At 32.0% G+C, this 144179-nt stretch overlaps 2 protein-coding genes and 1 long non-coding RNA gene across 3 annotated transcripts; 1 reads left to right on the top strand and 2 right to left on the bottom strand.

Moving 5' to 3' along the window:
- The first annotated feature begins 39801 nt into the window (after nt 1–39801).
- On the top strand, nt 39802–126445 carry LOC123657753. The gene is made up of 9 exons (XM_045593267.1): nt 39802–39930; nt 68508–68665; nt 93394–93466; nt 107730–107897; nt 111402–111600; nt 118095–118390; nt 122725–122818; nt 124618–124851; nt 126333–126445. Exons 1-9 carry the CDS (start codon nt 39817–39819, stop codon nt 126443–126445), a joined length of 1449 nt encoding a protein of 482 aa, XP_045449223.1. The 5' UTR covers nt 39802–39816.
- On the bottom strand, nt 95404–96561 carry LOC123657762. Its single transcript, XR_006743761.1, has 2 exons — nt 96322–96561; nt 95404–95990 (listed from the first exon to the last, which is right to left on the bottom strand). It is a non-coding gene; the product is annotated as an uncharacterized LOC123657762 (long non-coding RNA).
- A 1472-nt stretch (nt 126446–127917) lies between the features above and the next one.
- On the bottom strand, nt 127918–129448 carry LOC123654326 (putative serine protease K12H4.7). The gene has a single exon (XM_045590241.1). The coding sequence runs from the start codon at nt 129446–129448 to the stop codon at nt 127997–127999; it is 1452 nt and encodes a 483-aa protein (XP_045446197.1). The 3' UTR covers nt 127918–127996.
- Nucleotides 129449–144179: the final 14731 nt, after the last annotated feature.

Below are 144179 nucleotides of genomic sequence, written 5' to 3'. Positions count from 1 at the left end.
TTAGAATATCAATTCTCGTGTCGCGGTGTTTGTAGTTAAACTCCTCCGAAACGGCTTGACCGATTCTCATGAAATTTTGTGTGCATATTGGGTAGGTCTGAGAATCGAACAAAATCTATTTTTTATCCCCCTAAGTTATAGTTTAGGGGGTTTATAACATGTATGGCAAAACAACGTTTGCGGGGTCAGCTAGTTATTATTATAAAATGATGCAAATCACACCTAACCTTAGTTTATCTTAAAAGTGCGATCATGATATTTAATTGTAAGCGACGTCTTATAAACTGATTCATCATTAAATTTTAAAAGCGCTTCACTAAATATAGGTAATAATAAACTTATCGGATTGATAAAAATAATGGTCAACTAAACGAGGAAGATAAAAGGAAAGTGTCGTAATTCATTTGTTTACTTTTTAAATTAAAAATGCTTCTGTTTTAATTATAAGCTGTGTATTGATTTGAAGTTAATAATAATAAATTTTATAGAGTTGAAATATTCTTTCTTATGATAGGTTGATTCCATTTCTTTCATATTTTTTTTATTGAAAATGGGCAAACAGGAATTGAAAACAATATACATACATATATTTCGTCATAAATAAGTTTGTCCGTTTTATTTAAATATGACATTAAAATTATAATTTTTAATATTTTATTAATTGAAAAAGTAATCAGATGAGAACTCATTTCAAAAGAGACAGCGCTAAATTAAATTTTCGTAACAATTTCAAGATTATATTTATGGTATAAACACACGATGTTTCCAAATTTGTTGTATCGATTTTGTAACACTCGTGTATATTGAACCTTGGACGATACGCAAACTAGTTTTTGTTTAAACTAATTTGTTAACAAATAAAATTTGTCTGGCACGTCTTTTTTACCCGAATAATATTTTTATGATGTCAGATTATTATTTAAAGACAATGCTAATAATTTAATTAAACATTTTTGTTACATAAAGGCTATAACAACTATGTTGACATTGACAGATTTTTCTAGATAGATGTCTCACATATGTCACGTTAAGTCATGTAGGTGGACATAAATTAAAAAAAGTGCAAAAAATTGTTTTATCATCAGCGTTTCGATTGTCATTTGAGGCTCCTTATTTACTATTAGATTTTATTTTTTATTAGACTTTTAAAAAGAAAACGCCTTATTATAATTGCAATAGATAACACTTGTAAAACGTTACAAATTATCAGAATATCGATAGACTGATATATTTTATTATTTTGGTAAAGTGACAACTGAATTTGTAAACACGTAGTTCGTTTGAAACTCCCGTTTATTTGTTCAAAGGTACTAAGCATTCTGTTGGCGATTTCGTCGAAAGTCACACGCTCCACGCCCATCTATAAAATTTCATCACGTCACTGTTGTATTAAAGAATAGAAATTAACATAAAGACCCACCCGCCCAGTAGCTACGGAGTCCTTAATACATAGGCATAAAGTCTAAAACCGCGCATTTCTACAACTCGATACAATTTGATATTTGACAGAGGAAAGCTAATGGCCCGTTTAACTAAATAACGCGAAGCATTGTCATCGGCGACAATAACATGTTAGCAGGAGGTTGGCAGGTGGTTTGGTAATATTTTATGGTTGTGAAAGAGGTGTGTGTATTTGAGTTCCGTATCATCCTTAATGATAAACGAAAGTAAATAAAGAGAAAAGATAAAATTAAACTAAACTACAAAATTATCATATATTTTTTCTACATCAAAATACTAAATAATATATTTTTTAAATTACTAAAGTATGTTTTTGTAGTTTTACTTTTATACATAGGTTAACATCACTCACTAAATATTGTGGGATTTTACGCGCATAAAGTTTTAAGAATATCATACCGCTGTGATATGGCGTAGTCTAACCTTTTAAGGACTATGTTATTTTTTATACATGGCAACTGTCAAACACATTAAAATAACAATGTTTTCGGGTGGGTAACTTTAGTGTTTAATTATTACTTTCATTGAGGTTATTTGATTGGTCTAACAGTCATAAATTGATTCAAAAATATAGTATAGTTTAGTATTTCTGTGATGAGTAACGTAATCTGATTTACAAGAGGGTCGAGAATGGATCCTATTATTGTTAAGTTTATACATATACCTCATAATCGCTCACCATCAGGTGAACTGTGAGTTTGTTTGCCAACGTGGTAGCATAAAAAAGTGTATTTACTTTTAAAACTATTAGCTATAAATACCAGCACGTTTATAGTAGTTAACAGTTTAGATACACATTAAATATAGACACATATCTTGAGCATGTAGAGATGCACGCAGCATTGTTCCACACATTTCCGAGACTTAAGGCCGTCGGAAGAGCATGATTTAATGGGTATATTTTACAACACGCCTATTATCTATTTTCCGATTTGTGAATGATTTTTAACAAACAAAATCAACTCGAAACACTGAACGATAAGATATAAAATCGCATAATATTTTTCAATAGTGTATCCGGTACTTTCAGACGATTTTCCAAATTATCCTAAAATGCAGTTTTTATATTCGTTTACTTAAGCAATTTTCTTTGCACGTCTAATATGCGTGATTTGATTGATGTATAACTTAATTATTAAGCAGTATCTACGGGCGAAGGTATGCTATGTACCTAAGAGCTGTAATTAAAGTGTTTTGTTTATACAAATATTTTAGGTTCTTATGACTTTAGTTTTATTTAATATTTTTATACTTTTTTGGTAACTCGTTAACATATTAAAATCTTATTATAACTTTAAAATACTCTAAAATACCATTAAAATTGGTATGGTATCAAAATATAATTCAACGGAACTGCACGAAATATATAAAACCATCACATAATATTCTGTTACCATACTAAAGTTGAACCAATCTTCAGATGCATATAAAATAACAAGTAACATACAATCATATATGTACCTTCCAACATACATATTATAGTTGTCTACACTCTGTCGCTTGCACGAATATCAGCTATCGATTGTGAAACGCAGGCGTAGCGACAGTGGTACGAAGGATTTATTGAACCACTGCAATGTTGTTGTGATGGTAATAATAATTAATACCGACTTATTTAATTTTGATAACTGTTATAACTGCTCGGGTATTGCAGTGCGAGATGTCATAAAGCCGACGAACAGTTTATTTTTTTTTAAACAAATATTTCTTTATAGTGTAAGTAGATGGTCTGAATAACTCACAGTATCATCGACGAACGTAAAGCCGAACTCGTCTGCCGTAGCCTAAAATAGTATATTATAAAAAAAAACATATAAAATAATGATGCATCTAAGGTTTTAATAATTTTAATAGTTTGTGAAAAATTTAGACAAAGTTCATTCTTCTTTCATGAACGAATATATTAACGGTATTATTTCTTGGTATAATAAGTTTCATTTTTTTTACATTTTAAAATATATTTTTTTAAACTTAAATTGGTCATATACCGCCAACCGTTCTGGTGTAGTAGTGTGGACGGTTTGCGGGTTTGAAATTCCAAACTTGGATTCCAAATCCAATGCTTCTCCTAGAGGCTTATGCACAGCAGTGGGATGTTACAAGCTGAATGCCATGCAGTATAGGTCATGGGTTCTAAAGTATACTTAATTTTAGATTACATACTTCGTAGTCTTAAACCAAATAATTTATTTTTTGGCTTGTCAATATAGCATTATGCATGCGATCTGAAGCAAAACTCTGTAACACAGCAGTAAAAATCTACCAAAATTTGTCAATCAATCTAAGGTATAATTAAAACTATAAGTGGGTGAAATCGCATGTACCAAGAATGCCTTGTACATACAATACTACTAATTATTAAAAATAACGGTAACACATATAATTAAATTTTGAGCTATATGATAGGTACATAAATAAATCTAGACAGTCAATTTTTTTTTATTAGAAAACAATAGTCAATTATTTATAGTCAAAGTATAAAAAAACCCGTTTAGTAAAAAATCACTCAATGTTTTTTTTTTCATTAATTTTTCTCTAAATTTTTTGTCTTTAATAACGTCTTGTATAATGTCGATATGACTTGCTTGATTGGTAATTTAATCGGTACGATAAGGTCAAATCGTCAGCCACTTTTGTTTTGCCACTAAGCATATGATCGACTTATTAAAGAATTATAGCTTCTAATGTCTTGTGTTAAAGTCGTAATTTGATATTATTACTATTTGAAAAGGGACTTTATATTATAAATTCGATTTACAAGGTAATTAAAGTGAGACATTTTCAACATGTACAATTAGAGAATAAACATGTTGTGTTATTATTTTTGAAATACATAATAATAATAATAAATATATAATAATAAAAAGTGATCGCATTTTTATTACTAGCTAAAGAGCTCCTGGGGGGTATTAATGGTAGTGTTGGCAACGCGCTTGCAATGCTTTTGGTGTTGCAGGCGCCTACAGGCTATGAAATCGCTTACCATCAGATGAGTGATGAGATGATACTTGTTGTATAAAAAAAATTTATAAAACGAAAACTTGTGTAGCATATTAGAATAAAAACAGTTTAATAGGTTCTGTGTTCCAAAAAAAATAACCACTCCACATGACGTGCTTGTACGTTTTAATCCTATTGATCGCATTTCCATTAAAACTTACGATAAATGTTGTTTTTATTATATAATAAATTTGCACATTCTCAATCAGTTGTTGATCATCCCTGTAATGTTAAATATATATATATATATATATTGTAGAAGAATCCTATTTAATTTAATCACTGTGTCAGGATATATTACTTTATAAATATAGATAGAAGTTATGCAGAAGCCAAAGTTTTACTTAATGAAGAATTTAGCAATTAAATATTAAATTTTTAGACAAATATATCCATAATTAGATAATATTAAATACGTGAAAATATGACGTAATTTGTATTTGAAATATTTCGGTTGTAGTGAATGTGTGCAATACTTTTATAATACTGTTAAGTTTATGTGCACACATTGAATAACTTGTTCTCTTACAAACGTTTACTTAATAACGGGTCAGCAGAGAAAATTGTCAAGTGTAAAATGTACTGAGATTTCTCTTTTGCTTGACGTTTTGTTTTTAATGTCAAATTATATTAGATCCGCCTATACAAAAATTACACTAATTGTTTCAAGATTGTTTTTTATCAAACAAGTATTCGTTAGTGGGTCGTCTGGAAAAAATTTAAAAAATTACTAAATATCTTTAAGTCTCTGCCCATTGTACCACGCAGTCTTTAAATATTTTAAACTATGTTTATTGTGTATCGTGTAGTTGTAGTGTATAATAAAGCAAATAAATCTTTTCGATTGTTAGGACTATAATACCTTCTATTTCACAAATATTATAGAATTGATTAACATTAATGTCACAATTTTTCTCTTGTGTATATATTTCACATTTTTGTCAGTCGACATTAAATTTACTCGTTCATTTAATTGATAATACTAGGTCGATTATGATTCTACAAAAATTTTACAGCAGAATAAAATATTAGACTGTACATTTCTAAAAAGATTAATAAGTAGCAAAAATAAGGTAGCGGGCGATAAAATTACCTCGTTAACCAGTTATCTTATCCCAACTCAAAAAGGGTATTCGTGTTTCAATCCGAAAAATATTGATAACAATGGTAGTATCTAACCAATGAAAGCAATACTGCCTTTGATCATGATTAGACTCATTAATTATAGCCCTGGTGGAAAAGGTCACGAGTGATATATGCCAATAAATAATTTTGGACATAGAATGATGATTAATAAGAATAAATGATACATGATATATATATTTAAATTATTTTTGACTTCAGATTCCTCAACATCTGCTTAAATGAACCGGATCTCCTGATATAATCTCATTATGAGTGATTATTAGACTATTTAAAATTCATTATAGTACTGATAACGTACGATATCGGTTGACAATTCGTCCATTATAAATAAAAGTAAGTGGTATTAATACAAATAAGTATTTTAATGTGATATTTAAAATGTCACATTAATTTAAATTGTTTTTGTGAAGTTTAATTGTATTAATTTAAAGTAATTATATTCTTAGTAGTTTAAAATGCTACATATCTGTTAAATATCGATATATATTATTTATTAAAACGACGATAGAATCATAATGTTTTAGAAGTTATTTCTAAAGCAAACGACTTGTTCTAGTCAACATAAAAATAATTTGTAAATAATAACTAGGGATGAGGATCAATTTTTTGACGCTTATTTTATTATTTTCTTTATTTTCTTAGACAAGGATTGTGTGATAGAAAATAATATTTCACTAGCGACGTTGAATATATTAATTATTAACTAGCCGAACAGGTGGATTTCGTACCACCCATTATATACATAATCTGTTCGTGTATACATCGTTTTTTACCTTTTTTTTTTTTTAATTTTCCTTTCTGCGAACATCGAAAAACAGAAAAGGGTAACATTATAAAATTGTATTCGTTCGGAAATTATACACGTATATAATTATACATTACAGCACCGTAGACCACATCCATACTGTTCGGTAGATTATTCAAAAGACAGAAGAATATAATCAGCCACTGTGTATGGCATTTGTGGACTATGAGAAAGCCTTTAGCCCTGTCGAGACCTGGGCTGTCCTGGACTCTCTGCAGATATGACATATCGACTGGCGATATATCGAGGTATTGAGATATATGTACGATGCGGCGACGATGACCGTTCAAGTACAGGACCAGAGAACAAGACCCATTTATCTTCAGCGTGGGGTAAGACAGGGAGATGTAATATCACCGAAACTATTTACCAATGCGCTGGAGGATGTCTTTAAGACCTTGGATTGGGGGGAACGAGGTATCAACGTCAATGGCGAATACGTCTCTCACCTTTGTTTCGCTGACGATATCGACAACATCGACGATGTATAGAGACGTTGGATGAGTTAGGCCAAATGCTGGCCGGCCTAAATGAGTCCTCCGGACGGATTTACCTAGGCCCTACTATCCAACTAGGTCGGCGGCCTCTGGCAGGCTTCGCTGAGTCTTCACTTCGAAGATTCCGCAATGCTTTAAGACAAAAGTCTTCGAGCAATGCGTCCTGCTTGTGTTAACGCTCAACATGCAATGGAACGGGCTATGCTTGGGGTTTCTCTTAAAGATATGATTAGAAATGAGACTATCCACGAGAGAACGAAAGTAACCGACATAGCCCACAGAATTAGCAAGTTGAAGTGGCAGTGTGCTGGTCATCTGTGTCGCAGAACCGATGGCCGTTGGAGCCGACGAGTCCTGGAGTGGAGACCGCAACTTGGAAAACGCAATGTGGGACGTCCTCCGGCCCGTTGAACCGACGATCTACGTAAGATTGCTGGTGTAGGCTGGATGAGGATTGAGGAAAACCGGGATGTCTGGCGCGAACTTGGGGAGGCCTATGTCCAACAGTGGACTGTAATAGGCTAAACTGACTGACTGACTGACTGACTGACTGATATAATTATTTCGGCAACTCATTTTCATTTATACAGATATTGTTATATACCCATAAAAACGACAAATTTGGCAACTGACCAGCCATCTTTACTGACTTATAAAACTAACATATCTAAATTAAATCAAGTACAAAGTTACGGAAGTAAAAAACAGCGGCTAATTTAAAAACTATATTAACATGTTTAAAATACGTACAAAATATTTAATTATAGAAGCAATTACTAAGACCAAAATATTCATTTAATTACAACAACATTGTTATTAGTCGTAGTATTCTCAACTTTGATAAACATTCTTGTATTTAGAAAATATTCAAGCTTTAAAGGTGTGTGATGTCATGAAGTCATCATGTGATCTTTAAATGTTTTGAAGTCTATATTTTCAACAACTCAACTCAGTTTAAGACAAGGTTATTGTTTTTTTTTTTTGAGGTATAAAAGAATAGATAAAAGAAATTGAAGTAGCGTGTGCGTTATGAACAACGGCGCTAGTGTATTGTTGCGAGTAGTCGCCTATAATACCGACGGTTTGCGGGTTCGATTTGTATTTGTACTGATATTTCTTTCCGGTTTGGATGTCTGTCCTTGTGGGTCTCCCCACCGTGCCTCGGAGAGCACGTTAAGCCGTCGGTGCCGGTTGATATAATAAATAACTGTTAGGGATCGTTACTCATAGTAGGTACTCGTACTCATTTCCGCCAACCCGCAGTGGAACTCGCAGTGGTGGATTAAGCTCTTATCCTCCTCCTACATGGAGAAAGGAGCCTATGCCCCACTGTGGGATTATAGGCTGAATGAGTGCGTGATGTATAAATATTGGTGATAAATTACTTCGTATAGAAAACAATAAACAGAAAGCTCAATAAAATATTGGGCAATAATTAATATAGCAAGCCAGCAATATTTAGTGTTTCTATTGGAAGTTACTTTGCCTGTCATCTTTTTTGATTAATTACAACTACCATTAAAAAAAGATTGTAATTAGTTGTCAATGAATGTGTTTGTAAGTAGAAATATCATTAAATACGACATAACGAAACTGCTATGTAGTACTCCTAGGATAAATATTATACCTATTAAATCGTTTGTGTTTTTGTAACAATACTTAACGAAGTTTCATCTAGTATTTATGTGAAAACAGTTCTAAATCTAAAGCAGTAAGGTTCAAAACAGTATTTTTATAGTATTCATAAATCTTATTATTTCGAAAGTTATTATAAAGTTTTAAATTGGACACGATTTTCACTTTGCCTGCGGCTCAAGTTGAATTTAAATTAAAAAAAATGTGAACTGTGTATCTTTGTTTCTAAAAAAATCCCTTTACTAACTAATTTTAAAAAGACGGCATTCCAAAGTCAAGTATAAAGTTTAACTTGATCTATGGTATAAAGTTAATTATATGTTAACGATATATAATACTATAAATAGATATCAACTCACTATAAACTGTTTTGCCTAAAAGTAAATAAAATTTTGTAGTACAGAAACCTCATCCAACAGACATAATTTATAGGATTGAATTTTTTTATTATGTAACATTTATTTCTAAACCTGTCTTTACGAAATTTAATATATAAGTTAATATTGACGCATTTTGTATAAAAAGTCGAAACTAAAATTAAAAAAAAAATGTAATAATAAAATAATATATATACCGAAGCTGTGCAACTTCTAAAGAACTATTTTTTACTTTTACGTGTCTGTTACTAGGTGGCACGAATCGACGTTTATCATCGAATACGTAAACGATTGTGTGACATTTTGGTAAACTCGTTATACCTATCGGGTAAAACCGGACGACCTTACTGCCTACAGTCTCCTTCATAAACAACCAGTGATTGGAATATATATAAATTTTTATTTTAACTATTTGTGTTTATAAACAATATTTTATTGTAATCAGGTCCATTATATAATTTAGTGCATTATTAATTTGATTCTATTGAAACGAATTTTATATGTTCTTTAATTTTCATATTTTTTTCTTTTGGAATTTCTTTGGCTTAAATTGATAATAAAATTTTATATTTTAAATAACAATGTAGTTTCCAGTATATATTAAGTTGTTTCTAATTGATGATCTTTTTTATTACATGTTTTTTTTTTATGCGAGTAAATATGGAAGGAAGCATTTGTTGACTTTATTGCGTACTCAATCGAAAATTTCTACGCGTTGAAACCGGTTGGTGAATTTAGGATAAGTGCTAATAAGTTATGCAAAAAATATGAAAAATCCTGATAAATGATAAACAATATAGAAATCAGTTCCACGCTCTGATGTTTTCTTAGTGTTGTAAATGCGAAATTATGCCTCGAACGAGCATATCGCTGAGAGTGTTTGTTCTAACTTTCTAGTAATCTTAGTGTTTATTCTACAGATATCAGTTAGGTATATAGCGCTTTTAAGACCTGTAACTATTAGGTCTAAGTGAATATAGCTGCTTACATAACAACCATAATTGGGGAAAATTCGAAGATAGCTAACTAGCGTATTACGTTCATCAAAACTTATAAATATCAAAAATGCTTGTCAAAATATATAAATAATTATATTATATTAAAGTTAAAAAAAGGAAAAAATATAGCTACCAATTTAAAGTGCTATTTCTGAAAAAGTTTTTTTACCTGCAACCTAATAAGTATTTTTAAACATTATAATGGAACGAAACCTTTTGCGTGGGAGTCATTGCCAATATGGATACCGTTAAATCTATAGCCGCTCGAAGCAGTTGCATCACGGTACTTACGCGCCATTTGCTTTGCCTGCCTTTCCTTCCTGTTCTGCCTTCATGTTTTATTTATAAATAATCACCTCGTTTTAATTATTTTTTATTCATACAGTGTGAAAAATACGAATTAATTTCATCAATTAATTTAAATTCTATCATATTAATAAATTTATGTATGTTCGTAAAATAATCTAGCCAAAATATGTCCGTTGTAAGAAATCCACTAAGATTACTATCTAGAAATAGACAAAACAAGCGTGACAGAAATATTCACTCAAAATGTATGTTTATGTTAAGTGAGGTTACATTGCATGCCTACATGTGCCTGGAAGTTATGTTTCCCCATGTATATGCAAAATAATGTACAATAAGAGTATCAATGTTTTTACGTAAGCCATACTAAGTATGCCACACAATGATAGACGTATGAAAGATTAAGTTAAAATATTTACGACAGATGTAATAATGAATTCTAATGTTATTAGGGATTAAAGCAAATATTTTCTTATTTAATTTGTGTTGGCGTCGTCCCCATAATGACATTATTAACGCTGTCAAAAAAGTTGATTTTAACGTAATTCAATATTTTGGTTGCTTTATTTGATTATACACTTAAATTTACGGTCATTAGTTCGATATCATATTTAATTACAGTGAATGCGGTAAGAGAAATCAATATTTTCCACAAGAAAAGCCATAGAATTATCCGACTTTCTAATGTCTCGCATCTGGGTCACGAGACATTACGACTAATCTTCACTAAAACTATTGCTATAAAACAAACAATATTAAAATAATTATTCGTAGAAATAGCAGATTAGAGGGATAGATAAACAACTACATGTACAAAAGAATTTAAAGTGAACAAACATTTAAAAATGGTACGACGCCGACGGTTTATTTATTGTTATAAGAATAAGCAAGCGAAGTAGATTGTCCAATTAGTTTAGTGCATTTTTATTATTGCTTCAATTAAATGGCGAAACAACGCGTTGGCGCAACGGTCACACAGCACTGGTTTGTGGCTGTTGCGCTGGCGACTGCGGGCTCAATCTCCGCACACGACAAACATTTGAATTGGCTATGCAGATGTTTGGCGTAGTCTGGGTGCTTGTGCAGTTCTTGTGGGACCCCCGTGCCTCGGAGAGCACGTTAAATCGTCAGACCTGGTTGTTATCATGTACATTTGATAGCGATCGTTACTCATAGTAGTGAATATATTTGCCAATTCGCATTGAAGCAGCGTGGTGGATTAAGTTCTCATCCTTCTCTTACATGGGGAAAGAGGCCCATGCCCAGCTGTGGGGTATTACAGGCTGAAGCGCTAATTAAATAGCATATTTATTTTTCTACTACATCCATTTTTGTACAAGTAAAAATTATAATCACGTAATGTCATTCATTCTTATGATGTATAATAAAAATTATTTCGCCTACCATAGCTTTTAACTTTCGCTCGTGTTTAACGATATGGGAAACCTATCAGAGTCATGTGTGTAAAGAATGATGTGTGTGCGTTGAAACCGTAACAATTAACTGTTTTAATCATGTTTATCTAGTATTCTAGTGTGTTCTCGTTTTCACTCTTAGTTTATGTCACTTGTTTTATTCATTTTTCTTGTCTACTACTAACTTTTCTAACTAACGTCTAACTTTTCGTCCCGTATTATAAACCTATTACTATGGTCTGAACTTGTTAAACGTTAGGTGTGATATCTTTAACAGATTACTTATATCAGATATCATATTTTAAAATAAATAATCTATTATTTGACGTATGTACCAACTGGAGTTGAAATTTTTATATAAGAAATATTGAAGAAAAATTATTTCGCTATTAATATCACAGAAGCTAGAATAATGAAAATAGCTATAAAGCCAAGAGTAGTTTATAACCCGTAAAAATATCATATTTTATTACTCAATAATTATTTTCTCAGAGTTAAATAGAAAATTTCTACAGATAAAGTATAGAGTTTAAATTGTCTCTGCTGATTCGAAGCAGTGAGTATGATATTGCTGAGCCCATGACGAATTCCAATTTTCCTACAAACATTTATAAGACTTGTTTACAATAAACTTTCTCCAGCAAATTGCTGCAAGAAAAACAGTGAAAAGTCATCAAGCCAAGGTCATTTTTCTTTGCATTCTTTGTGGTATTTGACGTAATTACTTAATGCGATAATCGGGGTTGTTCAACCGTAGTTGAAAGCAAGAGAAATGCGGAGAGATTCATACTTCTGTCTCAGGCGTGCCTCTTCTAGCCACGCCGCGGAACGGCTTCCTTGTAAAAAAATGTGTGATGTAATCGTTATTATTGATTAACTATTAAGTAGTATACTATGATTAGTGGTTACTTCTATAAAATTCATACGTAGCGAGGTATGTAAAATAGTATTATAGGTTACCTAAAATATAAACATGTTAACTGCCTAAAAAAATTAATAATGATAGATACATTATACACGAGGAATAAACTTGTAAAAAAGGTATAATGATCAACGCAATACGCTAGTACTAAGAAAATGTAGCGGTCAAAATGTTCATTAAAATAATTACAGCCGAACGCTAAACGTAAACTTCTTGAACGAAATATAAAATAAAATCGTAAGACGAGGCATTTCATTATAAACCACACAATCTAAAGTCGCGACCTCATGAACTAATAACCGACAAAATGTTACAAAAGTGTCGCTGGCCGTCACGACATCTGTTCACGGAATGTTCCCACTGTTCGCTTTGTCGCGAATTTTTATTACGAAATTTTTGTCATTCCGTATAAAAAAGTGAAAGATTTGCATCTTCCATGTGTGTTATGTATAATAAATCAAAAGATATTAAATATATTTGAAAAAAAAAACATTATTATTGCACAATTTAAAAAAAAATAAGTAGATTTTATAATTAGGCAAAAAAAATCTTAATAATTATAATGTTATAAACGACGACTTACCTAAAGGATAAAGCTATCCAAAAATACTATAGGAAATCCACGCGACTTGTAGTGTTTTTTCTTTATTAAAGTCTTGATATACCATAGCAAGGTGACAAGACATAGCATGTAACAAATACGGTCAGCGAGTCGACCTTGAGACCAAATATAGTCAAAAATTACATTTAGTAAGGGCATTGAGGCCGTTGTTATAATTATTTTTAACTGACTTACTTTTACTTAAATGACCTTCAGATATCTCAAAAAAATGTTTCCTTTGTATTTAATGTAATCGTTTTCTAACCTAATTTTTAAAAAAATATTTCTTCTATTGAATTTTATTCACGAATAATACAATTTAAAAGTCCGTATTTTCAAGTTGCAGAAAAACGCCTATAGAAATCGTTCAATAAAAACCCCTGAAAGTGACCATTATATTGATTAATGGATTCGAGAGTTTTCGTTTTTAATTATCACATTTTATACGTGCTTCTTATCTCACGACTTCTTTTGCTAAACTAAAAAAAGCAATATGATCACTTGAAAAAGGTTTATTGTTGAAAAAAAGTTCTTGAACTGATGGAAAAATATATTAACCATGGTATTTTGATGCCTATGCGCAAAATGCCAATGTCATCGTAAATAAAGAACGAATATCTAAATGGAACCTAAATTGCTAGGAATCTTACAAAGGTGTTTTAAGATAGCTACTTATTATATCTTACCTTATATAAACAAATTTGAAACGTAAAATTTAATTTATATTTCTACATACGTATAACTAGCTGTGCGACTTCATCCGCGTGGAGTTTAACAAGAACGTTATTGTTCAGTTCGCAGACTTATAAAATAAATAAATTTCGAAAATCAAAGTAGCCTAAGTTACTCCTTACTATATCAGCTATCTGCCAGTGAAAGTCCCGTCAAAATCGGTCCAGCCGTTTCAGAGATTAGCCGGAACAGACAGGCAGACAGAGAGACAGACAAAAATTTTATACATCCATATCCATTTAGTAAAAAGTGGTTAGTCTAATGCTACAAACAGACACTCCAATTTTATTTATTTGTATGTATATAGATTATATTATTAAGAGAACTTTCAGTGTTCGACCTACAAATAGCAACACAACTCTACCGAAATGACATCCTCATGAAATCAAAGAAACAATTCAGGTTTGGATGTAAACAGTTTTGTAACACTCATTTGCATATAAAACAATCTCAAAGAAAACTCATTTATGTATAATCTCTGCCACATCTTAGTGACTCTATCGGAAGAGATATGTCAAGTACTTATGATGTAACTACAAGGAATGCTATAAAACCATTAGTCAAAAGTCAGCTGCCGTCATAATATGACGTAAGAACTAGTGAACAACAATAATCTCGTACCGACAGGCCCTTTGTTAAAACGCAGACTGATACCTATAAATTATAGACAGTTGTTGACAGATCTCAGATGAAAGCATTATTTAGCGTATGTAGACATGTAATAAGATCACCAAACCACAACGACCCGTGAAATTAAATAATTTATTTTAAACAGTTGATCATTTGAATTTTGTTTTAAATATAAACTTAAAAATGTATACAACACAAGAAAATTTACCTAAAAAATTATTAACTTTATATATGTCGTTAATATATACGTTTATTTTTTAGTCGGTAACCGGAAACAAGAACACAGTTACCGGAACTAAAGTCCAGTCCTAGTATATCGTGACTGTATTTCTTTAAGTATCGAATCCATTGTGTCGATTTTACGATTTATTTATTGTTATCACTTTTTAACGCAACAATCTTACGTGACAGTAAAATTTAGATCAAGATGATTGTTTAATCTCTAAATATATTTATAAATAGCAATCATTTGGTAGATATACCTACGTAATTTTACAAGTTAATCAGAATTGAATCGGATTAAACACATAAGTAATATTTTCCCATAGTTCGATCCCAAGATCTACATAACCATACTTAGAGATTTATACGAGAAAAATCACGGAAAAGATCTTGTATAATGATTCAATTCGTCTTTTTTTTATCATCGACAATTATAAACTGTAAACGCTTTATCTTTAAACGTATTACAGTTCGATCGAGTTGTCAATAAATCATCTTTACTAAGGCTTGACGTACGCACGAGACGGGCGTCCATTTAAGTAGATAACAAACGGTATTACCTGCCTAGTTTAGGATGAGCATTTATTAATATTGTTAGATATATCATTAGTCGTGTTCTCAATGGATCTTTTGAATATGTGTTATTTATAATTTGTATTATATGCCGTGAAATCAAGCGTGATGTTACGGTGAAAGTAGTAATCGATTTGTGTGCATACATTTCCTTAGCGGTGCACCGTTGCATAATGATTTATTGATGGTATACTTTTTCAATCTGTTTTGATTAGAAACGCTTATTTTAACATATGCTGCTGAATCCAATTCCACTGACAATCGATGGAGAAATCAAAATATCTCGTTAAGTTGAGGCAACATCTATCGATATATTTAATAAATTGATTTTAATTTCAATAATCATTCGTTAAAAATAGTTCTACAACGAAATAGAGAAAGCTGTGTGTGTGTGTGTGTGTGAGTATCTGTGTGTAGAAATGTAGTATTTGATTAATAGTTTTAATTAATAAGAAACATACTTGGTTCTTTCATTACTTACTAATATTTTCTTTTTTTTTTTGTTACAGGTATGTATTGACTGGATAGAGTAATGGAATTTGGGAATTGGAAACATCATTGTAAGATTAAATACGATTCGCAATCGAAATCACAATATAAATAAAGCCACCAGTTTGAATTTTTACTTTATCAGTGGTCCGGAAATACATATCAACCATAACAAACCCAAATCCCCAAACCACAGCAAAGACTTGTATGACATATACCTATTATTATATATATCCTATTTATTGTATGTATATGTTTGCTATGAACGGGAACGGTAAACCCGCGACCGCCAGCGCAGTAACCAGTGCCGAGACCGTTGTGCCAACGCGTCGTAACTATTAAAATACATTATTTTATCATGGATTCCCCCCTTTTTTGATTACAGTTCCGTTCTAGTGAATTATGACGACGCTTAAAACCTTTATAAAGCAATAGAGTTTTTGACAATTGCGTCATTAGTCGCTGTAAAAACGCATTCAAACATACATTTCTCTATTTTATTATAGTAGATTAGTATGATAAATATAATTTCACTGTATTAAGCGTGCTAAATTAGAAATCAATATATGAATATGTTGAATACTCGTTTTTTCAATAATTTTTATCAAACATTGCGGCGTCTTTATACATTTTGTTATAAGACAGTCTCGAAATGCAATTGGCTTACTTTTATTATCCGCACAAAAAAAATCTGTACGCGTTCAGAATGATTTTGCGAATAAAAAACATTATCGCAACGTCAATAAGCAAATGTCATCGTTTTTATTCATGAAATTTTGTATAGTCAGGCCCTTGAAAGCGCATTCAATGTATGCAACATACAAATCCATCAATCTTTTATGTAAAAGCTTAAATAAAAATGCTTTAGTTACTTTAAAGAAATACACTACTTTAAAGAAATCGTTGAATAATACAATAGATATTGAGGACTATTTATGTTTCATATTTTTATAGGCTAATTTATTTGTGTTTCAATGGAGTAATGCTAAATTTAACTAGTGAAAACGTTAAAGTTTTCATTACGGCAGATTTTTATACGGCATATATATGCACAATATGCCATAATATACACATCGGTCCAAATAAATCTATTTATTTATGTATTAGTTTTGATATCAATGAAATAAATATAAAATCATTTAATAATACGTTCTCAAAGTGCATAACGTTTCGTGTTTTTAGGATGACTCTAAATACATAGGATAGAATGATGTTATCGAAAGTCTTCCCAATACACTTTACCTACAGATATAACCTAAAACGGATGTTTTTTTTAAAAGTAGAAACAGCATGTTTGATTTAAAAAATTCGCTTCGCTTCAGCCTGTAATATACCACTGCAGGGCATAGGCCTCTTTCCCCATGTAGGAGAAGGATCCACACGATGCTTCTATGCGGGCTCAAAGAAAAATTAATATACCATAATTGTTTAGTTATATTTAAGTAATATTATTTTACATCTATTTAGAGTTTAAATTTCTATCATGTTCAAATAATTCATTTTTACTATATAGCTCTAATTTACGGGCCAAGGCTCGATTGATTATTATTTATAGTAATTTATCCGCTTTTCCATGCCCTGTCCTATACCCAAAAGTTGTCTGGAAGACGCTCTTTTAGCGATAAGACCACCTTTGTACATCTTCCTCAAATTATACTATTTTTTTTTTGTTCGTATCTTTTAATAGTGTACAGTAAAGAATATTATTATTATAATATTTTAGTATTAGTATGAACTAAAAGTAATTTATAAGACACTAGCTGGCCCCGCAAACGTTGTTTTGCCATAACACAAAATTTCAAATATTTTTCTCAATTTGATCGCAGCACCAACTGTCGGGGCAAACTGAAATTAAAATAGAATAATATTTAATATTTGATGCTGCGATGGTAGCGCAGTCTACCGGATCCAATGTAAAACATTCCAAAATTAACAACTACTTATAAATGAAAAATTAGTTAAATAAACATTTTCCAGTGAACCAAATTGTGAATCTACACCATCCTCGAATCCCCTTGAACTCACACAAAAAATTTCATCAAAATCCGTCCAGCCGTCTAGGAGGAGTTCAGTGACATACACACGCACACAAGAAATATATATATAAAGATTAAAACGTCAAAGTAATTGGTTACCTAATTCCTCACATACATGCCCAGTGACGTGGCTTCGACGCGTCTCTGACGTGATGCGCATGAAACAGACCGATTGATTGAGTATTCTGCATACTAATCAAGTGAAATTGATGGTCGTTATCTGTTGAAAGACAAGCGGTTACTCTTTCTAGAACAATCTATTAATAATATTATGTAATTGTATCGTAGAGTTAACTTATTTAAGCCAAATAACGAAATGACCGAGATTTTTAATAATATTCGAAGATAAAAAAATATTGCCTTATTGCTCCGAAGAGAAGACGAGCTGCCTCTATAATACCTTGCATTAAATTTGTCTACAGTATTTAGATAAAAAATAAACAATGCTAACAAATAAAAATAAAAACTATAAAAAATCTTGCTAAGTTAGCAACGAAATTATAAATTTATTCTATTTTAATGAAGTAATAAATATGTCATTTCAATAAATAAAAAGTAGCTCGAGAAGATAATAAGGTTAAGATAATAATGAAAAGGACATATAAATTCATTTTAATTATATATCAGAGAACAATATGGTAATATGCTATAGTCATCTTCTTATCATCATTCATGTTTTGGTCGTTTTTAAATCAAAATCTATCACATATTTGAAATATTAGATCGTTTTAAATTACGCAACTAAATGTCAAAACGGTGTGACATATCCGTGTTCTAATTTATGACACAACCTTCTATTACACATATAATTATGATTAGGAATCGGTATTTTCTAATTAATATATAATGTGATTGAATTAGTAATACAATAAAAAATTTAAATTACAATCTATATCAGTCGGATTTTTAATTTGGTGTCGTATGTTAATATCGTTGAAACTTAAATTGGATTAAATATCATTTAAAATAGGAAGTTAAATATATAAAAAATTAAATATAATAGTGTTGTAATAAACATGTTACTATAATTCACATTGTAAACGTTCAGTTCAGATTATTAGTACCTAACGGGCAACTCTTCTGTTCGAAGGCCTCTTCTGCATTCAGGCGAAGGCTTAGAGCGTACTCAAAATTAGAAACAAATTTTTATACAAAAAAAAAATCCATATATCGAAAGGGATTCAAATGTACGACTAGTGACTTAGCATGGGGGCTGACGGGTGGGCCATGGCCCCGGGTGACACACGAAAGGGGGTGACAAAATCACCACGATTTTTTTCAATTGACAAAAAAAAAATAACCCAAATCGCGTCCGTAATGTAACACACAATATGAAAAAACAGTAGGAGTTAAAGTCAGTTAATGAACATAATTTAAATTGTGCTTGTAATGAGTGTGTGAAATAATTAAATGAATTCATAGGGGCGGCAAATTTTCGGTGTGCCGCGGATGGCAAAAAGCCAGGCTACGCCACTACGTTCAACCGCTGGTACTAAGGTAACCAATTGAACCACTATACAGCAGCAGCTATAAATAAGAAACTCAAACCACTTCAATTTTTTTTATTTAAATGATTTTTTTAGAATAATAATCTAGAGAATCGATATCAATCAATCAATATGACGATTATGTTGAAACTTAATGCCGGTGAAATCGCAAGGTCCGATATAAATAAGTTGTGCAGTATCGAATACATTATAGTACTTGCAAAACATCCATCGTATCCATGCACGAATAGACAAATAAAAATATTCATCCGTATCCACATACAGACGTTCCACTGACTTCATTTAATTGTAAGGCTAGATCTACAGATTGTAGGCGCGTGTCCGAGGCACGCGTCAGATTCTAAGTTCCTTTACTTCTTTTATAAACACCGATGTTAGGGCAGCTCTCCATCGTTCTAAATTTAAAATCACTCGCTAGAAATATAAATGTAAATATTTATTTAGTAATAATCAACGGCACTAAAGAATTTAGCCACCCCCTCTCTTCCCGTGGGTGTCGTAAGAGGCGACTAAGGGATAACAAGGTTCCACAACCACCTTGGAACTTAAGATGCCGACCGATGGCGGGATAACCATCCAACTGCTGGCTTTGAAATACACAGGCCGAAGACGGGCAGCAGCGTCTTCGGTGCGACAAAGCCAGTACTGCGGTCACCAACCCGCCTGCCCAGCGTGGTGACTATGGGCAAAACACATGAGTTCACGTTATTTTTGGCGTAATCTTGTGGAGGCCTATGTCCAGCAGTGGACTGTATAGGCTGTAATGATGAATAATCAACTTACGTTCCTTTTTCAAACCGACTGTGTCTCATCCCAAAAAAAAAAATATGTAGATGCTTTTGTTTATCAGTTCGTGCGTTCCTACGTAGCTTCCAAGCGAATAAACCAATTTTGATAATTTGTATGGCATTTGTTTTGGGGCTACAAGTGCCACTACATAATTAAAAACTCAATCAAGTTTCAGTAACTATCGGGGCTTATTATATGAATAAATATTTGATTGAATTAAAGAAAAAGGAATTAAATACGTTATCTATTATTACAAACTATGTTATCGACCAAGCTAAAACATTTCTTATATAATCTTATTAATTTATTTATATATAATAGTTTATAGATCGTTATGGCTATCCGGTATCGTCTACTTTCAAATTTTCTTATCTATATCTTTGTTTTTATTTTTTAGGTGATAAAATAAATAATTTATAACCGCTGTCGGTTTTTTTTAGTCGGCTTATATGTGATATGTTTATGGGCTTACAAATTAGTTTTAAAAAATGAATTTGTTTGAATTTACATTTTTTACAATTTTTCAATAAAGTATTTTTGGAAAAGCTTCTTCTTGTTCACAGGCACGTTTGTTTTATATCTTCTGATTAAATAATAAGCTTCGTATCTTACTAGCAACGCTTTTATCACTGGACAAACAAGCTAATAGATATTTTTATCTCAATACCCACTATCGGAATGGAAGTGAATGTTAAACCCACGGACGTTTAAAAGGTTTCGATTCCAGTTTTGTTTTTTCTTATTGATTTGAATAGGCGACATAATAAAGGACTTCGGTATCAAGGTGCGTGTTAACCATCTACTGACTTGTTTTTGTCTATTTTTCGTGCATACACTTGACTATACAATGGAATTATTTTAATATATTAACAGTTGAATATTTAGCATATATTAAAATCATTTTATATCACATAGATATGTAATCTTAGAGACAGAAACTTTGAAATTATATAAACAATTTTGATGCAGTAAACACTGTGTAATGTAATAATATACAGATCTCATTGTATATATACTCGTATATTCACCAGCATCCATTAATTACAGACTAAGTGGGCTTTAATTCTTAATTTTGAGGGGAATAAAATTTTGTTACTAAATATATATATATATATATATTTTTTAATGTAAAACAACAAATTAAACTAATCGTACTTATAAATACTTATATATACTTATATATATATATAATGAAATATATTAATAATGTTAAAATGTAAACATAAAAATAATATTAAATAATTAGTGTGCTTTAGAGCACAGCTGTGTGGCTACGGCACTAAAGAATTTAGCCACCCCGTCTCTTCCCGTGGGTGTCGTAAGAGGCGACTAAGGGATAACAAGCTTCCACAACCACCTTGGAACTTAAGAAGCCGACCGATGGCGGGATAACCATCCAACTGCTGGCTTTGAAATACACAGGCCGAAGACGGGCAGCAGCGTCTTCGGTGCGACAAAGCTAGTACTGCGGTCACCAACCCGCCTGCCCAGCGTGGTGACTATGGGCAAAACACATGAGTTCACGTTATTTTTGGCGTAAACTTGTTGAGGCCTATGTCCAACAGTGGACTGTATAGGCTGTAATGATGAGAGCACATGACTGTCGTAAAACTCACGAAACGTAACTCGTTCTCTTTCTATCATTATCATTCACTAACTTATATCTCCCTCTCAACTTCCGTTCGCCTCGCCAGATCACACTTTTCGTAACGCTCTCGTCACTCATTCACCAGCTCACTCCCCAAGACAAGCGTGCGTACAAAAGTTTTACTTCAAAAATAAAACATTTAAACATAAATATAACTGGTATTCCTGATCACACCAATTCCATCGATAACAAACGAACGCAACACGTTAACGTTATCAATCTTCGAGAGATTGACAGACCCTTAACAACGTCTTAACATTTTAAGCTCCCATTAATTTGATCAGAACGATCGATTTAGAGTTAATGAGTCTTAATTCAGGGTTAATTGTTGCTATCGGGAAAGTGGGCGGCCGATCGTATCACCGGTCACGCGAACACAATTGTTATTAACGCCTATGCCTTGTTCATTTTTATAGACTATTTACTATTACTGCCTTTTAGTACTTTTGTGTTATGTATTTGACAATATCACTTTCTTACTCTTTTCATTATTGTGCTTTTTAATATTATTTTTGGATTAGTTTATTTTATTGACTTTAATTGTTTTTTTTAATCGGTTGGCGATTCTTCAAAATATATTATGGGTTTATATTTAGTACTGAACTAAGAGGTATTGTATGAAAAAAAAATACTAAGAATTATTTTAATTTTTAAATAGAGCTATATAAATCGCAGCATTTAATAATTATTTCATTACAACCAAAATTAGTATAAAGATACTTCCCAGTTTCGTAAAAAAATATTATGCAAAAAAAATTGGTTACAAAATTCTATACGTCTAGCCTTCGATGGAACTCCCTCGTCTAATTTAGATTATGGCTTAAGGAAAGGTCAGTTAAATAAGATACTAAATATGGTTTGCAAAATAAAACCATACCTATATGCAATGGCTGTTATACCCAATTTTGATATTAAATTATTATTTTTTTTTAGTTTTTTTTTCCCTAGAAGGAAAATATGTGGTATTACGTGTTGAAGTTTAAACATAATTAGGGTACGCCTACAGATAAAAATAAAAGTGATCTTATACCATATAATTTTTAAGGAAGGTCTTATAATTTATGGCATGTGATAAAATTTCGAGGACCTACTAAGTGTATTTGACTCGCATTGATAAAGTTTAAAATTAATTCACCGAGACATGAAGAATTTTAACTAAAGAATTCACGAGTTAATTATTCTAACTTTTTTTTTATTACAATGTATTTTTTTGTAAAGTTGCCTCTTAATACCTAATAGAACACTTGAACCCTATAATTGCACTATTTTCCCAGGCAAGTAATGCAATACTATTGCGGGCTTCGCGTGTGATCAATCTCGTAAAATATACTATTAATTATCTACCTTATTCATAAAGTATTATGAACTATTATTCTGTATCAGAGTATTTCATATCTGAATGTAACGAGTACTCAACTAATACCTAACATACCAAGCTTCTGGTGTAAATAACTGTGCAACCACTCATCTCTATTAGTCAACATTAACTATAAGGTCCTTTAAGACTTGAAAGTTTTTTCCACGTTATTCAAAGACATGTCATATTTAATTGGTATCCATAAGCACCTGATCACAAAAGACAATACGTGTTCTTTTTTTTCCATGGTATTTTTTATTGTGTCTGTCTGATTAACTGATCACTGCTATATTAATAATCACCATCTTCTTGTTATTTTTTTTAGACAAACGATTGTAAATTTTTTCCTCGTTATTGCTTGTTATTATATAATTATGTTCTTTTTTTAATTTTGTCTTTTACGATTTTGATTATCGCTGTATAAAACGCGATGATATTTTTAAATTTTACCTAAGCATACATTAGATGACGTACTTCAATTATTATTTTTCAGAACATGGGCTATTAAGACAGCTTACCAATGAGGTTACTTGTAAACATACTTACCTAAATATATTATAATGAAAATTGATTACCAACGATGCGTTACGTAATTATATAACTCATAGCAAGGCAATAAGAACAGTTAGTTCAGCAACGCAAGTGCGAAATATAGTCTGTCATCCACTTAACATTCGGCAGACGTTCGATAACGGTGTGATACTAAAGTTTAGGTGAGCTGACCGACCATCGTTACTGTGCTTGGTTCTCTTTATACAATTATATTGAAAATATAATTATGTTGAAAGATCTACAAAAAGTTATAGGTAAAGCACTTTCTGTTGTTTTATTTATTGCAGAAAGTATAAAATATATTGAAAAAAAGTTGTTGCATTCAAGACATACTTATATAATAACTAGCTGACCCCGCAAACGTTCTTATGCCATATATTTTATTAACCTTCTCAATCCCCCCCCCCCCCCTTATAACTTAGGGTAATGAAAAATAGATGTTGACCGATTCTCAGACCTACCCGATATGCACAAAAAATTTTATATTTTATTAACCCTCTTAAGGGGGCTAGCTTTATAGCTTAGGGTTATGAAAAATAGATGTTCGATTCTTAGACCTACCCGATATGCACACAAAATTTCATGAGAATCGGTCAAGCCGTTTCGGAGGAGTTTAACTACAAACACCACGACACGAGAATTTTATATATTTGACTGACTTAACTGCAACATGATTCATTAATACTTGTTAGTACATATTTTTTAAAATACAAATTATTAACAATGATATAATTAAATCTAACAAAAAAAAAGTATGTTCTTCAGTTATATAAATCTATTGTTTCTGCTTCACTATTATTATTAATACATGTCTTTAATTAAAGCATGGTTTCTTAAGCAGATTATATCATATTATTTCGCTTTTACTAATACAAACTCGTCTAGCAAAATTACTATGATCATTCAAAATTACAACAGTTTGTTTCAACAATGCAAGCTTAAATTCACCTTTCTCTTTCCCTCGTATCAATTCACTCGTCGACTAGAGTAAGAATTCCCAACACCTAACAATGTACTCGCCGCTAATGACTGGATATAAGGCTATAACTTGAAATTTTTATGTTAATAAGATTGCGATGTGCTATGTTCTAATTATTTCATTAGTAAAGAGTGGTCGCGGATTGTGGGTGGTCGTGTGTGGTGTTTTGTTGTTTTGTTGTAACTGTTGTTGTTGTAAAGATGGATTTACGCAACCACAAGTTGTTCAGGCTGCGAAACAAGACGAACTTGTTGAGGTCTTCGTCGATATCAACGCCGAGGTATGTCAATTCGGAGTGAAAGCTACGTTTTTTGCATTTGCTCGGACCGTGAAATTTCACATACTTTTTATATTAGTATTTTAATGAATTTCTCAATCGATGTATTTGATAAGTATTTCGTTATATGTTTCATTGTTATTTTAAAAGTAGCCTACAAAAGAAGTAAAACCGAAATAGCTTGGCATTGAAATATACCTGTGTTAGTGAATGTATTTATGTACATTGCTTAAGTTTTCATATACAAGTATCGTATAATTATAACAAAGGATTTAATTGTTTGAAATATAAAAAGTACACACAAAAATCATAATATTTTGTCAAGGACTGAATTTAATACTCATTTTTAATATAAAAAGCGAGCACGATTGTCAAAATTTGACATGGTTATCTGCTGAAGCTAAATTTAACGCGGACACCGTACTGTCATAATGATGACGTGTCTTCAATGTCGAGGTTCACGGGGTCGATTCTACTCGAAAACAAATGGCAATTGATTATAAGTTTTTTTAGTACAAAGATGTATCGCGATGAGTCATAAATAACATAGTCATTTTGCGCAACAATTTATTAATTATAAAGTCCACCACACTAAATAATCGAAAAAGAAAAACTGTGAAAACGCTGAAATAAAATGAAGGTTATATCAGGTTTGAACCAAGTTTACTAGAAAGCATTTATTTTTTAAAGAAATAAAACAACTATGACGTCTGCGTTTTTGAAAAAGATACCTATCTTAATATTGAATTTAAATTTGAAGAAATATTCAGTTCGAAACCGTTGATATGCATTACAAAAATATCAAGTATAGTAATGTATTCGTTGTAAAATAAAATAATTCATGTGACTTTGCATTGTACTCGGGAGCTATCTATTCACCAAGTGTCCTGTCTGTCGAGTCTATAAATAAAAACTCAATTTCCCTTAAAGTCATATATATTAAAGTCAATCGATGTCTTTTGAGATTTATTTGTTTCTGTAATGTGTTTAAATATGTATCAGTGAAGGTTGATATTAGAATGTTTTTTAATGACTGTAGAAAGATAGGCAAATGGGACTCTTTATGGTGAATGATTACGTCTACTCAAGGGAAATTGACATTGCAGACATAGTTTCTAATTTATACATCTTTTATTATAAATACTTTGAATCATCCTTATGAGCGTTATTATGGTATACGATATTTACTATTATTGATCACGATAACGTATAATACAAATAAATGTGTTAGTTACATTTGAAAATTAAACAGCAGATTTACCCGAAATCTGCTATCGTACTTGTTTTATTTAACTAGGTCGGCAAACAAGCGTACGGCTCACCTGATGGTAAGCGCATTGCCAACCCTATCCCCATTTCCCCCCAGTAGCTCCCTTACTCACCAGTAGGAACACAACACTGTTTTAGAGTAGTGTTATTTAGCTGTGATCTTTTGTATGGTCGAGGTACTACCTCAGTCGGGCTGCTCCAAAAGCAGGAAATTTCCTGCTGTACCCATGTAGCACGTGTAACCAATTAATACTCATTTAAATACTTTTTACTTTACATATGCATCTCATGTATGAATGTTTACACTTGTGAATGACGTAGCGCGGTAATTGTTTTAATAATTAAAAACACCTACAATAAAGATGACTGTAGCATCCTTGATACACATGCAGCAAAATTACAATATACAAGCCGCATGGCTCACCTCACTCATTCGGCTTTACTTGCACAGATAAGTAATTAAATAATAAATTACTATTTTTGAACAATAACGCACAATACAAAATTCATATTTTTTACTACAAATAGATAAATAGTAGAATTTTCAAAGTGTAATTCAAATAGTATAAATGACTAAGATATTAAAATATCCAAGGTTTACTGTAAAATTTGTTCCCATTTACGATTAATAAAATTTACATCTAAAACAGATTAACCCATTTTTTATATAATGTTAAATCTCAATTAATTTATTTAACTACATTATGACGCATGCTATACGCTATACGTACATAATATACTTTAAGACCGTTATGAGATGCGAAATACAAATAGCGTTAAGGTTAAAACGTAACGAAACTTAGCGTTCATGAAACGGTAAACATGCCACACTTCTCGCATGTGTTAATACCTATATAATAATTACTATCAACTGCCCACTCGTGCCTTTAACAATCACGGTTTTTGCTTCTATTATGCAAGATAAACATTAGCAGAATAAATGGACGAGCGACGCCTCTTAAAAGCGAGTAAACATAGAGAAAGTCAGAAAAGTGACGAGTGACCGATATACTTAGTTAATACGAATTATATTTCCGCGAGTATTACACAACGGTTATTATTTTATTGTTCTTTAATACCTATACAAATAAATAAAATTGGAGTGTCTGTTTGTAATATTAAAATAGCCGGTTTTTACTAAATGCGTATGAATGATAATACAATAAATACACGGTACATATATCAAAATAACATTTTTTACAATTTTCGTCTGTCTGTCTGTTCGTCCGTTTGTTCCGGCTAATCTCCGAAACGGCTGGACCAGTTTTGACGGGATTTCCGCTGGCAGACAGCTGATGTTATAAGGAGTAACTTATGCTACTTTTATTTTTTGAAATTTATTAATCTTATCCTATCTCCTTGTGGGTGTCCCCACCGTGCCTCGGAGAGCACGTTAAACCGTCGGTCCCGGTTGTTATCATGTATATATTCCCTACTATGAGTAGCGATCGCTATCAGGTGGATAGCGATCGCTACTCATAGTAGGGAATATATCCGCCAACCCGCATTAGAGCAGCGTGGTGGATTAAGCTCTGATCCTTCTCCTGCATAGAGAAAGAGGCCTATGCCCAGTAGTGGGATATTACAGGCTGAAGCGTAAATTCATCTTATAACTCTGCGAACTGAATAATAACATTATTGTTAAATTCCACGCGGACGAAGTCGCGGGCACAGCTAGTATAAAATAAATGTTTTATTGAACAAAAGAATAAAATTAGTTCTAATCTTTGTTAACGCTTTTATCTTATACTATTAAACGTGCAATTCTTGTATATATATATATATAATCTGAATCTCGGAAACGGCTCCAACGATTTTCATGAAATTTAGTATACAGGGGATTACGGGGGAGATAAATAAATCTAGCTAGGATTCATTTTTAGAAAATGTCGTTTTATCCCTGTTTTTAGGCAATGAAAAAATGGCTACAATATCGTTAGAATAAGAAGGTAAATTTCGCATCTGTCAATAAAGTTGTAGTAGCTCAGGGGAAAACGGCCGATTGCGCTCGGCCGAAAAGATCATGGTTCGAATCCTCACGTATTCCAGATCGATTATCGTTTTTTTTCTTTTTTTTTCTAAAAAAAATAAAATCGAAAAATATTATTCATATTTTATCAATATGTAATTCGTATTTAAATATGATTTTCAAAAAACACGATTTACTAAGAATACCGAGCTAAGCTCGGTCACCCAGGTCCTAAGTATTATGGATAATGAACAAAGCTTTGAGCTCTTGTTCCAATGCAGAACTGAATACGCTTTTGTAAGTACAACTGTATAGAGTTAAAATTAAAATCTTAATCAAAATGGTACCATGAAATCGTAGATAATATGCAGTCGGAGGCATGAAATTGAAGGATAAGTCAAATCATTCTCTCTTTGTGCATGTCTCCGACTGCATGTTATGTACGACGTTGCATAAAGTTTCGAAGGACTACCGTATTAATATATTTTAAATGTACAGCACAAAATGTTTGATATTGTTTCTATTTATTTCGCTGACTTTGTGTGCATATTGAATTTTTATCTTGTTCCAGCTTTTTCGGTTGATTTTCTATTAGTTGTTCTTCACGCAGGCGGGTTTTTTGTTTTTTTTATTTAAAGCAAAATTTCTTTACGCACGCTTGAATTGGGCAGTAAGCTGGTAAATATAACGAGAGCGTTACAAAAAGTGTGATCGGGCGAGGCGAACGGAAGTTGAGAGGAAGATATAAGTTAGCGAAGATAGAAAGAAAGAGAGTTATGTTTCGTATATTACCGTAGGAGCTAAAGAAGTTTGACTTCAGTCTTGTGTTCTAAAGCACACTCGTTTTTTTTTAATCTGTCCTGGATGACAAGCGTTATTTCAGGTTGTATTTTGACAGCTTTACAGTAGGAGAAGCATTCTCCGGGTTATTACTATCCTGCGTTAAGGCGTAAGTTAACTGAGGTAGGGCACAGCAGGAATTTCCTGCTCAAAATCTGGAGCAGCCCGACTGGGGTAGTTCCTCGACCTTACAGAAGATCACAGCTAAATAATACTGTTTTCAAGCAGCATTGTGTTCCTGTTGGTGAGTAAGGTGACCAGAGCTCCTGGGGGGATTGGGGATTGAGTCGGCAACGCGCTTGCGATGCCTCTGGTGTTGCTGGCGTCTATAGGCTACGGTAATCTCTTACCATCAGGTGAGCCGTACGCTTGTTTGCCGAACTAGTGATATAGAAAAAAAACTCGCCGGATATCACATCGTTACATAGTTGTTCGTCGTTCTGTATCGTGTTAGTAAAAAAATTTGTAGACGTAGGTAATAAAATATTTTAATCTTTTACCAAATTAGTGATAAATCTTATTATTTCATATTTATGTGAGATACAAATAACAATAGACACTAACTTCAGCTAAATCGGACCTAAGTCATCTAACCTTGTGCACAAACTGTATGTTCTCACGTCCATATGTGCTTACAATTTTTATACTAACCACAGTAATAGCCATTTTTGGCAGATGCCACTTAAAAAAAATAGAGCTAAAATTAGTTTAAGTGTTTTGAACCCTATGTCTTAGCTAATAAGGAATATATTTGTAGACATTTAGAAGACTTGTTATCTTTTATTATAAATATTACATTTAGACTCATTGAAAATCTATGCATGTTCGACCCTTTTTTGTTTAAGTGTACGTAGATAGAGGAAAACATTTTACTTCTATACGACTACCAAATAAATTCTCGTGTAATTTATTTTTTCTTGTATTGAAACAAGCGTTAAAATAATTTAATACAGACATGATTTTAATATGAATATCGATCACTATTACTTATAATTCAAATCACGAAACTGCTATCAAATAGCAATAATTGTACAATTTTTGCTATCACTTGGCTATTACGTGCTACTTAATAACCAAATCATTGACCAAGGTAAGTGATAAACAAAACAGTGCGACACGACTTGATGCTGCTTGAAAATATTAATTACTAATTGCATCTACATATGGTCATAACATTGTCGCATTAATAAAGTTTTATCTCTCACGTATCAGAGTATTTTTATGATTGAAAGCACGATTATAATTTTCAATGTATATTCAATACATAATTTAGATGTCATAATATTAGCCATGACTACCCTATCCGAAAGAACCTTATTCCGCTGTTCAAAGTCACAAAAAATATAACTAATTATTACTGTCTTACATTATATATACAGTAAGTACACCGTTTTCGGTGTTAGAGGAAATAAATAGAATTTTTGTGCATGTTTCTGTAACTATTTACAAAACGATTGAGAAAAAAGTTACCTTGACTTACATTCTTATATTTTAATTTGTATATTAAACGTAGTTTTATTTTCCTGAACACGCGCACATAGTATTGCTATGTATATTTTTACTTGGGTAATAATTGTTACACATTATTTTCTTATAAGATAAATAAGCGTACGGCTCACATGATGGTAAGCGGTTACCTTAACATATAGACGCCTGCAACCGATCCTCCAGAAGAGCTCTGGCTACCTTACGCACCACAGAAATACAATGCTACTTGAGAACGGTATTATTTAATTATGACATTATTTAAAGTTGAATTACTTTTCTAAATGGGCTGATCCAATTTTGTGCAGGATATATCCTGATGTCCCATACGTCGATAAATATTATATTGATGATACACTATATACATAATAATAGAATACTCAATATATTTCCTAGAAGGTAAACATTGATTAACATTTTTGTTTCTGACATATATTAATGTGGTCTCTATTCATATTGAAACATACTTTTTGTAAAGACTCATCTTCTAAATGTAACTAAAATTATATTGATATATAATTAACGTGTCTAAGATAATAATAACTTTGTATCATTTGTCATAAAAATGCAATACATATAAATATACAGGAACATTGTATATTATTGTATTATTTAGTATTAAAAAAAAACCTTGTTAGACAAACAACATCCATTTAACCGAGTAAAGGTCATAAATATACAGACGTAACGAGTCCTTATCTGACATTTAATCTATGAACTATCAGTATGGCTTCTCTCGATGTAAATGTGTTAAAATACAAATGCTCAAACTTACTTAAATGTCAATGACGCGAAGATATATAAGCAAAAACAGTTTTTTTAATAGTAATTGCAAATATTTTAAATATACTTGCTTAAATACTAACATACATACTTGTCAGGTGGTATATGTACCCAAAAGTACTTACAGGTTACACTGAATATTAGAGCACGTCTTAATTATTATTATTGATCAAAAATCGTTATTTGAAACGACAAATGTGTGTAAAAAACCTAGTTGTAATTTTGGTCACGTTTTATTCTAAAAGTATTAACTTTTAATATTAATTACTAGTAAATTGTTTGTTTTAGAATTTAAGTACATTTTAAAATCTAGATAAAATGTTCTCTTCAAATATTACTATTAATTTTCAGAGTATAATGTTTTAAAAATCCTCAACAGGATAAATAACAAAAAGAAAAATAATTAAGTTATCTCGTTCATCTATACATAATGGCCTGTTTCCCGGTCACCAGCAAGGTCTTTAACCGGTGCTCTGTGCGAAGAATTTGAAATCAGGAGTGAAATTTGCAAACGAAACGTCACCTGATGATAACGGCAGATAACTGTAGCGGCCCGCACCATCACATTTAACCATTATTCACATATGTCTTAAAAAATCCTGGCAATAAAATATCTTAGCAAATACTAAACATTTTTCCAAAAAAAATATATGTAGGTTATTATGAAATTATATAAAAAATATTAGATACATAAGAGACCGCGTTGGCGCAACGGTCACAGCTATGGATTGTGCCTGTTGCGCTGGCGGTTGCGAGTTCGATTTCGCACATGACAAACATTCGTATTGGCCATACAGGTGTTTGACGTGGTCTGGGTGTTTGTGCAGTCCTTGTGGGTCTCCCCGCCGTGCCTCGGAGAGCACGTTAAGCCGTCGGTCCCGGTTGTTATCACGTAAACCTGATAGCGATCGTTACTCGTAGTAGGTAATATATCCGCCAACCCGCATTGGACTAGCGTGATGGATTAAGCTCTGATCCTTCTCCTACATGGGGAAAGAGGCCTATGCCCAGTAGTATAGTAATAGTATATAACAGGTTGTAGCGTATCTCCGCTATCTATCTTTATTTATATATCTATATAAGAGAATAAAAACCAACTTTTTGTAATATTTTTGATGTATATTTCGTGCTGATCTCCGTACAGACATGTTGTTGTAAATATTTCGATTTGCAGACACTATATATTTTTAATTGTGTATAAATGCGCCTCTTGTTACCAGTGATACAAGTCGAAAATCATCGTTTTTCACGAGAGCTCAAACAAGACTTCTTCTTTTGTGAATTAAAAAAAAATCAATATACATTATTTACAAAAGACTCATAAAAAAACATAAAATATTAAACATATACACTTTATATTTAAATGTTAAGATATTTGCTAGCGGTCAAAATAGTAAACACACAAAATGAATCTTGTAAAACCGGTGTGCGATTAGGTCAACGTGAGCTACGATTAATACCTACGTTACGACAACACATCTGCAATTAACTCTAAAACCGCATGTCCATCTTGAACCGCGGCCAACAGATAACCGCCTAGGTTTCCATGTAGACCTTATCCGTACAAACGTGCTCTTTGAAATGACCTGACCATCTTACGTAATAAAAAACAAATGCAAAAATTCTTTCGTATTTCTCTGCTAAATAAAAAAAAATGTTTTTTTTTTCAACCACAGAGTATTTTTCACATTGAAAAAATGTAACTAATGTCATCAAAGAATAATAAAAAAGGAAGATTTTACAAACAAAAATTAAATTAGTTAAAATATTATCCTACCAATAGTATATTTTTTTCATATTTGTATTATATATATCACCGCACCAATAGTTTCAATTCATTTCCGATGTAAAATTTGTCAAAAAAAAACCTGCCATTGTAACAAAGTTTGTATATAATATAATAATATTATTTATAAAAGTAGCTTATATTATAATGAAACAATTGATTGTTGTATCGATTAAAAATACGTCTTATAATTTTTAATCATAAATCTGATAAAAGATTAAATTAGTTAAATTATAATGTGCACAAGCAAAAAAAATACATTGTACCACCATTTGATGCAGATACAAAACCAGTGTATTATTAGACTTTTCGGCAGACACCTCTGATGCTATCTTAAAGTTTCTCGCAAAGTTTATCGATTTCGACAACAACGGACAACTTTTGTAAATACGCCGACGTCTACACCCACTCATATTTAGAAGCAATTTGAGGCAATTCTCTATATTGCTCTATAAAACTTTTTAACATATAGTTTTGGTACAAAAACTGTTTGTGTAAATTATGTAAATAAAGTATAATTGGGCTTGGTATATATATTTATTTGGAATTCTATGAGATCTTGTCAGATAAACGTGTACTGTAAAATATTGATTATAATTATTCCAATATAAAAATTTAACCTTTTTTAATGAAACACACTGATCTTTATATGTGTATATGTTTTTTTCATATTGATTGCTTATTATAAACATTTTGTAACGAAGTCTGTTTAACTAAGAAAGACTATAAAACACGCTATTATTTAAAAAAAGAACCAATGTCCGTAAATGTTGATTAATGTAACATCCGGATGAAACTTGAGAAATGAATTTCTCTATAAAATGTAAAACAACCTTTATAACATATAGGTTTATAATAATATATCCTTTCTACTCATTTGAATATAAAAACTGTTTGTAAAGTGTTATAATGATCAGGTACGATTCTCTATCGAGGCCCCGACTCCCACATTAGTCGCGACCTTTGTTTTACATAACACTGTGGGTTTTATATCAAGCAAATTGCACGTAGCCGGCTGTATTTTCTGTAGGTATATATATATATATATATATATATATATATATATATATACTAGCTGACCCCGCAAACGTTGTTTTGCCATATATGCTATTAACCCCCTTCACCCCCCACCCCTTGTAACTCAGCGATATGAAAAATAGATGTTGGCCGATTCTCAGATCTACCCGACATGCACACTAAATTTCATACAAATCGGTTCAGTCGCTTCGGAGGAGTATGGTAACTAACATTGTGACACGAGAATTATATATATAAGATATATCCCATACATTGATCATTTATGTGAAGTCCTTATTAATTATGTCTACTAAATCAAAATTTTAAATATTTAAAACTAATTTTGCTCTTTAATACAGTAGCGTTGTATTTAGATTCAGAAAATATAAAAAAAAGTAAATCTTCCATACATTATTCATTAATTATAGATAAAATATTGACGGTAATATGGAATGATAAATACATCCATACATTAGACTATTAATTTTATGCTATTTAGATATAAACAATTATTCAATTTACTTACTGATAAATTCAAGGTCATCTAAAATATGTGAATTTATTAAATCAAGTGATGTTAGACACACTATGTTAATATAATGTCGAAACCTGACCGTGAACCTATTAGTATGACTTCAGCTCGACTATTGTCAACAGTTTTCTCAAACGCTTTGATTGCGAAAAAGAAAAAAAAAACAATTTTTACACACAATAGTTTCATGTATGAAAATAGGCCGCGACAAATCATCGTAGGTAGACATCATCGATACTCTAAAATGTGCACGGTATTTTCGTTCTTATTTAGATGTATTTATGAAAGTGAATTGTTTGTAAAAAATTTCGAATAGTACATAATAGTTGTCTGCAATTAGAATCTCGAGCACGTTGTCATTTGACTTGGAAAGCAGTTGAAAAGAATGTGCTCTGGCTATTTTTACTTAATTTTCAACAGTGTTGCAACATTAAGAACAAGCTTACAAAACATTTGAAAACAGTTCTTAGTCATATAAAAACTAAAAATGCAAAGCTATTTAGAAGTCCACTTAAGTATCATTTTTCATATAGTTTTAACAAAAGTATAAAATACTTACTATAATTAACAACTTTGTTAAATCTAATATATAAAATTTTCGTGTCGCGGTGTGTTTGTAGTTAAACTCCTCCGAAGCGGCTTGACCGATTCTCATGAAATTTTGTGTGCATATTTCGTAGGTCTGAGAATCGAACAACATCTATTTTTCATCCCCCTAAATGTTAAGGGTAGTCCACCACTAATTTTTTTTTTAAATTATTTTTAGATAAGTTATTTATTTTTTATTTTATTATGATTTGGCGTTGAAAAATACATACAACCCTAAATTTTCACCCTTCTACCACCAATGCCTATTTTTTATTTTTAAATAGCGTTTAGCGGCAAGACAGCGTTTGTCGAGTCAGCTAGTATAATATAAAAATAAAATGGTTATTTACGCAATAGTACAAAAATAATTATAATTTTTATAGGTATATAATGTATAAGAGAAGGGCTTTTAGTTTCATCAACAGCGTTAAGTTTTGATACATGTGGTAGATTAGAAAACATATATAAATACTGTCTTAATGCGGTACGATGTCTGATTTCACCATTGTATTGTAGACGTATACGGCATCATATTTTGTAAAAGAAAAAACAAATTATTAACCCTTTAGAATTAAAAAATAATTCTAATTTAACTAAATTATTTAGAAATATTTCCACTAATAAAATAAATAATCTTTCATTCTTACTTAAGGCTTAACTCAAAACGCCTACTTTTTCTATGATCTTCAAATATATTTATTGTACCTATAATCTCCATAGTACAATCTCCTTTGCGTCTTCGTCACTACGTGGCAATGACTAAACCATTCTTGATATTTTGACACTTGAAAAGCATTAAATAATGATAGTAAATAAACTTTCCATCTTCATTATAATAGTACCGAATACAAATCAGACAAAGTCATCTTATAATAGGCATCTAAATTGTCTGTAACATAACAATCTATGTGTAACACGTTCAAACCGCTTCGGTCTTCTCGAGCGGCAATTCCCTCTCGGAAAACGATAAAACGATTACATCACACCACGTGGCATCCTTACCGTAGTAATTGCATGCCTCCACGTTATAAAAATAAACTAAGAATACTCGTTCCGCTAGGTTCCCGTAATGACTGGCCGTCTAGTCTTAACGGGATACCGGCGATGCGCTGATAGCGAAAGCGTCTGTGATACGATTAGTTACGTAAGGATGTTCGCCTCAGGCGAATATCGTTGATATTTTATGACCTGTAAATGTAAATGATTATAGAGATAAATCTTTTATAACTATAATATAATTCTATATGCCTTAAGTAGAGGGGTTTTAGAAACAAAGATTTGTAACAAATTTAATGTTTTGTTTTTTGTACTAAAAATTAAGTTAGAAAAATCTTGGTTTTATATGTAAGAAAAGTAATAAATTCTTGACATATGAAATATAGTAAAAATGAATCCAAATAACATTTTTTTTTTGCTCCTGTGACTAGATATTTATCAAAAGAAAAAATGTTGAATGTATAATTATTTTGTTTCAAATCGCTCTGCTCTTATTGTCGCTATCGTTTGCAGCTACTTAATCGTCTTCTCCTGTCGATATAGGTCTGTTGTGAACAAGTTCGTTGACGTAATTAATATACAACACATTTACATTATTACAACCCCAACATACGATCGTATTAACTTAGCATAGAGCACATTACAGCATATTTAGTATTCCACCAGATAAATCTTTGTTTTTTTCCTTAAACCGATAGGTATATTTTATGCGCCGCAAGAGTTTAGATAAAATTTAAAAATTAATTATCAAACACTAGACGTTTTTCCGCGATTTCACATACGTTAAACTTTAATGCGCTTAAAAAAGAATCTCATACTGATAAGAATATCTTTGTACTATATTATCGTTACTTAATGTTAGTCTATCGTCTTAAAATAATTATACCTATAAAATACACAAAAACAATATCGAGTAATTATAATTTTCGAGCTTAAAATCAGTCAAAACACTTCTTGGTGGACGACAAGAGTGTCAAAGATCTTGTAGTTTACATGAAGCATACGAGTTACTACTACTGGGGTGTATACTATTGATATATAATATAACACATAGTTATTGTGATATCAAATTAGGACTATAAAAATAGAAATTATCAAATTAGGCCTGTTATTTAAGGACAAATATTTGACGTCTATTGTAATATGACGTGAATGTGTATAGCAAAAGACAAAACTTTTTCTAACACAAGTTTAAGTAGAGATAGTTCAAACATGCAAATAAGTAGTATTGTCGCAAAAACCCACGTTTTATTATTTACATGAGAAGAGGTTACTGCTCTACAATAAAATATTTTTATATTGTTACAGTATATTGAATTAAGTTTATTTTATAAAACATCAAGCTAAAGAAATGATTTTTTTTTGTCTGTGTGCCGCATGTGGTGTTATAATTTCCCACCTCACATGTTATTTTTAACAAATTAACATCACTAGTAATTAAAGATGTTCTTGGACGTGAAATAACAAGATAAGTCCGACAGTAAAGCAATTTAGACGAATGAGAAAAACAAAGCTATCTTGATCATTGTATGCGGTAACAGATTGCGAATGATACTCAGTGGAGCACTAAATCAGCTGTGAAAGTAACACTTACTGCGTAACTAATAATAAGGGTGTTTTTCATAAATTGTTTATTTTAGAACATTTAAAAAAAAAAAGAAAGGTAATAAGAAAAAAAATTCACAACAAATTTTAAATAAATTACTTTTTAAGATTATTAATTTAAAAATGGAATGTTATAAATGATAGAATATAATCGCAAGAATCTTATATATCTTTGAATTTAAATATGTGAAAATAGAAAATAGAAACATAACACGCATTATATGCGGTCTATCATTCAGTATCATTAGCACGTATCAAAGTGTTAACAAGACGCGTTGAGCACTAGCTTATCGATACTTTCTCCGACAACACTAGCCATTGTTACATTACCAGCGAAGATATAAACAAAGTACGATGAATGGGAGGAACTGTGCGATCATTAGATAATGCCAATGCCGAATCCAATGCCACATATTGTTCGAGTCGGAAGGAAGCGTGGATAATGTTTTGTTAGCCCTGGTTTGAAGATGCTAGTGATGTGTCTTAACTTGCGTTTTTTTTTTTTGAGGATTTTTACTAAACAAAATTTTGGAATAGTTATTAAAATATTTTTTATTTAAAGGTTAATGTTGCTTTCTGTGACTTTGCTGTTTGTAGTATTTGCTGGGATGGATTTATTTTAATTTTTGATTTCACAAATTTATTTTCACAATCATATATCTTTTATAACACTACTTTTTATTTCTAACGTTTTTATATATTTTTTTGTATAGTACAAGGAAGCCATTGCTATTATTTTATGTAACATTACTATTTTATTGTTTGTTTATAATACTTGTGTAATATAAAGATCCGCCAAGTAACGATCTTATATAATAATTATATATGTATGTAATTATTTTTCAAAAGAAAAAGTAGGTTTATTATTCGTAACAAATAAAATTTAGCACACATTTTAATAATTACTTAAATGTAACATAATTTATAGACTGCAAAATATTTACAACATTAAACGTTTTACTGTAACATCGCACAATATATTTTTTTTTTTTTTTGTAAAAATATGTAAATATATATATATATATATTTTAAGTTACTAATTATAAAAATGTCCATATATATAATATATATATATACCTATTCAGCGTACATCTATTACTACTTAAAGGACCGTAGCGTCCTCTATAGCCAAATATTCTAAACTTTGTAAGATCCATTAAGAAAAGATTAAGATAAATAATACTTGAATTCTAAATTTTTTAATATCAATTAAGAAAAGATTGAGATAAATAAGCCATACATCTAGTTCAAATCTGATCCTTGGTCGTGTTTTCCTTACCCCAATGTAGGCTGTAAAATCACAACCTACGATCCACACGATCGGAAAAACAACAAATATCAAATCTAATCTACTAAAAGTCAAAGCACAGCAGATGAAATTACAAGTGATGACCATACTCATAAACCACGTAGATATTTCTAGTTAAATTTTATCAAAATATTTATATTAGATTATAATAAATAGTTGCTATTAATATCAGCTTTGCCCATGAATAGAGCACTGATGAACAGATCAGAACTATTAACTATACAACAACCATTGCTTTCACAGGCGCATTGTTTCGTTTTATAATGCTATTACGTATGAAGTTAATCTCCTATAGAAAGTTTGACAATTGTATTAGTTTGTTGAGATTGTAATTACGACGTCCGCGCTTAGTTTTTTTTTTTTTTTTAAACTTGTTATTGGGTTTGATAAGTTGTAGGTGAAAAATGAAATCTTTATCAAAATTATATTTCGATTACAGTATGCGCTCTTATTTCCCTTTTTTCAATATTTGAGTGTTCGATTATGTCTTAAATGGCAACGTGGGTTGTGATTTTTAAATACAGTATCGCTGATGATTGCAGAATGATTTATAACGATTGGATTTTAGTATTTATTATATATTATAGCTTATGATATAATATATTTTATATAAATATTTACTTATTCTAATAGAGTGTATTTTTACAGCCTAGGTCCGTTTGAAGCGGCGACGGGGGGAGAGATGGTGTCTCGACGGCGTATTCTGTCGCGATCTCGCGATGATCTCACACAGGCCTTCGCCGCACAGATGGAGGAGGAGGAAGACGTGTGGTACCAGAAAGACAAACTATATAAGGTAACTGATGAATAAATTATCATTGCATATTATGTCAATACAAGTGTATACAACACGAAATCAGAAAAACATTACAATTACGAATTTGAAAGTTTTAATTGTATTGCTCAAAAAATTATGTTAGTCTTTGATTTTCTCTAGCAATATTGTTTTATGTTAATATGGTATAAATAAAAATTATATTCAAGATATTAACGAATGCTCTAATTGTTTATGATACATATAATAGATCAAGAGCCCAAGAGGGCCAGAAATTTGTCATTTCATAGAATTAGGCTTTATGAAATGACGAAAGTTAGTTGGCACTTTGTACGTCTTTGATATCCCCATATCTATCAAAGCCATTATGAATAAAACTTTATATTTGGCAAATGCTGCCATCTGTGTTGGGAACAGGCAGTGACCAATTTTCAGTTTTTATAAAATGACGAAGGAATGTCCCTCGCGGGAATAGTAAGAACATGACAATATGCTTTTGACAGAAAAATATATACTATAATTCAATCAAAATAACACAAATGTACCTTTAATTGCTATTTATAGGTCCAGTAGTCTGATTAACACAACGTATTTGTAAATTAAATTATGTATGTACCTACATGTCAAACTTTAATAATTCAAAAATCGGTTAATATGTTAGGTTAATATTTCAATGTAAACGAAAATTTAATAATCATACTGTTATTATATTAACAATGTTTATAAAAACGAAATCATTTTAAATCGTAAATATACTTTTTTTTATAAATAGTTATTCGGATATAGGTACCTAATCGATTTCTCACTTTCTATGCATCAATCATGAGGCCGATTCAATATAACGTTACAGACGAGTTCACAGCGATATTATAATGATAGTTGGAAGGAACAAATGACAGGCAGTAGAAAAAACTAATGGCCTTTAATAGTAATGTTTGTGAGTGAAAAGCGTAAAGAAAGTCTATTCTGTACAATGTGGTTTTTGATGTAACAATTACGGAATTTTAAAGTTCAAGCTAAACGAACAACAAGATTTGTTTACATTGTGGACACATTCTAAAGTCACTGGCACGGTTTTAATAATTCTTTATAGATAATCTTTCTGGTGTAGTGATGCAATATGTTGCCTTAACGCTCATGAACACTGGTTTGATTTTCTCTCGGACAAATATTTTTGTACACATATACTATGCTTAAAGCCTATGTGTCTTATAGCTCTCGCGAAAATACCCGGAGTGCTTATGAAACCGTCAATCGAAGTTTTCATCGTTGTATCGTGTGTATCTGTACACACTACATAGGATAGATATCCCTACTCATCGTCGGGAAAATATCCATCAAATTGTTTTTTTTTTTTAATTTATAGACTAGCGCTTGACTGCGATCTCACCTGATGGTAAGAGAAGATGCAGCCTAAGATGGTGCGCGATTGCCTAAAATATGAAACTGTAGTGTAAGCAGCTTGGTAGATTAAGCTCTATCTACAGAATTAGCAGGTTTAAGTGGCAAGTTATAGATACTGACGCGTGCGTAATCTCTATTTAGTTTCATATATGAAGGCATAAGAAAACTCTTACTTAAGTTTGAATAAATAAATAATTAAAATGCAAATTAGCCTTTTTTACATATACTTTGTATCGTCGGAATGTGTTAAATTGTTAAACCAAGCAAATTATTACGCTATTGAGAAACAGGCGTTGTGCAACGACAGCTGTAGGTATATCTCGCTTGGTTAATTTAATAAACACTGCCTACTGTCCCATAGTTGTTCCGCGTATGTGTTTCCATTTCCTTTGTCTAAGGCTGTGTTTTTTGTAACAGTTCCGATTATACTATTAAGGACGTGAGAATGTTTCTCGCTTTACAAAGTCATTTCGACGCTAACAATGTTACGTTTAATGTATCTACTAGCAAATATATAATATTGTTGCTTTCAATTTGGACTTCTATTGATATTTCCTTAATATACGTCCAGCAACAGTCTCGTTATATAGCCATGCAAGTATAATGCAAACAAATGGCATACTTGAATTTTTTTTTGTTAAAAAACTGTAAAATGTTTTGCAATTAAAACACTTTTACTTACCCTTTCGACCTCACCTTACTGAACCTTGCTTGTACTTGAAGAAACTTGAAGCTTTGTACTACATCATTGTTGATCTCTTTGATCACTCAAACAGTAAACTTGAGTAACTATTAATATTTATATTTCTATCATAATAAGATCAGTAAATAATTAGACATTAATTAATGCGATTAATAAGATCTTCAGCCGTGTAAGGACAACAATAGTAAAATTTAAGAAAAATTTATCAATGTTGACGTCTCAGATTTAAGTTATGTTTTTCATGAACTCTCAACTGCGTATATAATGTCACACGTTTGATGTCATCGTGACGAGTGTTTTGCTGTAACGAATCTACAATGGCCATCCTCTAAGTACACGATTATAGCATACAGTTCCGTGGAACTTCATTATGAAATCATGATGTTTAATAATATAATTGACGAATTAAATATCTTAATTATTTCTATCCTGAGTGCCACTAAATAATGAACATAAGGGTTTATATAATATTTTGGAAAGACAAGAAATACCTATAAATAATATTTTTTTAAATCTCTATAGGAAGTATCATTTCGATAATGCTGTTTTATTTTGTAAATGAAAGTTCATTGACATAAGATGTATTGTGTATTTATACATAGCACAAAATATGTATCGAATATATGTAACAGTTAAAAATGAACATAATATTGATAAAGTAATTACACTACAAAAAAAGAATTAAAACTTCTATTCATACTAATATACCAAACAAAATATATGTCAAGTTCTAAATGAGTACATTGTTCGAGTTATTGGTCCAAAAAATGAGCGAATAGGAACACTTTAAAGAAGCAACAAAAAATTAGCCCAATATCACAGTTTTTTTAACAAAATAAAAACGTTTAGTGAGAACTTAGTTACAATTTTCGTGAGTGACTGCCAATCTTGGACAAGCGGGTCAACTCGGGACCTATTGATCGAGATCGTGACCAATACAACAATGGCGTTTTACAGCACAGACCCGACGGAAAGCATCAAGCTTCACCGTTTGACCTTACTTACTACACAATGTCAAGACTTAGTAATTCATTTCCTAATGTACAGTTTTTACTCTACAGGACTTACCACGATTACGCTTACGCTTCAGCCTGTAATATCCCACTGCTGGGCATAGGCCTCTTTCTTTCTTTTTTGTACGGAGATCAGCATGAAATATACATCAAAAATATAACAAAAAGTTGGTTTTTATTCTCTTATATAGATATATAAATAAAGATAGATAGCGTAGATACGCTTCAGCCTCTTATATCCCACTACTGGGCATAGGCCTCTTTCGCCATGTAGGACAAGGATCACAGCTTAATCCACCACGCTGCTCCAATACGTGTTGGCGGATATATTCACTACTATGAATAACAATCCCTATCAAGTGTACATGATAGCAACCGGGACTGACGGCTTAACGTGCTCTCCGAGGCACGGTGGGGAGTCCCACAAGGACTGCACAAACACCCAGATCACGACAAACATCTGTATGGCCCATACAAATGTTTGTCATGTGCAGAGATTGAACCCGTAACCGCGAGCGCAACAGCCACAAACCAGTGTTGTGGCGTCTTACTTACTTACCGCGATTGTTATTTTGCATCTACCTATATTTCGGCGACGTTGCAGGCGCTCTGGTTGCGGGCGACTCAATAATCGTGTTTCGATATAACAACCGCGGTAATTCCCCTTGAATCAAAAGTGTTCCTAGGGACCGTGAAAGTTTAAAAACTTATATAATTACCTCTATATATATGTTCCTCTGTATATTACGTGGCATATTAATTAATAAAACTTAGAGATGTGGTGTAAGCTCTGGATTTATATTTGCTGTGTTCATCATCAAATTTTCATCCATTTTTTTAACCTTTCCCTATAATTTGGTGTTAATGTTGTCCATTAATTCTTAGTTTTCTTATTAATAATACCTTTTACTATTTTTGGTAATGAGACTTTTAAGTCGACTGAGAATATTATTAAAAAGAGTATAGCTAAAATTATTATTCTTTAATGCCTTTGATATAATTGTATTTAATGGTGGTTATTTATTTTTTACCGAAATGTTGTAAAGTTTTGAATGAAGCGCTGATGGTTTTCATAGGTTTTCAGAAGGGTACATTGTTTTTTTGTATGCCATTTAATTTAATTTAAAATAAATAAGAGTCGTTGATCTGATTAAATTACAACAAACCTACTTACTTTGATATGAATGACAGGATGACAGTTTTCTAATTAAGTTATGCATTAAAAGTCATTTTTTTTTAAATACCGGTATTACTCTTTTATATATAAATAAAATCAAAATATTGGATTTAAGGAAGTCAAAGAGGACATTTTTGATTATTTAATCTTAAGATATAAAATATTCAATTCTGTTGAGCTCCAAATAAAATAAAATAATTTAATTTTGACATGTTACTGCGTAATACAGTCAATCTTTATTGTTAAGTTCCTTAATCTTTAATTACTTGGAACCTAAAATTGGAAGATTTTTAATCCGATTGATGTTTAAATTGGTTGCATACAATAAATCCCGCGAAAAATACGATTACGACATGCTTTTAATATGACAGTTGATACGGTAATGATTTTAAAAGCGGTGAGCCGACTGCAAAGTAAGCCTTTCAGATTTAGGTAGCCCGAAGATGTTAGAAGTTTTAATTACAAACATCAAGAAATACTTTACAGGACAAACAATAAAATTAGCGCATACAAACAAACTTTTTATTTTTCGATTGTATTTTTTAACCGACTTCGAAAAAAGGAGGAGGTTCTCAATTCGACTGTATTTTTTTTTTTTTTTTTTTTTTTTTTTTTTTTTTTTTTTTTTTTTTTTTTTATGTATGTTACATCAGAACTTTTGACCGGGTAGACCGATTTCGACAAATTTTGTTTTAATCGAAAGGTTTTGTGTGCCAATTGGTCCCATTTAAATTTATTTGAGATCTAACAACTACTTTTCGAGTTATATCTAATAATGCGTTTTTACTTGACGCTTTTTTCGTCGACCTACGTTGTATTATACCACATAACTTTCTACTGGATGTACCGATTTTGATAATTCTTTTTTTTTTGGAAAGGGGATATCCTTAGTTTAGTACCATGATAAGGAAACCAGGATCTGATTATGGGATCCTAGACAAATCGAGGGAAACTCTCGAAAATCCGCAATAACTTTTTACTGGGTGTACCGATTTTGATAATTTTTAATTTAATCGAAAGCTGATGTTTATCATGTGGTCACATATAAATTTTACCGAGATCTGATAACTGCTTTTTGAGTAATCTTTGATAACGCGTTGTTACTTGACTATTTTTTAGTCGATCTACGTTGTATTACTAGTTGATGTAATTGAAGTCGGTTTTTTTTTCGTTTGCGAGCAAACACAATTATTATGTGTGCTACCTCATAATTTCTCACTGAGTAGATTGATTTCGATTATTTTTTCCTATCCGAAGAATAATGCGTATTTTCTTGACTACTTTTTCGGCGAATTACATTGTATTTTATACCTCATAACTTTTTACTGGGTGCAACGATGTTGTTGATTATTTTTTTAAATCGAAAGCTTGTGCTTATCATTTAGTCTTTTTTAAGTTTTAACAAAAACACATTATTGAGTCTTAATAAGAAAACAATATTTGAAGAAAGATCCTTAATTTATCAAATTGGGTCATTTCGAACTTCTCTCTTCGTAAATATAAAACGTCTCTTTATGTATCTCTGTATCAAATGAGTATTTAAATTTTACAAATACCAAAGTATTATTAATTCATATTTAGATAGGGTTCTAAACAACCTCGTTCATTTAAGCGAATGCAAATTATACAACCATGTCCTTATTACACGATTGGCACTAGCCACTGTACTCATGTCGCAAGTCTGTATTGCTCAACACCTGTCTGGTGACTTGTAATGCGACAAAAGTATTAGATTTAAAGCTGTATTTTGTCTAGCGAAGGTTTACGCTCATTTAGGTTCGAGAGGATAATTATCAGAAAATTGTTGGAAAAATTTTGCACGCATGATGTACATTTTGGCTAGATCTGACATTGTTGAAAATTATGTAAATTCTCGTCTGTTGCACATTAAATGAATTTGTTAACAAAGCAATCTGTTATTGTAATTATTTTTAACAAAAATTTTGGACAAAATGCCGGTCTTGTATGGTATCTATTTACTGAATCCTTGCTATACGCGACAGATACGGGAAGAAATAAAATAGTCATAATAATTAAAAACTGTCCGAAGTCGATTATTAAATGCGTGTGAAGTATATGTCGCGATATATCGCATCATGTCGCATCATGTAGGCTGATGTGATGTGATGATACACGTAATGTAAAGATTTATATTCAAGAAAAGACATTGGAATCATTAATTATTTTGTTTTATTTGACTGTGTATCAAGAATTTGCATCAGCTACAGTCAGTTCAATTTTTACATAAGACACATCGAACTGAGCTAACCTTTGATATGCAGAGGTCGCATTTAAAAGTCATTTTAATTATAAATTAATAATTCAACATGTCAGCAATTATATTAATTTGCTTTAAAATAAGCTTAACGAATGATTTGTTGCATCACATAGTGGAAACGCATATGAACGTTATGTTCGACTTTTATTATTTTTATTTATATCAAACAAGTAACTATTTCATATAAAACTAGGTTATCTATCATACTTATCACTCATTCAAAAACGACCAACTAACGCAACGTTTGGGTTTTAACGATGATTAAAACAGTTTAATTTGTATAATTGAGAAATTAAATGAAAGCAAACATGTTTTACAATAATAATAATGTTTATTTTAATATCAGTCGTGTAAAGAGTAAAGTACAAAATATATAAGACCCTAAAAACGCAGCGTCGAATGTTCGTGCATTACAGACTATAGAAACAATTTTTTTAAATAATATTTGGTTTAATTACTAATTTACGATAATTTAAATTGATACTTTATATTTTCAGTTTGAGTAGAGCTAATAAATAAATATATATTTATCTGATTTTATAAAAAAAAATAAGTTTGTTATGCAGTAAAAGACATGTTTACGCGCCGCTTGTGTTTAACTATGACAAATACCTATGCATGTTATTTTTTTTAAAGTAATGTCTAATTCGCGCTTCGTTATGATTAAATCGATCTAGTTTATAAAACAATTAACAAATAACTTTTATTAAATACAAAAATGCGGAAATATTTTATCAGTAGATTTTTGTTACCTGTATTTCGAAAAATATTTTAATTGAGACATTTCATTATGTTTTATATAAAATTTCGTTCTGTCAGTTATTTGTATAATAATAAAGTAGGTTATGAATGGTAATGAACAAAACTCTTTTTCATACTTAAACGTTTAAAATTGACTTGATTAATTAAAATATTGTTTGTATAGTTAGTTACATCTACTGGTCTTCTAATATTTGCAGTATAATAGATTGATTCTGTATATGCTATCATTATCTACGATAGTATAAAAAGTACCGTTAGCCATACAACTGACGGTAGCAAAAATCATAAACTATTAAGTTCAAAATTCGCATTTACGTAATCTAACTGACATTTCTCATCTCCACCAAGGCTTGAATGGTTTAATTGCACAGAAATCACGACTGATAGAAATTTATATGAAAAATAGTAGCTTCTATGACATATATTTATAAGGTTTAAAATTAAATGACAAATATAGTAAGAAGGTACCAACGACCTCACCGCGTGATGCGTGCCGAAAGTGAAACTTAGTTTTACGTACAATCGTTAATTTTTTTTCGCTATGACGTGATACGCCAAAATAAGTGATATAAATATACACGTACATCGTGTGATCAAATATAATTAGCGTAATATTTAAGTATTGTATGAGTGAAAAGATAATTGCTTATAAAACTGTTAAAGTAGGACAAAGTGTCATAGTAGGATCTTTAATTTTAGGATCAGGTTTCAAGGATAAAAGACAGACTGCAGTAGTAGTGCACAAACTTTTATTAAATAATTTTTTGATTTGTGTTACAAGACTTAAACTATTCGTTTAGAGACTGATGTAAAAAAGATTATTATTAAAAAAACATGCTAATAATATTAAATATGTATTTTATTAAATAATCATTCAATTTAAGCTTGCGACGATCTGTGACCTTTGCTCATCTTAGAACCAACTTTCATTTTCTATTTATAGCGGTAAGTAAGAAGCAAATCAAACAACGTCTGGCTGTGCATTGATTTATTATCTACATCGTAACACTTTAGTCTAAATAATAAAACCATCCCATTAACATAAATAATATCTATTAAAACTTATAACTTCTTTAATCAAATTCGCAACTATCTATTTCTATCTAAAATATGTCAGAAAAAAAAACAAACAAAAAATAAAAATAAAAAAAAATAAAAAAATAAGATTGTCATTTACACCACACGACTGAAGTAAAACTTCTTTAGCAATAGGCCTGCACACTGTTTAGATAGGCTATGGGAGAAAGAGACAAAGTAAATGTGTGCTCGAACCTCTATCTCTTGCTCCGTTCGCCTCGCCCGATCACACTTTTCATAACGCTCTCATCACGCATTCACCAGCTTACTCTCTGAGTCACGCGTGCGTCATTACAGCCTATACAGTCCACTGCTGGACATAGGCCTCCACAAGTTCACGCCAAAAACAACGCGAACTCATGTGTCCTGCCCATAGTCACCACGCTGGGCAGGCGGGCTGGTAACAGGGCTGACTTTGTCGCACCGAAGACGCTGCCGCCCGTCTCCGGCTCGCGCATTTCAAAGCCAGCAGTTGGATGGTTATCCCGCCACCGGTCGGCTTTTTAAGTTCCAAGGTGGTAGCGGAACTGTGTTATCTCTTAGTCGCCTCTTATGAGACCCACGGAAGAGAGGGGGTGGCTATATTCTTTAGTACCGTAGCCACACAGTAAGAAGTTTAACTTCAATAAAAGATAAACGAGTGTGTTTTGGACCGCATGACTGAAGTAAAACGTACGAAACATAACTTTCTTTCTATCTTCACAACTTATATCTCCCTTTCAACTTCCGTTCATCTCATCCGATCACACTTTTCGTAACGCATTCGTCACGTATTCACCAGCTTACTCCCCAAGTCAAGCGTGCGTAAAGAAGTTTTACTTCAAAAAGGTATGGACTAAAAAACAATGAAAACTACTTGACATTGTTAGCCATCATTTTAGACATTTAATTTTTAGGTGACATTGTTAATTCTTTTAACGACTAGGATCACTACTTCATAAGCAACATTGTACGTTAATGCACATTTTAAACACATTTTATATGTTCGTTAACGTTACACTATATTGCAAAACAAGTTTACCAACTGGCAAACATCTCGTTACTGTAGGTACTTAAATCACAGCCCAACGACTAAACATTCTAACAGTAACAATACAAGTGGCGAACCGTCATAGGTCAACATCTGACATTATGTTTGAAAGAAAATGCCGTAAGCGACAATTATATTCTTACTTATTTAGGATCACTAGAGTCAAAAACATCATCATTCATTATTAGTACGGATAATTTTGCAATATTTTCTTTGTAAAAATTATATTTGAGTATATTGTTAAGATATTAGAAAAGCTTAGTATTTTTATTGCGAATTTTTATGCTATACAAATACAATAAAAGTGTGTTAAATATTTATTTCCAAAGTACCTAATAGCAGTGAATATATTTAGTTAAAAGAGCAATGCATGTTGGCAGAACGTCGTCTTTCGAAACAAGTGGTAGCTTCAACTCTCTTGGTATTTTACTGTATGAATGTAATCGCTCGAAAAGGTTGTTAATATTGATGATTCAGTATACTTATAATAAAATTGCCAACATCCATAATAATCACCAAACGAACATTTATCAAATGAATTGACACCTAGCACTTCCAGCTATAATTAGTTCTTTTGACCAAAGAAATATCAAAAGTAATTAACTAAAGCTAAGATTACCGGTTTTGTTAAAATTAAACATACGGAATGATTAATAATAGCCTGAAACGTAATATACACTTTTTATCATAGCTTTTAGTATTTCGACGAAATACCCCAAAGCGGATCGTGCAGCCGGTGTTTAAACCCATCTTAATTCTGATGACCTTAATAATGTGGGAACTAGGGGCATTCGCAGTGTCCTTGCACGAACGAACGCGAACCTCCCCACATCCGGCAAAATTCTTGACGGCCCTCGTGTGTCAGAAACAACATTAAGTGTACATCTTGATACTTTTAAGAACACTTAGTATAACAAGTTGAATTATTTTAATATTTTGCATACGTCTTTTGTTTGAAAAGATTTACGCTTTATAAACAATTTTATTTTGGAAGGTTATATATCATGATTAGTTTCGGTTTTAATTAAAATATTGACGTTTAAAGGATTAAAAATTATTATTTAAATATACATGTAAACCATAATACGTATTTTAGTACTTTATATCCACGTATTGTCGACATCCGTTTAATATGCTAAAATGGATTTTTATCGCATTTTTAACGCATTCGGTCAGAATAATTTTGACGTGGGTTATCCGCATACATCAAATGTTCCGAAATATAAGTAATGAAAAAACATCGATTTCTTTCGAAACATAACCGCGTATAACTTTAACCAGTTTATGTGACACTTAGCAAGACAACATGTTTTGCTTTTAGTTTAATAAAAAAAATAGAAACAAATTCGATGATATCCCAATTAATATTCGTATAAAATTGGGTAAAAATAAAAATATAACAATAGTATTAACTACTAAGATTAGAAAAGATGAGATCGATATCTTTTATAATTGTGTTTGCTGACAAACGAAAAAAAAAACCGACTTCAATTACATCGACGAGTAATACAACGTAGACCGACGAAAAAATAGTCAAGTAACTATGCGTTATCAAAGATTACTCGAAAATTAGTTAACAGATCTCGACAAAATTTAAATGTGACCACATGATAAACATCAGCTTTCGATAAAATTAAAAATTATCAAAATCGGTGCACCCAGTAAAAAGTTATTGCGGATTTTCTAGAGTTTCCCTCGATTTCTCTGGGATCCCATCATCAGATCCTAGTTTCCTTATCATGGTACCAAACTAGAGATCAACGTAGGTCGACGAAAAAAGGGTCAAGTAAAAACGCATTATTAGATATAACTCGAAAAATAGTTGTTAGATCTCAAATAAATTTAAATGGGACTGGCGGAATTGTCGGGAATTGTCGAAATCGGTCCACCCGAGTCAAAAGTTCTGAAGTAACATACATTAAAAAAAATACAGTCGAATTGAGAACCTCCTCCTTTTTTGGAAGGCGGTTAAAAAAGATATATTAGCATAGATAAAAAATTAAAGTAATAAAAATATTAAACCTACTTAATGAAACAACTTTTTTCGGATTTTATCGCGGTTTATTATTAACTTTTGATTCCCGACGTTTCGGATACTCTACAGCAACCATGGTCACGGGAGGACTACCCTTCTCGGGAATCGTTGTTTCATTAAATGAGTAAAATTCGCGTAAACATTAGAAAACAATATATTAAACCTACTGTTCGAGTGACAGATAAGTATGATCAACGTTTTTACACATCACACATGATTGTGTGATTTTTGATTTAACGGCTTCTTACATAAAATTTGCTCGCTTATTGACAAGCGATTTTATCATTTAAAAAAAAAGGAGAAAAGTAACTTTTGCTTTTCCTACTACTTCTTTTTCGATTCGCCTCGTTGAGCTACCGACAATACATGTATTTTTGGTTATAGCGTCATCAAATTGTTTTTAAAATCAGTTTTGATATCGTTATTTCTTAAAAACTTCTGCTTAACAAAACATTAACAAATACAGATAGATATTATACAGTCTAAACTAGTGAAACTCTGTCTGTTTCTTTGTTTATTTGTAGAGGAATATTTGTTAGAAATTAGAACTTCGGTGAAACCTTAAGAAACCTTTAATTCAGTACAAAATAATACAAATTATACTTCAATGACTTAATTTTAAATTATCTAATAATATACTTAATTTTTAAAACAACTTTCCTGCTGGTTTTTCTAGGCAAAATTAACGTGAAACATCGTTTGGTAGCTATACAAAATTCTCGTGTCACAATGATAGTTACAATACTCCTCCGAAATGGCTAGATTTTTATGAAATTTTGTGTGCATATCGGGTAGGTCTGAGAATCGGACAACATCTATTGTTCATACCACTAAGTTACAGGGCGACGGGGGGATTAGGGAGGGTTAATAACATTTATGGCAAAACAGCGTTCGCTGGGTCAGCTAGTTTAACTATAAAATATTGCACAATAATTATTCAAATTCGTTTTTAAAGTCTATTTAAATAAATAAAATTTGATTTCATATATGTATTTAACAATTAGCTGCAACTTTTACGATTAAAACAAAAATTGGAAAAATAATCAAACTAATGAAGTCATGGACAAAACTAATTTTATAACATTTTTGACATTTGCTTTGACTATGACCTCATCGGCTTGCACTTCTAGTTTATTTTTGACTATTGATTGTTTTATAACGAATTCGTGAAACTCGTAAATTATTACAATAGTCGTTTACGCTTTAATGGTACAACATCGATACAAAACTTGACTGTCATAAAAGACAAAAACAAATGTAAAATCTTAATCTATTGAATATGCATAAGTTATACAATTTGACTCAAACGTAGATTAAACATATAAAGTTAATGACTTTGTTTTCGATGCGTCAGTTTCGGGATTTATCTATTCAATTTTGACAATCATTTTTCATTTAAAAGCAATTCTATTTCTTCAAAATAGAAATCCTTTGTCTGGACAGAGGATTTCTATTTTGATTTTTTTATATTTCTAATATTTCATAAATATAAAGATGTAGGAGTTGGCTTTTCATCATACATCTCTATCTATACATCTATATCTAAACAAATAAATAAAATAGGAGTGTCCATTTGTAATATTAAAATAACCATTTTTTACTAAATGCATATGGATGTATACACGTTACATATACCAAAATATATTTTTTACAATTTTTGTCTGTCTGTCAGTCTGTCTATTTGTTCCGGCTAATTTCTGAAACAAATGGACCGATTTTAACGGGAATTTCACTAGCAGATAGCTAATGTAAAAAGGAGTAACTTGGGCAAATATTATTTTAGAAATTTGTTTATTTTATAACTGCGAACTGAATAATAACCTTTTTGTTAAATTTCACGCGGACGAAGTCGCGGGCACTGCTAGTAAAATATATAATCTTTTATGAAATCCTCTTCATTATAAATTCAAAAGTCTATCATCATTACTTAATAACGAACAAATATTATGTTAAACAAAGTAATCAGTAAATGTCTATTTAAAATTCATATTTTACGATATATATTTTTCTTTGTGCTTTAAACATCCTCCTCCTTATATTATAAAAGTCACCTTCGAACAAAATTACCTGTTGTCGGTTTGCGACAGTTGTTTCACCTTTCAATTTTTTTTATTTCGCATTTTTAAGTTTGTCTCTTTTATGTTAGCTTAATACTAAGAAATACTTATAGTATTTAGATAAAAATATATCTGTATTAATTAACAAATTTTTTAAATAAGGAAATGATAATTAAAAAAAAAATACTCTAAAACATACGATAACATCGTTGCAAAATACCATGCATAAGTACTTGAACCGTCAAGTCTAATTTAAAAAAATTATTGACATTTGTCCATTTACTATGAAATGAAAAAATAATATTTCAATATTTTTGAATATCATATCAAAAATTGACCGCTCCAGCGGGGTTCGAACCCGCGTCTCCGACGTACCGTGTCGGCGCTCTAGCCAATTAAGCTATGGAACGATACACCCGCTCGAGCGAAATTTTCGATATGATAATTTTAAATTACGGTTTAAGCGAACCGTGGCGCCGTCTATAGTGAGCTCTTTACAGAAACCCGTAACTATTCAAAGTTTCATATTACAATGAAAATCTTTGACAGGAGACGACACCGTGCTATTTTTAATATCTAAGATTTTATTTTTGTGTTACCCACATTAGGAATTCTAAACATTTTTGAATATCATATCAAAAATTGACCGCTCCAGCGGGGTTCGAACCCGCGTCTCCGACGTACCGTGTCGGCGCTCTAGCCAATTAAGCTATGGAACGATACACCCGCTCGAGCGAAATTTTCGATATGATAATTTTAAATTACGGTTTAAGCGAACCGTGGCGCCGTCTATAGTGAGCTCTTTACAGAAACCCGTAACTATTCAAAGTTTCATATTACAATGAAAATCTTTGACAGGAGACGACACCGTGCTATTTTTAATATCTAAGATTTTATTTTTGTGTTACCCACATTAGGAATTCTAAACATTTTTGAATATCATATCAAAAATTGACCGCTCCAGCGGGGTTCGAACCCGCGTCTCCGACGTACCGTGTCGGCGCTCTAGCCAATTAAGCTATGGAACGATACACCCGCTCGAGCGAAATTTTCGATATGATAATTTTAAATTACGGTTTAAGCGAACCGTGGCGCCGTCTATAGTGAGCTCTTTACAGAAACCCGTAACTATTCAAAGTTTCATATTACAATGAAAATCTTTGACAGGAGACGACACCGTGCTATTTTTAATATCTAAGATTTTATTTTTGTGTTACCCACATTAGGAATTCTAAACATTTTTGAATATCATATCAAAAATTGACCGCTCCAGCGGGGTTCGAACCCGCGTCTCCGACGTACCGTGTCGGCGCTCTAGCCAATTAAGCTATGGAACGATACACCCGCTCGAGCGAAATTTTCGATATGATAATTTTAAATTACGGTTTAAGCGAACCGTGGCGCCGTCTATAGTGAGCTCTTTACAGAAACCCGTAACTATTCAAAGTTTCATATTACAATGAAAATCTTTGACAGGAGACGACACCGTGCTATTTTTAATATCTAAGATTTTATTTTTGTGTTACCCACATTAGGAATTCTAAACATTTTTGAATATCATATCAAAAATTGACCGCTCCAGCGGGGTTCGAACCCGCGTCTCCGACGTACCGTGTCGGCGCTCTAGCCAATTAAGCTATGGAACGATACACCCGCTCGAGCGAAATTTTCGATATGATAATTTTAAATTACGGTTTAAGCGAACCGTGGCGCCGACACGGTACGTCGGAGACGCGGGTTCGAACCCCGCTGGAGCGGTCAATTTTTGATATGATATTCAAAAATGTTTAGAATTCCTAATGTGGGTAACACAAAAATAAAATCTTAGATATTAAAAATAGCACGGTGTCGTCTCCTGTCAAAGATTTTCATTGTAATATGAAACTTTGAATAGTTACGGGTTTCTGTAAAGAGCTCACTATAGACGGCGCCACGGTTCGCTTAAACCGTAATTTAAAATTATCATATCGAAAATTTCGCTCGAGCGGGTGTATCGTTCCATAGCTTAATTGGCTAGAGCGCCGACACGGTACGTCGGAGACGCGGGTTCGAACCCCGCTGGAGCGGTCAATTTTTGATATGATATTCAAAAATGTTTAGAATTCCTAATGTGGGTAACACAAAAATAAAATCTTAGATAATATTTCAATATTCGAAATCTTAAATTCGCTATTCAGTCATAATTTGGCCTGCGCCCGCTCATTCCAGTTTCACTTTTTAGCGTCTGCAGTGAAAGTCGTTTATCGCAGATCCCAACTCTTCCTTTCGTTTTACAACCGTGTAGTAAATATTATAAAATATTTGAAATCGCAACGCTATAAATATGTGTCATTTTAATTTGCATTAATATGTCTCTTAAAAGTTTTAACGCTGATCATAAATGAGTACATTCTCAACGAACTCTATTGTTTCCCACAATATGTAGAGCTATATTTAAATGTTTTGTTTAAAATCGAAACAAACAATGAAAAGGAAATAAATTTCATTCTTTGAAACTGAGTCTGTGTTAGTACAAGTGTTACAATATGTCTAAGACTCAGATAAAAATGACAAAAGATGTTTCGAATTTAAAATTTGTTATCAATTAGTAACATTGTTGCGTTGTCCTTGCGAGAATAAAGCCGCGGCCACACGGCGTACGACGAGGCGAACTGGTGACCAGGAAGTGAACAACTTTCTATTTTGCGCACCTGTCTTGCTCTGCAGCTTTATTATTCACGATATAATGCCATGCTATAATTGACTCTATTTGACTTCGTTTATAGTTCATTTTCCATCGTCTTTTTCTTGATCTAGGAATGCATGCAAAAAAGAGCGGATACTTTACATCACTTATTAATCTTTTTTTATCAGACTTGCCGTGTAAATTGTATCGACTTTACTTAAAAATATATAACGTGTTTGATCATAAAATATAATACTTCTTTTTTCGACAGAAACCTCCTCTAAAACGACTATAGATAAATAAATGGAAATTCGCTTAAACCGAAAATAAAAATCATCATATCAGGAATTTCGCTCTGGCGGGTACATCGTTCCATAGCTTAATTGGCTAGAGCGCCGACACGGTCAGTCGGAGACGCGGGTTCGAATCCCGCTGGAGCGGTCAATTTTTGATATGATATTCAAAAAATGTTTAGAATCCCTAATGTGTGAGTAACACAAAAATAAAATCATACATATTAAATAAATGGAATTTAAAATAATTTTCGAACCGATTACGTTAAAACGGTTCCTTATAAGCTAATTTCCTCGTTAGCATTTCCAATAATCCAATTTCGTATTGAAATTTGGCAAGACAAAGTGCGAAATTACGCTTCACAGTGTGTTAAATGGACTGCATTTTTACGTAATACCCTAAGGCTTTCACGAACGTCCGTGCAGTGCGTGCACGTTGATTTTCACACGATATGGCAGGTCATATGCTCACGACAAGATAAACTGACACATTTTCATGTGCTACCATAAGCTGTTACGTCACTGGCAGAAGAAAACCTTACAACGTTTACTTCACGACGTTTTATACAAGCACCCTAAAGGTGATGTCCCATGTCACAACTAAATAAATCATTCGATTGGATCGTTTAAAGTTAGCATTGTTGTGATTTTTATAAGGCAGTCATAGTATGATTCCAAATGGCTTTCTAACAACCTATCCATCAAAACTCGAGCAAGTGTACTTTGTTTCGCCGCTACACCGTGCTCTACACAATTGTTACTAAATGCAACACGTGCAATATTAAACCTTATCACCCACTCTTAGGTATTAAATTAATTTAGGGCGCATGAAAATTGAGTGATGGTGTCAGTGCTTAAGACATTTGTAAAGGAATAACACCTGTTCACGTCTTATTGAGGTATGTTCGTGAATAGACATCTGTCGCTATGAACGATATTACAAAAGATATTATTAATGACTTAACTAAGTCTGGGTTTGTTGTCGCTTGGACAAAGTAGTGGTTGACTGAAGCAATGATCTATGTTCAGTCCTTTCCAAAATTTCTTTTTTACTACAGTATAATCAAATTAAACAATTTAATATTTTCTAATTTTCACAATTAATTAATTCCAAAATTAATTGAAGTTTGTGTTTTATTGACTACATTTTAAATAATAATAATAATAATAATATATAAAAAATAATAACAAATCTGTAACTTAGTAGACTTTTATGACCGAAATTCCTATGATTTAAACCAAAAGTAAGTTCGTATAAGCACAGTGGTGAATAAAGGTCCTGTTTCTACTCGGCAAAGACACGACAAGATACAATGTGACGTGATTTTATCTGACTGTTATTACGTCAAATACATGGTGGTAATACTGTGAAAGGCCTTAGCGAATTTCCACTTCACGCACGAATTTTATCATATACCTATGTTACTAGCTGTGCCCGCGACTTCGTCTGCGTTTTGGGCATTTACATGTTCAACGTGATTCTTAAAATTGGCATAACTTTTTTATTTATGAGTCGATTGACATAAAACAAACTCCGAATGTTGAGTGAAACTTACAAAAATATATAAATGAAAGCCACATGTAAATCGGATAAGCTGTTTCTGAGATTACCGTGCAAAACGCACAGACAAACAGGCAAAAATTCTAACAAATATTTGTTTTTGGTGCTATTTGCGTTGATAAAGGTCCCAATAATATTTTTTCTCATATACCTTCCATGTACAGATAGCAAACCGTTACATTTTCATTATGTGTATTGATAAGACTTATAGCGAAGTAGTGACAAGCTACTTTTAGTTAAATGTATTTCAAAATAAACAATAAAAGTACGGTATATTTTTGAAAGATCTGCAAAGATTCTAAATAACAGAATAGGGCAGCTGTGTTATTTTTTTTTAACATATATGATTTTGATTAGAACAACGATGTAAAGAACACCTCTTTAAATTAATAATTAAAAAAATTAAAATCTTCTGATGTAAATAAATTTTTGAATTTATTTTTGGTATAATATATAATCAACCACTAAAAAAGCATCGCTACAAAATAAAATAAAAATTACAAATAAGGTGACACCGACAAAGACATTCTTAATAAATATATTATAGAATAACTTCTTGATTGATATTCAATTTGAAGAATTGCTTACCATGAATTAGTTATTATTTATAAATTATAGCATATGAATAACAAATAGAGCAGCGTTGTCATCCCTTGTTGACCTTTATGAAGTATGTCGGTGAGCGGCGATCAATCCAAGTCAGGGGTCACCTGCGTTTGTCCTCTTACATATTTAAATGAATATTGTGTTAACCTTTTACTAGAGACATCAAAGTATTTAAACAACTGCTTAAATATACAAATTTGATATTTAAAATCTATCGTTTTATTTTGATTATAATATAGGTAACTGATGTTATTTTTAAACCATAATCAATCTTTAAATAAAGTGATTTCAGTTGTTAATTTACGATATTATTCGCACTTTAGAATATGATTTCCAACGAAAAAAAATAAGGCACTTGTATTGTCATTGTGAACCACTGACGTGTTCATATTTCAAAGTCAATTCCATTACAAATGAAATAAGCATATAAGAAATACTCCTATTATGATATATTATATCAAAAATACTTTATTTTCAATTTTTTATTAATCAATACATATAATAAAAATGTAATGGGTCGCTGTCTGTACATTAGATATATTTGAGAAAAAAATATTGTTGGGTCCTTTATCAACGCAAATGGCACCCAAAACAATGATTGAACTTTTGTCTGTTTGTCTGTGGGTGTGTACACGCTAATCTCAGAAACGGCTAATCCGACTTAGATGTGGTTTACTAATATATTGTAGCAAGCTTAGCTTAACATTTAGTATTTGTTTCATGTCAATCGGTTGATAAATAAAAAGGTTATGCAAATTTTAAAAAGCACATTGAACGTATAAAGTCACTATTCCACGCGCACGAAGTCTCGATCACAGCTTTAATAAACTTTTCTATTTGATGTTCACGTTCCTTTAAGGAACTAGTGTATGGCGAATTAAAATAGACACTTTCACTGTTTGAGATAGTATCGGGCTGCGTCAATAAAAGTAACATGATAAGAAAAACTAGTTCAGAATGAACAAAGCGAGTCGTGTAAGCAATACATATGTATTATGTATGGCTGTTTTCACTTGCGATCTGACTTCGACATGACTACTACATGACAACACCTTTGTGTAAGGTAATTTGAATAAAAGATGTTATAATATGTTTAAAAACGACTTTTATTTTTTTTGTTTACAGTCAGTATTACTTTAATATTTAGTAAATATATTTATAATCTGTTAAAACGATTACTGTAAAATTACTTTAAAAGATTTTGTAAAAAAACGCAAAATAGTATATTTAAACTAAATTGTTCAGTCAATTCTGACAAACTTGGAACGCAATTTTTATATTTATAACATTAGAAACATATAATTAAAAAAAAAATAAACATTATTTTAAACTAGCTGTACCCTGCGCGCGTTATGCTACGTTTTTTTTTTTGGTCGTACCAACTAAGAAATCTGCTCATGCACAACACTTTGCTGAACATCAGAACATGATTAAATGCATAGTTTACGATTCTATAAAAGATATAGAGACAAACATTCATTTATATATATATATATATATATGGATTTGGCATAATTAGTTATTTCTTACACATTCTTACTACACGTTGACTGTGTTAATAAATAAATTACTCTAGGCGTTGAATTATAGCCGAAGTCGCAATCTGTTCGTAAGTAATCATATTCTATAAAAATCATTTTCTTGTTTGTTCTCGCTGTCCTATTTTCTTTATAACGCCTCGCCCATTAGGAAAAAGTATCGTAATGGATTTTAAATTAACTTTCTTATCAAATAACAGAAACTAAATTAATATTTAATACTTAAGATATTTTGCTAACGACCTTTTTTAAATTTCAAATAAGTGTGAGATTTAATTTAATAATGCAAAAAAAATATTACAGCATAATCATATAGTTTAAAATCGTAAATAATAGGAGACATCCTATTATATTTATAATGCTAGCATTTAAAATTTGAAACAAAAATTAATTAATAAAAATTAAATAATTTTTAATTAATTTTATATTTATTTTTTATTCAAATGTCAAATTTATAAATGCCGGAGAAAACATTGAAACTTAATTTATTGTAATTAACTATATACCTACTAGGATATGACTTTATTGTATTTTTTTAAGTAATACTATATACTAATAATACGACTTGCACTGAGTATTATTGATAAGACATTACTAAAACAATACTATATATCCTTCTCCTATATGTAGATAAAAGCCTATGCCCAGCAGTGGGATGATACAGGCTGAAACGTAATCGTATCGTAAAACAATATTACTGGCATGTGGTAAAATGTTTTTTGATAACCTTGAACATATCACTTCATTCATATAATCATTATGGTTATAGTATAGTGTATCAGATTTCATTAAAGCGCTTCGGTGACTTTTCAAAAACGTCCGATTCAATACTATTTAAAATACATTATACTGTTTTAGACAAGCAACTAAGTCGATCTAAAAATATAAAAAAAAATACAAAAAATTAAAGATAGACCGCGAATAATATCTTCTCGAAACATTCTAGACTTTTTAACCGACTTCCAAAAAAGGAGGAGGTTCTCAATTCGACTGTATTTTATTTTTTTTTTTTTTTTTTATGTATGTTACATCAGAACTTTTGACCGGGTAGACCGATTTCGACAAATTTTGTTTTAATCGAAAGGTGGTGTGTGCCAATTGGTCCCATTTAAATTTATTTGAGATCTAACAACTACTTTTCGAGTTATATCTAATAATGCATTTTTACTTGACGCTTTTTTCGTCGACCTACGTTGTATTATACCGCATAACTTTCTACTGGATGTACCGATTTTGATAATTCTTTTTTTGTTGAAAATGGCATATCCTTAGTTTGGTACCGCGATAAGGAAACCAGGATCTGATGATGGGATCCTAGAGAAATCGAGGGAAACTCTCGAAAATCCGTAATAACTTTTTATTGGGTGTACCGATTTTGATAATTTTTAATTTAATCGAAAGCTGATGTTTATCATGTGGTCACATATAAATTTTATCGAGATCTGATAACTACTTTTTGAGTAATCTTTGATAACGCGTAGTTGCTTGACTATTTTTTCGTCGATCTACGTTGTATTACTTGTCGATGTAATTGAAGTCGGTTTTTTTTTTCGTTTGCGAGCAAACACAATTATTCACTAAAAATACTCGTACAAATATTAAAATAAATAAAGAAATTCCACAGATACAGTTAAAAAAAGAGGTTTTAATGCAAAAATAACTGTTATAATTTTTACATTACAATTTCAGTACGAAGATAGTCGTCAGCTTTATGTTCAAAGGCATAGGTTTCAAAATTTATAAATATTCATGTCGACAGCATACCTCATCAGGACCAGTCTAACACAGAACATTACGGAAACTTGACCACAAGGCCTTCATTTAACTGTTTGTGTATGTAGAGCAACATTCGAAACCTTTTTTAATTATAAAATTGTACTTTATCATAATGGAAGAAGGCTCACATTCATATGTCGCTAAGAATGCATTTTAGGAATGCGGAAAGTACAACCTACAGGTGCGTAGAAACATATGTACATAATTACATTTCTATTCTTCTTCATAAAGAATGGTATTTGGTATTTGGTACAGTGATTTTTTTTTAAATATAATATTTAAATAAAAAGATATCACATCTTTTTTTTTCTAAGTATTATATTGACGAGATCAAGTGTTAACTTAGTTTAAGTTGGGCCATTTTTTTTAAATTAAATTTGTCTTAGTGCTGTGTGGCTACGGCACTAAAGAATTTAGCCACCCCCTCTCTTCCCGTGGGTGTCGTAAGAGGCGACTAAGGGATAACAAGGTTCCACAACCACCTTGGAACTTAAGAAGCCGACCGATGGCGGGATAACCATCCAACTGCTGGCTTTGAAATACACAGGCCGAAGACGGGCAGCAGCGTCTTCGGTGCGACAAAGCCAGTACTGCGGTCACCAACCCGCCTGCCCAGCGTGGTGACTATGAACAAAACACATGAGTTCACGTTATTTTTGGCGTAAACTTGTGGAGGCCTATGTCCAGCAGTGGACTGTATAGGCTGTAATGATAATGATAAATTTGTCTTAATAGAAAGTGCTAGCGTTGCTTTAAACTCGTCTTACTCTCTTATTAACAAAACTATTGCCTTTTACTTTAAAATAAATAGTGATAAAAAAGGACACCCTAAGACACATATTAGTCCAATAACATATACTTTCAACAAGGGAACCAAAGCTTAAAAATTCAGAAAAGATCATCATTCTGTTTCCAAAAATAAAATGACTTGTGGGTGTGATACATATACTCGTAGCTTGGTAATAATATAAACAAAAGATGAGTAATCTTTACATTATCTTACTTGTGTTTCCTCTAAGTAAATTAACACAATAATAAAATGTACACTAAATACCACTTAATCAAGCAGTATTTATTAATTCTTAAGAGATTCTTCAAAAAAAAAAGTATTCATTTACCGTCACAGATAATTCTTGAATTTGCAGTTTCTGGTACAAAATGAAACTGAACAATGTTCTTCGAATTAAAATAATGCGATTTTAATGGCATAAATATAAAAAACTAAAGCCTATTAAAAGTAAGTTTGAGCGTTGATATATATATATATATATATATATACGACACGCATAATGAAAATTAAAAAAAATACACTTTAATAAATAGATATTATTTATATAAAATTCAATTATATAAGCCAGCTCATATTATTTAGAAAAACATATGCAGCCTCTAACGTCCTTGCCATATATGGAATGTGTTTTATTTATTTATTCTTAATGTCGTGTCTGTCTCACACAGCTATTAGCAGATGCATTTTATTACAAAGTATTCTTTACAAAATACACACACACACACACACACACACATAGAGAGAGAAACACATGAATACACCACACATCAACACGTATACGTACACTTACAAATATAGATAAAGGCGATTTCACTCATGCTAATTAATTTGTATATATTTTATAAATTTACTTGTTATTTATTTTAGTTTTGATATACATATGTATATGTCTTGACAACGACAAAACATTTTACTCTCGAAACCTTAAATAAAATAAGATAGCAGACCAGTTTGTCCGCAAAAGTTTTGCATACTTGAGATTATTTTTTACTTCGAAAATCATGTCTCTGACTTCAATGTCCTCAGCTTCCTCATATTTATTTTATTTTTTGGGACGAATACCTACAGGATACTTAAAATTTGTTGGTTTTTGGAAGATTACGATTCGAGCTTTGTTTTTAGTTTTTATCTTTATCGTTCATTTCTGAAATAATTTTAGTATTTCATTTGTGAAAGATATAAAATAAACATCACTGTGTGTCTTATTTTTTCGTTCATCGTTATCTAATACCAAAGTCACGTTTTGAAAAGAAAATCGTAAATTGATTCAAAAATTTCTGTCTTAGCTTACTTCGATTGGTCAATTTGAATACGGCGCTCTTACTACCACAATTTCATTAGTCAATGGGCATGGCTAAGCCAAGTAATGATTCACTATTCTCTTAAAGCGAATAGACTATACATATTATTTTTTATAATATCGACAATTGTTATTGCAAAATACATCCGCTATTAGTTGTAATTGATATTAATTACAAATAAAATATCGATTGCAAGTATGTTTGCTATTTGATGATGACGTCCCGTAATGTCGTAATTGACGTTTGACTTCAAATAAATAAGTATTGTACCTATATACAGTAAAAGTTTTAAGCTACACCATAATAATATTTAGGAAAGACCTTCCTACTCTCAAATTGTACCACTAACATTTTTTTTGACATATTCAAGCTTTGTCTTTTACATTAAAGTTACAAAAAAATGTGTTTATTGACGCTTATTACTACGTATATAAAATTTCAGAAAAAATTATAATTTGAAATATAAAAAAATCCAATAAATCAGTAAATCCGATCGACGTAAAGAGTATGATTATGAAATATTAATGAGACAATTCCCAGCGACTTGTGGTAGGCCTTGATCGACTCCACACCGTTTATTATCATACATTATGGAACGAAGGAAAAGTTTTATGGGTTTTATTGAGATTAAAGAACAGGTTATGATTTTTTTTTAATTTAACGAAGGGAACTTTCTCGAGATATTTTATTTTACACTAAACGTCTTGTACTTTTATTCGCTTTCACATTCATAATTATAGAAATTAGCTACAATTACAAATACCGTATTGATCCAATGAGAGTGATCTTATTACAAAAATTATAAGCTATAAAATAATTATGGTAAACACGAATAAAATACTAAATCTCACAATTGACCCCTACATTCAAATACATATAAATTATAAGTGTCTCAAATTCATCGACTTCTACTAAGTCGACTTCTTGTAAAACTATCTAGTTTCATCATCATCATCATCATTACAGCCTATACTCCACTGCTGGACATAGGCCTCCACAAGTTTACGCCAAAAATAACGTGAACTCATGTGTTTTGCCCATAGTCACCACGCTGGGCAGGCGGGTTGGTGACCGACTATCTAGTTTGCGAAAACATAAAGCACAAACTCTTATATCACAACCATCGTCTATAATACATTTTAACATTTGTCAAGACCGGTGATATCAAAGTTAAACTATGACAGCAGTTGCTTGTAACTTTTGCTATCGGCACGTTGCAAACCTAGTTTAGTACACACAATTTTAGTTCTTGTCCTTCTGATACATTTTATTAATAGAAAAACCGATTTCATTTAAGTAGTCCGATATAAATGGAATAACGATAAAATACCATACACAGAGACATAAGCTTCTCGAATAAAAAGCGACACATAAATCAGAGCAGTGATAGAGCATGACTGATTCAATACGAATAAATACAAAACTTGACACTAACGAGCCTCATTCACAAATGGTGTGCAGGCCACAATGCATTGCGATTGCGAGATAGGAACACATTAGCAAAAATATTTATCAATACCGAGGTGATTTAGATGTCAAAGTGAAATGATTTGACGTAATGAATCCGATTCATAAAGTGAAGAAGAGAAAGTATATGTGATTTGTAATGTCGACAGCAATGCCCTCTGTGCTAGTTTCTTGTATAGATATAATTATTTCTACAACAGACTGTGATATAATTGACGACGCGTTAGCGCAGCGGTAATAGCCAGTGGGCTGTTGCGCTGGCGGTCGCGGGTTCGATTCCCGCTCACGACAGACATGTGTATCGACCATATAGATGTTAGTCGTGGTTTGGGCGTTGTGTTTGTGTATTGTATGTGTTTCCGGACCCCCAACACAGGAGAAAATCCTACTGGGGGATCCGTTGAGTGTGATACGTTTATTAATTCTTATAATTCTAATTCTTATTTATATTAATATTTAATTATAAACTATAAAAGTAATGCCGAACCGATAAATGTCAACGTATGTCTGTAGCAGCCCACTGCTGGGCAGAGACTCTCTATTTATGTAGAAAAGAATACAATAAGATGTGTGTCTATTGAAAATTAAAACATAGTAGCTGTTTTTTCGTAATCTAAGAAGACTCGTAAAAGATCAACGTAACAAACAAATAACAACAGTGAATTATGTTATTATTTATTTACCTGTTAAGGAAAATCTAAAGCGAAGTTCATCCGATGAAAAATCATAAAAAAGAACCGTTGAAACAATTAGTAAGATCGAATAAAACAATTAACAGAGTCACGTCTATATTACAAGGGTTAACAAAATTATGATTTTTATATAAATTTGTAATATCACGAACTTTTTTTACTATCTCACCTAATGAAAATCAATGGTAAGGTATAGGTTAGATCTTCTTTGCCGAAAATATTCTAGATCTCAAATACTGTGTGTACATAAACACATTTAAATATTTCTTCCTAAGTGTCTTCTCGATTTTTTCGTTCGCTGCTGAGGGCGAGTTGATTTTTAAACAAATTTAGCATTTACATGTTTATCGGTGGTGTTCCTTAATGAAGTAGGTACTATATATACGTGAAACATAAAAAATAAGAAGTTCTTGACAACCCTGATAATACAGTAACCTGCACGCGTACTTTTTTGTTGGTGCATTGTATTTTAAGAAAATAACCTTTTATAAAATTAACAATTATTGAAATTACGAAAAAAATATAATAGAATACGCAGTTCGTGATGTTTTTTATACTCTTAGAGAATCGTTTGGTTATTATTATATTAAATATAAACAATATAAAGTTGTTATTGCTTACCTCATACTCATAGTTTGGCACTTAGAAAATATGCTTTACATTTTCCTCACGGACAAGTGACGTAATAGATTTGCTGATTTTTTTTTTTAGTTACGCGTCTGCAATATATAAGCAAAATTTTAAATTAGACGCTTAATTTTTTTTTTGATTTTTGAAATTAATTTTTTTTTAGTTTGTAATATAACAATATGATTGACATGAGTATAACCCTAAAATTCAAGTATTTCACAATTTATTTGTTATTGCAATATTGTATTAAAGTTAATTAGTATTAAATAGATTTTGTCGCATCAAGTATGAGTCGTGTGATGTCGCATCGCTCCGCAAAGCGTCGCGTTTCTTAAAAATAACAGCGACTTAGGTACATACATAGGTAATACGATTCGTTCCTTACGGTTACACTTGTGTTTTAATAGATTTTTTTCTATATTAACAAGCTGAATATTATTCTAAATTCCCATATTTATCAGAAAAATGAAAATTAAAATAATTTATCTGTAAGTATACATAGAATAGATTCACATTATCTATATATATAATTAAATGGTAGGAAAGTCAAAACTGTACATTGAATATTTTTTTTTAAAGAATACTTGGGGAAATCACAACACACAAAAGAATATCTACAATCGATACCGAAGCCAAAAATATAGTTTTTAGAATTTTTGTCTATTTGTCTGTTTGTCTGTATGTATGTCCGGGATAAACTCAAAAAGTACTAAATATTATTAAGAAGTCGGGTCAACATATAGGCTACATATTATCACGCTATCCCCTACGGGGAACGAGCAGTGAATCTTTATTTTTTCAATGCACTCTGTAACAACGTGTAATCTAACGACGCATATTAGAATGTTGTTGTTATTATGTTAATAACCATGCTATATGCTAGCTTCACACTATAAATAAAGACATTCTATAGTATATTTAGTAAAAGCATTGCACCCGTGCGAAGCCGGGGCGGGTCGCTAGTTAAATATAAATAAAGGCATAGACCTGTTTATATCACAAAAGATCAGCATTCACGTTCGCCCATTATTCTCGCGTATCGGTTTTGAAATTTTACTTATAAAAACTAAATTAAAGTTTGGAAACATTAAAAAAGCAACAGAATGTAAAAACGCATAAATTAATCTATTATATGTCGCGCCTTGAAGCTAGTTTTATGATCTACGTTGGAAGTGAGTTACTAGAGCGTAACGTTACGGTATAGTATGTCGTCTGATTGCAAGAGGTTGCCACAGCGGGATTATATCTAAGCTGTGGTAATCTTCCATTAAAAAATAAACACCTACCACAACGCAAGGTCGTCCTTAGTATCGTTTGGTAATTAGGTACCTTTAATTAGAGCCTGATGATCTGCCGTGTGTGTGTTACGGCAGTAAAGAATATAGCCACCCCGTCTCTTCCCGTTGGTGTCGTAAGAGGCAACTAAGGTATAACATAGTTCCACTACCACCTTGGAACTTAAAAAGGCGACCGATGGCGGGAAAACCATCCATCTGCTGTTTTTGAAATACACAGGCCGAAGATAGGCAGCAGCGTCTTTGGTGTGACAAAGCCAGCCCTACGATCACCAACCCGCCTGGTCAGCGTGGTGACTATGGGCAACACACATAAGTTCACGCCATTTTTGGGGCGAACTTGTGTAGGCGACGGCGACGATCATATATGCTTGATATACGTGGCAATTATTTATAGATTTCGTTTTATTTATACTATGTGTCTAAAACAAATATATTTTCTTTGCAGGAACACATACAGGAAGTACTGGATAAATGGACTCAAATCGACGATGAAATCTGGGCTAAAGTGATAGTGTTCGAAAAGAACAGGAGAGTGGCGAAAGCTTACGCGCGTGCTCCAGTGCTCACTATCAACGGCTCAGATGACGGATTCGATGGAATGAGGTAAGGATAACTGCTTCATACATTTATCACAAATTAAACCTAAGCTATATAGAGTATCCATGATCGATAAGTTTAAGCCGTATATGGTTTAAACTAAACTCAAATAAGAATCAAAATGAATTACTAATAAACGTTCACCGACTATACCAATAAATAATTTAAAATGAACGGCACCCAATTAAACAAGATTGTAAAGTATGGACCTAGCTACAGTCGACATGTCTGTATTTTAGTAACTATTACAATGATTTATTCATATTGCAAAATATCTCGAGTTGTCTCAAGCCGAGCCCGTGGCACGTGGTTGCCCTACATTTGAACTAATTATGTGATTTAATCAGTTCGCTTTGAAACAAATAACTTAGCGAGATTTTGTAGTCGGGAACAAGCTTTATGCCAGCTGTATATTTAGACGTCTGTTTTTGCCTTTAGTATAATTAAATACTAATACTTAAAGTATAGGAAAACTATTTCTTGTTGTACTTTGGGCAACTTTTTCAATTTGAGTATCATTGATCATCCTAATCCTTTTCTCATCCACTGGTAAACATAGGCCTCTTTAAAAACAAAGCCATGAGCGCAATCTTCAGCTCTGACATTCCATCTTCTGCTAGTCATTTTATGTATTTACATATTACATGCGATGATTTTTATATTTTTTAAAGTACTAAAATAGCTTAAATTTGTATACATAATATAGGTTATTACATTGCGTTAAAATGACATAAATTGATACTAAAATTGAAGTCATGTACAAATATATTTATAATGGTGTAACTATTAAACGGAACACGGCGGGTATTACGCAAGACACCGGTGTACCGTGCTTGTTCGCTACTAATCACAATTAAATTGAACTACATTCAATATCTCACGCGTTATACCCATCTTGTCATTTTCCCATGAGGTATAAATAGAATACCAAAAACGTAATTTGTAGGTATGTGTATTATATTTTTAAAGCAAATATAAAAATTTCTTAAGAACAAGTTATTATATAGTTATTATAATAACCATTTAATTTCACAATGTTAAAAGATAAATTACTCAAGAAAGATTTCCTTTCCCGAAGACTTGCCACTTACGACGAAACAAATTCAGCGGCGCGCGAACAAGGTCGCTTTTAACGTTACACTTAGTTTCAACTCAAGTACTTTATATAGAGTAAACTGTTTTTGTTTAGAAAAAAAATAGAGGTATTATTAGCAAATTATATCTAAAGGAAGTTTGTTGCATACTTTAAGAATTTTCAGCTGGTGGAGTTAACGAACTTACTTAGAAATTATTTTTTTATTTCTAGAAATCAAATATAAATTATTCGATCAAAACTACTAAATTATTTATAAAAAATGACTGTGCTTTAGACCACACGACTGAAGTAAAACTTACGAAACGTAACTCTCTCTCTTTATATCTTCAGTAACTTATATCTCCCTCTCAAGTTCCGTTCGCCTCGCCCAATCACACTTTTCGTAACGCTCTCGTCACGCATTCACCAGCTTACTCCCCAAGTGAAGCGTGCTTAAAAATGGTTTTACTTCACTAAACCTTTTAATGTTTTACAAGAGCTTGAAAAACAAATGAAAAATTATTTTCTGCCTTTGACCTAACTGAAGTTTAATACACAAATTCCAAACGGTAAAATATTATAAGCAGAAGTATTTCTATTCCGCCTCAAGAGAAATAACTTTCTAACTAATGTTTTTGCTGTAGCAATAATTAGGCAATCCCGCGTGCCCGGCCGTCGATAACTGATTTGATTATTAGTTGCCTAATGTTCTACGAATCACGCCGCGGTTGCGTTAAAATTTTGCATGTTAACTTATATATTCACTTGCTAGCACATTTTATTTTATAAGTTCGACTTTCTAATACAAAAAATATCACTGTTCGCTTCGGTTCAGCCTGTAATATCCCACTACTGGGCATAGCCTCTTTCCCCATGTAGGAGAAGGATCAGAGCTTAATCCACCACGCTGCTCCAATGTGGGTTGGCGGATATATTCCCTACTATGAGTAACGATCGCTATCAGGGGTGTACATGATAACAACCGGGACCGACGGCTTAACGTGCTCTCCGAGACACGGTCCGCGCACAAGGACTGCACAAACACCCCTGCACAAAATGTAACATGGTTTAAGATGTCTTTCAGATTTTTTACTTATTCATAATAATCAAAGCTAAAAATCTATTCTGTGTCTGAATTATAGCTTCTATTCGAATGGTTTTCCGTGTATAGCTTAACAATCGAGTGTAGTATATATGGTTTAATTGAACGCCTCTTGCTTGTAATTATCTGTGTAATAATTTTTTTTATTCGTCAAATTGATTATTACTATTCACATGCATATCAATGTGTTAATAAAACGGAGAATTACAGGAATTTATCTGTCATTTGTTACTTTTGTTCGGTATATTGTAAAAAAAAATGTTCAAATTACGTTAATGATACTCGTACTATTATAATGTAATAAACGCTTTTTGTTACAACGTTTTTACTGCGAATCCATTGAAGACTACATTTATTATGCACGACGAAAGTAGATTATCAATTATGAAAATCGTTTTGAGTTTCAACAAGTTTAATATAAACATAACTTTAAAAAAAGGAGGAGATTTTTTTTTAATGTATCTTACTTCAGAACTTTTGAATGGGTAGACCGATTTTAATGTTTCTTTAATCGAAAGGTGGTGCGTGTCATGTGGGTCAATATAGATTTGATTGAGATCTGATATGTACTTTTCGAGTTGTATCTAATAATAGGTTAGTAGTCGTTAGTAAATATACTTTTTTTAAACACTGTTTTTAAACAACCTACGTTATATTATATACCACATAACTTCTCACTGGGAGTACAGATTTTGATGATTCGTGTTTTAATCGAAAGCTGATGCTTGTCATGTCGTCCTTTTTAATTTGATAATAGTAAATTAAACAAATATCAATACAACAATTATCAACGAAATAATCTATAACAAATTAACAATCCATTATGGAAAACAAAAATTTTGGTATCAAAAATATGTTAATAAGTTTAGCAAAAGTTCGTTACGTTTCTACAAATTACATATGTTTTTTTTCCTTACTTTACTTCGCTATTTTATTTAAAAAAAAATTACAATGAGTCATATGCTTAACAATTAAATTTACATATTATAAAATACAAAAAACATACCAAATAACTACTATTTCAAAAGATTAAACATCGTATACATCTTTAAACTGTAGAAAAACGAAAACAATTCAAATAAAATTACTATAATTCAATCCAGTAAAATTCCACATCGACGCGATGTCATCTCAGTGAACACAGCATCTCGCTCAGTAATGGCCCGATGCTGCACCATAGAGTTCACATTTATTTATTTTTGTTATTAACTGATACGTCCATATGTGAAAATTAAAGTTGTAGGTAAGGAATATAATTTATAAAAAATATACATAAATTAGTTATTTTAGCTTTACCTATATTTAATTTGAAAAATCGTATTATGAATACACTAAGAAAATACAGTAAAAGATTAAGACAAAAAATATGCATTACCATAATAACATATTGTATCATATGATTTAATTAATTATTAAAAAAAAATCGTAAAAAACTAAATATATCTTATTTATCAGGATAACATTTTTAGTATCGAGTACACGCTAAACAATTGCACAGAATATTTTTCCCATCAGCAGACCAGGAAGTGTCGCGCTGCGCGCACGTCTGCACTGGCGACTATCAGATGCACACACACGAATTTCACCATTTTAATGAAACCGCCTTACACACAGATTTAATTAGCCAGATCTATGTATGTACAGGAGCTCTCGCAAACAATAAAGATCGAACATTCCCTCTAATAATTAGGACTGGTTTACGGATGTCTGATAGGAAAATAGCCGTTCGAACGTTAATTTTATTTGAATTAATGGACTTTGTTTTATAGGAAGTGGACCCACTGGTGCGGTTGTCCTTTTGCGTTTAGAAACACGCGAAGATTTATTTATTTGTTAGCTGACTTTCGTTCAGTCTAGTGGAGAGTAGAAATAGAATTATATCTCGTATGTATAGCATCCTCCATGAACATTCTTTGTAATGACTTGTTTATAACATTTTATTTTCAATTTTGCCTATTCTTATGACACTATGAGATTATTTTAGCTATTTAAAATTACTATTTTACATTTTGCATAATATTAAATGTATAACCTTCCTTATTACATTTATGTTAAACAGAGGTTTGATTTTAAGTTTCATAACAAAACATTTTGACTCAGGTTTTGTTAAACATTTACATCTGCTACGTGACATTGACCAATTTTTGCACTGCGGAAAGCTATCAAGCAAAAATACATGAATTAATAAAAAAAAAATTAAAAATAAAATAAAAACTTGAAAATATTATCACTAAGTTTTGAAACATTGGGACGCCAAAGCATTTTCCAGAAAACAAAATAAAATTTCCCTATTCAAAAATCATAAATCATATCACACGAAATCTGCAAACACGTACTCGTAGCATTTCTAACCGTAGAAAAGTCATAAATACCGGAGGTACCAAAATGGTTCTGTGTATACAAACGTTAGGTACCGATCATAAATAAAATTCTGCTTTAGGTGAACAATCGCTCTATTTACAATACGGAGGTAAGCTACATTGTCTTGTAAGTGCAAAAATGGTGTAAAGTGACCCGACGGTCAGGGAAGCTGGAATATGTATCTGATAACCGTGGAGCGTTATTTATGTGTGACTTCACGAATTCAATAGACCTTATATCATAGGTAGTGCTTGTGTTTGGAACAGCCACATACGTTTTGTTTTTAACAGTCAATTCTAAACGTGTTAAATTTGCATGAGTTAGAATAATAGCAACGTTATTGATGTTTACCATAACAAGTCATAATGATTTTTATCTATTTTTTATGTTCATAGTCAAGAAATAAATTGATTTAAATTTATTGAAAATTTTATTTTGTACAATAAAGCTTAACACTTTATATACTCATAAATTTTTAGTTTTATAAATATAATCATCAATGTGTTATGTTAACAGCATATAAATAAAGACATTAGGCTACACGTTTAATATTATTCATAGCTCGACATTGCTTAAGCTGAATGTTACGTGTAGAACACCAGGTGCACAGTCGCCCTAATTCTTCAGAGCAGCCCCGTCGATAATGTCTCTGCAATCTGCCCACTCGATATTTCAAGTCGGCACGCGTCTAGGTCCCTTTAAACTGTGCGATTTTAAATCGAATTTGTTAATATTGTTTAAATTCTTTTAATAACACTACAAATGTTTGACCCTATCGTTTTTGGCATTTAAGCAACACTGTATTGTAAACATGCATATTATTGACATAGTTTTTTTAAAGACTTCATTAACTTGTGTACTATTTCTTGCTGATAAAGACAGTCTTAACAGTGAATTTCTTTTGATGATGTAATTCTGGGAAAGTCCGACATCTTCAACCCGACTTCGGTCCGACAATTTATCGTTCAAGGACGTCGCACATTGTAAACGGTCCTCAAACCACGGTCGCATATCTAAGTATTATGTGTTGCAATAGCATTAGCTGAATGTTATTGTTTATTGTGTTCTTATCGATATCTTAGCTTTGTTAGTTCGCGCGGAACTCCGTGCGCTGTCGTACAATGGAGGACCTTGGTTTTTGTAGAATCAAGCGTAATATGGTAGCCAGATTATCGTTGATTGGCTGTACATGTATTGATCATTATGCTAATAATGTTTACTGAATTGCTATGAATAGAATAATGTACATTTACGTGTTGTTTTTCATCGACAAGCTATTGAAGCTCGATAACTTTAAACTCCTCAAACACCGTTAAGTCTTTTAACAATACACTCGTATAATATATAAATTAAAACCTTAATGGACTTTTGATCTTTTATCTTATTGGGTAATAATAATGAAGTTCATAATAAAGCTTGTTGCACAAATATCCTTGACCTGTTAATATATATTATCTTTTTTATAATAGGAAATTAAAAATTCGTTACAGCTACTATAGACAATCCCATCAATTTGCCTATATTTGCTTTCAACAGACACATTTTATAAAGCCCTGAACTAAAGACACAGCTGGCGCCAAGCTTAAATCCTGGTTAATACGCAAACAAATAAAGACCTTAAGCCATTTACATAAAATTTAAAATTGATCGCATTTAATTTACTGTATTTTATTATAATTATAGTTGACGAAGTGGATTAACTTGATTTCTGCTGTCCATCGATTACAGTTACAAAGCAGTGGTGACTTAAGAAACAATCAACTTTGAACTTTACATTTGTTCAATTAAGTTTGTATTTAAATGTGATTGTATTGTATGTGGTGTGACATAATTATTTATTAGTTATATTGTTCACTTGATTATACGTATCTGCGGTTACGATTGGAAAGTAGGACGACATTGAGGTAGGCTTTTGCAAGCGATCTTAATGGTCAGTGTCAACGAATTCGCTTCAGATGTTATGCAAGTCGCTTTGTAATGTTTAATACACAATTAAATTATACAAATACCTTTAAATTCCTATAAATATAACATCGTACTTATAATTCTCTGTGTCTCGTAATAAATTCTAAATATAGACGATATAAATTATCTTAACAAGACCCAATAATTGTGTTTGCTCGCAAACGAAACGAAACCGACTTCAATTACATCGACAAGTAATTGCAACGTAAGTAGATGAAAAAATTTTACAAAAACACTAGTCGTCACTGCGATTTTCGAGGGTTTTCCTGGATTTTTCTCCTGGAATTCTATCATCAGATCCTGGTTTCCTTATCATGGTACCACACTTGAGAATTTCCTTTCCAACAGAAAAATAATTATTAAAACCGATTCATAAGCGACTAAGCTATCACCGAACATACATAATATATATATGTATGTGTAGATACGGTCGAATTGATTAGTCTCCTCCTTTTTTGAAGTGGGTTAATAAAATGGTTTTAAAAAATAATAGGTAAATTGAAAGTTACGCTAGTTAAAATACTATTATAAATTTAACTAAAAACTATGCGGTCTATATCACATTATCAACACAGACCACAACCTAAAATTTTCCACGCTTAAACTCAGAAGAAAATCGGTAAACATTCAATTACTACGCCATCCGAGCCCACTTTCTTTGAAACTTTTAATCTCAACTTAGATAAATCAACATGAAAACGTAAAACATTGCGTGCTAGATCTAATTTACAAAAATGGCCAATTCGCCTTCTAAACGCTCGTAAGAGCTAAATTAAGTTCTAACGCAATTCGCGCATGCGAAGATTTCGTGACGCCTAACACTGCCTCTAAACGCACGCGGACCTCGCTCCAGCAAGACGTTGCGATCGTAATTCTACTAGTTAGTGGTGATATTTGAAGTGCTTGTAACTGGTAGCTGTCAATGTATTCAAATATTTAATCAGATGGCACGTGGGTTAGAGTGGTCTCCGTGTTTTATTACAGATGACTCGCGTTGATTCGGCCCACGTTGGCTAGCTTCGTGTCGTGTATGTTCCAGGGTTAGACGGTTGTCATAGTCTAATTTCGCACGACACTATATTACTGTCATGTCTAAGATTTCACATGCACTAACGATCGCTCCGGGTTTGTTAGTGTGTGCCAGCGCTGTATTGAGGGTATTCGTGCTTATGATTCTTCTGATACATTGAATGTGCTCATATATTTCACTTCAATGCTACATAATTAAATTATAAAAACGCTTTGCAGTTGTCAGTACATTTCAATCAATGCTATAGCGATTGTAAAAGTTAAGTGCTTCAAAATGATAATAATGTTCAAGAATTTATAAAGTGTTTTCGTGATCGTTAATAATTGATAAAAATCACTATAAAAATAATTGAATGACAGTACGAAATGACCCAAAACAAATTAGTCAAGTGACCCCACTCGGTAAATAATAATAACATTGTTCAATGATATATCGATAAAATAATCGATATATCGACCTTGTTAATCGAGTGAGCAAAAGTATATTGTTTTATATTGCAATCAATCAGAACTAACCTAAATGTATCCGAGAAAGGTACATAGCGATTGGTAGGTACATTAATATTTCGAAATGAATTATTATACAACGCTACCTTTGTTTTTAAACACTTACATGTATTTTTACTTATGATCATCAATATACACAAGATGTATAAACATTGAATTTTATATATTTTCATTATTAAAAAAAATAAATTAGAATGATTTTAAACAGTTTGCTATTAATGACAAAAGTGAAACTATATTCATGGACGTGTGGAATCACGCTGATATATTAGCATTTTGTGTAATTTCACTACTACTTCTTCTTCAAAATAATTTTTAGTTAAGAATCTAAATCACTGAATATCTATAAATTTCTATTTTTAACTTCTTTCCTGGCATGATTTCATTATTTTAAATAAAGTAACTTCCCTAACGCGACAAGTTTCGTTGGCCGATGATTAATATCTACCAAATAATAACCGTTTCCTGCATTCTTTATTACCTATACCACTAGCACAGTATAATTTACGTAACTGCTCAAGAAGAACTTTTTCAATATTATGTTTCTAATAAATTGTATGATATTATGTCATAGGATCATAAGAAGATGAACGATGAGATATATCTTATCATTTACGGCAAATTTGAATTAAAGCAAAAACTCAACTGGTATTAATTATGTTGTTATAATATATGTAAAAGAAATCGTAGTTACTTTTGCGTCTGTGTGCGCATCAAAATTACCTAATTGTGTAATATGTGTTGGTATATGAGTAACGTGCTGTGTGGCTACGGCACTAAAGAATTTAGCCACCCCCTCTCTTCCCGTGGGTGTCGTAAGAGGCGACTAAGGGATAACAAGGTTCCACAACCACCTTGGAACTTAAGAAGCCGACCGATGGCGGGATAACCATCCAACTGCTGGCTTTGAAATGGTGGCACAGGCCGAAGACGGGCAGCAGCGTCTTCGGTGCGACAAAGCCAGTACTGCGGTCACCAACCCGCCTGCCCAACGTGGTGACTATGGGCAAAACACACGAGTTCACGTTATTTTTGGCGTAAACTTGTGGAGGCCTATGTCCAGCAGTGGACTGTATAGGCTGTAATGATGATGATATGAGTAACATTTTTTACTTCATTGTAACAGACGAAGAAATAATATCTTTCTCAAATCTTTATATAATAATCTAGTATATACTTTCCTTCAGACGCTATCTTCTACCAGACGAAGGGTAGATGAAATTAAATTATTACTCAAGTTTAATTAGTCAATTTGTATGATTTTATTTTTTTGTGTTACCCACACATTAGGAAATTCTAAAGATTAAAAAAATATTTTTTTATTAGTCAAGTTAAAATTTAGCTGATCAAGCTCAGATTTGAACAGTGAGACATTAATTTCGAACATCGAACACTTTTTAGCGGACCGTCTCTACAATATCTGTCAATCATGATCACAGCATTTTTTGTTATTTTATAGGAAAAACTAATCAAGATATTCTCTACTACATAGACAAAGCCAAATACATGAAGTTGTTTTAAATAATTAATACAATAATTGATAAATCTACATTAAAACCGTACGAATAATTACAACGTTTTAACAGGCATGAAAACATATTTCCTGCGAGTTACACAATTATCAACACGAATAGAAATTGTTTCCGTTTCTATGAAGACAAATTAAATGAAAATAAAATATATTTATAGTTATATTTAAAGGTTATTCCTGTCATGAATTTGCAATCAATCAGACGCGAGACGCCTACACTTTAACTTTGCAGTTACAAAAAATTACTAATTATAAAAGTTATCGCTCTACTATACTACTTTAGGAATATTTGTATGATGTTAATACAAAACAGTCTCTAGGAATTTTTATGTCGGCTTTTCTGGTCTAGTAACAAAATTCTTTTATATTAATAACGATAGTAGCGGGTTCGATTCCTGCCAGAGCAGACTTTTTTATTTCATCAAATACTTTTAGTACGTCTGTTTGTCCTTATAATTACTTCTTTGTTTCCGAGATACATCTCGAGAGTAAAACTTCTCAGGGTTCACCACATACAGTACCGCTGTGGACAGAAAAGGCTAAGCCTTCTTGTATCTTAACGACAATGCTTGCCTAACAGTAAAAAATTTAAAAGCTATTTAAAGCTAAATTTACTTAAATTTAGTAATCTAAGTTAATACCAACAGCCTATCGCACTTCAGTCTATCGCGCGACTAAGGGATAACACAGTCCCACTACCACCTTGGAACTTATAAAGCCGACCGGTGGCGGGATAACCATCCAACTGTTGGCTTTGAAATACACAGGCCGAAGACGGGCAGCAGCGTCTTCGGTGCGACAAAGCCAGCCCGGCGGTCACCAACCCGCCTGCCCAACGTGGTGACTATGGGCAAAACGCATGAGTTCACGCCATTTTTGGCATGAGCTTTTGGAGGCCTATGTCCAGTAGTGGACTGTAAAAGGCTGCTGTGATAATGTGATGTGATGAACCTAATTGTTGTATCTTTTCTAATAGTAACATCTATAATAGTAACTAAAATATATAACATAGTAAGTTCTAGTTTCCCATAAACTTATTACACTATTTAGTTAGATGACTACACCAATTTATATGACGAAATGCAGTAATCTAGTCTCCCTAAATTGTTCAAGTAACCTTTAGCTCGTCTTCAAATCTTGTGCAAGAAATGGAGGTCAATCAAATTTATTCGCCACTAACTAATAATGTAATTACAATAAAGTGCCAAATGTCCTCGTGTGTTTTGAAATTTACCTTTTATGAAGTATATTTATAATTTATCTAAAGTCATCGCTAATAGTAATAAGGTGAGAATAATAATTGTTGAGTTATGAATATTTAAAGCCATATATTATATTATAAGTATTATTAAATTTGTATATAACTATGTGTTTGGTTAAAGTTATGGAGGTTATTTGACCAGTAGATACGCAATGATATAATTTAGGAAGCCATAGGTATATGTCCCATTGCTACTAAAAGAACTCTTTTATGGTGTTTCTTAAAATAATGATAGAAATAATGTTTATAGAAAATTGAAAATTATAAATCATATACATGGTCATATATATAGCGTAGGCTATAAAACGCGCGTCGATAAAATCAGTCGGTCGAATTACAAATAAATTATACGAGTACTATTTATTAGCAAAGCTTGACATATGATTATAATGTTTTTTAAAGTTACAAATAAAGTTACAAAACTATAATCACGTCAGTTATATTATCTTGTAAACAAACAATAAAACATTCCATTCGCATTGTAAACTAACAAACTTTATTACGAAGAAACAAAACTATCATTTAATACCTCGTTAACCTTAATTATAACGAGAATGAACCTTGCCACAATAAATTGCTGAACAGAATAAATATGATTTTCGTAACTAATTATACGTTTGACCGTTGATTGGCGTGGGGCTCTCGAAAACACTGCTGCGGGCTGCTGCGGTAATCGTAGATAGGGTAGACAAGAATCTTAATAGTATAGCTCTGAGTATGACGAAAACTGCTAACCCAATTGGAACTATTGATTCTAGTTTTAGATGAACTCGATTGATAATCTAATATATAAAATTCTCGTGTCGCGGTGTTTGTAGTTAAACTCCTCCGAAACGGCTTGACCGATTCTCATGAAATTTTGTGTGCATATTGGGTAGGTCTGAGAATCGCACAACATCTATTTTTTATCCCCATAAATGTTAAGGTTAGTCCACCCCTATTTTTTTTTTAATTTTTAGATAAATTATTTATTTTTTATTTTATTATGATTTGGTGTTGAAAAATACATACAACCCTAAATTCTCACCCTTCTACCACCAACTCCTATTTTTAAATAGCGTTTAGCGGCAAGACAACGTTTGCCGAGTCAGCTAGTTGTACTATAATAACTAAATTATTAGTTAACCGATGGACCTGTGGATAGAACACTTGAATCAGATGGTTGCAGGTCCGCGTTTTCTTAAAACTCACTTTGCACACGAATGTGAACAGTGTTTTCTAAATTCCAAAATGGAGTTTATAAAGTCGTTAATAAATAATATTTAGTAAGTATAATATTGTTATAAAACTATTAAACAATATCATTATCTGGCTGGGCCAAATTGGCTAATTTATTTTTTTTTTGTATGTTCCGTAAGGCCACGAAAGGTTTTTTTAATATTAAAATATAAAAAAAATAATGATAATAATTTTTACTATATAGACCGAAGTTTGTCCGGGCTGCTAGTATTATTAATATAATTTTTTTTTAGTTCTTTTACTTATTGTTACTTTATTAACTTATTCAACCGTACTCACTACTATTCTTGTAAGGTCTAATTAAGACGTATTACAGTGGCGCCTTAATTAACGAAACATTTTAAAGATATTTAAAATTCCTTTATACAATTTATACAAAATAGCATCTTCAATTAGAGTCAACAAAAATGCGCTGATGACAACATCCTGTTACTAAACGTGTATCAATGGTTCAGTAGGTGTGGCGAAGGTCAGCGAGTTCGATTCTGAGCATGAACTCAAACTCATTGTTCACTCGAAACGGAATTAAATTGTTTAAGATGGCGACAGATACAAGACTAATATAGTATGTCCAAGTGATAAGTTGTACAGCCTGTTTTTTTTTGTCAAAGTTAAGGTTGTAATAAGACAAATTATGACGAGGAATTTAAAATTACTTTTCCTGTTGAAAAATTGGAACAGATACTATTGGACGTTTTAACATATCAATTAAAATAATTGACGAGACTTAAGACAACAAAAATTTTTAAACTACACATATTTTATGGGATTTATAGCTTATAGCATTATTATAATATTATTACATAAATATAATATTTTATTGCGACGATTTATTTGATATACTTGTTCGCATCTACATATTTTTGAAATGGTTAAATTAAAAAAAAACTATTTTGTTACTTCAATGATTTGTATATTTTTTATTTTGTTATATTTTATGTGACGTTATAGGTCAACGTAAATTATGTCTCGTACGTCGTCTTCGGGATATACAAGTCCTAGAGTAAGCGCATAGATAGAATTATTTATAGAAAGTATCATTTAATAGTATTTAAACCGTAACGCGTAGAGGACATGATTTCGCTTTCTAGAAAGTGAAACTACTAAATTTTTATGTAAAACACATTTGACAATTTAAAATGTGATAATTTCTGAAAAGGCCCTCACATATATCGCGTTAAAAACTACTATGATGTAATATGAAAACTCTTTTGTATTACATCTTTTTCGTCTTTTGTTGGGGAAAAAGTAACAAAAGAATACATTATTACAAGCGTTGTATAGACTGAAGGTAAAGAGTTTGTCTATCTCGGAATCTAGTGTCGACATGTTTATGTTGTGATTCAAGTTTATTGAAAAAGGTAATAGGAGTAATAAGAATAGAGGAATAACAAGATATTTCAATCTATTTGAAAGAATCAAAATTAAGAATCCCGCATGGGACGTGTAAACGTAATGCAATGACATATATGCTACCAGCCTAATCTGTATTTTATATATACTTTTTTGAAATATATTAAATGTCACAAGCAAATAATAGTTTTGATTTAAAATAACATGTAGCTCTATTGTCGACAACGATTTGAAAATCGAATATTTTACATTTCTTAGTTTTTCGTTTTAAATATTTTTCGAACTAGACAAATCTATGTTACTCAATAAATCGAACGATATAATTTATGTTTTATGTTCATATTTCTATTTTTTTTTTGTAAAAGTAATGCGAATCTATACAAATATATCAAATTGGAGTGTCTGTTTGTAATATTAAAATAACCGCTTTTTATTAAATGCATATGGATGTGTGCACGGTACATATACCAAAACAACATTTTTTTTTATAATTTTTGTTTGATTGTCTGTCTGTATATCTGTCTATCTGTCTGTCTGTTTGTTCCGGCTAATCTCTGAAACGGCTGGACCGATTTTAACGGGACTTTCACTGGCGGATAGCTGTAGTAATAAGGAGTAACTTAGGCTACTTTTATTTTCGTTTTTTTTTTTTTTCGTTTTATAACTCTGCGAACTGAACATTTTTTTTTTTTTTGTTAAATTCCATGCGGACGAAGTCGCGAGCACAGCTAGTTAATAAATAATTCAAGATAATCAAAAAACAAATTTTAGATAAACTGACTATATATTGAAAACACGAGGACACACACGTTCATCATTTTTCGTTTGCCAAATAATTTAAATTAGGGCTTATATGTTACATTAGCAATATTTGTGTGGTCTATTGTGCCTCAGTGAGATACGATCCAGCCTCCAATGGTTTACTTATGTCGGATTCTCGAACCATTGAATGAAATACTTTAATAAATCATGACGACAGCGTGTTCTTTTACGCCTATCTAGGATCGATAAATATAAATGCAAATCTTAACACTATTGTTATTGACCTTTTATTAACTTTATTGCCTAAAGGAAATAATATAATGTATTTACATATAATGTATGTAAGTAAAAAAAAATATATCGTCGTCGTAAAAATTACACGTGTCGAATAAAACCTTTTTTTTTATATATTTGTCTACTCACAAATATATGCTTTAAGATGAAATTCTATTTTTTTTTTCTAAAAACAGCGATGATCTCAACAACATATGTCATAAAATATGTTTAGTATTTTGTTGATGGACTTTTTAGAGGTTCATTTTTTTATATAATTTATTGTTCTCATTAAGTTTTTCATACAACAATCTTACTTCTTGTAGAAGTTATAAGCTACCGGTTGCCTTGTGATAAAATTTCAATAGAATTATTGGCTTGAGCGTTATATTTATTTGTTGTAGGTACAAAGTAAACAAACTTACAAAATAAACATGATAAATTTAATAAAAAGATTCAGATTTGTTTTTTTTTTGTGACCCATTGATTTTCTATTTTAGCTTAAAAATAATAATACGCAACAATTTAATACCAGTAAGCGAAGTGAATTCTGTAAGGTGAGAACTATGTATGAAATTAATAGAGACTTCCTTATTTTCCGTAAATAAGTTTTCTTTGAAGCAAATAATGCATATTTTTAAATCAAGAAGTCAATCGGTACAAAACGAAAAAGAAAGCTATATTTGTTTACAAGTGATATTGACATAGAAAATAAGTGGACCGTCTACAACGGCAAATAAAAGGGAGTAATGATGAAAAAGAAAGTAAGTAGTGATGCGCATTAAATTAATTTTAATGCTCGACTAATATATTATCGAATACAATGTTAAAAAGTAGCTAAAACGTAGTGACGATTTTAAAAATATTGACTATTTAAAGGAATTTTTGAACTCAAGTGTTTTGCCCATAGTCACCACGCTGGGCAGGCGGGTTGGTGACCGCAGGGCTGGCTTTGTCGTAACGAAGACGCTGCTGCCCGTCTTCGGCCTGTGTATTTCAAAGCCAGCAGTTGGATGGTTATCCCGCCATCGGTCGGCTTTTTAAGTTCCAAGGTAGCAGTGGAACTGTGTTATCCCTTAGTCGCCTCTTACGATACCCACGGGAAGAGAGGGGGTGACTATATTCTTCGATGCCGTAATCACGCAGCATAGCGTAAACACTTGAGTTCACGCCATTTTTGGCGTGAACTTGTGAAGGCCTATGTCCAGCAGTTGATTGCGAAAGGCTGCTGCGATGATGTGATGATGATGAAAGGAATTTGACTAAAATTGTTTTGAAATAAATGTAAAAAGCCTGACTAACAGTTTTTACTCATTACCTTTTTTTTACAACCGCGCAAAAGCTTTTCACCTTACTGGACAAATGCCTCTACTCCAATACAGACGAAGAGTTGGAATTTATTAGATATTATATCACAGTCTTCATAAGCTATTGAAAATAATGTCTTAAAATGACATTTGAAACTGACGTAAAATCTACAAGAATTACGAAATATAATATCTATCATATTTAATTTATAGATGAGTCGTTACGAAAAAGATATGTAACATTCGAAATTAGCCGTGCTGATCTTCAATCGGCCTAGTTCTAACAAGGTGACAGCTAAACATCTGCAGACAATCACAATCCTTGGCACAAAACATCGACGTCATGGATCACATCACTTGCCCTATTGTCTCAAGATCGACCTACAACGGTCACACGAGATATAGGTACACGTATTTTTGTGAATTGTTTCATTGTAATCATCAAGGGTATAGTATGCTATTTGTATGCTTAGAAATTAGATCGTGAGTACTTATCGATAAAATGCGGAGATGCTCTGAAATATTATCCTCAACAAAAACCGACTGCTATCACTGTTGTTGAAATCTAAAATTGATTGCTCACTATCGATTACTATCAAATTGAGAACTAAAGAAATTGTTGTATCGTAAATTGTCATCTCATCATGCTTTACTGTTTTTTTTTAGATACACTCCCTAACGAATTTCAGAGCGATAAAATTTTAGAAGTAATTCAAAAATCTAAAGATGCATTATTAATTCAAATTTTAACGTTGAAATTGTTAGAAGGAATTTAACTAGACATATATAGCTCGGCAAATAACGACAATTTTAGGTGAATAGGGTAGGTAAAAATATAAAAAATTTAATTCGACAAAAAAGCCAGATAATTTATTTTTATTTAATCATATAGATTTATGGTCCATACTAAATTATTTAAATGAACATCGTTTCTTAAATGACTAATTTTCAACTGCTGTTTAGCTGTCAAGCGTCTAAATAATTACTGATAAAATACGATACCTTAATAAACCTTGAAAATACATTGGGCCTATCACAAAGGGTGACCTAAGCTGAACTTAAGTTGCTTAGCCAAACAATCCTACGCAAGCAGTTATATTATTTACAGTGTATTGTAATCGTTAATTAGTACTAAATGAATAACTACGATGTGACAAGGACAACGTATTCTTTACCGAATTACTTTGTAAGGGATTATCTGCTTTGTGTGAGTACGTGTCGAATGATAGGTGTTAAAAGCAAGGGATAATGCAAACGATCGGTCATTATTGAAAAATATCTGAACAGAAACATCATATTACTTATATTTATATTTATTTTATAAAAAAAGAAGTTTGGATGTGCTACTTGTATAAATATAGACGCTCAAATCAACGGCTCGTTGTGGAATAAACTATGGTGGCATGTGTTGGAAATATACACAACAGAAATACGAAACACATTTGTATGGAGAGTAAAAAAAAATTATTATAAGAATCCAATAGCGACCACCAGCACGACAGCCAGTTTACGTTACTACTGCACCTATTCTTCACTAAATGAATGTAAAAAAAATATTTACGTACATACACACTAATTTCAATTACTTATAAGTCAAAAGAAACAATATAACATGTACACATTGTATAAACCGTTTCCTACATATGATCACTGAATGTATGAACCGTTCAAGTAAATCCGGTACCGACCAATCTGCTTTTACTTTCAACGAGGCTGCGTTTGCGCTTCCGCGAACGAAAGTGCTTTCAATCAATGCTTTATCGATTGTCGATATTAATAAATTTGATATTACATTTTTTCCATCATTCAGATCAATTTAAAAGACTAGACTGATATCCTTATTATATTTTTTGTAAAGATAATTATTATGGCGATACCAATAAAGAACGTATCATTGAGTCTGTCGTATATGGTATTCCATAATAGCTATTAAAGGAAACTAAAATTTGCCACAAAAACTTTAGAGCGTGTTCAAATGAAACTCACCCTGGCTAAACAAGGAAATGATAATATTTTTACATTTCCGTGTTTATACCATCGCTGTCATTTGCACCATTACGGGGTTTTATCTATTATTTAAAGATAATATACTTTATTATTTTCTAGCTTTACGTCCGTGGCTATGCCCACGCACATTACACTATTTTGGTTGTTTCGTTATCTCCTATAAGAATATGACCTATGTCACTCAGTAATCACATAGCATTCTCCTAGTAAAACCATTTTTATAATCAACATATCAATAAATTTTTTCCAGTCAAAAAAAAAACTCTCTTGTATAAATATTATTATCTTATATAAATATTGGTATAAATATCGATGCTAATTTATCGATAACTTTATCGATCTGCGCAGAGCCCTACCGTATCTGCCACTTGATGTGTGTAAGTAATGAAATGTAACAACTTTCTATAATTAAACATCAATATGAATGGTTAGTGAGTCATCTATAGTGAGTGATAGTATTGGAAATAATTAAAATATATATAAATGAATCAAAATCTGTCGATTAGAACTGAGATATTAGTTTAATACTGACATAGTAACTATTTATGCTTACATACACGTTATATTAATTAATTAAATATTAATTAATTAAATATTAAATATATTAATACAATTGTTTTAAAATTTGAGAAAGTATGAAAATCTATCAAATTTAATTCACGTGGTAACGTACAGATTGGCGACTGAACTACAATATAATTTATATAACGCGTTTAAAAGGAATGTACTTCGAGCTACAAAACAGTTGCAGTAATACGGCTTATAATAACTCTATTATTAAACGAATTATTAAAATAATTTACAGAATTGATGTAAATATCGCAAAACAAAAACCTCCTAAGTCGGTTAAAAACTAATAACATATAAAACCTTATTAAATTGTGCAGTGCAGATAAGTAAAATAGAAAGCGCTCACTTAACTGAAGATCCGTAATAAATGAAAATCAATAGCTTTAAATCACACAATACTTTTCCTGTAATTCAAATACTTACAATGAAATACTGTGGAATTTCGCTCTTGAACTGACTCCTAATTATATTTCTAGCAAAGAGCTAATATTTATATGTAAAATATTTATTTTGAACACAAAACACGTCTGTATTTATGCAAATTTAAAGTGCTTTAAAATGTTGTCTACATAGATTAAAAATAAATATTTTTTTGGTTAATACTAATGTTGAAAAAAGAATACACGTGTCTGTAAAATCATAATTTTAGAACTTTTGATTAATAGTTTATGAAATATAAGTATTTATAATCAGTATTTGGTTTGGAAAAGTCGGTATTTAGTACACCTTAGGTTTATAGATCATTGATTGATTGCAACCTCTACTTCTTGATACACAAAAAAAAATAGATATATCCATACTCGTTTTTGCATAGTACCTGCAATTTGAGTTGAGGTAGTCAAAAACTTACGCTCCGTTTTATATTCTTTACCAATAAAGTGCATGCTATACCTATTCTAATAAATATTTAACTTATTAAATAAGAAATTATGAATTATCGTAATATGAAAAAATACGTAGAGTTAACAAAAATAAAACGACTTAAATTAATACTACAAGCAATAAAATGTGACCACCATAAAAGTAGGTAGTCGAAAAATAGTCAATTAAATACGCATTATTAGGGATAATTCAAAAACTACTCGCCAGATCTCACTGTAATTTAAATAGGACCACAAGTACTAGCTTACAAATAAAAAAAGCCATCAATATCGGTACACCCAGTAAATAGCAAATTGAGAACTGTTTTCATTTTTTGAAGTCGTTTATAACTTAATAAACCATATGAAATAAATCGAATGTGAAAGAAATTCAGTCAATTAAAATCCGGAACACTTGCGTGTCCTGATCGACATCTGTGATTTCAGTCACGTCACTGCACGATTTTTGATCGCCGTACAGTCTTTTACACGAGTATGAATGAACGTTATGTGAACAGTTATGTGAGGTAATCATGTAATCAATTAAAACCTTATTTAATCTAACGTGACGCAATCTTACAATTCTTTGCTATGTATGCTTATTCAAACAGAAAATGTTTTCGTCATGTTTGGGAAAGAATCCACCACTTCAGCCTATCACAGTCCACTGATGGACTGGCGCGAACTCATGTGTTTTGCCCATAGCCACCACGCTGGGCAGACGGGTTGATGAACGCAGGGCTGGCTTTGTCGCACCGAAGACGCTGCTACCCGTCTTCGGCCTGTGTATTTCAAAGCCAGCAGTTGGATAGTTATCCCGCCATCGGTCGGTTTTTTAAGTTCCAAGGTGGTAGTGAAGTTTTGTTATCGCTTGAATCAGCTTTGAGTAATCATACACCGAAAATTACATTATAAAATTTGGTAGTTCTCGTAACTGTTTTAAAATAAAAATTATAAATTAGCTGAAATAGATTTTTATTTCATCTAATTTCTAAGCTCGAGTTACAGTACATCAAAAGACACGTTCATTTTTGTACTGGGTTTCATTGGTTTGTGTCATGGCTAGTAATGGTCGCTTCATGGCACCAATTAAGCGATCGAGAGCGTTTGTTATCGTAAATGTATAATAATCATAAACAGTAGCTGAAGTATTATAATTTAATGTCTTAATGGACCGTGAAGGTCAGTGAAATAACATTTAAAAAAATAACTTAAAATAGTTTAATAAAAACTTAATAAACATAATAAGTATTAAAATTTTAATTTATTTCATTTCAAGATAAATAGGATTTTATACTAAATTAAATAAATATAAAAATAATCAGACAAAGTATTATATATGTAATGTTATTTTAGGCTCTTTCTAAAGTTTCAGTTAATCGTAATTTCCTGATTTTCTTCTAAACACACTAATATAAAACTGGTAGATAAAATAATTGGTAATTGGTTAATTTGTCATTGACAAGTTTCCGTATCAAAAAAGTTATTAGGTATGACGATTACTTTGAGGTTGTTTAAATTTCTAGATTGCCATAGTTCTATTTATATTATGTTATGTACAATTTTTTCTTATAATTTAATTTCAAAACAGTGGCGTCATAAGTTTGATAAATATTAAAACCGGTTTCGAATATTCATCCGATAATGTAATGGACAAATAAAGTATAAAACGATTCTTTTTATCAATTTATTCAATGAAAATGAATATGTACAAAATAACATACGCAATATGCATTAGATCGAAATCAATACCTCATTCTGGTTTATTAGAGCATTCGATCTTAATTTCAAGGCAACGTAAATAAGAAAACACTGATCATGTCTTAATATAATATTCATTGCAACATGGCAATGCTCTTATTTATTTTCAACTAAGGGCTATAATTGTATGCACACACTATATTAATTGCACTATGATTAATTTTTTAGTAATTATATATTATTAAGTCCAGGAAAACGAAATAACCATAATTGGTCAAATAACAAAATATACTTAGATGTAAAATTGTACACATTTTATAATTAATCATAATGCATGATTTGCATTCCGCAGCCACAATTTCATTCGCTTCGTGACTGAAACAGTTAATAACGAAATAACTAGTTTCTGTATTAGATAACGGAACAAAAACGAATTAGTACTTGTTATGGATACCATTTCATTATGACACAGCCTTGACTAAGTCACGCATGTCCATGGTCAGACTCGATGCCTGTGATTGCATCTGTGCACACTATGATTTCGCATCTGTGCACATTGCATTAACTGTGCGTTGTTACGTTTAATCGATGGTAGATAAAAATAAGGCTGAATGAGTGATTACCCAAGCTTGAAAAGAGCATTTGAGCGAATTTTAAATGATAATAAATAAAATATGAGGATAAACCCTTATTTAATAGTTTTATTCATCAAAAGAAATAAGACTTTACATACAAACGACCGTTTTGTTATTTGAAAAATTGTTATTATACAACTATTAATAGTTTTTATTGCTTTATTTTAATCATAACTACTGTTTAAGCCACAAAGCAAACGCCTAAAGACCATTAAAAAAAAAAAAAAAAAAAAAAAACAAGTTTTAAGCCCTTTACAGTTAGCAACGGGAATAGCGATTTAATCTACGAAACATTGAAATGAACGAGATTCTTTTAAATTGTTTCATACTTTATAACACTATATTATACTAGACAACCCTCGGCGTTCTTCCACCATTTTCATTTATCTTTTTAGACGATACCACTTCTGGAACTGTTATGAAGTTGTTGCTTGAGTTCGCACCAATTAGTACTATAATTCTTATATAACTGTAAATTTTAAAGAAGGGTAGTAATTTCTAATTTAGATTAGTCTATAGTATTGTCTTTCTACTGCTTCCTGCTGCTAAGAGACTCCTAAACAATTGACAGCGTGATTATCTACTATTAAATCACATATGTAAATGTTCGTGAACTTCTTTTGTTATATACAGGCAAGGAAACTTAACGTTTTTCAGTTAACTAACAAATGAATACTTAATTAGAAATTTTTAAACATAACTATATATGAAAACACAATAAAAATTTGAGCTTATAAGCGTTAATTAAAAGTTATGCAGGTTTTATTTTACCTATCAAAAGTAAAACAACATGACAAACAAAATAGCATTAATATGGTTACAATAATTAACATCGGCAAATAATAAGTTGTTATAGCCGAGTGGCACGCGTTGAGCGACAGTACTTACAGTAGCGCCGTCAAGGACGCACCGTTCACTTGGCAGGACTGGTTCGACGAACTATCGATACGTATACGGTATTAATTGGATTGAGTTTCATTCACTCAATAAATAATTTAGGCTCAAATTAGTTAAAATGTAGTGTTGCTATATAATTACACAATTAGATATTTAAAATTATTTAAATTCTTAATAAAATAACGCTTTGAAATAGTTACGCGTGTTCTATAAACTAACCCTGAAGAATTAGTATCTTAAAACTAGTTTTAAAAATTATCTTCGCATTGAAAACTTATTAATTAGGAGCTGTAATCTTGGTTGTTCTTATTTATTCCTATAAAAATGTTTCCAAAGTACAGTATTGAAAAAAATAGCAGATGTAGCAATAACAAATTCATCCCCAGATTGTCTCAGATAACGCTTAAAAATAAACATGTATATTGTGATATATCGTTACAGCGCATTAACTATAAATAACACTTGACCCATATTTCTTTCCACTAACCGCATAACGATTCATACCAAAGTCCTAAAGACGTCGTAACTTATACGCGTGCAAAGTAACACCTCCGTCCTTTTGCTTTATGGAAATTAAAAAAATCTCTTTTATTTAAATATCATCTTACGATTCCGTTAAAATTAAACGAATGAGAATGTACTTGGGAAGGTCATTCTGAGTCACGTTATTAAAATTGAATGGACTCTATGAGAAAAAAATCTCTTAATCAGCGAACCAGTCTCACCAACTCATCTTTTGCTTTGTTTATTTTTTTAATATATTTTTAAGTAATTAAAATAGATGACGTTAGATGCGTCATTATTTTATTCAATGTTAATTTTAATAATTATCAAATTGGCAGAAGCATTCTTCACACCTGTATGTCGTAATTGAATCTTTCACGAAACAAGTGGTATTTCTTGAAAAATATTGCAATCAAGTAAACAATTCCTTAAATTTGCACCACGAGTAACATTGCAATGTATAATTTTGGACTTAATACACTATTTACTTATTTTTACTTCTAACGCAATAGAATAAATTAGTTAATAGCGTAATAACACGAAAATCATATTTATTATGACATCTTCTTTTAGTAAATACTAAGTTTTTTTTTAAATGACTAAATAATACTTATAACTCTTTTTCGGCTCGCTATACACGGCATACAGGAACGAATCGCTTTATTATTAAAAAAAAAACTATTTTAATTGTATTCATATCGTCTATAAGAAGTAGCCCTTTCACCTAATATTAGATCGAGAAGTTCCTATACAATTTACATAAAAAGTTCGAAATTTGAACCAATTTAAACTCAGGTTTAAATGATTATGTATTTTTTAAATCAACCTTGTACTTGAACGAGTAATACCGTCGAATAGAAATTTTCTATCAGTAAGCGCCACCGGTACAGCTTCACACACGGAATAATAATGAAACGAATGTTATTTCTCAGGGCGGGCAAACGGTTTTGAGAAAACAATATTCCAATAGTGTACGTGATTTAACTACTTATGTATTACAAATTCCTCTGTCCTCATACTGGTATTTGTCACATGAGATTTTTTTTTCAAATAATAAAATCAAGTCCTATATCTAAGTATCAGGAAATCCTGTATATTAAAATGAGAATTACGAGTAGGTATTTATACATCAATGACAAATTCATAGAATAATTGTGTTTTTTAATGCATGAAATACCTATTTAACGATCTAGCACTTTTTTTGTTTATTTTGTTAATTAAATATTATAGGGAAGTAAATTTCGATTATTGGGAAGTTAATTTCAAAAAAATATGCGCTATATCAAATACTAGATCTCTATTAATGAAATAAAACGAATGTACTCGTGTTGTAAAAGCAGCAAAAATCAGTTTTAACGTACGAGTAACGATTCCATAAAAAAATAAACATTTTTCAAATTTATTGTACCATTTATTATACCTTTTGCTAAATAATAATATTGAAATGAAATGAAATATTCCGGTTCATTACACCTTTTGATAAATAATGATAATAATGGTGTATTCTCAGTATTTACGACATATGTAAATACACATGAAATCACTTTTATATGACAAGTGAAATTATTCACTGCATTGGAACAAAGTAAATTAATTCTGGTATTTGTTTATCAACGATAAAACATCGTTTTTACATCATCGTTTTTACAACATCGTTTGTTTTTCCATATAAAGGCATTATAACATGGTTTGGCTATTCTCCAGACTATGCAGAAATCATCACATAAAAAATATTCACTATGTGTTTTGAATTTTATTATCTTATTTAATGATTTATTTTTTTCTATTTTTCTAGAATCGGCCTTTGCGGATTCGACAACCCACATAGAGATCATAAGACAGAAGAACTGAAGAAACACATAGGGCAGGTAAAGAACAACAAATTTATCATTTAAATTACATTTTCATATCTACGACTCTATTTCCCTAAGGTTTTTTTTAAATTCTTTTTTACGTGTATTTACTATTATTCATCTTTTTTGTCAATCCTCTTAATCTTCAAAATTTTTATGTATACTCACATATTTTTATATATTTTATACATACAAAGGATATAACAAATTAAAGTTTTTCAGTAGAGCTTTAAATTAAAGTGTTTAAAGAACAAAATTAATTTTCTTAATTTACGAGTAGACTTAAGAATAAAGATACTGGATCTGGTTTTAAAGTAACTAGTATATCAAGTTGTGCTTGCCTAAAATCTTAAATCTATATATTAAGGACGCTATCACATTTTTCACTCGCTCAAGTTTAGGTATTTAAATCGCAACACAATAACATTACGCGTACGCACACATTGATACCGCTATCTGCTCGATTTTGTACCGACGTAACTAATCTTGGTACTTGAAAGTATTAATTTTTAATTTTACTGGTATTGATTTGTAAATTTAGTTGTAAGTTTAAAGTCGAACTTGGTAACTGTTACTAAGTACCTACTATTCACGGAACCTCTCCCCTACTCTGTTTATGACGATGTCTTAAGGCGTCAGGGTATCTACTACTCGTTCGTCGTACTATACAATAAAATATAATAGATAATAATACGCTTATTTTTATAATTCAAAGTCACATACAATTTTAAGTTATATTATTATAGTTTTAACATTATAATAATATAAACATATTTTACGTAAACAATCTATACAAATAAATAAAATTGGAGTGTCCTTTAGTTATATTAAAATACTGCTTTTTACTAAATGCATACGGATGTATACACGGTCCATATACCAAAATAACATTTTTCCAATTTCCAAGAAGTCGGTTTTTTTTTGTAAAAATTATTTTATTTTACAATTTTTAGTGATGGGTAGATCTAACACGGATGCTTTTTCTCTTGTGTCGGGGGTCCGGAAACATACACAATACACAAGCACAAACACCCAGATCATGACAAACATCTTATATGGCCAATACAAATGTCTGTCCTGCGCGGAGATTGAACCCACTAACGCCAGCGCAACAGCCAGTGCTGTGACCGCTGCGCTAACGCGTCGACATACTATGAGTAAAGTTCGCTATCAGGTGCACGTAATAACAACCGGGACTAACAGCCTAGCGTGTTCTCCGAGGCTAGGTTGGGAAAACCACAAGGATTAACAACTAGACTGAAAATAAATATTTGTATAAACATAAATATCCACTCCAAGCGGGAATTGAACCCGCGACCGTCAGTGTTTAGGCGCCGCCGACGCGGCACATGCACTATTATATCAAAGCGGTCGTCAAACAGCAAAAGGTAACTGCTGTAAATTGTTGAGAAATTCCCTCGAGTGTTTATGGGCTCCATCATCAAACCTGGTCCTGTGACACAGATGACCACACAGCAGGTAATTCCTCGAATATCTTTCGTCTCCATCATCAGACTGTAATGGCACTTGTAACTCATATAGGTGCAAAGTTCTCATCGATAGAAACGAATTAAGTTCAAACAGCAGGTAATTGCTATAAATCGTTAAAGAGTTCCCTCGACTATCTTTTGTCTCCATCATCAGACTGTAATGGCACTTATAACTAATACAGGTGCAAAGTTCTCATCAATAGAAACGAATTAAGATCAAAAAGCAGGTAATTACTATAAATTGTTGAAGAGTTCCCTCGACTATCTTTCTTCTCCATCATCAATCAGATCGACTCCAGACCTTTATTAAATAGTAGTGCTTTATAGTACTTAATGAAAACATGATTAAATTTACTAGTCACCCGTACGATTTTTGAAAGTTTCCCTCGATTTCTCTGGGATCCCATCATCAGATCCTAGTTTCCTTATCATAGTACCAAACTAGAGAATTCAATCAAAATCAATGGGTTTTAAACAAAATATTATGTAAAATTGATACCTTATCCTACCAGTGCTCTATTGAATCATTTTCACCTTTATACAATTGTTTTGAAATATTCTACTACTTTCTCAAGAACTGAAGCATAATGGATACAATTAAACAGTCAATGGCTGAGATGTCACAGGTTTTTCACACTAAAATGGCTCAGTTCCAACAGGATCTTCAGCAAACGACTTCACAAACAGCAAGTCCAAGTACGAAGCTGACCTTAGAATTTAATGCATTTAAGGAATTTATTTTATCTGCTTTGAAGTCTCTACAGTTGCAAGTAGAAGCACTTGCTGACATGTATGACCAGATGGAAGTGAGAAACCGCAAGAAAATCCTCCTCGTTCATGGTGTGTCTGAAGAAGAAAAGGACCCCGTCAAGGCTGTGTCAGATATGGTGACTAACCATTTGAAGTTGTCCAACTTTAACATCACTTCTTCAATTAAACGTTGCCATCGGTTGGGTAAGCTTAACACCACAAGATCCATTCCGAGGCCGATTCTTATTAAGTTTTGTGATTTGGAGTCGAGAAGCATGATATGGAGCGCCAAAACCCACCTAAAACAAACAGGCATCACAGTGTCAGAGTTCCTCACAAAAAGGCGTCACGAGATCTTTATGACGGCACGGAGACGTTTCGGTATATCCAAATGCTGGACGCAGGATGGGTGTATTATCATCTTGGGACAGGATGGCTCACGATGTCGTGTTATGAGCATGACAGACCTCGATGCCATTCCAATTCCAATTCAAAGCACCGACGTGGCTCCAGCAGAGCAGGTTTTGAAAGAAAAGAAGACCACTACGACTACTACATCAAGGACAAGAAAACCAGTAAGGAAGATTTAGTATTTCTTAACGTAGTATTTTGACAATATCTTTTACTTACCTTAAATTTTACTCATTTCGTCTGTTCTTTGTTACTTGTTTATTAGTACTTATTTATTTACCGTCTATTCTTTGTATTAATTTATAAGTTTAACTTTTTCTTTATTTCATATTTGTAAGAGGTAGATTTAAAGTTTTTGAATAGTTAATTTTACTGATAAATTGATAATGTTATTATTGTGCTTAGATAAAGAATAGGTTTCTTTGTCAAGTTATTGTTTTAAGTGTACATGTCGTATGACAAGACAGTGTCATTGTCAAGTGCTGTCATTTCTCATTTGTCAATAAGTACTTCAGTTCGCTTCAATGTTGCAACTTTAAAAATTGTTACAAGACACTGGCGGGTAAGGGTATTTTTATTTTGAGTGTTTAATTTAATTACATAATTTAATTTGTTAGTAAGTTAGTATATATATAATTTTATTATTATTTAATTATTAAATAGTTTTAAGTAAATATTATTATATAGTACATTTTATTATAGTATTATATTATTAATTATCATATTTTATTTTATTTTATTTTATTTTTTTTTTTATTTAATTATATATAATATTTTTATATATTTGAATTTCTCTGCACATTTACTTGTACTTTAAAACGTAAAATAATATAAATGGCCACTATAGATGTAGATTATTCTGATGAGGAGTTTTGTTCTGTTTCTACCTTAAGCAGCGACGACAGTTATCATAGTGCAGTATCGCCTTCCTTAAATGATGTCATCTCAGAACATCTTTCTGATGATATAAAAAAATTTAACGTCATTCATATAAATGCACAAAGTATTCCGGCACACTATCCAGACATCCTCGCGTCGTTTACTTCAAATAGCATACATGCTATACTTGTTTCTGAAACCTGGCTGAAACCTTGTTTACCTTCAACTAGCTATTCCTTGCCCGGATTTCATCTAATTCGAAATGATCGCACCAACAGGGGTGGAGGGGGGGTGGCAATTTATTTGAAGTCCAACTTTCCTTTTTCTATAATAAGCTTGTCACCACAGCCCCCACCAATTGATGCTGCTGAGCACATCTTGATAGAGGTTGAGTTGGCTCACACAAAAATGTTATTAGGTGTATTCTATAGCCCATCACTTAATGTAGACTACTTTACTTCTTTTGAACAGACTATAGTGACTTATACTCCCTCATATTGTCATAATATAATTATGGGCGATTTTAACACATGTATGGTAAAGCGAGATAGAAGATCTGAAAGACTCAGTACCATCCTTGATTCGTGCAATATGCAGCTGTTGCCACTTAAACCCACACACTATTTTCCCGGTTGTGTGCCTTCACTTTTAGATCTGATCATGGTTTCTGCTCCAGAATTTGTTTTCAAATTTGGACAGTGTCCCGCGGAGGGTTTCTCGTACCATGATTTGATATACCTATCTTATAATTTACGTCCTCCTAAACAAAAGGCAAGAGTATTGATGCAGCGGAATTTTGGTAGAATGAATTCAGATAGTTTACTATTAGACGCACGTGAACTGAACTGGTCCATAATTTATAGCGAAACGGATATCGACAAAAAAATAGAAATATTTAATAGCCTACTAGCTAATTTATATGACAAACATGCCCCAGTAAGACCTGTTAAAATTAAGCATCTTCCTGCACCTTGGATGACCAACGAGTTAAAGTTGTTGATAGCCAAAAAGCACAGGGCTAGGGCAAAGTATAGGAAGTCCAATTCTGATGAGCATCGTGAGAGATACGTAAAAATACGCAATCGCTGTAATATGATGTGTAGGGATGCGCAAAGACGTCATATTCATAAATCGGTTGAGAACGGCAACCCAGCAAAAGTGTGGAAGTTTCTTAAATCACTTGGAGTTGGTAAGCAAACAAGTAATTATCACTCAGATATTTCTTCAGACGAACTAAACCGACATTTTGCTTCACCTGATTCAGACTTTGACGCCAATACAAAGGCTTGCACACTACGCCATCTTTCCCAGCTACCAGCTCCTAATCATCCTCCGTTCTTTTTTAGTCAAATTACTGAATGTGATGTTAAGAAGAACATATTATCCATATCGTCTGATGCCGTTGGTTGCGATAACGTTAGTCGTAAGATGCTGGTACCTATCCTTGATGTAATTCTCCCTGTTCTCACGCATATTTTTAACAGTTCTATTGATTCTGGCATTTTTCCCATTACTTGGAAGGATGCTTACGTTATTCCTTTACCCAAAAAATCTAATCCTTCTACTGTTACTGACTTTCGACCAATTTCTATCCTTCCTTTTCTTTCCAAAGTCTTCGAACGCATAGTCCACTTTCAACTTACTTTGTATATGACGAAAAATAATCTTCTTAATCCACTTCAATCAGGGTTTAGAATAGGACACAGCACGACTACTGCTCTTGTCAAAGTCACCGAGGACATCAGATATGGCATGGATAGCAAAAAGCTTACTGTTCTGACTTTATTAGACTTCAGTAATGCTTTTAATACGGTAGATCATGACGTACTTCTTAGTATCATGTGTTCACTTAACATATCTCCATCAGTGATTGACTGGTTTCGTAGTTATCTACAGAGGCGCCGGCAGAGAGTAAAGATGGCAATAGATCTTTCCTCTTGGTCTAATTTACCTGCCGGTGTGCCTCAAGGTGGCGTCTTATCACCTCTTCTATTTGCCATTTTCATTAACAACATCACGAATAACATTTCTTCTCTCTACCATTTGTATGCAGATGATTTGCAGATCTATGCTCAGTCTGACCTCGAAAACTTGCCTGGGGCTATTACTATAATTAATAAAGATCTTGCTGCTGTAGCTGAATGGAGTCGCTGTTATGGTCTTAAATTAAATCCAGTGAAATCGCAAGTTATAGTATTGGGTAGTCGGGCTTTTATTTCGAGGATTGACTGGGCTTCTTTACCTCCGGTGCTCATCAATAACACTTCCATACCATATAGTAAGTGCGTTAAAAATCTTGGCGTTTACATGGACGAGAATATGAACTGGACAACGCAGATTAAAGAAGTGAGTAGAAAAATGTTTTCAACTTGGAATTCGTTAAGACGCTTACAATACATGCTACCGACTTCTACTAAAATTGCACTCGCGGAATCTCTTTTCCTGTCTTATCTCGACTATGCCGATGCGTGCTATCCTGACCTTACTGAACAACAACTGACAAAACTTGAGAGGCTCCAAAATTTAGCTATTAGATTCGTATTTTCTTTGCGAAAATACGATCACATATCCGATTTTCGTAAAAAGCTCAAGTGGTTGCCAATCCGCTTTCGCCGGAATACTAGAATGCTGGCGCTGCTTTACTATGTGCTTAAAAGTCCCCGGGCCCCTGAGTATCTAAGAGAAAAGTTTGTAGTGCGTGAATCTGACAAGGCACTGCGCTCGAATGATACAACTACGCTGTATATTCCTATCCATCATACTGCTTTCTACAATTGCTCTTTTACAGTGCAGTCAATAGTTCTGTGGAATGCTTTGCCTAAAACTATTAGGGAGGCTAAAACTCTTACATCATTTAAGAAGCTACTAAAAGATTTTTACCTAAATTGTTAGTGAAAAGCTGGTCTGTGTTAGTAAGTTTACTCGTAGTTATTCGTAAATGTGCTGTCGATAATTATTCAATATTATATTTATGATTAACTATTATCTACTTCATAATTAATGTAATAGGTATGTATTTATTTGTGTATATATTTTACGATAAAGCATAATGTAATGGGTATGTATTTATTTGTGTATTTAACTGTTTATATATTTATAATATATACTATTTATTTATATATTATATTTATAATGTAATGGGTATGTATTTATTTGTGTATTTAATTCTTTATATGTTTATAATATATACTATATATATATATATATATATATATATATATATATATAATTGTATTATTATTAGAATGTAGGATCTACTTTGTTTTTTTTATATTTTTGTTTTGCCTTTTGATAACCCTACTCTTTTTATTTTAAAATCTCCTCTACCCCAAGGTTGTCTGGAAGAAATCGCTTACCTAGCGATAAGACCGCCTTTGTGCATAGTATTGTTTTGCAAATTTTATTTTTAAAGATGTATGTTATGTAATATGCACAATAAAGTATATTTCTTCTTTCTTCTTCTAGAGATATCTCCTTTCCAACAAAAAAAGAATTATCAAAATCGGTTCATAAACGAAAAAGTTATCTCCGAACATACATTAAAAAAAAATATATATATATATATACGGTCGAATTGAGTAACCTCCTCCTTTTTTTGAAGTCGGTTGAAAAGAAGACAAATGCAAAGATTACTTATTATTATTGATTATTATATATAAACCAGATGCATAGCAAAGACAATCGATTGTGAAGTATCAATTTCGTCCAAGCACAGTACACACAAAAAACTCATTTTTTACGTAATTATTACTTGCGCTGAAGCGATACAGCCGTGCTTCCATGAGCGCGTTTCGGCGCGGAATGACGAACGACAGTGGTTCACTTGTAAAAAATGTATGAAGAAATTTGAGAGCGTTTCTTATTTTTCTCATAAATGGAAATATTATTTATTTTTATATAAAATATCTAGCGCTACGCATAGAGGACTAAATAAGCAACAATTTCTTAGTGTATTTATTTTTCTTAGTGCAGTGTATTTAGGCTATAATGGTTCCAATTCAGACCCGTCTTTTTTTAATTTTTTGCGATTTCTGTGATGGTTAAACTGTATTTGTGTGAAAAGTTTGTATGGGGCTATAGAATTTTTATGGTCTCACTCGGAGATGAATATATTATCTTTCATTTGAAACCAAGATATCCTCTCAGGGTGACTCCTAATTAATTAAAATGGTACGTGAAAAACACTGATATTTGTAGAAAAATGTGATAGCGTCCTTAATACGTGAACCAAAAACTTCGTACCCCTTTTTACGAAAATTACGTGGACAAAGGAGTATGAAATTTCGCACACTTATAGTTTATAAAGAGAAGAAGTGCAGAATGCTCATATTTTTTTTTTAATTATACATAAAAAGTATATTAAATCGATAAAAAAAATATCACATACGCTACCATGTATTTGACACACACACACGCTTATTATACTTTTTTGTTGATTGTCGAAGTCTGAATTTCAAATTGAATTTTTTTAAAAAAGGTTCTTTATTTTCATTATTTTTGATTTTCTTTAATTTAATTTTTATCTATAGTAGAATTTCGACCTCTGGGCGACCACTAATTATATTTAATACAGTATTTTTGAAAATTAATGAGTCGTACTTCATTTCAATATTTAATTTTCGTTCTACTTATTCTATGATTTCTTCTTATAACAAGACTCCAGAAATATCTGTGTTAAGAAAATATTGTTAATTGTATAATTTAAGTAAATTTGAATAAAAATTAAGACCTTTAACTTATTAAAATAATACTTGGTATTCTTAGGAGTATAGCTAACCAAATAATAATAGCCTATACCCCTTTCTAATTAGTAATTTAAACGTTATGGTGTAACACCGTAAGATGATTCTATGTCTAAATATGGTTTCTGAGAATCTGCCGCGCGTCTGAATGTATTTATACCATTAATGGCAGCGTAATATCCAATGGCAAATAACATGACCTAAATATTTTAATTACCAAGTATAATGACAACCATACAACTGATATGGTAAATTATTGATTTAAATTATATCCAATTTTAGAAAGTCTGTCTTATGTAAATATATTTTTTCTTCACACAACTTATTGGACGAATTTGGCCGTCATGTTCAAGACAAGCAAAAATCACTAACAAAATCTACATGACTACCTCTTGTAGCTGATTGTTCCTTTAACAGATTGTAAGGAAACTAACTGCAACGTAGAAGCCTTTTTGTAATAGGGAACGATTGAAACTTTATTAATAATAATTATTTGCGGTTTTTAAAGATGTTTTATAGTGTAAATTTATAATTGTATTTAAAAAAAAATGTATGATTGCATTTGCCGTTCTCCTCATTGTTAGAAAGCTTATTCGTTGAAGAAGGCATATATAAAAGAGTAGATATAAATAGAAACGCGAACACCATTTATACAGAAAAAGTCACACACACTGCACTAAGTAAGCGCTTATATAGAAGTGTTACATAAAGAAATTTTTCCACGGTTAACAGGCGATCGTTTAATCGCAGAACACCTTGACCGCAATACCCGAGGAAATGCGGGTTCAATTTCGTGTCGTAACTGTTAATATGATAAAAATTAGAATATATTTCATTTTTAGAAGTGAAAATATAGCCTTTTAATTATGTACGAACAATTAAAACGTCTTACTGTCTTGCATTAGCGCAAATTTTCGAAATAATTATTATAGAATTGAGTGAAAGGAAGGACTTAACAAAATATTTACGAGGCTGCAATGCTGCCGGTACTGAAATATGATAATATAATGCCATTTATTTCATTCGAATATTAAATTTATTATTATTTTTTAGTTAAAATGTGTAGCCTTAGACGCGTAGAGCTCTAAATCGAGCCAAGCATGACGTAACTAATGGAGATGTGCTGATCGATGGCTCAGAACGAAGTTAAGGAAACGCCCACGCATTAAAAAGATCATTACTATACAAATCACATACAGTAATGTTCTTAAATTAAAATTTAGTAAATTAAATGCATATCGCTTATTATATGAAATCTATGTGTAAATAAAATGGTACATGGTAGTCTTATATGGTCGTAACATTTCACTTAGCCTGATGTATCATCGTCTCAAGTCACATCCATTCGCTTCGATTTTTATGAACAATACTAAGACATACATAAGGAACGAAATTTAGCTTATCTCACGAATTATAATAACAATAAATTAAGCAAAAAAAATTCTATACTAGTAACTACGATAGTCAAAATGTTTACGATAATTATAAAGTATCCTATTGCAATTATCTTTTAACCATATCTGACATCTCGTTCACGTTCTGATAGTCTTTTCACAAACCGTAGAATCAAAAAATGTTTGAATGAATGAAATGAATGACGCAAGCGTCCTGATGGCACGAACAAAAAAGTTTTGACTGTCAATCATCTAATCAATACAAACGTGTACAATAGATCGGATCATGACTTCATTTATTAATATGGTATTTAAACTTTAAAACATTTATAAAAACAATGATTCATATTATTATGAACAAAAATAAATCATTGGTTAAGGCTGAACGCATACAGAAATTACAAGGCATTACCGAAAAAAAAAATGCTGTGTGGCTACGGCAGTAAGAACATAGCCACCCCCTCTCTTCCCGTGGGTGTCATAAGAGGCGACTAAGGGATAACACAGTTCCACTACCACCTTGGAACTTAAAAAGCCGATCGATGGCGGGATAACCATCAAACTGCTAGCTTTGAAATATACAGGCCGAAGACGGCCAGCAGCGTCTTCGGTGCGACAAAGCCAGCCCTGCGGTCACCAACCCGCCTGCCCAGCATGGTGTCTATGGGCAAAACACATAAGTTCGTGCCATTGTTGACGCGAAGTTGTGGAGGCCTATGTCCAGCAGTGGACTGTATTAGGCTGAAGTAAGTGAAGTGAGTACCGAAATTTATCTACTGTAGATGCTCTTATAGCGTTAACATCTAACAACTGGCCATAGGACCCCTTCTGTGAAAGAGTAACTGGACTTTACTTACGCCACCACTATGAAATGGCCGTTATAATTGATTTTGTTTTTTATCCAAAACCCTCTTATCCTCAGGTTTGTTCATTCTTTCCTGTGCCATCAACGATAATGAGATAAACTTTAAACACGAATTTAATAGTATTAAGTCTGCTGTGATATCCAGGATTTAAGCCCATCATCTTTGTAGTAGACCGCTTCGAGGCTCCTACATAAAGATTATTATTATAAGATTTTAAATATTCTGTAAATCTATCTATAAACTTGATTCATTATATTCTGGTCGACATTTTTTTATCAATTGGTCTCTATTTCCCAAGATTTCCGCATTCGTCCAAACACGTTTTAACTTTATTACATTGAACAAATATGAAGCAAGTACTCTAAATCGTATTTTCTATTTTTTATCTAATGACTTACAACAGGTAGCTGATCAAATTTACGTAACGTTACGTTTTTGTATTCTACAAATGTATAACTATTAGATCTAGCTCAAACCAATCGCTTTTATGGTTATCGTTAAATACTTAATTGTAGGAAGCGATGGATATCATTACAAACATAGAAAAAACGTGTGATTATAAAATAAACAATGAACCAAACAATACGATCAAAATGAATTTGACATTCTGAAATCAACTAACAAGATGTCGAGATGAAGGCCGAATCCTAAGCAATTTAATATTTATGAAGACCAAATACTATGTAACGTAATATTGGAAACACTAAACCAATGTATAAATAACAATAAAAAACGCATATTGTTTAACATTGTTTTGATGTACATGAAACTTTTCGCAGTTACTTTTATTAAACAAAAGTCAAGTAATTATATATTAACGTTTTATAGTCATTACATTATGGATTAAAAAATATTTAATAAACCATTTGTTTGTTTATTAGTCTGTAAATTATTAGCCGGATACGGACTTCTTTGGTCGTTCAAAAAACTATCAGAACACTACCACACGTTTCTGTCTAATATTTTTCCAAATTACTTTGAAAACAAACAGAACATTAATTTATTTCTTGTAAGAATTGTACTTAAGTTATGCTGAGCAAAATTTAAACAGGTAATTGCTTGTTTTTTAACACAAAAATAGTATATTACATTATTTACATATGTACTGTACGTGTACTTAGTAACGATAGTAATAATCGATTTTATATTACCCGTAACTAATACTCAAGTTAAATTACTCGTAGCCAAATATTTATGATCATTGTAAGGTCAACAATGTGTGAAATAACACATATAAGGAACCTGCTCGCCCTCTTCTGTCTAATGATGTAGAACTAATTTAATTTGATTTGATAAGTTCGAGACTTTGAAATGTGAGGTTATTACAAACCGAAAATTTAAAGTAACAGCCAGACCACCTGTAACGTTGCATGAAAACTAAATAAATTAATCTATACAAATAAATAAAATTGGAGTATCTGTTTGTAATATTAAAATAACCGCTTTTTTCTTAATGCACATGGATACACGGACATATACCAGAGCAACATTTTTTACAATTTTTGTCCGTCTGTTTGTCTGTCTGTTCAGGCTAATCTCTGAAACGGCTCGATCGATTTTGACGGGAGTTTCACTGGCAGATAGCTGATGTAATAAGGAGTAACTAAGGCTACTTTTATTTTAGAAATTTAATTATTTAGTAGCTCTGTGAACTAAACAATATTTTTTTTAATTCCACGCGGACGAAGTCGTGGGTACAGCTAGTTTAATATATTTTAACTGACTTTTAAAAAAGAGGAGGTTCTCAATTCGATAGTATTTTTTACTAGCACGCATTTACTTGACTACTTTGTACATTACTGTTCCATGTAATTGAAGTCGTTTTTTTTTTCGTTTGCAAGTAAACAAAATTATTAAAGAATGGAAATTAAATTTATACTCTGAAGTTAAGTCATGTTCCTCATACGTTAGGCGCTATTTTTGTAGTAGATCAGTTTTACGGTATCAATTATATACCTGCTTCTTTGTTATTATTTATTTATATTGACATCAAAGACATCTCGATACTTATCTCATTCTACCAATATATTTACGTCAGGATATTGAAAATTTTCCTCGACGGTTCCTAGCAATTAAATTTGTGTTATTATAATATTTATTAATGTTTGTCCTGCATGAAAATAAAACGTAAATAATTAAAAAGAAAAAAAAAAGATAACTTGTTTGTTAACAAGTTAGGAACAAATAATTTTAGATTTTTTAGTCACTTTACCAAATAAATAATGCTACGTTACGTGTCTGATTATGTCCGCCTTGTATGCATGCATTATGCACGGACGACTGCAGCGATGGTATTCGAAACGACGATTATTAAACTGCGCCTGCGTTTCGTCAATGTTGCGCTTCTCGCTTCCAACTGTTATTAAAACAAATTATGTTAAAATAATTTCGGACATTAATATCAAGATTACCACAGCTAATTACCGTTCTGGAGTTTTTGAAATGGGATTGTGATAATCAGATTCATGATGGGTAAAATCGTCTGACACTGTGTACAACGCAAGTGCTGATTGATTTAAAACATACGGGTAATATATTTCTGGTACAGATGAGAAATTAATATTAACACTAGTATCAACTATAAAATAGGATACCTAAGATCGTCAATTCTGTCGGCTAAGTGGTAAGTTAGACGGCCGAAATCTAGAGGCAGGTTAAAGATAATGTGATTGAAATGATTGAAACGGGGCTTAAAAACTGTTTTTATGAGAATTTGGAAAGAGAAAGAATCAAGTTAAAGAATTATACTAAACCATTCCGATACACAAGAAGACTTTAGAGTATGTATGAGAATTGTAGTGATAAGAAATGTAGGTAGCGTTCTAACTTTTAGATTATGTCCTTCATCACGTCATTGAGGTGGATAATAGATCCACATGTTTTTATATTGCGATATTTTGGCATGTATCATTTTATGGTTTTCCTCAATGTTTTTAAAAGTATATACATTTTTTAAGCAATTCTTCATCTAATGACTTTTTATATAATAAAAACCTAGTGTAGTTTTATATTGGTGCTATGTTTAACTATTTACAGGAATTATTATACTTACAATAATTTCTATTTAGAAATATTTCAAGCAATAACTATAGTTTAATTTAAGAATTAAAAAATAAATAAAAGACAATTAATTATATCTTAAGTTCAATATAGAACCAAATATTCAAGTTATTATTTTTTTAATTTAGAAACAAAACTTTGAACACAAAGATTAATTTTAACAATGCTTAAATAAAAGATGATGGGAGATAGGCCTAGGCCATAGGTTAATTTGTTATTAGATACAATTTTTTTGTTGTACTCCTGTTATCTCATATCGCAAATCTCATGAACCATTAAATACTGGATTACATACATTTAATACTGGATTGGATTTTCTTCAAGGGCGATGACGTAACGGATAACGGATTCTGGAAACATAATTACCGTTTCTTTTTCGGCCAAAGGTGATTCACCCTTTGTAATTTGAGACGGATCGCCCTCATAACCGAGGGACATTATCGTGTTACCATTGATTTTTAAAGGAAGTCAATGGGTCAATCATTATTTTCTTGTTTTAAATTTACAACTTGTTAGTGAAGGATAAATTATTCTTCAGAAACAAATGAATGCGTGTGACACATTTATTATTATGTTCCTTATTTTAAGCTTTTAAATCTTTAATCGACTTAACAGTAGCATATCATGTCTTAACTTTAGTACATAATTGTATTTTCATGTTCTAATTAACTTTTTCTGTTCATCAGGGCGTCAAAATCAAAATGGACGACGCCGGTAACATACTCATCAGACGCTATTCAAAGAGTAGTGTAATCGTGAAGAGTACAGCCGCAACCAGCAACGAGGAGACTGCGATAGGCCAAGACATTCTAAAGCTACCCGGATATGCGTTAGAACAGGAAAAAATATTTAAGGTATATTTTAGCGCTTTGATAGTTTCAACTCAAGTACATATGTATCAAATTAGTGTATACAAGTGTAATATGTAGTATGTAGTGTGTAACGTAATGTGTAAATACACATCAGTTATAAGTTATTTTTTTTAAAAGTAACGACAACAGTTTTAAAATTTCTCTTGTCGTTATGGTTCTGGCATCATTCCCAAAGACAAAAGCGGCCCATTATTATCATTAGTTTTGGTAATATCAACTAATACTACCATTATATTATGGTATACCATTGCTTGTCTTCCTTATTCCATTAAGTCAATTAAAATCCAGACTCAATCGACGGTTACTCATGCCAGTAAATTATAGCAATCGCAACATAATGTCCTAACTTTTTAAATTGCAAGCAATTTTCACCTTTGCTGCACACGAAATACTGATGGCGACATAATAGTTTAAATGTAATCTTTTATACCACTTTATCCAAGTATACGAAATGGGTGTTTACCTGTAATCATTTTCGTCAAGATGGATGCCTTTTTGTAGTGAAATTTCGAAACATGCTCTATTAATTTCACGGCTACTAACATAATTGCCTGGCTTTACGTCTATGGGTGAATAATACTTTCCATTTTTGATGTTTAATGCACTTTTTCTCTATCATTATTAAATTTGTATCGTTTAAATTTATTTGGGATAATATCATAATTTATATTGTCATTCATCAAAAATACTTATTTCGCTCTACCAAACTCATTTGTATAACTGAATTTATGCTCACATAAAACGATGTATTAAAAACCTGACTAAATCGATTCGTCGAAAATTCATTTCGTAATCTTGGACCAAATGGACCGCCCATCTAACTAATGTTTCATTTCTCTCGGTGAGTAATATTCTCTATTACAGAATAAATGCCGCTTCAAAAGTAATGTTTTACTAATATATGTAATGCGTTACGTTATTACTTTAGTGCAATAATCATCTCAAGTGCATCACGACTCTTGCTCGTGAAGGTAGAATTCATTTTGACCATGACATTGCAACATAATTTTATCTTACCTGATGACCATCGAAAATACATGGATCAGTCTATATTTTACGTACCTCACTTGAATTGCGAAAAGAAATTCTCATTTTCGAAAATATACATCTTCTTCAATAAAAAATAACATGTGTATGCCCTGTGTTTGCAATACAATTGTTTTTAGATCTATGTAACATACTTGAAGCCCACTAATTAGGTCAATCCAAACAATAGAAAATTCACTTCCTAGTACAAAGCAAAACGTTCATTAGTAATTCATACTCCATTAACTACCGTTTATGTAACTTAGAACAATGTGAAAAGATGGCTAAAGAAAAGAATGGTCATTGCCTCATGTATTTTGTCTGCATCTCATTCAATTTCCGTGGGAATGATGAAAGTAAACGCAAAGAGGTAAAAGGATTCATTGACAGCTTTAGGTTTTGAAGTATATTTCTTTTATTAAATTAAAAACCATTTTCTCAAGATCCTTAACTATTGATGTCTAATCAAAATATGTAATTTTGCTATACCGATTGTTCTTACGTACATATGTTAATACCATTTAAAAAATCCTGCTAATTTACATAATTCGTAATTCGAGCAACAGATAATAATATATTCTGTATTATATTTAATTAATTACTATACTATTTTTCTAACAATACTAAATTGTGAAACTTCAATGATCCTGAGATTTTTATTCGTCTCATCTGATCTCCCACAACGAATTCCCTTGCTAACTAATTGATACGAAACAATGCTCAGTCATGTCAACCTGGTGGTAGCCAAGTGTTTTGTCCTCAGCGTTTTTTGTAGATAACAATCGTTAAATTGTACAATACCAATCAGCATGTTACGAAAGATCTTTATAATTTATTGAAAATAAAAATGAAAAATAGCTTATGACTTCCTCACAAATGGTTTTTACAAATTGCCTTACAGATACAAAATGCACAAACCCAAGTTAAATCTTTTTGTGATGAACTGGTGTCTGTTAGTTGCCGTAGCCATATTGCCGTTGCCATATATTGAAATTCTGTGCTACACTAGGTTTTAGGTCGTTTAGCAGTGAAAATCTAATCGCTCGCTTATATCGTGCTGGCAGCATTAATTATATTTAATTCATCAACCTCCTTGCACTTTATCAAGGACGTTCGCTAATAAAAAAAACTATAACTTTCTTTATAAATAAGACATTAAAATTTTGTGCGCAAATCATACCACTAATTTTAACTGAAATGTAATTTAAGTCACTAAAAAGAAAATATCTAAATTTCTTATCGTGATCGACGATAGATTAAGTTCAAAAATGAAAAAAAAAATGAACGATAACTTAGGAACGCGTGGCGGTTGTTTTTTGTTGATACTATCTACGTCTCTTCTTTCGGTCAATGTCAAATCGAATTTGAAATGACTCCCAGATGCAGCGGACCTCGGCCGCCGTTGCAATGATGTTGTAACTACAAGCCTAATTCAATTTCGTCAACGACTTACTTACGCAGCGCTTTTGTGACTCCCAAATGAAAACATTTTATAAAATTGAATTGTAATCGTAGTTGATTAAAAATAGATTTTTCGATTCTGTCTACGTCGATTGATCAGAATATCAAATTATGTATGATAAATCGATAAACATTTATCGATTAGTATTTCTGATTAAATTAAAATTGTTCAGTCACTGTCTTATGTATACTTGATAGTAGGTCTAACATAATTTAATTAAAGGCTTTCTTGGGAAAAAAAAAAAACAAGAACACTTTATTTACAACATTGTTTTAATTAAATGGGAGAGCTTATAACCAATACGATGCTTTGTACGTGATTACTTTTTGTATCTATTCAAATAATTTAAGCTCAATTTAAGCATCGACCTCATAGTTAATGATTGTATAAGTAAACCAATTTTAAACAGGTTTCCGTTATTTTTTGTCTATAAGTATTTTTGTACACATTTAAATAATTACCTACGTTAAAAAGAAACAAACTATGAGGCTACGCTATAGAGCAAAGTTGGCGCCGCCCGTTTTGTATTTTCATTATTGAACGACGTCTTATTATGTAATCTTAATTTGATAACATCTTAACTGAAGTGATTCGTTTGGCTTCATAACTATTATAGGGATGCAATCGTGTGCATATGAAAACAATGGTCTTCCGGTATAACAATTAGATAGCTTCATATATCTTCGTATATACATCTTTCTTTTTTTTTTGATTACATCTCATTTTATAACTCTAAATAAAAACCATGTTTTTTTAATATGATAAGAGTAACAAGTGTAGAGAAAAACTGAAATCCTGACAATCATGAAAACCTATATTAATAATTTGTCACCTAACCAACGCATGTGCACCTAACCCCATTCCCCATTATTATATATTATTTTCCATAAATTGTGAGCATATATATTTTATTTAAAGTTAAGCTATAATTGATAAACTTTAGTACATATTATATTTAGGAATATAACAACACATAATCTTTATTTTTTTTAAAATAGTTATTCGACATGAAGAAATTTCAATCCAACGTGAATCGAGAGCTACGGCGTTCGTATCCAGACCGCCGAAGGCTCGAGACGCAGTGTTTGAGCGCCATCGCATTTGTCAAATCAGACAACGAACTCTTAGAATGCCCCATCTGGGTATTGGTCATCAATGTCGTCGCTATGGATATGCTAAAATCGAAGTTGCCACCGGGTAAGTACCTTATGTCAATACTTAGGTGAATAAGTACAAAAGTTTGACAAAGACTACCGAGAAATATAGATAATAACATAGATAAAAGTAAAACCACGTTGGAGGATAGTAGTACTCGTAGGTATAAGAATTAACAAAAATAACGTTAGTTAAAGAATAGTTGGTTTTCGAGTGTAGTGACTAATAAGTCATTTCTTGTTTCCTCAATGTTTTGCAATGGAATTTCCAAAAATGAGGTCCTAATTTAACCGTTTCTTGGTTTCGGACCTTTTAAGATAATAAACGACCCTTTTACAGATAAAATAGGATATTGGATATTTATTTTCTACTGTTAAACGTGGATGACTCGTTAATTATCCGAAATAAGTTTTATTGTAAATTTATACAAGATCTTAATATATCCGGTTGACAAGTTGAACGACCTCCTTATTATAGTAATAAGAATTGTTTAGGTATAAACCTATCTTTCTTTAGTGTTTTATTTGAATAAAATTTAAAACAAAATTTAATGTGTTATGATTTCGCTTATATTAAAAGAGGATCATATGTTCCAGTGGCAATTAATTTGATATTTAAAACGTGTTTAATGAAACTAGATTAAAACCCAATTGTATTTGTGGCATATCCACACACACACACATGTATGGTACAGATTTTTTATATAGAATTAATAATGAAACCTCATTTCATGTTTTTATATCATTATTCATTACATAGTATAAAACAAAGTCGTCTCCCGCTGTATGTAAGTTTAGATCTTTAAAATTCTGCAACGGATTTTGATGTAGTTTTCTCTAGTAAATAGAGTTATTCCAGAGGAAGGTTTATATATATAATACATGCATAATATACTCGTAGTAGAGGGGCACTGCTAGTTTTTGCAATCGTGCGAAGCCGGGGCAGGTCGCTAGTATTTGATAAAACATTTTTGATGGATGTCAAGAATTCGTATTATGAATTCTTCTTGATAATGTATATTTTCATATTGTGTAAATTCTATTTTATATTTTGTGACGTAAACATTGTTTTTTATGACTATTTTAAATAGCTCATACGCTAAATATTTAAAAATAATATATGTATATGTGTAGACATATGTATTCAATCTAATATATCACATAGTAAAAATAATTCGGTGTACCTATCATATGATAAAATCAGTATTTGTTGGTTTTTCAACTTTAGGTTGTGATATATGACATAACATCACGAAAATATCACAAAACCATCATCGATTCATACAAAAATCTCCGCATCTATTCGTCAATTTGAACGAACTTGAAACGATTAAGTGTTAGTTTTTTAGGCGGTAGTCGTTTTTTTATACAAATTATCAAGTTATGCCTAACATCCTTCGTTATATGAAAATACATAAGCGTTTATTAATCGCAAATCTCTAATGATTTTGTACCGACAATGCGTTGGATTCCTTTGTTAGATACAATCTTCAACTGAACTCATTAATTTATTACAATAATCTTGTATTTTTACATCATTAAATTTTTATTCAAGGCGTTTAATATTGTGCTATTTGTTATCAAATAATTTAATTATAAAATTTTACGTTTCTTCAGATTTTGTTAATACAAATGGTTATTTATTTTTTATTTGACTTCTTTACGCTTGTAATAAAGTATCCATAAACGTGAGGAACAAACGTGAACTAATTAAAAGCACATTGACCATAGATTTGTAATGGTACAAACACAACAAAAACTACAGAACAGGAAACCATTTTGTCCAACGCATTTTATTACCTTGGAGAGCTCAATACGGAGCTTATATTAAAACTAATAATTTTATACCATGTAGGTACTTCCGCATAGTAAAAATCGATTATTTCAAATTAGATGAAAACTATATAATAATATAACCAACAAAAAAAAAATTATATAAAAAATTAAAGTGATTGATAAAATCATACCCATGTGCTTAAAATAAATTGTGGTTTACCATAGAATAATCTAAATCGGATACTATATATCATTAAACTCGACATGATAGGCAGCTACATTTCTCGCACTATGGCAATAAATAAACGAATCAGAGTAAAAATCACATTAACATTGCAGACGACACAAAATGCACAATACAAGTCGTAGCAAATAAATGACCTCACAACGATCGACATGACAAAGACACAGTGTTCCAAACGGACTGCCACGTTTTATCTGAAAATAGAAAAGAATACCATCTCAATAATTCTCCGTGAACCACATTTGTCAAAACATCCCTTCTAACAATATTTCACAAGCAACCAGCGAGTTAGTTAGAACTAAATGCATTTAGTGCCGTTATCAATGACAAAGAATAGTCGTGAGATAGAGGCCGTCGTCATAAACACAGTCTCCTTTTATTAATCATCTATTGTACGAATGTTACAAGGACGTTATCGAACATCGGTCACGCGTCATTGAAGTAGACATTAATTATCGTTGAATACGTTAAGAGACAACGGCACATGTCGATGATGATAACTACAAGTTTTCGATCTAATATTACAGTCACCTTGTCTCAGACCTCCATCGCTCCAGCTTTATGCAATATAACAATGAACCGACCTCAACACTTATCATTAAGAAACAGCTAACGAACAAAATTTTAATTTTTATAATGCAACGTTCTCACGGCAAATTGCAAACAGTCACTATGACCTTGATGTGTAAATTTTTTTTAACTGGAGAAAATTAAAAATTCAATTTGCTGCCTCATTTTGATCTTCAGAAATATAAACACTAAAATATATTCAACAATTTATTTGTGAACTATGTACCTATATGTATCGGCTAAACGATACCCAATCGCTACCGATAGAAATTTTTATTCTAATTGAATTTGAAAGATTTCCGGATATGATTAATTGATCACTAAAAAGACAGCTACTTTTAAATATAAAGATATGATTTAAAAATAATTCTCGTTTAAAAAAAACAGACTACTCATTCTTTATACTATGTGAGTTCACTAGCCGGCTTTTATTTGTGCATTAATATTTTAATTACAAAGGTGGCTGAATTTTCTCAACCGTTGAATGAACGTCGCTATACGCTTCAGCCTGTAATATCCCACTACTGGGCATAGGCCTCTTTCCCCATGTAGGAGAAGGATCAGAGCTTAATCTTTGGCGGTCGAATGAACGTCGAACTGTTGTTAAAATTTTAGTCAATAGATAAAAAAAATTCTTCCTCATAACATGTAATTGCACCGTTAATCTTTACGACTATAACTTTGAAAAATAGCCATTTTTATGAAGTTTGTCTTATATAACAAAGTTATTAAAAATTTATTTAAAACCATTTTTGAAATATTCCAAATTCATTCAGTTAATGGTTTAAGTTTAACATTTTCACAGCAAACATATTCCATTTCCAGCAATTTTATTATAAATTACAAATCTGATTTAGTTCTCATAGCACGCAACCGCATCAGCTATGCACTGGCTCACTTCTCAGTAGCTCGCTTTATTGTTGTGCAACAATGCAATCTAACTTCGATCTCATGATGTACTCCTCATTTCACTTAACTTTACTGCAAATTTCTAACTTAGCTTAACCATATTGCTAAGTTTACAAGTTTTCTATATCCGATATTGGTTTTGTTCAAATCATGTAAAACTTATGAGAAAGAAACCGCATTCTAAGGTTCCCGTGATTTGCCAGCTATGATAAGATTCGCTTCTAGATTTCCTGTGGCGGTTACGCGGTCTAACCACTATTTATCTAGTATATAGTAGAAAAAATTCTAGAAATATTATTGTTCTATTTAATAAATTTCCGTCATATGCTCAAATTTCTTAATATTAAAAAAAATTACCTATTTTATATTAAACATCTAATAATTAGATAAATTTGAAAGATCGGTTTAAATCTTATTAAAAGTCGACACCCTGGCATTTTTCTTGATTGTCAGTTATAATAGAATATACTTTGTTAACTAAAACATCATGTTTTACGGACCGACAAATTTCGATTTCAACATGAAGGTCGTGCGCCTTCGTGACTGACTGAGGCATAACTAGATCGTCAGAATAGAACCATTTACCTATATCTCATTAGGGTAGTCATTTCTAATTTTAGATTATCGGTTATTGGAACGTTAAAAGTTGGTCAAATACAAATCGTGACTGATGTTATGCAAAATGGCACAAATTGACTACAATGGGTAGTTTCGAAGATTTTTAGAAATTGAAAGTGATCTTTATATTACGTATTAGATTTCCTCCATTACGAGAAAAGTTACAATATTCATCTATTAAACAAAAACGTCCTTTAAAGTTTCCATTTAAAATGCTTAAATACATGTGCTTATGAAATTTAATACCGGTGACCTTCGTGTATTCTTGTGAGATCTTTACCATCTTTTATCGCCGAGAAAACTGTTTGAAGTTCGCATTAGTAACAATTTTATTATGACAATTTTCTGGACATTGAAAAGATTCGTACTGTTTTAGAATTCAGGTCATTGACAAGACTAATCTGGATTCTAAGCCAGCGGCGAGTACCGCGTCGCTAGACACGTAGATCTTTTTGAGCCAAGATGTATGATACGTCCCTTTTATCTTTCATCAACGCACTGTTATGTACGTATAATAGAAATTATCTTTAAAAAGTATTTAAACCTGACCAAGACGTTTAATTTTTATCAACAATGTACAATATATAACATTCGAACACATCATTATTAATCACGCATCTAATCATTTTAATTTCGGCTCTTTAAATTACATTCGAATAATTTATAGATGCATTATGATAAAACAGCCTCACGGCTACTCAATTTTACCACTCATTATTAAGGGACTCGGATATTAGAAATTAATTATCTCTGCCTACCGTGTGCGTCTAGAGTTTCTTTTATGTTATTTCCGCTTATTCATCCGATTTGATTAAACATGACCGATAAATCGTTATTGTAATACTTTTAACTTGAAATGTCAAAAAGTACTTTTACTTTAATCTTACTTGCGGTAAAAAAGATAATTATTATTTTATTTTTTTATACAGTTTCTCAGTTTCAACCTTTAAAAAGTGATCATGTTAAAAATTTTTTGCTGTACCAAGCAATATTCGTATTAACTAAAGTTATAGATAAAACGCAACAGAAAAAGCTCAGTCATGTCAACTCTATGTGCTTTAATGACCTGTTAACTGCCCACTGTTGGACAAGCCTCATTACGTATAAAGGTAAAAGATGAGAAATTTACACTACTACGAGCGACAATTAACATTATACATATCTCAGAATTCTTCCTGTAACGTACAAGTACCCCTCAAGGTTACCTTAGCAGCTGAACACGAAGTTAAATTTAAAGATAAATTTTAACATTTGAAAACTCAGCTCTACATGCCTGCAACCTCTTTGTGTCGATTCATGTGATCTATCTACTGAGCCATCTCAGCTTACTTCCCGTAAAACTAGAATACTAAACGTGGCATATTATAAATATAACGTTATATATGAATACCTTCAACCTTTAGTTCACATTATAATCGTAGTTTCCAGTCGTGGCAAGTGATTGCCATCCGATCTCACCATCACGACATTATACTTCGGTCGATTGCAAAATGTTACCGACTCAATGCTCAGGCCATGTTAGATAATTGATATTAACTTTTATTAAAATATCATTGGATTCTGAATATTTAAAAAAAATAACGTTTTTTTTACAACTAGTGTTCGCCCAATGGTCGAAATTCGACCATAATTAATTTAAATTATAAGTTTAAACATTTTTGAGGTTCTGCTGTCAAAGACTAATTCTATAATAATAAAAAAGAGTCTATATGCGTGTGTGTGTCAAATACATAGCAGTGTGTGTAATTTTTTTTTAAATTAATTTAACGTATTTTTTATGCATAATTTAAAAAAATATATATTAATATTATCATTCTGCACGCCTTCTCTATATAAACTATAAGTGTGCGAAATTTCATACTTCTCCGTCCGTGTAATTTTCGTAAAAAAGAAGTAGAAGTATCACGTATTAATATATCTAGAAACATCGTCCGAAAGATAGTATTTTTAAGTAGATTATAGTTCACCTTATTCTAGGAAGGAATTATCTATTATTGTATCTATGTGACTTGATTATAATTATCTTTTTCTTTTATTATTTATTAAAACAAAGTTAACCGTTTCATACAGTATAGCAATTATCGTTATTTCAAAACGCAAAATTCCTCATTATAGACTGATATTTCTAACTTAATTGGTTCTGTGTATCAACCTACCTGCAGAATGAAAGGTTATAGGTTCATTGCATTGTCGTTTCTCACAAGAGGGACGAGATCAAAGCCGAACTTTATTAAAAGACTTTTTAAAAAATCGAATTTGAAACGATTACCGAAAGATTTTTTTTTTATATTTTTATTCAAATGCTCGTTAATACCTTTATTGAATAAAATAAAAATAAACTGAAATATGAATTCTGTTTTATCTTTAATAATGGCTCGTAATATGTAAATTTTATTTATTCTTGTTTTTTTCTTTATCAGTTCAAAGACCAATGGACATAAAGAACAGACCTCGTATTCCAATTCCTGACGAAGACCCCTACAGCATCGCAAGTTCTAATGCTAACGGATCTGGCTCCAGTGGCAGTTCTGGTGGATATGGTCACAATGGTCACAACGGCCACAATGGTCATAATGGTCACAACGGCCATAATGGACACGGTGTTGTTGCAGCGACCAGAGAACAATTGATGATGCAAATGGGCCAAAGGAGAGGTGAAAAGCCGCCTAATCTACCACCAAGGGAAAATGGTTACGGACCAGCTGATATTCCTAAGGTAAGATATAATTAGTGTTTGTTTTTTTAACTGTTGTACGAAATTAATCAACGCACAATGTCCTTCATCCATATAACTTTAATATAACATAATTACATAAACCATTTACAGATAAACAATAAACAATGCAATTTCAATTATCATAATTACATACACCTGAAATCACATTTTAAGTACTTCTATAAATTAACAGTTATGAATTGCGTTTCGTAACTCCGACATGAACACACTCGTGATTTACCCTTCGAATAGTTTTAATTTAAAGGTGTCCTATTCTACCGACCGGTTTGCTTTATTACTGACCGACAAACACATATTGTAATGTTCAATTTTTAACACATCTAATGATGTGGTTACAAATTGAGAGTGTAATTTTATTGTAAGTGAAAATTGTGTTGTCTTATTACGGCCATCGAGTTTTGTTTATAAATTTATTCGCTTACGTTTTGAAATTAATTTGCAGTATGAAATGAATACTTGTTATTTCTGATAGATGTACTTCTTAAACATAAATATGTAAATTATCTTTTGGGAAACAATAAAACAAAATTTTATTACGATTTACACTTTAATCGTCAAACAATCAATCCTTTACTACAATTCATTCTCGTTAACAAACACATGCCAAGCTAAAATATCTTCAACTTAAAATATACTACGTGTTATGTAAATGATACAAAAATTATTCGTTACATTCTTAATCTAACACGCTTCAGAACAGATACTTTACATGAATATTCGCAATAAAAGGGCGACATTAACATTTAAGTTATTTGTCTGATACCGTCACTTCTCATGCAACGTACATTAATTTTGACGCTTTACATATTGCGAGTTGAAAACTAAAGTAATTCCAATTATTCGCTAACAATTTTCATATGTTATTTGTTATTCAGATTGGCACTTAAAATGAGTTATCAAAAACTGGTCGAGTGTAAAAAGTCTCTAAACCTTTAATCTAAATGTGAAAGACCACAAAACACTTTAAAACGGGGGACAGTCATGAATCGCAAATACTTAATGGAATCAAAACCTTGACTCTAAGTTTTCGTATTATAAAATGAAAGAGATTTTTAAAATAAAAGAAACAGGTAATGTATTACGAGCCGATAGTGGAGCGATTTAAGCGAAGAGACTTCTTCACGGTGTCCTTCAGTATGATTAATGGAATTCTTTAATTTGCAACTTTCTTAATATTTTTTTGTACGAGCACCTAATGCAGTTTTATCGTTTAAGTTATGTGTAGGTATTAACGCTGCTTCTTAATATTCGAGATTACGTTTTCGCCCTTGTTTCTTTTTTTTATAGTTACGGATTCGTTACTCGGAATAGTGTTGCCCAAATTCAGTCTTGGTCTTGCAGTCTTGGTCTTGTTCTTGCGTTTTTGCAAGACCAAGACCAAGAACAAGACCGCGTATTTTTAGCAAGACCAAGACCAAGACTGACCGTGCAAGACTTGAGCAAGAACAAGACATAGCCTGCAAGACTCTTGCGTCTTGCAGCTAGGACTTAGCGCTATTTCACTGAGTAGTTAGGTGTAACAGTTCGGTGTATAGGTAGGTACGCTTAGGAATTCTACACTCACTGAACAAATCTCTGGAATTACCAGAAAAAGAAAATAAAGTATGTGATGAAGATGAAGACGTAATAGACTTTGATAAACTCTATGAATGTCCCTCGACGTCATCTGGATCTTGTCTTCAAGGCTTAGTGATAGACGAGTTGGAGGAGTACCTGAGAAAACCAAGAACTGCCAGCTCGGAAGACATTTTAGATTGGTGGAGGACGCATGAGACAGAGTATCCGATTTCATCGAAAATGGCCCGTGATTTTCTCTCAATACCTGCAACTTCAGTACCTGCTGAGAGGTTATTTTCTAAAGCATCATTAGTAATTAGAAAACATAGAAATAGATTAAGTGATGAGTCAGTCAGATGGTTACTTTGTATTAATTCTTGGTCAAAAAAATTGATATAAAGTATCATAACCTAATGATAAAGCTGTTGATTTGTGTTGTATTTTATTTTTTATTCAAATAAATGATAAATCGTAAAATTCTTTTATTAAATTTCTTATAAGTTGAGGGTTCAATCTCTTTCTAGACAGATAAGTATTGTTCTTTAAAATACAGTCAAGTTATTGTAATTAATTTGTTTTTTTACATGTTTTAGCAAATGTAAGCTTATAAATCATAAATGTTTATTAAGAAACAATTACTTCCATGGAAAACGACATATAGGTCAGTTGATTTTTCGAATTTCTTATCAAATCTTCAGTTATTTATTAATCTGCTTGATCTTTACTATGGCTATGTTAATTCAAGCTCACAATGTTCCAATTCTAATACGTTTTTCTAAGATTTAAAGTAAACTTTAATAAATAGTAATAGACTAATAGGTAATTGCAAGACTTGCAAGACTCTTGCTGCAAGACCAAGACCAAGACCAAGACTGGGAGCGCAAGACCAAGACCAAGACCAAGACCAGGTGTATTGGCGCAAGACCAAGACAAAGACTGGCTAAGTCTCGTCTTGTTCTTGCATTTGGGCAACACTAACTCGGAATCTCCTTTAATTGTATTATTAAAAATGTGTACCATGTTATTAAAAAATGTGTTATTTAATATTTTCTTGTCATATGTTCTTAGATAATCTAGGACGTATCGTTATTATCAATATAATTTTTAGTGTCTGAGAATTCTGAATACTATCATTAGTGCCCCTTCATTCTGATTTCTTAATATTAATTGGAACACATATTAGTTTTTTTATTGAAGCGAAATGTTTAAATTAAAGTGAAAGTTTAATCATTTAACGCGTGTTACTCCGGAATTCATCTAATAATCTGACATTAGATAGTCATATCTATTACAATCTACAAATGTGTATCTTCAGATTTCAATACTCCATTTAACAGGTTTCCTTTTTTTTCTTGACAAGTTTAAACTGGTGAAAGTTTCTCTACAAAAATATTTTTTATGTATCATAATAAGATTTTTTTTTAATTATATTAGTTATTAGCTGCGCCACGTACCCACTTAATTTCTACATTTGACGTATTCCATATTTCACTCATACCTACCTCGTACACAACCACCCCAACAACCGTTTCTGCCAAATTTAATTGGAATGCATTAACATTTACAAAAAAGATCACTTAGGATAAAAAGCTCGTTATCCAGTAATAGTACTAACATTAACAGGCTGATATTCAAAGTGAGCAAATCTAGTTAACAATGGTAAGATCAACATCGATCGATGGCTTTTGAGATCAATATCTTTTAATCGCCGCCAAAGATGAATGTTTGATGCAGGCGTGAGACGCGCGACGCGACCACACTTCTTATTGTCGTATCCAAATAGCTTGCTATGACTTGACAAAGATCAGGAATGTCCATTTAGCACACTTACTTTTAATATTGATTCAATCTTTTTTGCACACTCATGTCACACTATAAATAACAATGGAAAGCGATTTCAATGATGGAGATAACGATTACACAGTTTTTGTAGCTCTTAATGGTTTTCCAAAATATTTTTTAAATTCAAAATTATTTCATGGTTAATAAAAAAATAAAGGTTACATATGGTTTCATAAAAATTAACATTATACAATCACTAAACAAGTATGTTAGTACTTAAAACTACGAGTAATATTTGTTTTAATTTGCATATAATTAATGTAATAAAACTTTTGACATATATCTACTTTGTTAATGTAATGGACCTCTACCATTCACAAAGTCGACAAGATTTCGATAATCTATACGTACGTCGTAATGCAATACTAAGACAGATTTATTCCATTAAAGTTATAAAAATGACAAAACTGCATTGATAAATGGAACTGCGCACCGAAATCGGGGTGGCGAGCATTTCTTTCCCCAGATAAGTTCCCATCTACAATATGAACATCGTATCACCATTAGTTGTCCATTGATCTCGTTTTGCCTTGTAAGAAGATAAGGATAGTCAAGTACCCACGCATTTATTTCTTTTCTGTAAATGTTTTTTCACGCCTCATCTACAATACCAGTTCTTAATACAGTTCTGTGTATTCCGATAACATAATCGAATTGACGCTGTTTATGTCTTTTAAAACGTTTTAATCTGGCTTGTTTATTTAGTGACTTAGGAGCTCGATGCATGATCTGGACAGTGTTATAGCCTGAATGGGTTACATGGAAATGCAAAAGAAAAGGATAATAAATTGATAATGTTTAAACTTTGGTTATAAAATATTTCGATTAGTACATACTTGGTGTAGGATTGATAGTATTGAAAAATGCGAATATATATTATAGTACATTGCTAATGTTTATATATTTTTTTACAGCCCGATTATGATGATATTGAAGTTCACTCAGAACGTGTTCCAACACAGTTCCCGAGAGGAAAATCAGATAAAGGAAAAGACAATAAGAAATATGGTAAGATAAAAAAGTTACTACCTAAAAATGCTTTAAACTCTTCTATGACATATTTTTAATAATACTAAGAAACTTTAAAAGTAATAGGGCATGCAGCTCTCATTGATAATGGATACTAATTAAAATGCCCACTTCAAGCATTAAATTAGGGATACAAAACGCTACAATCAGGTATTGTAGCTTTTAATTAACTTAATAGTAGAATCAGAAAAATATCGCAACAATCGTTGCATTAATTATTCCAAGGTAATAAATTTTGTACAAGAGTTGTACGGTAGACAACTCTGTCTGAGTTAGCAAACCATCTCTATTCTTAATACCATAAGAACACAATTTGAAGTTATTGCCAGATCGCCCACACTGTACTCCGTCCCACTAGTTGGCTATTACAGTGCTTTGAAATGTATATTGACTACTGAAGGCGCCTACATGAATGCCTAGCTTCCTATGTTTGGTCATGTGTTAAGATCCTCATGCGTCTCTTCTTTGTAAAAATAAAAGTTTCAATGTTTAAGATTCTCATTAAAAGTTTTTAAATCGAAACTAAAAGCTCGTTGGACTCAGTTCGAATTAAGGATTCTTAGTGCTTTAGCAATTACTGCTTTAGCAATTACAAACAGAGAAAGATTTAGTGCTTTGAAACATGCGCCTGACGTAACATTTTGTATGGAAAAACTCGTTTAAATATAAGTAAAATGTAACACGATTTTGGCATATAGTTTGGACAACAAAGATTTAAATTGCCCGTTTATTGAATAATAAATAAATAAGCTAACTTTTTTCACATTTTCTTGTAAACTTTATGTACTCTAGAACAGGTGTGTTTGCTTAGAAATTACTTTATTGATATTATGAATAACAAGTGTCATCTGTGCCGTCTAACAAATTTTGCTCGACTCAAGTAACGCGGGACGTGTTAGAATTTTAATCGGCTGCGAGACCATTTCGTAATCAAGTCATACAAAACGTACCAATATATGTAGTATTTCCGAACGTGTGATCTCATCATGGGATTACCACCTTATTTGATAAGCCGTGGGAAAATCATAGAATTTTGGACAAAAAGTTACTGGAATTGTAAGGAGTAAATACATAAAATTTATAAATTAATATAATACATAAATGTATAATACATAATACATAAAATTTATAAATTAATACATAAAATATAATATATAATACATAAAATTTATAAATTAATATAGTACATAAAATTTGCAAAAGTATATACTTTCAACAACTGACCTTTTTAACGGAAACTCAGTCTCAACAGATATATAACAGTATTTATCGAGTCCCATTTAACGCATGCCTGCTTTGTGTATGACGTATTCGGTGCACGCTTGCTCCAAATGTCGGCCGTTCAGATGGAACAGAGGTTACCAGACAATATCGTTTCGCAACCTCTACCTGACATTTGGTCATATCCTTGATATTTAAATTGACGGAATTTGCGCTACAGGCGTATCATGCGGAACATGAAGCGCGCGTGCACTATTTATTGTTTTAATTTTCAATAGGTACATTTTTAAACTGTCGCTTTGAATCGTATGTATGTTACAATTAAGGCATTTCGGACGTAGAGTTATTTCACAGACTTTAACTTTAACATTTTACTTCTTAACAACGGTGAGAAAATATCATTCGAAACGTAAAATGTTAGAAGGGAATTTAGATTGTAGCTACAGACTATTTTAATATTTACACGTAAACAGCAACGCCTGCTAAATACGAAATAAATCGTTAAATTTAATAACGTTTAGTTGATATAATAATCAGTCTATAAATAATAATTCCAGATGACCCGTACTATTGCGGTCTGCGCGCACGCGTGCCCAACTTCGTGAAGGCGACGGGCAAGCACGTGCTGCCGGCGATGACGGAGCGGCTGACGCTGAAGGAGGCCCCGGTGCCAAGCAAGCGCTACAGCGTGGCGCATGCGCACCCCGGCCCCTTCCCCCCGCACGTGGCGCCCTTCCACCCCCCGCCTCCCGCGGCCCTCTGGCACGCACGTTCCTACGAGAGCGGAATCGGTGCGTACGACCGTAACCCGAGAAAGGAGAAGCTCATGTACCAATTCTATCCCGACAGGGAGCGCAGGCTGCGTCCCATGGTGATCCAGCAGCCACGCTAACTAATGCACTTTATCCGACTCTTCGCTCCAGTCTTGGTATTTACCTTTCTCTTATACGCTTCGCTTGGTCGCACCTCACCTGATGCTTGGTAACTCTACACTATCTCCTGTATTTTCAAATCCACATTCTTCTTTTGTGTTTCTCTTTCGTAAACGCCACCATATCGAACTACGGCGATCAGAGACAGCCGCTGAACTTGTTCATTACGAGCTTCGCTTTCATCCCAAATTAGATGTCATCAAAAATTAAAATTAAGCGTAGATGATTAAGCGAAGATTTTACCAAAGCACTTTCACTAACAAGTACACAAAACTGGCAACATCCATGCATGGATAACTTTCCGAGACTATCGAATCTAACATGGTTGTAGAATTAAAGTAAAAAAAAAATATCTCCCGTAGGTACAAATCCAAACATGCATGCAAGCTCTTGAAAGCATTCGACATGAGTTCGTGATCATGTATGCTTTACTACATCTTGTTAGTCGTTTTCGCAATCAACCGAACAACCTTAGAATTACACCAACCAGTACTATGTACTTTCAAAGATCGAGAATTGGGTATTGTTTGGTTTTGAAATAGCTTGTTTTGAACGAAAAACATTGTCAAATTGTTAAAATAAATTAAGTCTTAACATTTCGATATATATATATATTGATTTTTTTGTAGAATTATGTAAATCTCTTTTATTAATTTATCAATTGTGCTGTGTGGCTACGGCACTAAAGAATTTAGCCACCCCCTCTCTTCCCGTGGGTGTCGTAAGAGGCGACTAAGGGATAACAAGGTTCCACAACCACCTTGGAACTTAAGAAGCCGACCGATGGCGGGATAACCATCCAACTGCTGGCTTTGAAATACACAGGCCGAAGACGGGCAGCAGCATCTTCGGTGCGACAAAGCCAGCCCTGCGGTCACCAACCCGCCTGCCCAGCGTGGTGACTATGGGCAAAACACATGAGTTCACGTTATTTTTGGCGTAAACTTGTGGAGGCCTATGTCCAGCAGTGGACTGTATAGGCTGTAATGAATTTATCAATTTAATTTTTTTTACATTGCCAAGTATAAAAATAACAAGCAATCAATATATTAAAAGAATGATCATTTTATCATGATGATAAATTTAATTTAAATGATAATTTTATCATTTAGTTTGTACTCTTGTTTTCATTCTGTCGTCTGTCTGCAACAAGATTCCCTTTTGAAACGTACAATTTTTACAGAACTGTAACTGTTATAAAAAAAAAAAAAAAAAAATCAAAATCAGAAGGGATTACCACAACAAACTTGTTTTTTTTTCGATTTAAAATATAAGAATTTCCTGAGTGATCAACTTAAACTTACCTGATTTTCTCTTCCATAAAAAAATTGTGGTTACAGACGGAGAACATTACGACCCATACGCACTTTACGGCCGTTTGCCGATGCCCGGCCGTGGATACCCTCCACCGCCGACCAACGCTCGTCACATGTTCATCGGAGAATGGGACTAAAGGTACTCCGCGACCACTCACCATTGGGACCACTTAAGCTTGTTGATAATATCACTTCGACCACTCTTTAAGAAAATTCAGCTCATATTTTTCAACGAATCGAATTTTTAATTTCGAATTTGAGTTGTATCTGTCCTTTTCATTCGTACACATTCTGCGACCTAAGAAGAGGACAGATCGAAATTTAACAAGAGTTTGAATAGTTTGATAAGATTTTTTTTATTGAAGTGATGGTATCAAAAATATGTTGTAAATACTTATTGTAAATTATGATTATAATTTACTTATATGTTCGACAAAGTATAATCGAAACGATTTTAGTGTATAATCTGTATAAATTACTAGATATGAAATATTTACTCTTGTAGGTATTATTTTGTTGGTAGAAGTTTTACCGTAAGTGCTTCACTTTCAATAATCACTGCCACTATATTTAAAAGAAGTGTTCAGAATTATTATGATTTTGAAACTTTCATTTCAATACTTCTGTTATATGAGATCGTTACAAAATTGTTGTTTTACTCAACACTACATTTAAGTATTTTTTATGTATTTGTAAGATAAAGTGTCCCTAGTCAGTACAGGGTTGAAATCTGAAAGAAAAACACTGACTCTAGACTGCATTTGATTTTTTATGAAATTTATTATTTTTCATATGATAGAATATAATGTATTGAAAAAATAATGAATTTCTTGGTTTTTTTTTTATTTGAGGAAAAAAATTGTAAATTTTATATAAATTTTTTAATACTTCTAATATTTAAGTAATCATTTTATATTTGTACATAGAAAATTCCACACTAATATAGGATGTTAGTTTTTATATACATCACTTTGTATGCTATTGACAATATGTTTATTTTTATGAATACTCAATTACTTATAAACTTAGTAATAATATTTTTTGTACAATGAGTCTGACAATAATGTGACGTTCAATCATTGTTAATATTTTTATACTTTTTATAAGTATATTACATTATAAATATCAAACAGTAAAGCATAATTTTATTAAATATTTGCATTGGTAACAACTTGTTAAACCCGATTAATTACTTAAAACTGAAAAAGTCCTGAATTTTAGTTTCGGAGGTGCTACAAATGTTACCATTCTGTTTTATGTATTAACATAAGTTATTTACTGTATTCTATTTAAAATGCTTTGAAATTATGATTGCTACCGATTTCATTTTTTTATGTTTCGATAGTGAAAGGGAATGTAGTGATTTTTTAAATATCCTACTTGACTATAAAGTCTTAGTATTTTTTTAAATAATATAAGCGAAATCACTACTAGTGATTTAATTATTTAATTCTCTGAATTATAATGTTGATAAATTATTACTTTTTAAATCGATTCGCTGTACCCTTGTTCGTACGAATAGCATCAACATCCGCAACATGTAACGTAGGGTGTTGGTTAAACAGTAACCTAATTTAAGGAAAATGTGTATGAATCAAATATACAATTATTTTAATATACAATTATTTTATTTCCTTTTTCCTTCATCGCTTGTTTGAAAATCTGTTTTTAAAAATGGTGAACTAATACTAAATAGACAAAAAGTCACCAGCTTCAGTCCAATTTTTAATTAAGTATTTTATGTGTTTTCTAGCTTCTTTCAGTTCCTCAATATCATCTTTTCTATTGGAAAATAAGTCTCGACAGTGGGACGCACGCGGTATAACTACCGCTGGTGCGTTATAGGACAAATCTTCTAAAACGCCTAGAGTACTCCAGGGATCCAAATCACCATTTGTGAAAACTACTTTCGTAACATTAGGTCTACGTCCTCCATAAAACTCATTTGTATATTTAATACCAGCATCAATTCTTTTCTCATCAATTTCTGCTCCAAAAAGTATCGAACACATTTCCGTATAAAAATTTAAACTGATATTATCTGTGAATGGTTGAGATTTGGAAGATGTAGTTTGATAATATCCGAATTCTGTACAAGTTTGGTAAATCCAAGCCATGACCCAGTCGTTTCTTTTGTCTTTATATTCTTCAATCATTGTATCGTAATCGTAATAGTAACATCTTTTTCTGGCCACCCAAAAGATTGGTTTTGATGTTTTCTGTGGTATTTTGTGTTTTAAACTTTCATTCAAATTTTTGCAGTGATTTTCAATCATTTTTGTATTTCCATATTGAGAGTTAGTCACAAATGTTTCAACTTTGTAGCTAAAAAATACTTGCTGGTTCTTTCGATCAGTCAAATCGGATTCTTGACAGATATTTTCTTCCTCTTTTAATAGCTTAATACCTTCGCAGCTCTGCAACAATTTGTCATATCTTTTGAAAATGTTCCTTATATTATCTAAGCAATCAGAAGTACCATATTGTTCATAGTTGTCATTAACTTTTTCCAAATATTCAAAAAAATCCTTCTTTGCTAAAACTGGGCCACTGCTGGCTATTGCAGCATCGACTATTTCTGGATAAAGCATTCTCGTCCAAGCCGCCAAATTTCCCGAATACGAACCACCGATTACCACCACTTTAGAATTATTGAGCATTTTCCACGATTTTATATACTTTATCAGTTTCACATTATCCGCAATGGCTTGTCTCGAATTTAAGAACTTAAAGTTTCTTACATCTGTTGTATTTATCGGTTTACTTTTACCATAATATCGATGTTCTGAAACGAACATGGCACCATTCGTTTCTTTCGCTAATTCGTACATAATACCCGTTGCGGTCCAACGCGATGAAGCTTCACCTTCACCTCCCATTAACAAATAAATAGTGCCGTTCGGTCTCCAATAACTTAACCTTTGAAAATATCTCATTTTCCAGGTCCTTTTCTCTTCCGGATTGAAGTGATCTAATTCCTGTTCGATCCATCTCGTTTTTACATCCCCATTCCAATCCGACGCTAAAGAATACAATTCTTTATTAAGATGATTAAAAGTGTTTCCAATATCGAAAAATCCAAAACCATTAACAAAGTTAACACTGTATAGTAAAATCAATTGACAATATTTTAAATACATTTTAATCACTGATACGTCCTCTTTGCAAACTATTGATGAGTAATACAGGTTATGCAACTTGTTCGGTATATATTGGATATACATTTTATGTCAAAAGCTGTTTAAAATAACTCACAAACGATTTAAAGAATGTCTATTACTTGATAAAAAAAACATTCTGGTATTTTTAATGTGCATACACGTATAGCATGAAATGTGACCCACGCGGTTTCACCTACATATTACCTACCTATATATACCTACATATGTTAGGGCTTATGAGTCCTCCATTTACATTTGACTATCTTTATCATACTAGATCGTTCAATAAGTCCCGAGACTAACCTGGAAATGGCGCATATATTAAAAACTCTTTTGATTTTTAAAAAGTACTGGCTATCAATACAAGAATATGTGTCAAATTTTTAAAAATGGAACAATAAAATTATTGATTTTGAAACATTTAAGTGACGCTACGGTTGTAATTTCGATACAATGAAAAAAACGAGTTTCGCGTGTTGATAAAACATTGTTTTTTAATGGGAAAAAATACCGTTGAAGCACAGCAATGGCTTATAAAATGTTATGCAGGATCAGTTCCCTCTAAAGCAACCATTTGTCGGTGGTATGCCGACTTCAAACGCGGTCGCATGGACACCAATGATGGGGAACGCTCAGGTCGTCCTAATGAAGCAGTGACTCAACAAAATATTAACCAAGTCCTCAAAATCGTATTGGAAGATCGGAAGGTAAAAGTGCGAGAGATAGCCGAGATAGTGAAGATTTCAGCTGGTAGTGTTTTCACTATTTTACATAAAAATTTGGCCATGAAAAAGCTTTTTTCTAAGTGGGTGCCGCGTTTGTTTACAACTAATCAAAAGGAACAACGTATCAATGATTCAGAGCGATGTTTGGCGCTGATGAATCATAATAAAAAGGATTTTTTACGTCGGTATGTAACAATGGATAAAACCTGGATATACCATTTCACTCCGGAATCCAATCGGCAGGCAGCGGAGTGGAGAGCGGCTGGTGAAAACCGCCCGAAGCGTCCAAAGACTCAGAAATCGGCCGGTAAGGTTATGGCGTCTATATTTTGGGATGCGCATGGAATACTTTTCATCGACTACCTTGAAAAGGGGCAAAATATAAATAGTGACTATTACATGTGCTTATTGGAGCGATTGAAGTACGAAATTGCGGATAAACGGCCTCACATGAACAAAAAGAAAGTGGTGTTTCACCAGGACAACGCGCCTTGTCACAAGTCCGTGAGAACGATGGCCAAAATTAACGAATTGAGCTTCAAATTGCTTCCTCATCCCCCTTATTCGCCAGACTTGGCCCCCAACGATTACTGGCTGTTTGCAGACCTCAAAAAAATGCTTCAGGGTAAGAAATTTGACTCAAATAGTAAAGTTATCGCAGCAACGGAGGCTTATTTTGAAGCCAAAGACAAATCGTTCTACACACATGGGATAGAAAAGTTAGAAAAGCGTTGGAGGGACTGTATCGCTCTTGGAGGAGACTATGTTGATGAATAAAAATTAATTTTATAAAAAAGACCTTTTTTTAGTACTTAGTCTCGGGACTTATTGAACCACGTGTTATGACTATCTTTACAAATAAAATTGGATAGTTCGTTTGTAATATTAAAATAATTTATTTTTTACTATATGCATATCGAACGTATACACGGTACATATACGAAAATGGCAATTTTTGCAATTTTTGTCTGTCTATTTGTCTGTCTGTCTGTTTGTTACAGCTAATCTCTAAAACGGCTGGGCCGATTTTGACGGGACTTTCACTGGCAGATAGCTGATGTAATAAGGAGAAACTTAGGCCACTTTTATTTAAAAAAAAATATTTATTTTATAACTCTGCAACCTGAACAATAACTTCTTTGTTAAATTCTATGCGAATGAAGTCGCTGACAGAGCTCTTTAGTTTCATAATATGAGGTTATATTGAGTTGAGTGATGGGAAAATACTAGGCCATAAACACTCAAAACAATCACTATGTTATAAATTTACAATTTTTATGCTAACGATTTATCAGCTTCCTGAATTTTAAAATGTTTTTCAAAAAGTAGCTATTAAAGTGAACGAATTTAATTCTTAAGCTATAGATTTGTAGAACAATGCAATACTTATTATTATTCATTGAAAATTACAGTATACAAAAGTACTTATCGTCAGAATTAAGTGGATATTAATTTAAGTGACTCTTACGTACAATGTAGGTAACAGATAAGGAAACGCATCGCTGAATTTTATCTTCTACTTAAAAAGATGGTGGTTCACAATCTAATTACTCTAACCCGGTTAGTATTCTTAATATACGTGTACGTAAGAATGACGACATTTTATAGAAATACGATAATAGATACGACAAGACTACTTATTTTTAACCGACTTCCAAAAAAGGAGGAGGTTCTCAATTCGACTGTATTTTTTTTTTTTTTTATGTATGTTACATCAGAACTTTTGACCGGGTGGACCGATTTCGACAAATTATGTTTTAATCGAAAGGTGGTGTGTGCCAATTGGTCCCATTTAAATTTATTTGAGATCTAACAACTACTTTTCGAGTTATATCTAATAATGCGTTTTTACTTGACGCTTTATTAGTCGACCTACGTTGTATTATACCGCATAACTTTCTACTAGATGTACCGATTTTGATAATTCTTTTTTTGTTGGAAAGAGGATATCTCTAGTTTGGTACCATGATAAGGAAACCAGGATCTGATGATGGGATCCCAGAGAAATCGAGGGAAACTCTCGAAAATCCGCAATAACTTTTTACTGGGTGTACCGATTTTGATAATTTTTGATTTAATCGAAAGCTGATGTTCATCATGTGGTCACATATAAATTTTATCGAGATCTGATAACTACTTTTTGAGTAATCTTTGATAACGCGTAGTTATTTGACTATTTTTTCGTCGATCTACGTTGTATTACTCGTCGATGTAATTGAAGTCGGTTTTTTTTTCGTTTGCGAGCAAACACAATTATGTGTCCTAGCAAGAACTTTGATACTTTTTGCTTTCTAATTCACTTTGCCTTAAAACACTAGCTGTATTTAACTTCTTTTCCTTTAAGATACTTTCCACTAAGATAGAGGGATGATGATCTTAATTCCTTGAATCCCGACATCACAAGGTTCATTGATGTTCATGACGTAAGTAACGAAGGCAGGATGCTTACTTATTTCATCGATGCAGGTCATTGTCAGCTTGTGCATGTTATTGGTTGTACTCTCCAACTTCAAAGTTAATTTGGTGCTGCTTACAGTATACGATATTGTCTCGGAATGTTATCAGTTGTTCAAAGCATGTCGATTCGGGTTATGACGCCAGATTATGGTCAGCGCACAGGAACTGGTCTGCGTCAGCAAGCGGTAGACACAGTATCATGATCGGTAAGTCTTTCATTCCTTTTAAGAATAAGTAGGGATATTAGGGAATGGAAATGGTTATATTTTGTATTATATTTTGGTAAGCGGAATCTAAAATATAAACGTGATCTGGTTGTGCTTAAGGTAAGACTTAACATTAGGTAATAGTTTCCTCTATTTTTATAAAGTTTTGCTCGAGCGCTGCGTATATTAAATCTAATTTATAGATATCAATTTTAAATGGTGCAACAATTCGGAATAATACTTTGATATAATAGTTTCCATTCAAAACTTCAGTGGTATTAATAAAATTTTCGATCACTTAAGTAACCAGAGTAAATTTTTTTTAACTAGCCGTGCCCGCGACTTTGTCCGCGTAGAATTTAACAAAATAGTTATTGAAGAGTTCGCACAGTTATAAAAAAAATCTAAAATAAAACAGACAGACAAAAATTATAAAAAATGTCATTTTAGTATATGTACCGTGTATACATTTGTTTATTTATTTTTATTTATTTATTTAGGATCACCAGTAATTGTTAACACTAATTACACAATAACGTAGACTTAATCTTAATAAATACTATACCGCTAAATTTTACAATTTCTTAAGGTAAACACCACATGCAAAAAGAAGCGTTACATTCCAATAAAAAAAACATATTTAAAATGTATAAAAATCAACAGTCATCAATTATACATAAGAAGTATCTATCTTAAAAACAATTCATCCATGTCTCGCACAATTCCCGTCTGAGCTTGGTAAATGAGTCAGCAAAGACGTCGATGTTAGTTGCTTTAAGGAATCTGGACAACCTCGGTACCAATGAATTGGCGCCAAAGAGTTGTTTTGCGAAAGGACGGAGCGGAGTAATAGGAGTTCGAAGATAAGTCTCTCGGCACACGGAATTGGAACCTCTCAAGCAATCGTGGACAATTTATGTCATTTTGTAAAATTTTCAAAAGAAAAGAACAATCAAGCAAAATTCTGCGGTTTTCCAATGAGATCACTTAAAAAAAAATTAATTGTTTTTTATAGAATAGCGTTTCCCTAGAAATTTTGTTCCAAATGCCAAGTACGAGACCAATCGCTTTTGTATGCGTTCCAATTTCAAAGAATGAACTGCAAAATGAGGCCTCCAAACTACACTACAGTACTCAGTTAAACTCAGAACTAAACGATTGTATAGAATTATTCTTGTGTTATTATTTTCATAATACCCTTACATTAGGAATCAAAAAACCTAATATGCGACTAGCTCTTTTGGAGATATACTCAATGTGATCTGTGAAGGTTAACTTCCTGTCAAACAAAACACCCAAGTCCTTAATGATATCTGTCTTTTGTATCATATTTCCCCCAATATAATACTCCGATTCGACTGTGTTAATTCTCCTTGTGAACCTCATATGATAACACTTTTTAGTGTTTATTTCCATATGATTAAGCTGGCACCACACGACCAAACGGTCTATGTCACTGTGTAACAATTTCACGCCATCAATGGAGTCACACGTTTTATGGATCTTCAGATCGTCGGCATACATGAATGGGGTGGAGTGAAGGACCTGGAATGTCATTAACAAAGATGTCAAACAGGAGCGAACCAAGACGAGAGCCCTGGGTACTCCTGAAGTTATCTCGTAGGAAGATAAAGTAGTAGCCATCGACAACAACATAGAAGCTACGATGTTGGAGATATGACTTGATCCAAGGAAGAAACGATCCAGCAATTCCATAGGCAGATAATTTGCGTATAAGTATGTCATGCGAAACTGTGTCAAATGCCTCACTGAAATCAGTATATAGGACATCAATTTCCTTATTTCTGTCCATTGCCTCAACAAAAGTGTCAGTGAATAGAGCGAGATTTGTGCACGTTAACCTTGATTTATATTATACATACATATGAATTTAGTAAAAAGCGGTTATTCTAATATTGCAAACAGATACTCCAGTTCTATTTATTTGTATAGATGATAATCTGATTGTTTTTACCCCGGCACGATATCAATGTCGATTTTTCACATCTTCATTGCGATGCCGTAATAAAGGTGTATACAAAAATTCAGCTCACGAGGAATTTTTCCACAGATGCGGGTTTAAAATGCCTAAAAGGACTGGACTAATACCCGTGCGAATACTTCGCACTAAATAAGTATAATAATTATCATTTTACAAAATAGCAAAAAAGTATTGTTGAAATATTATAGATTATCTATGGGATTGTCTAGAAATTATTTGTAAAAATATCTATGGGAGTTAGTTATAAAAATACTCAACAGTGTGGAAGTTATGAATGTGTAATTGTGTAATTATGGTTTAATTAAATACATCATAAAACAAGTTAATATAGTTTTATTAATACATCTTAAAACAAGTATTTATACGTGAGTTGATTTGAAATCGAACAAAATATTTACCGACCGTCAATCATGTTGACGTTAATGTTTCAAAACTAAAGCCATCAGATGGCAGCATTGCTGTATTTAGTTTCAATGAATATTTATAATATTAATAATTAATTAATTTATAAAAACAAAAGCAATAATAATTTTTTAGTTGTTGATGCCGGTACAGCAGAAATTATCTATAAAATGATATATAATTTATGTGGAGTGATTGTGAGGTTTTTTCTAAAAAGGGAGGCAAACACTTAACCTTAGCGTATTAACATGTATACAATACTTACTAGTGGTCGCCCAGTGGTCGAGATTCGACCATAATGAAAAATTTAAATTAAAGAAAACCAAAAAATAATTAAAATAAAAAACCTTTTAATATTTTTCACTGACTACAGACTTTGACAATCAACAAAAAAGTATAATATGCGTGTGTGTGTAAAATACATCGTAGCGTGTGTAATGTTTTTTTTTTACTGATTTAATATATTTTATTTTTAAAAAAATATTAGAATTCTGCATTCCTTCTCTATATAAACTATAAGTGTACATTCGTCCGCGCAATAAATAATTTATTTGTATACTAGCGATCCGCTCCGGCTTCGCACGGGTATAAAATATAATTATAGCCTCAATATAATTATTCACTGAAAAAATGATTAAAATCGATTCAGTAGTTTTGATTTATTCATTACTGCCCGTGGCTGCACGCGTTAACTTTAGAGTAAAAGCCGGCCGGAACCACCGCAAACGCTACGAACCGCAATTTTTAAATCTCTAATATCCTCAAAAATATTCATTTAAATCATATGCTGTAAAGGGCCATATAGATCTATATTAAATCAACAATGTATTTAGGGTATTTAATTAGATAAGAATTAATGCTGTATTAGTTAAAATCGCTTTGAAAATTAGCCATTATTTATCGTAAAAAGTAAATGACAAAAAAATGCTATTTTGGGATATCCATAAGAGATAGACATATACCATAGCGGAGTTTTCTGTAGACCTTTTCAATGTGTACAATACTTAGTACATTATTTTGATAAATCTCGTAGGGTTCAGGCTGCGTTTGCAATGTAAGCGGAAAAAAATGTAATTATTTACGACATCACATTAGAAACCTCAAAAATAGCAGTATTTCTCCAACATTTAATGGATGTTATTATACATATTAACCTTTTCTTTAATCACTCTATCTATTAAAAAAAACCACATCAAAATCCGTTGCGTAGTTTTAAAGATTTAAGCATACATAGGGACTTAGGAACATAGGGACAGAGAAAGCGACTTTGATTTATACTATGTAGTGATTATTCTAGTCCATTACTGAGATTAACCGAACACACCACTATTCTTTAGAATTAATTAGGTATGATGATATCGAAACTACTTGTATGATTTTATACGCTTTCAACCACGAAAAACAAAAACGACAAATAGACAATGTTAATAAACAGAAAAGACGTTGACTAATTAGGCAATAAATTTGGCCATTATATGGGTATATCGCCACACCCCAATTGTTTGGTTTGTTGAGTAGAAGAGGATGCCTATCATATTTTAATGTAATGTGTTAAGAACGAAACCAGAACACGCCAATTTTTTCCTAATAAGCTGTTTTAGACCAATGTTGGAGAATGTAATGTTTTGACAAAACCAGAATCTATTTCGGGATTTTTTTTCTATAAATTGGTCGATGAACGGCTATAATGTACATCACAGGTGACTAATGGATGGAAGGTTAAATTTTTGTTATTTCTGACTCTACCTTAATTCCGGTGCTGCGGGATGTGTACTCATGCTCCGTTCTGAGACTTTTACACGTTATTTTCGAACAAATGTACGTAAAAACGATCTTTACTGCAAGATCAAAATACGATACGAACTCACCTTTAACGACTGACAAATAGACACTTTTAAACAAAATAACGCGTCAGACTATATTCTAATAAAATTAGTAACATTGCGTACTAGAATATAGGTATAGAAGTTCGAAAAATACCCAAAACCGTATCGGAGCACCCCACTGTCCACGTGGTCTTGGTCTGCCCTACCACTAGAGTGTTTTTTTTAAGCCGTAGTTTTTAAGCCGTAGTCGTGGTGGTAGGGCAGCCCTCGCCCACTGTGCTATCGCACGCAAGGGCGGAAGGGCTGCACTTCCCGCAGTGCTGAAGCCAAGCGTTATTCTAACCTCAAAGGTGGTAGGTTAATTTTTGCCGATTTTAAAATTTAACCTCAAAACTTCAACCACGATATCTCTGTAACAACGGGGTTTATACGAAAATAGTTGTCCGGGTGGGGAGGTGAAAAACCCACACTCCCTCCCACACCCCACCTCCCTTGTCCCCCAACCACATAAATTTCTTGCCGGCGATGTACATATTTACCCGATCTTAATAATAATAATAATAGCTTTATTTAAAAATAAACATTTTAAACAAATGGTAACAATTACAAAAGTTCACTTATGCATAAGGTTAAATACACAAAATTTTTTTGAGTTCAGACTGATCATCCTATATGGATTATAGATATAATCTGTGTTAAGGATGATCAGCCAACCTCCCCTATGCTACAATATAATTTTGGCATAAGTTCTATAAGAAGGGGTAGACATATTTACAACTGATACAATCTTAAAAAGTAATAAAGCATAAGATGCTGAATAAGAAATCAAGTACATTTGAGTTAGTTAGTGTATGTGTGAGTGTAAGTGTATGTGTGAGTGTAAGTGTATGTGTCAGTGTAAGTGTATGTGTGAGTGTAAGTGTATGTATGTAAATGTGTGTATGAGTGAGTGTGCGAAAGTGCCTAAGCTAGTACATGTATCAGTTTAAGTAGACAAAAGTCTACAGCTTTGTCAATTTAAATAATGTAGGTACTAAAATAAAATAATATAAGTATATGTAACTCGTATAATTTGTAAATAAATATATTTTATAATACGTAAATACAATAAGTAACTATGATTGTATTTTTAATAATTCTTCTGTCTCATCGTAATTTTTATCTTGTAAATAAGTAATCACAGCCTGCTTGCACTTAACTCTCGCCAACCCATGAATAGAAATCGCGGAATTGATCTTGTTATAAAGAAAAGGTCCTAGGTAGCAACAGAATCTTTTGATGAAATTATGTTTAGGTTTTATTACATTACATATTCTATTTTTACGCCTACTTGAAATAGGAACATAGGAAATCCTTTTATGCTGGTATAGAATAACATTCAAAATAAACAATTTTCTGACACTGAGGACGTTGCAATCCCTATATAATGTCTCCGTGGGAAATGTGATAGGTCGACATGTAGCCACCTTCAGAATGGCACGTTGGGCAACTTCAAGAGCCTTGATAGATGTCTTTGCAGCACCACCCCAAGAAGTAATGCAATAGGAAATGATTGACTGACATAAGGCATAATATACCTGACGAATAACAGCAGAACCGGCTATATATCGTAAATGTTTAAAGATAAATAAAATTTTACGAATCCTACCACACAATAACTCAACGTGTTCCTTAAAGTTTAAGTGTTGGTCCAAAAAAACACCTAGATATTTAATTTTGCTAGTGGAATTAATGGTTGGGCAGTCACAACTTAGATTTGAACTGTTTGCGCAAGAATGGACTTTAATAATCAATGGAGTAGTAGGCTGAGTTGCGGATCGAATTGAGAAAGTTAGAAAATAAGTTTTAGAGATATTTAGGGTCAGATAGTGAGAGAACAACCATTCAGAAACTAGATTTATGCCAGCTTGAGCTGTAAATTGAAGTTGAGACCAATTATTACCAAAGAAGGTAAGAGCAGTGTCATCAGCGAAGGAAACAATTCTACATCGAGGTAGGTAGAGGTTACAAAGATCATTTATAAAAACCAGAAATAGCGTAGGACCTAATATGCTACCCTGGGGTACGCCGTATGTGATTGGTAATTCTTCACTATAATAATTTTCAATTTTAGTCTGTTGAGATCGCCCCGAAAGGTAACTACAGATAAATTTCAATTGATTTCCTCTGACACCCATCCTCTCAAGCTTTCCCAAAAGGAGATCGATAGGAACAGTATCAAAAGCCTTTGCAAGGTCTAAAAATATCGTGAGTACCTTATCTCCATTATTTAGATGTTCCACAATATTGTTCGTCAAATCTAATACAGCATCCGAAGTGGACTTTCCCCTTCTGAAACCGTACTGACCAGGAGAAATTAAATTAAAATGTTCAAGATAAGCTGTAAGTCTATTGCACGCCAGTTTTTCAAGTACTTTTGACAAAGCCGGAAGGATCGCAATAGGTCTATAGTTATTAATGACTTTCTCATCACCACTCTTGAAAACGGGAAGCACAATTGCTCTCTTAAATGCAACCGGAAAAATGCCATCAACGAAACAAAGATTAAAAATATGGCAAAGTACAGGGGCCAACAGACAGGAATATCTTTTTAGTATGGTTGTAGAGATATCATCCCAACCAGGAGCTGCAGTAGATTTTAGGGAGTTAATCACTACAATTATTTCATCTACATCTGTTAGCTCCATAACAAAAGAAGACTGCCAGTGTTCACGGTTATTAAAATTTTTAGAAGAAGATAATAACAAGTTGTGTTTAATTTTGTTTGCAAGATTAGCTCCTATATTAACAAAGAATTGATTGACATCATTACAAACATGTTGAGGAGAAGAATCACCAAACAATAATTTTGAAGACTGAGTTCTAGTTTTAGAGGTAAAACAAATTTTATTCAGGGTATTCCATAAATGTTTAGCATTGTTACCAGCTTTACTGATTTCATGAGAATCGTATACTCTTTTAGCCTTTTTCAAAATTTTGGAACAGAAATTTCTGTAACGCTTATAAGTAATTTTAATTATTTCATTATCAGGATTTTTTTTAGTTTTAGCATACAATAAGTCTCTGTTACGCATGCATCTCAATAAGCCTGGTGTAATCCAAGGTTTTATGATTCTTTTTCTATTCGGTATCTTCCTGATGTTTGAATTTTTAGTCACCGCACTTCTTAGAGAATAAATAAGACTATCAGTAGCCTTATTTGGATCAGATATGGTCAAAATGTAAGATAGATCTAGGTTATCCATAGCTGCATCTAACGTTATAAAATTAACTATCGAGAAACTCTTTACAGTTTGAACATGGGGTATTGATTTTATTAAGCCTGTAAATACGGCATTATGGTCAGTTACTGTAGTATTTAGAATAAGTGTTAGTGCCAAAGCCTTAGATCGAATCATTACATGATCCAGACAGTTCTGACCTCTAGTTGATGAACGGTGGGCTGGAAGGAAGCCATGAAAAGCTAAAAGATTAAGGTAATCATGTGAACGCGGATCCAATGAAGTTGGCTTTATATCCAAGTTTATATCACCAGTGATTACAACGGTCTTATATTTAGCGAGTGATGTTAGAATATTGTTCAGACAAGACACAAAACTATCTATACAATCAATCGACGGTGATCGATAAATACATAATACTGCAAGATCGGCGTTTGTATATATGATTAATCCAGATGCTGAGTACTGGAAATCAGGCTCACTATAAGTATAGCAAACATCAGTCTTAACAAAAACTACAACGCCAATATGAAACCCGATGAACTTTTATCAATATTGTCTTAAGGTTGTTATCATGTAACTGAATTAACATATAATTTATAATAACAGAACGACATAGTCACAGTAGTGGCAAAGCTCTTTAATAAAGAAAAAAAATAATGATTAAAATATAACGTTATCACATAGAAGATACATTCATTAAACACGACATTGACTTTATTTTGATTTAATTGAAGACTTAATGATTTTAGAATGGTCTTAAGCATTTTTATATTATTTTATTGCTGTAATGAATACATTTTGTTACAAGATGCTCTACAGTGAATTACATTCTTATTTATCTCCCTATGATAGAAGAAGAATACAGAACGAGAGAATGGGAGAAGAGGCTTAATCAGTACAGTTCAGTAGTAAATATGAAAATAATACAAAATATAATGAAGGTACTTAATGCGTACCAAAAGGACGAAAAAACAAAAGGTAGATACAAAATATTACTATTTACGTTATTATTATTACTAAAAATCAATTTTTTCTAAACCACCCACCACCACCAATCACAACAATAAATTTTTATTCTTTTAATTACTAATAACATTTACAATAAATACAATACAATAATACAATAAAACAAAACCACAGATATTTGTAGTATGTACTAAGTTTACTATTGCTGCCGTTCAGCGCTAAGAAAAGATATTTAACTTTAATTTATGCTTAATTTACTTAAATTTACTTTAATTTACTTTTTTTGTACTGTGTGGCTACGGTACTAAAGAATAGCCACCCCCTCTCTTCCCGTGGGTGTCGTAAGAGGCGACTAAGCGATAACACAGTTCCGCTACCACCTTGGAACTTAAAAAGCCGACCGATGGCGGGATAACCATCCAACTTCTGGCTTTAAAATACACAGGCCGAAGACGGGCAGCAGCGTCTTCGGTGCGAGAAAGTCAGCCCTGCGGTCACTAACCCGTCTGCCCAGCGTGGTGACTATGGGCAAAACACATAAGTTCACGTTATTTTGACGTAAACTTGTGGAGGCCTATGTCCAGCAGTGGACTGTATAGGCTGTAATGATGATGCTTAATTTTTTGTATTAAGTGATTCCCTGAATTTAGGTTCGAGTTTTCAAACACATTATTCTATTCAGCGCCTATATATTTTTTAATTAAGTCTTTAATTTGTTTTCTGGCTTCTATCAATTCTTGGCTATCACGTTGTGTATTCGATAATATATCACGACAGTGAGATTCGCGCGGTATTACAATCGCAGGAGTTTTGCGAGACAGATCTTCCAAAACACTGATTGTACTCCACGGATCTAGATCACCATTCGTAAAAACCACATTTGTAACATTCGGTTCAAGCCCTCCAAAAAGTTCATTGATATGTTCTACGCCAGCATCAACTCTTGCTTCATCAAATTCTGGTCCGAATAATTGAGAACAAGTTTTGACGCTAAATTCAACCCCTAAGTTATTCGAAAAAGGTTGAGATTCAGAGTTCAGAGTTTGAAAGTAACCAAGTTCGGTACAAATTTGATAAGTCCAAGCTAAAAGCCAATCGTTCTCTGGGTGATAATATTGTTCGATCGAAGCACTAAAATTGTAGCACACACACTCATTCTGTGATTGCCGCGGTTCCAAATCATCCTGTAATTTTTGACAATGATTTCTTATTGCATATGTATTTCCATATTGTGAATTTGTCGCGAATTCAGCAGTATTAGAAGAAAAAAATAACTGTTTATTCTCTTTTAACTCTAGATCGCATTCTGCGCATATATTTTCTTCCATTTTTAATTGCCTAATACCGTCTTCAGTTTGAAACAACTTATCATACCTGCTAAAAATGTTTTCTATAGTTCCTATACATTCTGAAGTACCGTAACGTTCATAATTATCTCCAACTTTTTCCATATATTCATAAAAGTCCTTCTTTACTAACACGGGAGCGCTACTCGCTAGTGCAGCATCTACTAATTTAGGATACAAAAGCCTCATCCAAGCCGCCAAGTTTGCCGAGTAGGAAGCGCCAACTACTACCACTTTTGATTTATTGAAATTTAGTTGCGATTTTATGTATTTCAAAAATTTTGCAATATCTTCAAGAGCTTGCCTTACAGTTAAATGTTTAAAATATTCAGCATCCGTTACATTATTTTGTTTGTCCGGTTTACTTGCTCCATAATATCGATGTTCAGAAGTGAACATAGCACCGCTCGTTTCTTTTGCTAATTCGTACATGAGACCGCTTCTAACCCACCTATCTGAAGATTCACCTTCTCCGCCCAAAAATAAATAAATCGGACCGTTGGATTCCCAAAATCTTAAGTTTTGAAAATACCTCATTTGCCATGTCCTTACCTCTTGTGAATCAAAATGATCTAATTTTTGTTCAAACCAGCACGTTTCTGGATCAGAAGACTCAAGTTGATCTTCAATATATAATTGGGTAGATAGATGTTTAAAAACATTTAACAATTCAAATAACCCAGATCCATCGGTAAAGTATCTGTTCAGTATTAAAATTATAAAACAATATTTAAAATACATTTCAAAAAAAGGAGACGTTCTCTTAACTAAATTGTTACAACTCAAAAAAAAAACACTCGATCTTCATTATTTATTTCATATAAAAAAAGATAAGAAAATTAAATTAAAGTTTACTGGTCATGACACACTTATTTTATCATAGTATCACCTTATACCCATGCGTTTACTTAAAACATAATGAAAAAATATAACATACAAACCTTGTTTTTAGGGTTTCGTACCCAAAGGGTAAAAACGGGACCCTATTACTAAGACTTCGCTGTCCGTCCGTCCGTCCATACGTCTGTCTGTCCCCAGGCTGTATCTCAATAATCACGATAGGTAGACAGTTAAAATTTTTAGAAATGATGTATTTCTGTTGCCGCTATTACAACAAATACTAAAAACAAAATAAATATTTAAGGGGGCTCCCATACAACAAACACTATTTTATCAACCTTTTTTTATATCAATAAAGGCGATAGGTAGGCACTTGAAATATTCACAAAATACTCAATTATATTTTTACTTTAATAATAAATAATAAAACGAAAATAAAATAAATATTTAAGGTGGGCTCCCATACATAAAAACGCTTCACACTTTCTTCACACTTTGGCCGGTTTTGGTTTCAATAATGAACACAAAAAGGTTATCCAATTCGGTGTTGTCGATCGGAGTTATGCTCGCACCACATTTCGACAATTCATTTTTATATTTAATAAATATGATTTATTACCTACACCTGTAGCTTTGTACACCTGTAGCCTTGCACACCTAATAGCCATCGTTACTCATAGTAGGGAATCCGTCGACCCGCATTGGAGCAACTCCCA

Source organism: Melitaea cinxia, chromosome 1 (assembly GCF_905220565.1).
Source record: "Melitaea cinxia chromosome 1, ilMelCinx1.1, whole genome shotgun sequence".
NCBI lineage: Eukaryota > Metazoa > Arthropoda > Insecta > Lepidoptera > Nymphalidae > Melitaea > Melitaea cinxia.
The sequence above is the reverse complement of the archived record's forward strand: the minus strand, read 5'-3'. Positions and strand labels throughout refer to the sequence as shown.

Bases quoted from the DNA above. Each gene is read 5' to 3' on its own strand.
- LOC123657753 (XM_045593267.1), top strand. From the start codon at position 39,817: ATGGTGTCTCGACGGCGTATTCTGTCGCGATCTCGCGATGATCTCACA. The intron at 93,467-107,729 runs GTAAAGAACAAC...TCTGTTCATCAG, and splicing joins TGAAGAAACACATAGGGCAG to GGCGTCAAAATCAAAATGGA. The intron at 118,391-122,724 runs GTAAGATATAAT...ATTTTTTTACAG, and splicing joins GACCAGCTGATATTCCTAAG to CCCGATTATGATGATATTGA.
- LOC123654326 (XM_045590241.1), bottom strand. From the start codon at position 129,448: ATGTATTTAAAATATTGTCAATTGATTTTACTATACAGTGTTAACTTT.